At 38.8% G+C, this 105,597-nt stretch overlaps 5 protein-coding genes, 1 long non-coding RNA gene and 3 other non-coding genes across 13 annotated transcripts; 6 read left to right on the top strand and 3 right to left on the bottom strand.

Moving 5' to 3' along the window:
- Nucleotides 1–10,220: 10,220 nt before the first annotated feature.
- Nucleotides 10,221–43,246, bottom strand: LOC127449851 (sphingosine kinase 1-like). Of its 2 annotated transcripts, XM_051713444.1 has the most exons (5): nt 42,781–43,246; nt 24,930–25,079; nt 16,307–16,401; nt 16,118–16,233; nt 10,221–11,745 (listed from the first exon to the last, which is right to left on the bottom strand). In XM_051713444.1, exons 1-5 carry the CDS (start codon nt 43,205–43,207, stop codon nt 10,932–10,934), a joined length of 1,602 nt encoding a protein of 533 aa, XP_051569404.1. In that variant the 5' UTR covers nt 43,208–43,246; the 3' UTR covers nt 10,221–10,931. The 2 variants fall into 2 exon arrangements, with proteins under 2 accessions (XP_051569404.1, XP_051569405.1); XM_051713445.1 differs by lacking the exon at nt 24,930–25,079.
- Nucleotides 43,247–45,592: 2,346 nt separating this feature from the next.
- Nucleotides 45,593–46,905, top strand: LOC127449922 (uncharacterized). The gene is made up of 5 exons (XR_007898870.1): nt 45,593–45,740; nt 45,928–45,986; nt 46,240–46,279; nt 46,482–46,537; nt 46,774–46,905. It is a non-coding gene; the product is annotated as an uncharacterized LOC127449922 (long non-coding RNA).
- LOC127451045 (small nucleolar RNA SNORD49) lies at nt 46,088–46,164 on the top strand. The gene has a single exon (XR_007899055.1). It is a non-coding gene; the product is annotated as a small nucleolar RNA SNORD49 (small nucleolar RNA).
- Nucleotides 46,335–46,411, top strand: LOC127451046 (small nucleolar RNA SNORD49). The gene has a single exon (XR_007899056.1). It is a non-coding gene; the product is annotated as a small nucleolar RNA SNORD49 (small nucleolar RNA).
- LOC127451044 (small nucleolar RNA R38) lies at nt 46,630–46,698 on the top strand. The gene has a single exon (XR_007899054.1). It is a non-coding gene; the product is annotated as a small nucleolar RNA R38 (small nucleolar RNA).
- Nucleotides 46,906–57,190: 10,285 nt separating the features above from the next.
- LOC127449886 (uncharacterized) lies at nt 57,191–64,524 on the bottom strand. 2 transcript variants are annotated; one of them, XM_051713511.1, is made up of 7 exons: nt 64,416–64,524; nt 61,443–61,639; nt 61,170–61,248; nt 59,044–59,495; nt 58,474–58,951; nt 57,438–58,165; nt 57,191–57,333 (listed from the first exon to the last, which is right to left on the bottom strand). In XM_051713511.1, exons 4-6 carry the CDS (start codon nt 59,406–59,408, stop codon nt 58,145–58,147), a joined length of 864 nt encoding a protein of 287 aa, XP_051569471.1. In that variant the 5' UTR covers nt 59,409–59,495; nt 61,170–61,248; nt 61,443–61,639; nt 64,416–64,524; the 3' UTR covers nt 57,191–57,333; nt 57,438–58,144. The 2 variants fall into 2 exon arrangements, with proteins under 2 accessions (XP_051569471.1, XP_051569470.1); XM_051713510.1 differs by lacking the exons at nt 61,443–61,639; nt 64,416–64,524 and having other exon boundaries at nt 57,438–58,951; nt 61,170–61,301.
- LOC127449832 (uncharacterized) lies at nt 64,254–85,189 on the top strand. 2 transcript variants are annotated; one of them, XM_051713416.1, is made up of 17 exons: nt 64,254–64,461; nt 64,602–64,946; nt 65,039–65,386; nt 67,978–68,076; nt 68,209–68,295; nt 68,411–68,503; nt 68,731–68,802; nt 69,859–69,972; nt 70,247–70,381; nt 74,381–74,464; nt 76,121–76,219; nt 77,317–77,400; nt 78,529–78,624; nt 79,118–79,216; nt 80,218–80,246; nt 80,347–80,400; nt 84,081–85,189. In XM_051713416.1, exons 1-17 carry the CDS (start codon nt 64,410–64,412, stop codon nt 84,270–84,272), a joined length of 2,082 nt encoding a protein of 693 aa, XP_051569376.1. In that variant the 5' UTR covers nt 64,254–64,409; the 3' UTR covers nt 84,273–85,189. The 2 variants fall into 2 exon arrangements, with proteins under 2 accessions (XP_051569376.1, XP_051569377.1); XM_051713417.1 differs by lacking the exon at nt 67,978–68,076.
- A 2,660-nt stretch (nt 85,190–87,849) lies between these two features.
- On the bottom strand, nt 87,850–93,287 carry tmem220 (transmembrane protein 220). The gene is made up of 6 exons (XM_051713541.1): nt 93,086–93,287; nt 92,939–92,968; nt 92,750–92,810; nt 88,611–88,734; nt 88,413–88,472; nt 87,850–88,220 (listed from the first exon to the last, which is right to left on the bottom strand). Exons 1-6 carry the CDS (start codon nt 93,170–93,172, stop codon nt 88,088–88,090), a joined length of 495 nt encoding a protein of 164 aa, XP_051569501.1. The 5' UTR covers nt 93,173–93,287; the 3' UTR covers nt 87,850–88,087.
- A 1,201-nt stretch (nt 93,288–94,488) lies between these two features.
- Nucleotides 94,489–101,961, top strand: LOC127449899 (transcription factor AP-2-delta-like). Of its 2 annotated transcripts, none has more exons than XM_051713524.1 (6): nt 94,489–94,613; nt 95,309–95,343; nt 97,330–97,504; nt 100,649–100,839; nt 100,958–101,087; nt 101,278–101,961. In XM_051713524.1, exons 1-6 carry the CDS (start codon nt 94,564–94,566, stop codon nt 101,429–101,431), a joined length of 735 nt encoding a protein of 244 aa, XP_051569484.1. In that variant the 5' UTR covers nt 94,489–94,563; the 3' UTR covers nt 101,432–101,961. The 2 variants fall into 2 exon arrangements, with proteins under 2 accessions (XP_051569484.1, XP_051569485.1); XM_051713525.1 differs by lacking the exon at nt 94,489–94,613 and adding an exon at nt 94,888–95,078 and having other exon boundaries at nt 101,278–101,954.
- The last annotated feature ends 3,636 nt before the right edge of the window (nt 101,962–105,597 follow it).

Below are 105,597 nucleotides of genomic sequence, written 5' to 3'. Positions count from 1 at the left end.
CTGCTCTCCACAGAATAAGCTTTTTTTCATGTCAGATATTGTGCAAAAATCAGTCTAAAAATCCCCAAACAAACAAAGGTAATAGTGAAATCGGCCCTAACAAATTTGTTCCTGAATTGTTCACACCACCAGATAGCTCATCACAGGCTCAGGTTCAGTTTGTGTTGTTTGACCTTCACCCATTTACTTTCATTGCATCTTTTTTCTATACAGTGAAAGTAAATGGTAAATAAGACATTTGTCTAAAACCTTCTTTTGTGTTCCATGAAAGAAAGAGAGTCAAATGGATTTAGAATGACCTGAGGTTGAGTAAATGATGACAGGCTTTTTGTTGACAGTCAAAGCTCAGCAAAACATTCATGTGTCCACCAGAGGGTGCCATCCATGCACTCAAATCATCACTTTAGCATGGAGGTTTAGCCTGCAAGCATCTCACATTAAAAGTGCACTCAGTAATTTTGTATGCATGTCGTCTTGGAAATATACTGACATCTAGTGGCATGGATACAGCATTATTTAAAATCAACAGTTTCCAGTTAAAGATGCAATTGCAGAAATTCACTATTAACAGTCAGCCATGATATGACATCTCATGTGAGTGGTCATGATTTATACATAGGTTACAAAGTCATTTCATTAGGAGTATTTATTTATTTATTTATTTTGATGAGGATAAAATACTGAGTGCATCTTTAATAATTGTTGTTACATTTTCACTATTAATTTCTGAACTGTATGGTGTCCTCTGAAAACATACCTTTCAAACTTATCCTAGGCTGTCTCCTCCTCACTACAATAATGCCAAAATGTTTCCTTTGACTTTTCACAAATGTCTACATCATGTAGCTTCTGAAATTACTTCCGCTTGAACATGGATAGTTAAATGTCCCGTTACAGTGGTTAATCTGAGGTGCTTAGATTACTCAAAATTCTGATTCTTAGAAGCATATACCCACTAACTTATTCAGTTGTTTGTTCCAAAGGATTTTTTTTCTCACCTGTCTACTTTTCTGAAACACTGTTTGAGTTCTCTAACCTGCTCACACATCCAATCCAACCACATTCTTCTGTTCATGAATCTCTTCAAAAAAGCTCAAGGCTTTTACTACTTCCAGATCAGAAGCCTATAAGTTTAAATGTAATGCTTCTACATTCAAAACCATCACATTTTCCTCTAAGTGTACATTAAATAGCGCTTTCATCTACTTGCTTCACCCCAATCCTTTCAGAACTGTTATCTAAACTCTCCTTCACCTCCATGATATTAAACTAGAAAAAACTAGAGAACAGTTCTTAAGGAACTATGATTCCCTAAATAAATATAATAAGTAATAAAAAAAGCAGAATTAGTTAACCCTTGCACACTGTTCATACATTTTAATCCGATTCCTCCTGCATTTTTACGTATAAAAATGACATCTTTCAACTGAGATCTATAGAACTTTGTGACCGGTGCTCTTTTTACCATCTAAAATCACCAGAAATCCTGAATTGATTTCATTAAGTTTAGGTAGTTTTCCAAAAAAAAGTTATCACTTTCTTTGTGTTCCTGGACAAATTTGTCCGACCATAGAAATGAATGGGGAAATGAGAGCATGTCCTATAAAACAGAGACAAAATGCAGAACACACACTTTGAAATGAACTGATAAGACTATAATACTACCAACCCCCCCCATGTTTCACTATATAAGTGAGGACATCTCATAGACTTCCACTGATTTCATAGTAGACTAATGATTTTTTCTATCCCCTACCCCTAAACCTAACCCTCACAGAAACTTGTTCACGTCAGTAGATTCTACGTTGTTCACGTAGTATTGCAGATGAGCAAACTAAAAAAAAAAAAATCTTCCAGATGTAAACGCACATCAAATAGATGTGTGTCTGGAAGATGTACTTTTAGGTAGTTTGCTCTTCTGCAATACGTCTAAAAGACGTTTCCTCTCAGATGTCTAATGTTTAATGTTTGTAAATCTGATCTTTTAAAGATGTTTAGCAGATGTTTATTAGAATGCAATGCCTTCTAGATAAAACACTCTTAAACAGACATCTCAGAGACGTAAGTGTGCTATCTGGGCTAATTTAGCGTTGTCACCAAATCATTTTTTAACCCTTATTAAAAAATGAACCGTGGTTTTACTTTAGTAATCATGTGGTAAGCGTTGATATTATTACATTCTGAAATCAGAAAAGAAAGAGTAGCTGAACTGCAGTTTAACTGTTTTAAGTCATGAGTAGCTTCCCCAAAACTGGTTCTGCACGTGTTTGAACTCTGTAATACTTTAGGTTATTTCCTTGTATCGTTTTTATCTGTTTGTCTTTGTGTCTGTAGAGTTTCCATTCTCTCTCCGTCCCTTCTGGACTTACAGACTTGCCCAGCATCAATGTCACCTCTCATGCAGTGAACTCTGTCTCTAAACGCAGAGACAAACTGGAGCATTTCTGCAGAGAAGAGATGAAGACGATATCTGCTAGAAGTACATTTATGGATATTCCTTCATTCTTCAGTTCATTCGTTATTTATATAGTAAATAATCATTCGTATATGTAATTTGAGCATCAGTTAATTAAATATAAAAATGGAGTTGATATAGATTGAACTTTAATGAGAATTCATCTGATAATGATGAGAATTAAACTACAGATGTCCTTTGGTTTCTATGGTGACAAACATTCAGATCATACTGGTTCCTGAATACGAGACCTGGGAGGAGTTCCTACAAGGCAAGTCACTAGGAAAAAGAAGACTCTCTTAAAATCAATTCATTTCATTCATTTGAATTTATTTTTAAAGCTTATACATATTGCCCAAAAGCAGCTATGCAAAGAATAAAATAGTGCCTTACAAACCCACAGGGAGAAAGCCAAAGTGTTCCTTGGGAGGAACCGAGGCTCAGTTGGGGAAGCCAACTGTGCAATGAATATAATCACTTCTAATACAGTAGGTCAGGAATAGATGCAATGTGCATACAGTGGGGAGGCTAGCGATGTATGACAGAGACTGTTGGGTGGCAGATGTATAAAAGTAATCATGGAAAACGAGGAACAATAACTTCCAAACTCCAACCAATATCTATAGGCTACGACAACAACAAGAACGATAAGATTCCTGGGAATTCCCTGGCAAATCCACAGGAAAACACTCTGGTGGAGCTGCAGAGAGAAGCAATGATAGCACATGATTCACAGACAAGCACGACGACAACCATCACCACCATAACAGTTTTGGACCCAGAGAAAGGCAAAGAAGTGTTGCTCGACGAGGCCTATCGTGTGCGTCTGATTAATTACAATACATACATTCAAATTCAAGGTAAACAGTGACAACACAGATTTAAGTTCTGCATAGTAAAGCGTTCTCTTGTTCTTTAACAAAATGAATAGTTCATTTACAACTACATTTACACTAAAAAGGAAATATTGTAAAATGTACGCATTTCAATGTCATAACAAATTCCATCCAATTAAATTGAGTAATCTTTAACCAATCAAAATAAAAGAATAAAATAAAATAAAAACTATGAAAGCATTTAAAGTTTTATTAAATACATTTTGTTAAAAATTACACAATTGTTAGGCAATTGAAATACGTACATTTTGCATAACGAGTGTACCTTCAGAAACCTTTTTGTACTGATTGGTTCTTTGTGTTGGGGTTGAAAGTTCTTTATTGCTTCTATTTTGGAACCTAAAATGCCTTCTGTGATTGTTACAAGTCAAAGAACTCCATCATGGAGTTATTTAGAATCATTTTTCTTAAGAGAGAAGATTAAGATGCAAAATTGATCAATGTATCTGTTGCCAAGCAACAACAAACACAACAATGATGCCACAGAGGCTCCTTTCTACTCCAGCTGTAACTATTCCAAAAAATAAATACAACAGAGTTTGAGATGACAATAATGAGAGCAGATTTAAGTGTGAAATTGTAAGGGACTTGTATTCTTGGGGTTCTCTCATCTTTGGTGAGGATGAATATCAATTTATATCTTTTCCTGTATTAGTTTTTAAAGTGCTTTTGTCAGTGACTTATTATTTTCTGGTTCCAGTTAATGAACAGGCTAAACAGCTTTTTGAACTGTTTGATAATAAATGGAACTATTTCATATATTCCTAAAGTGACTTTGTCTCTGTGTGATGTCTGTGTACTGTTTCTCTACTGAATTAGTTTTCTGGCCAGGAAATAGGAAAGGCTGCTGTGAATGGTACAGTATTTTTCTGATCTTAAAGGGATAGTCCACCTAAAAATGAAAATTCTCTCATCATTTACTCACCATCATGCCACCCCAAAGTCCCATGTGTATGACTTTCTTTTTTCTGCAGAACACATTTGAAGAAAAATAGTAAAATATCTCAGCTCAGTAGGTCCTTATAATGCAAGTGGATGGTGATCAGACTTTTGCAGCTCCACAAATCACAGACAGTCTGCTAAACGTCATCCATACGACTTCGCTGGTTAAATTAATGTCTTATAAAGCGATACGATCACTTTTGGTGCAAAAAAATATCAATATTTAAGTACTTCTTAACTATACAGTAGCGCTTCTGGTCAGCAGTGGCATTTGGAAGAGCAGCGCTGTTTACAAGTGAGTAGGAGGAACACGGTACAGAAGCTTCGTTGGTTTTGGTTTAGATCTGTATTAATCTGTTTCTTTACTCACAATGGTGCGTTTGTGTGCTTATCCTGGATGTCTCAACTGAGTGGAGTAAGATTACGTCCGTAACATGCCAACGCAAAAACGTCACAAGAGACCATATGAACTCAGATGTGCACACGCATACTGCAACTGACCAGAAGTGATGCTTTATAGCTAAAAAGTACTTAAACATTGATCTTTTTCACATTAAAAGTGACCGTGTCGATTTTTGGAGCTTCAAAAGTCAGATAACCATCCACTTGCATTTGAAGGACCTGCTGAGCTGAGATATTTTTCAGTTTTTCTTTAATTGTGTTCTGCTGAAGAAAGAAAGCCATACACACCTGGGATATCATGAGGGTGAGTAAATAATGAGAGAATTTTAATTTTTGGGTGAACTATCACTTTAACACTGCAGGTATTCTACAGCTGATTCACTGATTAGAGTACACTTCATAATGAAACTTTTTCTTTAAAATAAAGGCCTTAAAATGATGACATATAGGCCTTACTAGTGGCTTTCCATGAAGCCTTCATTTCCATTCTTTCTCTAGAATGAGAGTGAGAATATTAGTAATTATAAAAAAAAAATTACAGATACACATTAGAAATTATATACACATAAACCATATCAACTTTATTTATATAATTGTTTCTCATTGGTTTTTTTTAATACAAAATATAGAACTTTTATATATAGATATCAAGTATATAACACACAATGCTATTTAAATATCACAGTACAGCATTCATCTGTAAACATTCAATAATTTTCCAAACAAATCAAAGCACTTTTTCATCACAATGCATCAGCTCTCCGCAGACTTCTCTTTTTTGTTTGTCAGATATTGTGCAAAAATCAAACTGTAGTGTTCATGCCAACTGTTAGCTGGGCTCAGATTTGTTCAACTGTTCCAAGTATAGCTGTATCTCCAAAGCTCTGGCTGCAGCTCTATCCTTCTCAACTGTTCGAAACTTTTACATTGATCTACCCTGACAAAACATTCTTGTGACCTCCAGAGGTGCTACAGATGCTTAACTTGCTAGCATAGCATATATTTGAAATAAATGAAATTACGTGTTGTGTTGATGACTTTAAACTATTCATCTGTGGCTAGTCTGAATCTGTCTGTTTCTCCAAATTTGGTCTGTTCATTAAGCATGTAACAACTTTATTTTCTCTTTTTAATTAAACTTTTTAAAGATGGATAAATGTAACATAAAAAAAAAAAAAAAAGACTGACATTATTTTAATTTATTTAGTATAGGCAAACATGGGCAAACATACTGAAACAACTGAAAATCTGGCCACTTATTAAGAAATACTTTAGGTGTTTCTCCATTCTTAAAGGTGCACTCAGTAACCTTTTGTTCGTGTCATCTTGGACTTACAGTGACACCTAGTGGTCTGGATGCAGCATCATTCAAAATCAATAGTTTTTAGTTGCAGGTGCCATTGTAGAAATTCACTATTCACAATTAGCCATGATGAATTTATTCCAAGAGTGAAACTGTCCAATAACAAAACGTTACTGAGATTAAGTGAGTAGTATTCAGCTGGTCATGTGATTCTAATATGGCAGCCCCCATGAGGGGACCCCTGCCCCATGTAAAATAAAACAGCTTTTATAAGGTTACCGATATGCCTGAACTCTTCATCTCATGTGAGTGCTCCTGATTTTATACATATATTTCAAAATTACAATTCATTTCTTTAGGAGTAAAACTTTTTTAATTGGAAAAAATTACTGAGTGCACTTTTAATTTCTCAGTATCTCTTTCCATCCGGTCAGGCTTTTGTAATATCCATTTAACTAACCAAAGTCAGTTTCGTAATGACATCGTCCTCCAGGAAGTGACATCTTTTTGGAGGGAAAACAACAGCTCAAACAACAGTAAGTATTAGCAATGGATGTTATGATTTCTGTGATGTTTTGTGCTATTAGCTGGTTTGTCTCATTATAAAACATTCCGGCTTTTTTTTTTTTAAGTTACAAATAATGTCAACATTTTGAAAGCTGATTAAAAATTAATAAAATTAAGTCAACATTTTTATGTCAGCTAACTGTCAAGGATTAATCCTTTACCGAGCAATGGCTAATTTTAGCACGAGTTATCCACCTTATTTTTCAGCGTAACTAGGGTGCCGCCATTATCAACCTTGAATGTGGACCACTTCCGGTATCAGCCACAAAAATACTACATTATGCTGCTTTATATTACAGGCTGGCAATATATGTCTTCATGTTATTATCATTAATTATGATTTTCATAAACTCATTGGTTTTGAACACATATAGTTTTACCGTTTATCACATTTTCCATTGTTTAAACACACTGTTGCACAGGCAGAATGAATTAAATCAGGTGCTGACAGGACAGTCATCCACACCGTCTGACTTTGCACCAAAACTGCATCTTGTTTCATCTTGGCAAATTAATAAACGTATTTTACTCTCTGTTCTTGTCAGAGAGCATTTTCTCTTTCTTAGCGATGTATAGTAAACAGACACGCAGATCGTTCATTCAGCATGGCTTATGAAACATCGCCTTTGGAAATAAACAATATAACAAACAAAGGCATCATTGGAGGTTATGCAGGTACATATGAACGGAGGTTTACATGGAGACAAGAAACACTGCATCGTCATGATCTCAGTAAAGTAAGAAGCAGACTTTATTACCGTCTCTTCAATACCACACACAGCAACAAGTGAATGATTTACTTACTCATTAACTATAAATGCTGAAGTTAGAAAATGATCTGACATTAGGCCATCATTCTGCTGTACATCCTGTGGTTGTGTGATAGATTATAAACTTATATCACTAAATTCTGGTATTATTATCCTTCTATTTATTTCCATTGCAGTCAATAACAGCATAACTTCGACACATTCGCCGGAAATGCAGCCGCTGCTTACTTCCGCATTGCAAAATAAAGTGGATATCTTGTTAATTTTCTTGCCATTGTGTAAATATAGTTAAAATGAATAGTTGTTGTGTCTGAGCTTGACCAGACCCATTTGTAAAAGTCTGCTGTACCTTTTAATAGAAATGCTCCATGCAATTAGCCTACAATACAAGTATATTCATGTTGCTATTATGTGTTCATATTAATGATGTTACCGAGTTTCAAAAGTACTACATAACAGGAACGTTCTGTGTGTGTGTGTGACCAGTGCAGCATGAATAAACTGACACGCAAGCTTCAGGGTAGTTTAGCAGCGTTGAGAATGTTTGCATGGTAGGCACCATTGTGGTCAAACTATTATTCAGCATTCACAGTGGACAGTGGCAGAGAAAGACAGAGAGAATGTTAGAAAAAGCTAGAGACCATCAGCCGCTTGGTTATATATGAAAAGCATCAGTGTAGAAAAAGAACAGTGGTGTATTAGAAGGACAGATTTTTGTCGTTTTTTTCCATTGATTAATTAATACAATTCTGAAGACTGAGGATTATTACCTCTTACCCTAAGAATTAAATTAAAATTAATTCACATGTTATGCCATAATAAGTGTAATTAGAACTACGATAGAAGATAAAGATCTATATCAGATGCTATAAATAAAAACGGGGGCATTTTTGGAGACATTTTGTCCCGAGCCCCCTACATTTCTGACCCTGATAAATGTATACACATAGTAAGTGTAGCACACTGTTAATGTTGAATCTTGTTTGTGCTGTAGTGTGAATGTTGATATAAGAAGCAGACCAATATCGGTTTTACCGATTTATCGGTGCCGATAGTTGCTTTTTGTTATTGGCAAAAATATAGATATCGGGGTTTTTTGGGTTTTTTTTTTTTTACTCCTATGTCTTTTAGGAATATATAAGGTATAAAAAGCATTGTAATGGAGCCAAGTCTCCATTGTTTCAAAATAAGAGCCCCTTGTTTATTCCGGGCTTGTTTATATTGAAAAGTTATGCATCAAATCTTCATTCTTTTCTGATTATTATTGGGATTTTGGTTGAATAATAAATTGCATCTGGGATTTTATACATTTTGGACTCTTGTAGCCTCAATGTCTGTGCCCGTCACAGTAAGGAAAGACTAAGATTTAATTTTTTTTACATTCTATAAATTGATTTTAAAAACTATCGGCCAGTTAATCTGTTATCATCATTTTTCGCCATCTTAGTTATCGGTATCGGTGAATCCATTATCGGTCGACCTCTAGTTGATATCATGTCACATGGATCATGCTTTTCCACCATGACAGGCACGTTTTCATCATAAACGCACACACAGAAAAAAACATCTGACAATGATGCCAAATCAAGACACTTTTCCATAATAACAAACATAAAATTTTTGCTTTATCTTAGAAAAATAATGCTATTTTGTGTCCAGCATTGGCACTTCTGAAAATCAAGATTGGTACAGCATAGCAGCATAAACTCCAGCATGATACAGATGCCCGACATCAGACAGATGAACCTCACAAATCCTGTCAAGAACATGTCAAGCTCATATTTCACTACGAAACCAAAAGTAAATAAGAAGTTATGTTACGATTAATGAAAATGAAGCCTATTTTTAATACTATTAAGTAAGGCTGCACGATTGTGACAAAAAAAAAAAAATATATATATATACAGTACTGTGCAAAAGTCTTTTTGTTTCACAAAAGCATTTGTCTTAAGATAGGTATGTATATCTACAGCTTTAGTGTGTCAATATGAATATAATATATAAATGTTAGACTCCCAAACATTACTTCTGCAAATAGAAAAGATTAGAATAGAAGAACAGGGAGCCCTGCAACAGATGTCATGGCCCCCTCAAAGCCCCCCACTGAACATCGTGTCAGTCTGAGATTACATAAAGAGACAGAAGTAATTGAGACAGCTGAAATAGATTGAGACAGCCAAAAGAACTGTGACGAATTCTCCAAGAAGCTTGGAACATCCTATCTGCCAACAACCAAGAAAAACTGTGTCCAGGTGTACCTAGGAGAATTGGGGCTGTTTTAAAGGCAAAGGAGGTCACACCAAATATTGATTTAGCTTTTATATGTTTACTGGACTTTGTATGACGTTAACTGATAAATGAAAACAATTTATGGCATTATTTTTGAAGACATCCTCACTATGCAACATTTTTCACAAACTTTTGCACAGTACTGTGATATATATATATATATATATATATATATATATATATATATATATATATATATATATAAAAGGTGTATATGAAATTAAGTACTTATACATTATGTTTAAGTTTAATTTATGATGCTTCAAATTAAAAAAAATCATTGTATTATTGCAAGTATTACTGTAATACAGTAAGAAATTACTGTACGCTCAAAACAATATTTTTACATTAGTGCTTGTCAATTTCATATAACAATTCCATAAAGGTGAATTGAGTGATCTTTAATAAAATAAAATAAAAAAATATATTTTTTTAGATGCATTAATTACATTTTGTTAAACATTACACAATTCAGTTGACTGGAATTTTGTTATGGAATTGAAATGCGTAAATCTTAAAAACAGGCTAAAATATTTATAATGTGCATTGCATTAAATAAACTCTAAAAGGACACTTGTTACAGAGAATATACACAATTAAAACATTCAGAATTTTTATTGGTAAATGTGCTTAATTGTCATTAAAATAATTCCACAATGCAAAAATATCTAAAAATAGGCTTCACTTCTTTATATATAATATAATTGGTAACACTTTACAATAATGTAGCATTTGTTAACATTTGTAAATGCATTAAGTATCATGAACTAATCATAATTTTATTTCATTATTATTTTTGTTTATTTATGAAAATAATGTTGCTTATTGTTAGTTCATAGTGCATTAATTTTAACGTAAACAACCTGTTGTAGTAGATGTTGAAAATGTAGCAGTATATGTTTAAACTAACGTAAATCAAGATTCGTAAAATTGAATATTATTATTAAATATTAAAATATTATTATTATATTAATAATAATATACTATTATTTTATTTATTATATTAATAATAATATTTAATAATAATATTTCGTAATATTTAAGTGCTGTAAAAGTATCGTTCATTGTAACTAATGTTTACAAACACAACCTTATTGTAAAGTGCTGGACATGTCTTTATGAGATTCACCCTAGTACAATTCAACAAACAAACACACTGAATTCAAGTTTAACGCCAACCAGGCAGTTGTATTTGGCTGACAGATTGTGCAGTTCTATAGTTCTTCATTTAAAAGTATTTTTAAAAATCACCTAAAATCAGTTACTCAACTGGGGTTGAGTTGTACACTGTGCTATAAGGTCAAAGGTCATCCAGCAATGAGGCTGGCCACTCCTCTGTGCACCTGTGCTTGTACTGGCCCATATTCCACCTCCTCTCCATCCACCGTCATAACGCCTGGCCGGGTCAACGGCTCCAGTCTCAGAGCTCTTGCCCGCCGGTACACCAGGTGCGGGCAGCCGTAGTCCAGGTGTGTGCCGCTCTGCATAGCCCGGAACAGTCTGAGCAGAGTCGGGCGAGAGATACCAGCCGTCACGTAGAACAGGTGAATCAATCCGTCGTCCGCACGGGCGTCTGGAGCTGACTGCAGATCCTCGCCCAGGTATGACTGGAACATTGCTAGTACCAAGACAAACTCTTGCTCTTTAACAACCGTCCACTCTTGAGGGACGGGCTGGTCCAGGGGTACGAGAAGATGGTCAACTAGTTGGCCAACCGAGTCCGCCGAGGTTTGTTCAGCAGTACTACGCTCAGCGCAGTTGTTAGGCGTTTGATTATCAAGTGTCCGTTGTGTTTGCGATGAGGAACCAGGGGTAGAAAAAGACGCAGCGTTCGACTCCGACTCGTCTTCAGCAGGGAGGTATGCCAGTTTGCCCTGGTAGATCCGTAGCGAGGCGATACGGACCAGCGTGCTCACTAAAAAGCGATACGCTCCTATTTGTCGGAACTGCTCACTCTCGATGTCGACATCCGCCACGAAGCCCCAGGCAAGCGCAAGGAAGGAGAAGAGACGAAGGCCTGAGGACAGTCGGATGGAGACCAGGTCCAATTTCGAGGTCAGACCCTTACAGAGTAAAAACCCACAACTAAGCAACAGATCTTCACCCCACACTGGAGGCGCCCTACAGAGGGAACACACACAGATCTGTTGGTAAATCAAGTCGAAGACTAACCTTACCCGTAGTAATTGCAGTGGTGATCCATCAGAGGAGGTAAGGGAGGCCGAGCCCCCACAAAAACTTCTAAAGTGTTATGTTCCGGGTTCAACACAAGCTGTCCACAAATGAACATCATTTTTGGCATAATGTTGATTACAATTTTTTTTTTAAGTATTCGCCTTTTGCTTATTTAAAAAAGCTAATATTGCTGCCCCCATTCACTTCCATTGTAAATGTCATACTGTAATTGTGATTGGACATAACTTTACACAAATACGATTAGTAAGTGATTATATTGAACTAAAATCATGTTAACATGTATATTGTTTATGTCTTGTGACTATACTTTTGAAACAGTGAGTATTTGAATGTTTATCGACTGGCCCCCATTCACTTCCACTGTAAGTGTCTTACTGTAATTGTCATTGGACATAACTTTACACAGATAAGATTAATAAGTGATTATATTGAACTAAAATCATGTTAACATGTATATTGTTTAAGTCTTGTGGCTATACTTTTGAAAGATTGAGTGTTTTAATGTTTATCAACTGGCCCCCATTCACTTCCATTGTAAGTGTCTTACTGTAATTGTGATTGGACATAACTTTACACAGATAAGATTAGTAAGTGATTATATTGAACTAAAATCATGTTAACATGTATATTGTTTATGTCTTGTGGCTATACTTTTGAAACAGTGTGTATTTTAATGTTTATCGACTGGCCCCCATTCACTTCCATTGTAAGTGTCTTACTGTAATTGTGATTGGATATAACTTTACACAGATAAGATTAGTAAGTGATTTTATTGCTCTAAAATCATGTTAACATGTATATTGTTTATGTCTTGTGTCTATACTTTTGAAACAGTGAGTGTTTTAATGTTTATCAACTGGCCTCCATTCACTTCCATTGTAAGTGTCTTACTGTAATTGTGATTGGATATAACTTTACACAGATAAGATTAGTAAGTGATTTTATCACACTTAAATCATGTTAACATGTATATTGTTTATGTCTTGTGTCTATACTTTTGAAACAGTGAGTGTTTTAATGTTTATCGACTGGCCCCCATTCACTTCCATTGTAAGTGTCTTACTGTAATTGTGATTGGATATAACTTTACACAGATAAGATTAATAAGTGATTATATTGAACTAAAATCATGTTAACATGTATATTGTTTACGTCTTGTGGCTATACTTTTGAAAGATTGAGTGTTTTAATGTTTATCAACTGGCCCCCATTCACTTCCATTGTAAGTGTCTTACTGTAATTGTGATTGGATATAACTTTACACAGATAAGATTAGTAAGTGATTTTATCACACTTAAATCATGTTAACATGTATATTGTTTATGTCTTGTGTCTATACTTTTGAAACAGTGAGTGTTTTAATGTTTATCGACTGGCCCCCATTCACTTCCATTGTAAGTGTCTTACTGTAATTGTGATTGGATATAACTTTACACAGATAAGATTAATAAGTGATTATATTGAACTAAAATCATGTTAACATGTATATTGTTTACGTCTTGTGGCTATACTTTTGAAAGATTGAGTGTTTTAATGTTTATCAACTGGCCCCCATTCACTTCCATTGTAAGTGTCTTACTGTAATTGTGATTGGACATAACTTTACACAGATAAGATTAGTAAGTGATTATATTGAACTAAAATCATGTTAACATGTATATTGTTTACGTCTTGTGGCTATACTTTTGAAAGATTGAGTGTTTTAATGTTTATCAAATGGCCCCCATTCACTTCCATTGTAAGTGTCTTACTGTAATTGTGATTGGATATAACTTTACACAGATAAGATTAGTAAGTGATTTTATTGCTCTAAAATCATGTTAACATGTATATTGTTTATGTCTTGTGTCTATACTTTTGAAACAGTGAGTGTTTTAATGTTTATCAACTGGCCCCCATTCACTTCCATTGTAAGTGTCTTACTGTAATTGTGATTGGATATAACTTTACACAGATAAGATTAGTAAGTGATTTTATTGCTCTAAAATCATGTTAACATGTATATTGTTTATGTCTTGTGTCTATACTTTTGAAACAGTGAGTGTTTTAATGTTTATCGACTGGCCCCATTCACTTCCATTGTAAGTGAGTGTTTTAATGTTTATATAATACGTACATAACACATTTTTATACAGAAGAAAAATAAATAATGCATTAAAAACATGAACGCAATTAATCATGCCCCCGGACCATAATAAGAGCATGTGTACATAGACACGACCTTAAAAAAGCCCTTAAAATAAATCTTAGACAGATTGATGAATTCAATTGCAATATGGATTGTTGTGGACTGTAGGCCAATGAGAGGCTCACGTGCACTAACACAGAAAGAAACAACATATTGCCTTCTAAAGACACTTTTTATATTGTCTAATCATTGCTTTACATATGTACCACAATTTTCTTTGTCTGATTTATTATGTGTATAATATATATTATTTTTATAGTTATTTAAATATAATTATTTATAATTATTTAATCATTTAAACATTGAATTATTGTTATTTGGGGGCCCTTCTCTGCAAATGCTAATAGATGCGATTAATTTGATTAATTTATCAGCAAATCTTGTAATTAATTTGATTACAAATTTGAATCGCTTGATAGCCGTAGTTTAAAGAATTATATCTATATACCAGCCGTATGCATTTGAGTAGTGTGGTAGTTATGTAGAGTATACCACATGCATACACAGTACATACATCTGATATATGGCCATATATAAACATATATGTATGTTCATTTATTTGGGCATACACTGTATGTTACATGTATGAAAACGGCCATTTTTGTTGTATTTTCAGTTGTATTTTGCAGATACCTACAAGTGTGTCACTTTTTATGTCAGTGAAAACCATATATAAACATGCTTATTATGTGTTTTACATTTACTGCACTACCATATATCAGATTTCTGAATGGGACCAGTTGTTTACAGCTGTTGTTTTAACCAGTTTAACTATTAATGTGCAAAATTCAGATGCATATAATATAAAATACGCATTATTATTATTATTCTTTCATGCATAGTAGCCCAGGCAAATTTTAATCGCTGCGTGAACATTTAATTAGAATGGATGTTTTATTTATGTAATTGTTTTGTTTTGTTTGATTCACAACGTCCATTAAATCGTCAAAAATGAAGTTTGTAGGGGGGCCTGGGTAGCTCAGTGGTAAAGACGCTGACTACCACCCCTGGAGTTCACTAGTTCAAATCCCAGGGTGTGCTGAGTGACTCCAGCCAGGTCTCCTAAGCAACCAAATTGGCCCGGTTGCTAGGGAGGATAGAGTCACATGGGGTAACCTCCTTGTGGTCGCGATTAGGGGTTCTCGCTCTCAATGGGGCGTGTGGTGAGCTGTGCGTGGATCACGGAGAGTAGCATGAGCCTCCACATGCTGTGAGTCTCCGCGGTGTCATGCACAAAGGGTCACGTGATAAGATGCGCTGATTGACGGTCTCAGAAGCGGAGGCAACTGAGACTTGTCCTTCGCCACCCGGATTGAGGTGAGTAACCGCGCCACCATGAGGACCTACTAAGTAGTGGGAATTGGGCATTCCAAATTGGGAGAAAAGGGGATAAAAAATGCAGTTTGCATTACCAGATCTGCATGAGTTCAGGGTTACTCATAAAAATGTTAAATTGTATCATGTTAAACTCATTTACAGCTTAACACTAACGATGTGGTCAGTTTAATCACTATGTGAAATTGTTGTTTTACAACCATAAATATGTACTGTAGGTGAGCTACATGCCAGCAGGGGGCGCTCGTATTTCAATAACCAATATATTTCAAACTCACAAACACAATATGATTGAGTATATGGCCAGATCATTATTTCATTTCCTCTGTGAGTCTCTGTAGTGATGAATGTCCTGCTGCTGTCTGGAGTTTCAGCTCAGAGTTTCATGAATAGAAATGACTCGATTAGTGTGAGCAAACTCAGCGTTTTCTCCAGGGATTTTTAACAGCTCTCTAAAATCGCTTTTGTTTAACCCCTGACCCCTAACCCTTGACCCCTGATCTTTAACCTCAAGTATTAGTTACCTGAAATGGACACAAACAACAGTCAAAACAGCTTTCTTCTTGGCTGTAAATGTCTGCTGTGCTCTCTCAGGTAATTAGTGATTCATCAGTTCATTAATTTGTTTTTCCTCCACTTTATTCTTGTTTTCAAATCAATGCTGAACACTCCGAAACACAATCACCGCAATAATGACTCTGCAAAGTGTAGAGAAATAACCACAGGAACCAATTAAAAGACTTTAAATAGGGAAGAACATTCTCGAGTGCTCACCGTGTGTAGTGATGTATAGACGCAGCCAGCGCATTCCCTGAACCTCCAGGCAGAATTCCCACTGGAGTTTGAATGGCCTTTTCCCAATCCTCTCTGTCCATTAGACCGTTCACCACCTACACAACACACACCTCTATGAGCTGACTGGACACACACACACACACATGGACAGAAGCGGTCAGCACACACCTCAAAGAGCAGTCCGTCTCCAGAGAGGATAACCACAGCGCTCCACTGCGTCAGGTCGGCGCTCCTCACCAGATCTCGAGCGTGATTCTGATGCTCTGCACAGATCAGAGAGAATCCGATTTATGACTGATCTGAAACACAATCTCACGAGTAGCAGCACAGAGCACATCAGATAATGGACTTTCATTTTAGCACAGATTCTCTCAGGTACATTAAGAACAGAGCACAAACACACTTCTATTTTTATCATTTTCCATGGGGTGCAACAAAACAAAAACTTTCACAGCAATACGATAAAAGACACCAAAACAGTTACATTTATTATTAACAATTGTGTCAATTATATAATCTATTAATTGATTCAAAAATACATTTAAAAAGCAATGACTTGAGAACACCTCTTCTGTGCTGAACATGTTTTCAATTTCTGAGTTCAAAGTCATTTTAATAAAAGTCAGAAAACAATTACAAAAGATTTTTTTTGAAAAATGTGAACAATAGAAAATGTCATGTGGTGTTACCATCCGGGGACAGTATAAAAAAAGTCTTATTAAAGCTGAAATCTTGAAAAAAGTAATGCTGGCATGAGTCGTGCAGAATAATCTTTCATTAGTATTATATTTAAAATAAAAAAATATTAATAATATTTTAGAAAAACATCCACTGTGATCATCACAAAGTCATGTAGTGTAACCAGCATGTAGAAAGCAATTTTTTGTTGTTTATGTTGACAAAACCATAAAACAGACTGTGTGATGATGATTATTATAATTGTTTTTTTTTTTTTTACAAAAATGTAGGTCATGTGGTGTAACCCTGCGAAAACTTCTTGATATTCTTGACTCAAATATTCATGATATTTGTGAAAAAAATAATAACTAAAAAAATACCTTGAAAAATGTGTTCAAATAATTACGTTGTGTACACTCGTGTGTCGATGTAGATGCACGAAAAGTATTTTAATATATTTTACTCGATGGTTGCACCAAATGACACTTTTAAAGTCTTTTTTTATTTTTTAGAAAATGCTACAAAAATTTATGAAACCAAATTGGAAACAATGATCACATTTCTACAAACCTGACACATGCTTTAATTGTTATATTTTGTAAGATTTCTCATTTTTATAATCTCAGACAACATAATTTGAATGATCAGAATAAACTATTCTTGCACATTTTTTCAACAGTAGGCTGTTTAGGGTTGCCAAGCAACAAAACAACTTTGACCAGGATTCATCCAATTAGAATGTATAGAACTATCCGCTTTGTTATATTTTTATACAACAGTTAGTTCCAGTCCTTTAACCCTCAGAGACCTCAGCAGCACAACTGCAACATTTGTTTAAAGCAATTAAATAATACCTTGCTATTTCTAAAATGTCAATGTCAACATATTTCACAAGAAAAAAAACTACCCATAACAGTATCTGCTACTCAGAACTGGATAACAACAATGGTTTTGGTGGGAAACTATTAATGTCACAGCTTGCTAAAGTCACACAAAATTCACCCTAAAGAAAAAACTAAAAATACAGTAGTTCAGGTTGTAATCCAAAAACCTGGAAGACAATTAGCATTTTCGAACCATTGGTTGGGTTTTTATAATGGCTGTTTTAGATACAGGTATATGCATAAAATAAGACCCGTGGTCAAAATTATTTGAAGAGAGAGTTACGTTTTGTTCTAGAACATAAATTACAAACAGTCACACCTCAAAAGTACATTTTGAAGCTACTGTTTGTTAAAACACATGTTGCTATCACAATGCTAATTAAGGACTACAACTACCATCAGCATGTAAGATATGTGCTTTAAGAAATGGATGACTGTTGTAGTCCATATTTAGCGATGGGTTAGCAACATGCATTTTCAAAAGACACAACGGCTTCAAAACCCATGATTGAGGTATGACTGTGTGTAATTTATGTTCTAGAACAAACCATAAAAGTCTAAGATCTTATTTTCCTCATAATTCGAAAATCCCTATTCTAAAAACCCATAGGGAACCCATGGCGAATTAGACTTCTGAGTTTGCCAGCAAACTGTCATCAAGGCTGAACAGCTCTACATGCTTAAAAAGTCTAGATTTTGATAATCAGTGACTTCCTAAAAACACTTTTAAGGAGGAAAAAGGAAAATACATCATCAATGCCAGTGCTGGGGTCTCTAAGGGCTATCTACGGTGGCCGTGAAGTGCAAAAAAAATAAAAAATAAATAAAAAATTCTAAAAACACAACAGCAAATCCAGAAACAAAACAAAAAGTTAGAAAACATAAGAGCAATTCATTCAAAATGGAAAGGGTAGGTACCATAGCTTCTCAACTGATTGGCTGTGTGGAGAATACCTATTCCTTTCCTCAGGACTAGTTATCTGTCCACTTGCACGATTACTCCAAAACTGTGAATGGTTTATCACTCAGTAAATCAGTAATGGGACACTTTATAACAAAGAGAGCAAAAAAAGCAAGCGGGAAAAGATAGTTTTAGGTATGATGTTCATCTATGGTGTGTAAGGGACCGTCTAAAAATTCCACAAACTGTGCTGAAATGCACAGAAAGTCCAAGCGTTCATTCAATTGACTTGCATATACGAACATTACAAACACTGTTATTAAAAAAGCATTTTCTCATTCTAAAGGTTGCAGTAGACTGCCATCGTGATGGCTCATATTCTACATTTGAAGCCAGCATGTCCAATTATCAGTACAGTGTTCAGTTATTTTAGATAATTGATATTATATTCATATTATAAAGGTTGTAGAAGGCTGATATTAGATATGCTGACTTACTTTAGGTGAGATTTTCCCAGGAAGTGGAATTATACATATACAGTATTCCAATTTTTTTTTTTTTTGTAAGTTAGTCATTCACACCACTGGCAGCCTGTTACAACCTTTGTAATGTAAAAATGACATCTTGATGAATTTTAGAGGTGTTTTTTCTAAAATAATTTAATACTGTATATAACTGCATATAATTGGATATACAATACTTGGAAAATCTATCCATTGGCAGCAACCGGAACCTTTATAATTTTTATTTTGGATTTTTATTTTAAACAACAGTGTTTTTTAAGTTAGAGCATGCAAGTTGAATGAACGCTTGGACGCCACTAACGTTTTAGCGTAGTTTGTGGACTTTAAGACGGTCCCTTATGCAATAGATGAACCATGAGACCATAGATGAACATCGTACCTAAAACTAACTTTTCCCGCTCGCTGTATTTACTCTCTATGTTATAAAGTTTCCTGTCACTGTTTTCCCGAGAATGAAAACAATCCAAATTATTTTGTTCCCTTTCGATTCAGTTCACTCGACATTTCTGTAAGCACTATGGGGAGTCTTTCTTAGACAACCTTGTTGAAACCCTTAAACAATCACGCCAATCCTCTGATTGGCAATGGTGTCTGAGCCCCACCCCTTCAGGCACACAGTTGGCCTATATAAGCGGGCGCTCAGTCACCATTTCTTCAAAATCTTCTTCCTTCAAGACTGCGAACTTCGTCTTCGTCTTGGAACCCTTTCTGCTTCACTGTCGATAGCGGACGGAACTTCTCAGCGAGACGCGAACAGGACGACTCGTTGCTTGTGCTCAGCACCTGCACCGAGAGGCTTTCTGCTCCCCTGTGTGTTCTGGTGAAGATTTCTCCGCATCACCATCGTTCTGACGCTCGTCGTTGATCAACACGGCGCTTCAGCAAAGACTCCTACCTGCTTCCCACAGCGCTCTGTTAAAGTTACTGTATCCATTTTATATATACAATATTAACTAAAGAGCCACTTGTGTGATATGCGTCTTTTTAAAGATGTCGTTCCGCAAGTGTTTCCTAGGAGAACGGCACATCCCACCGCCTGTTGAGCAAGAGTGCTGCATGCACAGTACATGGGCCACACCCAAACACAAGCAGCTCTCATGGAGACAGACTGCCCTCACTGCGAGGGCATGAATCTCTGGACATTGTGCTCTAGGATCGACCTCGTTCTGAGGGAAGATCCAGCCTCTCGTGCCCTCCCACCCGCCTCTTCTGTGTTAAGTCCTGGGGGACCACATGAGGAGGCACGACCCTCTATTGGACCGCACGGCCTCATTACGTTTGGTGGCCCTGATGATGGGGATGATGCTGTGTCACTCGCAGCTTCAGGGGAGTGGTTCATGGAGGATGTTGCCGCCTCTTACCCCAGCGAGGGTGAAGAATGTGCACACACCACGGAGCAGCTTCTTTGCTGATAAAAACATGATTTTACCACAGTGCTTATCTGCTTATCAAATTTAAGGTTGCTGTCAAACAGAACACCCAAGTTCCTAGTGCACACGGTCCTATAAGGTGAGAGAGAGTCTAGGTCAAAATCACATACACTGTTGTTATTCGAGCCAAACAGAATTATTTCAGTTTTACTCTCGTTCAGCTTTAAAAAGTTATTCGTAAACCATAATTTGAGTTAATCTAAACAGTCTAATATGGGCTATAAGTTTGTTGTGGAGATAAATTTGGGTGTCGTCAGCATAGAGGTGAAAGGACACTCTGTATCTGTTAAAAATGGAGCCCAGAGAAAGCATTTACATAGAAAACAATACAGGGCCAAGAATTGAGCCCTGTGGAACGCCATAACTCATCATACCATTAGATCTGTTACATATGAGACCTCTCCAGTACTGGCTCAAGCAATGCTTTTCACATTGCGTCTGGAGCCTCGGGCACATGCGCATTGCGGTGACTCAACGCTGTTTGACTGCTCTTGCACCATGGACAGCGCCGGCCTTCTACCAACAGGGTGTGTGACCACAGATGAATCCAACACAGGTTGGGGCGCGGTGTGCGATAGATGCCCGACTTTCGGCACCTGCACAGGTGCGAAACAGGCGTAGCACATCAACCGCCAAGAATTACTGGCTATCTTTCTAGCTTTGAGAGCTTTTCATTCCGACATTGTGAATCACCACGTTTTGATTCATTCAGAAAACACAACAGTAGTGGCATACATAAATCGCCAGGGTGGACTCCGATCACCACAATTAATAAGCATGACACAATGCCTCCTCCAATGGAGCGGGCGTCATCTCCTCTCATTGCATGTGACACATTTCCTGGGCCGTCTGAACTTCGGAGCGGATCTGTTGTCACGCCAGGGAGCATTACCAGGGGAATGAAGACTTAATCCTCAGACAGTGATGAGGATTTGGGAAATATTCAGCAAAGTGGAAGTTGACCTATTCGCCTCCGCGGAGAATGCCCGCTGTCCCCTTTGGTACTCCATATCCCAAGCCCCGCTGGGCGTGGATGCGCTGGCTCACAAATGACCACAAGTATGCGCTTCCCCCCATGCGCCTCCTTCATTATGTCATCAGCAAAGTCCGAGTGGACATGGAACATTGGCCTGTGATTCCTTATGAATATCTCTGTTTAGTGTTATAACTCTGGGAGTGTCACGTAGTGCGGCGTGATGGGATATCGCTCCCCATAGTGCTTACAGCAATGTCGAGTGAACTGAATCGAAAGGGAACGTCTCCGGTTACACATGTACCCTCAGTTCCCTGAGATGAAGGGAATGAGACATTGCAAAAGCTTGCAATGGGCCAACTGCATGCCTGAAGGGGCGGGGCTCAGACACCATCGCCAATCAGAGGACTGGCGTGATTATATAAAGGTTTAAACAAGGTCGTCTGAGAAGGAATCCCCATCATGCTTACAGCAATGTCTCGTTCCCTTCATCTCAGGGAACCGAGGTTACATGTGTAACCAGAGACTTTTTCAGTCAGTGAAATTTTTGCATGGATTTTGATATAATTAGTGAACCAGTCCTGAAGAAAGGACTAGGTCTCACTCACACAGCCAATCAGGTGAGAAGCTACGGAACCTACCCTTTCCGTTTCGACTGAATTGCTGTTGTGTTTTCTAACTTGTTGTTTTGTTTCCGGATTCGCTGTTGTGTTTTCTGATTAGCTCTGTTGTTTTCAGATTTGCCGTTGTATTTTATGATTTGTTGTTGTGTTTCTGAATTGTCATTTTGTCTTTGGATTTACCACTGTGTTTTTAGATTTGTTGTTTTGTTTTGCACTTCACAGCCACTGTCCTAATCTGAGTGGACAAGCAGCATTGCTGATATTTAGTATAACAGTAGTGGGAAGCTTCACTGTTTGTGTCACTCCGCTTGTCTTTATTCACTACGTAGAACTGCAGTTCTGTGGTGCACAACACTGAAACTGATCTAATTGCTTTGCTGGTGCATAAATAGACAATATAACTGACCATATTGTGTCTAAACTGCCAGTTATTTGTTGTTTCTAGAACTATTGCATAAAAGCAATGTCACACTCACAATCATGCTGTTGTATTGAGTCAGTAACTCAATTCTATGATTGCCTGCATTTTCCTCTGATGAGGCAGCCCTTTTTAAATGAATGTGCGTGAGTAATAGATAGAATGTGTTTGTGTGTGTGTCAGGCAGAAGTGAAATGAAGATTCATAGTGACTGATTCAGCAGTACTGCCTTCAGCTGAGACTGCACTACTCTCTCTCTCTCTCTCTCTCTCTCTCCCTCCACACACAGGCTTTGGTATGGATGATGTGTGTGTTGTTACCTGAGGGAGACAAATCATATCACCTGAACCTCTTGCGTCGTAGTGACCCATATTCCTACTACGCACACAAACAAACACACAATACCAGCAAAAAGCAAATATCGTCCTTTTCTCCGGTTTGAGTTCTGTTGGTGTTTATTTTATGACTGCTCATTATCTGGCTTTTTAAAAGACTGCTTGACAAATAAATAAATGGACATTAAAAATGTATTTGCATTGAAATTATTAGATTATCTTACTTATAGAAAAGAAGTAGGAAAAATTACTCAGATTTCCCAGATGGTCTGATATCACTTTATCCCTGGATGTACAGTTATTCTTCAGAAATATCAGATGGCACCATTGACCAATCAGAATGGAGTATTCCTCAGCTCCGTGTAATATACTACACAGAATACTTGATTCCGATTGGTCAATCGCACCATCCAGCGGTCTGATTTTCTGAATACTGTACATCAACACCAACACTCATATACCCAGTAACCCCCACAGACACACATATCTGTAATCTCTCCTATGATCTCACAAACACTCTCTACTCCCTCATCTCTCTTTCTCTCTCTCTCTCTCTTGTGTAGGAGGTTATTGAGAGTTCATGTTCTCTGTGTCAGTCTGTCAGCATCTCTTCCTCTGTTGTAGTGGTGTAATGCTCTACTGCAGCTGCTTTCAGTCATATGTCACTAATTGTGTGTTTTATATATGAAGCTACAAGCTCCATAGTGAAACACAACAGAACCACGAACATGTGTGTGACTCACATTTATGTCCTAAGCCCTAACAAACTCTATGTAGGTGTGTGCGCGCAAATGCTTAACAACATAAGCTCGACGTTGTGCACCGTTGAGTTCTGAAAGATGGCCGACAAATGCAAAATTGTGTTGCATTCTCAGTGTTTCCACTAGGGGTGCTATAGCGTTATATCTACTTATAACGACAACACAACATAAAACACATTCACAATGCTTTTAACCTCTTTTTTTGGGGGGGGGGCGGGATTTTTCCCCTTTTCCCCCAATTTGGAATGCCCAATTCCCAATGCGCTCTAAGTCCTCATGGTTGCATAGTGATTCGCCTCAGTCCGGGTGGTGGAGGACAAATCCCAGTTGCCTCTGCGTCTGAGACAGTCAGCCCATGCATCTTATCACGTGGCTTGTTGAGCGCGTTGCTATGGAGACATAACACGTGTGGAGGCTTCACGCCATCCACCGCGGCAACCATGCTCAATTCACCATGTGCCCCACTGAGAACGAACCACATTATAGCGACCACGAGGAGGTTACCCCATGTGACTCTACCCTCCCTAGCAACTAGGCCAATTTGGTTGCTTAGGAGACCTGGCTGGAGTCACTCAGCACGCCCCGGGATTCGAACTAGCAAACTAGCGAACTCCAGGGGTGGTAGCCAGCGTATTTTACCACTGAGCTACCCAGGCCCCGCATTTAACCTCTTAAATGTGACGTAGGTCCAAGTAATACCGAATATTTAGTATGTATTTTTAGTATGTCATGACTTTTTGAGATTTAACAAACTTTTCAGGCAGTTCTAGTTTGTTCTTGCTCTGTGTGCATGAACTTGTTGATAATGAGAGATAAATGTTTTTATGGACTGTTACAGACTCACTCTGGAATGAATGAGGTGTCAAACAAGAAACAGACAAATATCAGCCCTGCTTAAAAACAAATCTTAGATGGTTTGTTGGTCTTAACTGGTTTAAGATGGTCTGTGCTGGTTTACTTTGGTCTTCAGATGGTGTCCCAGCCTGACCAGCTGTAAAGCCAAAACCACTCTAAAACCAGCAAAGAGACCAGGCTGAGACCCAGCTAAGACCAGCAAACCAGCTAAAGCTTGGGTTTGAGATGTTTTTCAGCAGGGAGATAATAAATTACTGCCATAATGACACATAATCACATGCAGTTAATCTAAACAAACAGCGTTAAAGTAATTTAACTGGGTGTGTGAGTGGCCTGATCTCTTTGGTATTTGTAAAATGCGCTCAAACTGGTGTGTGTGTGTGTGTGTGTGTTTGTGTGTTGTACAGACCTGTTATGACTAGTGTATGAGGTATATCTGCCTCGCTGAGCATGCGTTGAACGTGCCCGTTGTATAAAGCCATTGCTTGACCCCGCCCACTCTGAGGATTGACCAATAACATCACGCCACGTGTACGATATACCTCCGAGAACAACACACCTGAGAGAGAGATGGAGAGAGATGGCATGGCAATGACATGAGAATTAAGAACATTTGCAGCCATAAAACTATTCAAAATACATTTTTGTCCCAAGGACAGTGGAATTATCCAGTATTTGTCTCCCAAAAGTTTTGGGAGAAACAAACTGAATTTAAATGTGGTGTGAATGTCCGAGTGTGAACAGAAAACAGGAGTCACTCTCGAAACTCACAATGTTTTTGGTGTCTCGCAGGCCGCGGCTGTAAATAAGAAAGAAATATTAGCCATTATAGACGTATTAACGACATATTTACTTGTGTAAATAACTGAACTCTGTGTTAACAGAATGGGATTAAGAACTTGGAAGCAGAGTGAAACCGGATTTAACTGCAGTGTGAACATAGGGAAAGTGTAGTCGTTTTGGTGACTTTAATGTGAAGTGTATTCTGCAGGTGTTGCCGCATGTACTGTAGTTCTGGAGAACTTTGGCATCTGATGGTACATTTTCCACTGATGTAAAAGTTGTTAAAGAAACATGAGTGTCGCAGAAGACATTTTCTTCAGAGTAGACGGTTTGTACGCCATTGATTTGAATAAGTACCACTTCAGCGAGGGTCGGCCTGTCGTTCCAACAATTTTAACATGTTTTTACATGCTCATAAATGTAAACGTAAAACACTGTTTGCAACCAGTTTTTCATAATCTGACATATTTCCAAGAGAAACAGATATTCAACAAGAATATGTTGATATTCAACAAGTGTTGGATGGGATTTTATCCATTGGGAATTGATTGGAAAAAAACCCGATAAAAAGAAAAAACGTTAGCCAAAAATCGAAAGCCATTTCAGAGGCGGAGCAAGTTACTGCATTTTACGAAAGCCATTTTAGAGGCGGAGCAAGTTATTGCATTTTACTAAAGCCATTTCAGAGGCGGAGCAAGTTACTGCATTTTACGAAAGCCATTTTAGAGGCGGAGCAAGTTATTGCATTTTACTAAAGCCATTTCAGAGGCGGAGCAAGTTACTGCATTTTACGAAAGCCATTTCAGAGGCGGAGCAAGTTACTGCATTTTACGAAAGCCATTTCAGAGGCGGAGCAAGTTATTGCATTTTACGAAAGCCATTTCAGAGGCGGAGCAAGTTACTGCATTTTACGAAAGCCATTTCAGAGGCGGAGCAAGTTATTGCATTTTACGAAAGCCATTTCAGAGGCGGTGCAAGTTATTGCATTTTACGAAAGCCATTTCAGAGGCGGAGCAAGTTACTGCATTTTACTAAAGCCATTTCAGAGGCGGAGCAAGTTATTGCATTTTACGAAAGCCATTTCAGAGGCGGAGCAAGTTATTGCATTTTACGAAAGCCATTTCAGAGGCGGAGCAAGTTACTGCATTATACGAAAGCCATTTCAGAGGCGGAGCAAGTTACTGCATTTTACGAAAGCCATTTCAGAGGCGGAGCAAGTTACTGCATTTTACGAAAGCCATTTCAGAGGCGGAGCAAGTTATTGCATTTTACTAAAGCCATTTCAGAGGCGGAGCAAGTTATTGCATTTTACGAAAGCCATTTCAGAGGCGGAGCAAGTTATTGCATTTTACGAAAGCCATTTCAGAGGCGGAGCAAGTTACTGCATTTTACGAAAGCCATTTCAGAGGCGGAGCAAGTTATTGCATTTTACGAAAGCCATTTCAGAGGCGGAGCAAGTTATTGCATTTTACGAAAGCCATTTCAGAGGCGGAGCAAGTTATTGCATTTTACGAAAGCCATTTCAGAGGCGGAGCAAGTTACTGCATTTTACGAAAGCCATTTCAGAGGCGGAGCAAGTTATTGCATTTTACGAAAGCCATTTCAGAGGCGGAGCAAGTTATTGCATTTTACGAAAGCCATTTCAGAGGCGGAGCAAGTTACTGCATTTTACGAAAGCCATTTCAGAGGCGGAGCAAGTTACTGCATTTTACGAAAGCCATTTCAGAGGCGGAGCAAGTTACTGCATTTTACGAAAGCCATTTCAGAGGCGGAGCAAGTTACTGCATTTTACGAAAGCCATTTCAGAGGCGGAGCAAGTTACTGCATTTTACGAAAGCCATTTCAGAGGCGGAGCAAGTTACTGCATTTTACGAAAGCCATTTCAGAGGCGGAGCAAGTTATTGCATTTAAACATGTATTATATAATTAAATTGAGTGTGAATTTTGGACTCTGGTCAGGAGTAGTCAATCTGGTCTCTCTAAAGGCCAACACAACAGATTAAGTCATCCAAACTAATTTTCTCTGCTAATCTTCTGTTTTAACATCTGTGCAGCAAGAGGTTTTAACATCACAGAGTCATCAGGTGTTGGGAACATAATTTTACATCTCTTTAAGAGGTTTTTTGTTTCACAGACACTGCAAAACAAACCCCAGTCGCCTCTGGAACCAGCTAACAGATGGCAGCGCTAAAGTTCACAAACAGATGCTAAAGAGTTTTGTTTGTATTTTGGTGTAAGTGCATTATGCTGACAGGTTTTATGTTACAGGAGTGTTTGGTCTTGGTTTCTCGTGGGACGGGTTCATGAGTGATCTGGTTCAGCAGGAAGGACTTGTTTACCAGAGAGTGGTTTACGCGTGGGATGCGACTGACCTAGTTGACAGGTGAGATCTTCAACACCCAGTGGGCAAACCCATCACAGATCTGACTGCAACAGAACAGACAGGATGGAGTGTTGAAGCTATTTTAGGATGGAGAAACATCAGGAGAGGACAACCTCACCTTCTCTTCCAGAGGAAAGACAGACAGCCTTTATTACTGTTTACAAGAGGCAAACATTGTGAAGCTCCACCTAGAAACAGGCATTAATCAATGTGTAAATCAGATAGTAGATGCTCACATATTGCAGAGCGAGAGTATCATGATCAGGTTTCGCTATTCATTCATTTTTGCTTACAAGACACTACTATGTATAGGAATCGTCAGCATAGTACAATAGAGTGCAACAATCTGGTTCCAGAAGTAAAAATCCCATTTATTTTCTCCATAGGGGAATTTATTATTGATGATAACTTATAAACCTTTAAAGACAGACCTACTGCGAGCGGCTAGGTTGTTAATTAAAGGTATATGCTTCTTTTGGAGCCATCAGTCTGCGTTTTTTTATTTTTTTAGCTTAAGTTTTACAAAATCATGTTTAAAAGCAGAATTCCAACTTAAGAAATACACTACCCATAATCCTGAAGAGAAATCCACCAATCAGAGAATCACTGCAAACAAAGTGCAGTATAAGAGCTCTGTAGCGAATGCCCACTCTCATCACGCACTGTGAATGATGCAGTTGAGTCGCTCTCACGACACTCTCAAACTACTTGTATACTACATTTATATTTGTATATATAAACTTTAAATATATTTGTTGATTTTATTGCTATTGATTACGTAATTCGCAGTGCTTCATGGGATTGTAGTTCATTCCCTCATTGAAGACAGTAAGTACACAGTCTTGTACCTTTGTCTGATTTTTAATAGCTTTTTTTTTTTTTTTTTTTACTTCAATCAAAGTTTGTAATGTTGTGATTCATCTCAGAGCTGGCTGGTTTGGATCATGGCTTACAACTCTTCTGAAGGAATTTTTGAAATCCCTATGGGAAAAATGAATGGGGATATAAGTGGGCGGGGACTATTGCGCTCTATTACATGCTGTAGATATCCACAGGTAATCATTTTGACTGTTTTGAAATTATTTTGTTTACTTATTGCTGTCTCTGCATATTAAAATGGGATTACAGATGATGGTATTTTAGCATTAAAAATTACACTTTTAAGGAATGTTTATATGTTCTAAACAATGTTCCTTTTCTAAACTTTTATTGGCAGAACTGTCCGCAAATTAATGGGCCTCTTTCTGAGTCACCTGGCAAACATCAGTGTGTCTTAACACCACAATGGGGCATTTGATATCTTGATATGTGACTCGAACTGAACTGAACTCAACTGAATGAATTTGTGATCAAACTGTGAAATGACATTCATGCAGATTTGACAACAGGCTGAAGTTTGTACCCCTGAAACATGTGTAAAGATTCATCTTAAATCCATTTAGTGACAAAATTCAAAATGATAAAATTTTAATATAAACAGATAGATCTGGCTCTGAAATCTGATTGGATGAGCCACATTTGATGTTGTGATGAATGAAATTAGTTGGGCTGTCAATAAATATATATATATATATATATTTTTTTTTTCTACATGAATTCCATGTTTTAATTTAATTTCGTCATCCAAATTGTGTCTAATCAAATGAATTCTTACAACTTTTCAACACAAATTTTCTCATTATTCAGTACAACAGCACTCTTGCTTGTGATATACTGCTTAATGTATTATCATTATTATTATTTATTAATATTACTATGATGAATATTACATTTTACTTTCCAGTTTTAATATATTTCTGTTGCAATTTCTTCAATATCGGGCGTCTAGCCTTTTATTTTGAATCGTTCTTTTATTTTGACGTGTGGTTTGACGAAAGTTTCACTTCTTCTGATGGATAAACAGTTCGCTATATGGCCCAGTGTGATCGTTAAAGCACAAATGCTGTCATTTAATTATATAAATATACAGTCTACAGTGGATTTGTGCTCTACTTTGTTATCTCAAATAACGTGAATGATTCTCAAAGTCTGTGGAGTTTCCAGTGTATTTGTGGTCTACTTCACACATTCATCCAGCCACAGCTCATGCAGATTGCAGACTTTCACTGTTTAATAATCACACTAGGACATATCACGGTTTTAATTCGATTAATTGTGCATTTCCGTGTAAAAGCAGTAACAGTGCAATTTCTCAAATAAGCATGCAAGCATTTAAAAGTAGCCGTGTGTCAGTCAGACCAAATTAAGTTAGTGCTCTGTACTACCTGTCCTGCACAAACACTGGTATCGTGACATCTATTTTATTCCACGCAATCGTCACGATAACAGCGAATCAATGTGGCTTTATGAAAGGGTGTGGCATAACCGACGCCATCCATGCGGTTCACCTACTGATAGAGAAGCACCGGGAGAAGAAACGAACCATCCATATGGCCTTCCTTGACCTCAAGAAAGCATTTGACCGAGTCCCACATGAGCTCATCTGGTATTCACTTCGATCGCATGGAGTACCATAGGCATACGTCCTTTGGGTCCAGCTTCTATACCGTGGGGCATCCAGCATGGTCTGATGTCCTGTGAGGGTATCACTACCATTCAACATCGCGGTAGGTGTGCACCAGGGCTCTGCCCTATCATCACTGCTTTTCATCCTCTGTATGGATACTGCGGAAAATGACATCCTGACTCCACACCCATGGACACTCCTGTACACCGATGATGTCATGCTCACAGATGTGGCCCGGCCTGGACTCGAGCAGAAGACACAGATCTGGAAGGAGCACTAGACCAATTTTTGATGTCTGAACATCGCAAAAACCAAGTACCTCGAGTGTGGAGATCAAGTGGACAGGTCAATCACTGTGGGCTGCCAGTAACTTAAAAAAGTCACTGCTTTTAAGTACCTCGGCTCCCAAGACTTGGCGGATGGCGATTCCCTCCAAGACGCCCAACATCGTGTCAATGCTGCCTGGCTGAAATGGCGCCAAGTCACCGGAGTACTATGCGACCGCAACATCCCATTGTACTTAAAGTCGAAGACATACATGTTGGTAGTCCGGCCGGTTGCGATCTACGACACTGAATGCTGGCCTGCGACAAAGAAGCATAAGGCGGCATTAAATGCAATGGAGATGCGAATGCTTCAATGGGCACTAGGGCTTACAAGAATGGATCATGAGGCCAACACTGACATACGGATGGTGCTAGGTGTCGCCCCGATCAAGGACAAGATGCTTGAGGTGTGCCTATGGTGGTATAGGCACTCCATGGGAAGCGAAGAAAAATCTGTAGCAAAAACGGCAATGAGGTGATACCCAACTGGCCAGCGTCCCTGTGGCCATCCCAAGAAGATCACATGTGTGCCATTGAAACTGACCCGGAAGATGCTCTGTACCGCAGGAAATGGAGCGCAGCTTGCAAAACAGCGGATCCTGCACTACGGCGGGAAAAGCACTTGGAAGAATAAAGATTGTTGCCGTCTTTTTTATAAAAGCAATAAGCAACTAAAATTGTAGTGTGATTACAGTGATTTTACTATTATGTACTCTGCTCTGTTTAATCAGCTCCATCCCAAAGATTTCAAAGAAATGGTCACTAATTCCATTTGGGGCTGTTTACTGCTTGAGTAAATGATCTCTGACACTTCCTGTAGATTCAATCTTTAAACAATGAGTAGCAGATGGTTCTTTCACCTGAGCTGCATCCAGATCCCAGAATTCTCCATTGGGACAGACAGGGCTGTAATTAGCTCCTGAGGGTGCTGTGCCCAACCAGCGCACACACACTGATGAATGCCACCTTTCAGAGAGAAGCTGGCACAGCAGAGAAACCCTGCTCTCACCTGCCAGCACACAACAGCTCTCTATCATGGTAAAACACACACCAGGATGAGGATTCATTCATTCACACATCCACACACACGCATACATTCTATGAGTTTCTGAAACTGAACAAACACCCACAGCGTTCACTATCACTGATCTCAGAATGAGACTGATTAAAATTCGTTAAACAGCTTCACACATGAGGATTTACATTAACAAACTCTAATTAGCACTCAAGCGCTTTTCTATAGTGTCATTACCTGGAACTACACAGCCTTGAAATTAACATGCAGACAATTCTGCATTAAATCTTAGGCTCTGTAAAACACTTCCAAGCACTAAAGAGCTACAACAATAACCTTGCAAAGACTATAACCTCTAGATAGGGCTGAGCGATATACTGTATATATATATATATATATATATATATTTAAACCTTTTGATGATGTTCGAAGCAGATCTCAATATTAGATGTATTTGCTCTGAAATGGCTTAAAAGTGTGATTTATTTTAAACTGGTCTCAAAGAATCACGTTACTATACAGACCTTTTTGCAATATGTTTATGTGGCTCGTTGTATGTATCGCTTTATTGGTGAAATGAACACTAGAGGCGCTACAACAACAAAGGTCGATTCAAAGGCAGATTGTCACTTCATAAACTCATATTTTCATCCTGTTCCTCACACAAAGCTATCTTATGACATCTAAACACTTTAACTATAGCGCATTACTTATTTTAACATTTGCATTACATAATCAAGTACATTTACAAGCATGTTCAAGTGTGAGTAAATTACGCAGTAGCTCAGCTGATTGAGCGTTGTACTCACAATGCAAAGGACCGGGGTACGAGTCCTGAAGAGCACGCAAGTTGATACGTGAGCTGAAAGTGTCATAGAAGCACCACAAAATGACGTGGTGGTGTTTTTCATCTCACATTTGCTTCTATGACACAATCAGTTTGGTTTAGGTTCAAGGTTTAGGGTAGGGAGGTCGGTTTTGTTGATTTAAAACTTGATAGAGTTAATATTGAAACCTCTTTTTTGGTGGCACACAGTGGACATTTCACCTCAGAACTGCCACTCATAACATTTAAAAAAATATATTTTTATCCCCTTTTCTCCCAATTTGGAATGCCCAATTCCCACTACTTAGTATGTCCTCATGGTGGCGCGGTTACTCACCTCAATCCGGGTGGCGGAGGACAAGTCTCAGTTGCCTCCGCTTCTGAGACAGTCAGTCCGCACATTTTATCACATGACTTGTTGTGCATGACACCGCGGAGACTCACAGCATGTGGAGGCTCATGCTACTCTCCATGATCCACGCACAACTTACCACACGCCCAACTGAGAGCAAGAACCACTAATCATGACCACAAGGAGGTTACCCTATGTGACTATACCCTCCCTAGCAACCGGGCCAATTTGGTTGCTTAGGAGACCTGGCTGGAGTCGCTCAGCACGCCCTGGATTCCAACTTGCGACTCTAGGGGTGGTAGTCAGCGTCAATATTCGCTGAGCTACCCAGGCCCCCCGATGCATGACATTTTTTTAAAATGCCGTCACAGTCACACAATTTTCATGAGATCAGGCTGTTTCTTCTGGAGGTGGAATCTGGGATTTTCAGAAAAGTGTGCTTGAGATAATCTGTCTTTATTCTTGCTTAAGTTTAAACTGAAGTAATGGTTTCACATCCATAACCAGAGAACAACAAAAGAACATAGCTACGATTCTAAAAGTAGACTTCTATTTTTACTCTCAGAGAAAGAGATAGATGTATGCGTTTCATTTTTCTCGCTGATAAAGCTCTCAGCATCACGGTTTCACAGCTGGTGAGCCGTGTGAACATATGGTGAGGTGTGCATGTGTGTGTGTGTGTGTTTACTATTCTCTGTACATCAGTGTTATTGTCTGAATGTGTCCAATCCAAACACAAAAGCACAAGTATTGAAAAACATCTTGGGTTAATCTCACAAAACCTGTCAAGAACATATTTCACTCCTTAATTAAAGAACAAATCAAGAAATATTTTGTTCGCGACCCATTTTACCTCCCTAATCTGATGTGTTTCCAAGAGAAACAGGATATTTAATGTGGAAAAATATAGGGTGCGAATTGATTTTTATCCATTAGGAATTAAATGGATCTTGAAAAGTGGGTGTTTCATAGCAGAATGGATGCAGTTGTTTGGAGGTTCTTCTCTGTTTTAGAGACAGATGAGAAAGCTGTCTGTCATGAAGGAAAAATCTAAAGCACCTCTTCAGCTCTATTCACAGCAGATTAGTATGTTCTTAGCATGTCCTTGTGTGATGAATTTCTGTCTGACGGACTGATTGCTGTGTGCCATCAAGGCCAGCGTTCTAAACATCATTCAACAGCTGAAACGACGTCTTTTAGAAAGCCAGAGCTATCAACAGATGAAGACAGACATTCTTTGTGTTAAAGTCTTGTTGACCTCGTCTTAAATGCAGAATAAAATGCAAAACATTTATCTTGAAATTCTGCATTCTGATACCACTTTTATGCAAGAGAGGTTTCAAGTAATTTCAAAACGACCTGCAGAACAACTTCACCCATATGAAAGATAAAAATCCAGAACGAGATCTCTAATATCTCAACTGTTTCTCCTAGACAGCTATGGGACAGGAGAGCAAATGGAGACTTTTTAGTCTCCTGCTTCTCAGATGTTTCTCCTGAGAAAAAGATTCCAATAATCTCACATGTATCCCCTGTAGAGTTTCACTAGAGATCTCAACAATGTCTCAAACTGTGCTCAGATTTGCCAAGACACCAAACTCTGCAATTTAAAGTCTCAATATTCTTTCTTAAGACTAAATGATTGGAGCTATGCAATTTACGATCATTTTATAGCCCTATACTTTTAATACAAGTCATCAATTTTTTATTCTCCTGCTAGGGCATTTTTGGAGAAACATCAAAATAAAGTTGATACTTCAATGAAACATAACTGAGAATTCCATTAAGTCCCCTGAGCTATGAAAGAGCAACATCTGAGCAATAAGTGTGCATCACAGTCTGATTGTGTAAATTGTTCTGTGATCAGCTCTTTTCGCAGTGACTGCAGGTGTGATGTATTGAGCGCTGTCCTCAGTGCTGAAATCAGTCCTAACGGCTCTTGTTTGTGTTCTTGACCCGTTTGACCCTGAGGTCAGGTGTTTGTTTACAGCTGGAAACTCTCTCTCTCTCTGTGGAGACGGAGATAATGATGCCAGCTTGCAGTCTCACAGCGGCTTTCCACTCATTATCACAGAACAAACAAATGAATCAAATGGACAGAAACACTCAGGCTAATATATGCAATGTGCTTACTGCAGGATTTGAATAACTAGATTTGTACATTTTTTGTGAGTGGTGTTTGCATTTGCAAAACCTATTAAGTGGTTGCTAAAGTGTTCTGGGTGGAGACTAGGGCATTGCTAGGTGGTTGCTAGGGTGTTCTGATTCATTGTTAGGGTGTTCTTGATGATTACTAGGGTGTACTTGGGGTTGTTTGGTGGTTACTAGGCACTTCTGGATGGTTGCTAGGGCATTGCTAGGTGGATGCTAGGGTGTTCTGGGTGATTACTTCGATAAGCTTGGAGTTGTTTGGTGGTTACCAGGGTGTTCAGGATGGTTGCTAGGGCATTGCTAAGTGGTTTCTAGGATGTTCTGGGTGGTTGCAAGGGTGTTCTAGGTGATTATTCTGGTGTTCTTGGGGTTGTTAAGTGGTTACTAGGCAATTCTGGATGGTTGCTAGGACATTGCTAAGTGGTTTCTAGGATGTTCTGGGTGGTTGTTAGGGTGTTCTGGGGGATTACTACTGTGTTCTTGGGGTTGTTAGGTGGTTGCTTAGTTGCACTGGTTAGTTGCTAGGGTGTTCTAGGTGTTTACTAGGGTGGTCTTTGGGTTGTTAGATGGTTACTAGGCAATTCTGGATGGTTGCTAGGGCATTGCTATGTGGTTTCTAGGATGTTCCGGGTGGTTGCTTGGTGGTTGTTAGTAGGGGTGTAATGATCTATCGATCTGGATCGATGCATCGATCCAAAGACCAACAATCCAATGTTATCGATACATTGTAACTTTATTTTAATACTCTCATGTCAGCCACGTCCGTACACATTTCCGTCAGGCAATGAAACAATCTTATTACATTCATTTAACTTTATGAGCAGTAAATATGCTTTTCATGTGGGACACGGATGTGCACAGGGTCTTTGAAGCCAAATTGTGCTCTGCTATCTGTGCGCACGCATCAGCCGGGCTTCCCGTGAAATGCCAGCTCCATTGACAGGATCTGTGCGAGCGCATCAACCGGGCACTCTTTCAAATGTGAGCTCTCATGACAAATGCAGAGTGGCTCACATGCGTGATTAATTCAGGCTTCCATCGATATCTTTGCACATGCGACCCATTCGAATTTTACGTGAGAATTTGCTATTTTAAAGTACCATGGAAAAGTTCATGTGAAACATCTTGACAACATTTTGTATACCTCTACTGTCCCTGTATTGCGAGAAATCAGGAGTAAAAGTGTGAAACTTCAGGGAGGAGATGTAGTGCATGATTGGCATTGTTGTTCTATTGAGTGTGAGGCCAGAGACTATTTAGCAGAGAGAGACAAGTCACTTCCTTTTAAATGAATAGGAGAAATTGGAACGCCCAACCAAGAAGCTCTAGCACCCAACAGTCAATGGATGTTGAAAGGAAGTCCGCCATGCAAGTAAAAGAGCCATTCACCTTTTAGATACAGACGTCACTTGTCAATCAACTTGTTAATGAGCACATTTCGTGTTTTAGAGTAATATGAGGTCAACATTCGGTTGAGTGAAACGTGGTTGATTCATGCATTAAAAAAATCAGTAAACACATTTAAACTGAGGGATTATAAGACTAGTCTTCCACTGGCCACGACATGATACACGGGGTGAGATACTCGCTCAATTCACTGACTTATGCAGCCGAACTGCTCCGTGTTATAGCTCCCTGTAACTGGGAGAATGGGATGAGATAAGCTGACTCTGGATCAGTGACTCCAAGCAACGTTCTACATCAATTGTGTATGCAGAGAAAATGTCTTAGTTTCTAAAAAGATCATACATTTTTGTTTTATAATAAACAAGTAGTTTGATTCATGAAACAAACCGTTTTTATGACATTTTGGTAGCATTAAAAAACGATTCCATTCAAGTTGTATCAAAATGCCCCTTTGAAGTTGTGGCGTCTGTACTAGAGGTCTGCATGGGCCTTAAAATGAAACCCGACCCTACCCGGCTCGAACGATACCATCAGATTTTAAGCCCGAACCTGAAATCGCTTACTATCTAATTTCTTCTCCTAACAAGTACTGTCGCAATAGGCTGTATTTTATGTAAGCATATTCGTAACAGTACTGAAACAGTAAACATACACAGTTTCAACAAAGCACGGCAGCTCCTCAGTACACTAGAGCAGAAGGGGAAAAAAGAATTGCCTTACCGTTTATTTGCTGAAACTTCAATTGGTGCAGAACAATCTGGAATAATATGAAACAGTGCAACAGTTCCCTCTATGCAGCCTGAACTTCTTCAGATTGTTGAATCTTTGGAACAACTGTGCTAAAAACAATCTAGACGCAGCGTAAAGAATGAAACAGAGTGCAGGTGTCTCATCATGCGACAATTTGAAGTTCTTTTTAACTTGACATGGTGTTTAAAATATGCCAGTCCTGTGTGAGACACTGAAGAAGCGAGACACAGTGCAAATGTCAAAGACATTTGTTCAGCATGTGTTTAAACAATGGGAAAACAGAACAGACGTGCACAATAACACGTTCAGAGTGACCGGCCCCTAACTGGTCTGTTCACGCGTGTCTGTGAGTGAGAGCGTGTGTGCCAAACAAGTTCGGTAAGCCTGTTTATTTTTTCATTAATTACAAACCCGAACCTGGTCCGAAACCCGTCGGGTTCTCAGGTCTCGTCGGGCCCGGGTCAGGTTGCAGACCTCTAGTCTGTACGCACCGTGGATCAACTCAAAACAAGCGTGCACTGAGATGACTTAAGTGAAACATATTCAATTATTCATCAGACTTATTCCTTGAACATGTTAGACTGGCATTCCTCAGTAAATGTTATCCTGACTTTTGAAATACATCTCAAGTTGACTCTGGCATTGTCGATGGGCACTGCACATGATGGCATATATGATGCAGGTTCAAGTGCTGGACTTTGCTGATTTAGGTAAGTGGTTATTCTTCATTATTCATATTGGCTGCCATGTTGATGGAAAAACAAATCATGCATATTCATGTTATTGATTCTTTATTATAAATATGACGTGAAGACCTAATTTCTAAATATCTGTTTGTTTACTATGTTGTTTTGACAAGAGTGTTGTACAGTTGCTAGCATGACCTGTAATGTCTCTTGTATGCAATGCATGGCTTATATGTATTGAATGCATAGCATAGCAGAAGAGAAAGTGGCTGTGAGAAAAAAGTAACGCAAAAGTAATGCAAAAGAAAAGTAACGCTTTACTTTCCATTAAAAAAAAAAAAAACTTTTTAATTAATTACGTTATTTTTTAAGGAGTAATGCAAAATTCTAACGAGTTACTTTTTAAAGTAACTTTACCCTACACTGCTCTTGGGGTTGTTAGGTGGGTGCTAGGATGTACTGGGTGGTTACTATGGCATTGCTAGGTGGTTTCTAGGATGTTCTGAGTGATGACTAGGGTGTTCTTGGGGTTATTAGGGTGTTTCTAGGCTGTTATGAGTGGTTGCTAGGTGGTTGCTAGGATGTTCTGGGGGATTACTAGGTTGTTCTTGGAGTTGTTCTGTGGTTGCTAGGTTGTTCTGGATAGTTGCAAGGTTCTTCAGGGCAGTTGCTATGGCATTACTAGGTAGTTGCTAGGTGATTATATTGTTCTGTGGGATTACTAGGTTGTTGTGGGGGTTGCTATGATGTTCTGGGTGGTTGCTAGGATGCTCTGGGAATTACAAGGTTGTTCTTGGAGTTGTTTGGTGGTTGCTAGGTTGTTCTGGATGGTTGCAGGGCATTGCTAGATGGTTGCTAGATTCTTCTGGATAGTTGCTAGGTTCTTCAGGGCAGTTGCTATGGCATTACTAGGTAGTTGCTAGGTGATTATATTGTTCTGTGGGATTACTAGGTTGTTGTGGGGGTTGCTATGGTGTTCTGGGTGGTTGCTAGGATGCTCTGGGAATTACAAGGTTGTTCTTGGAGTTGTTTGGTGGTTGCTAGGTTGTTCTGGATGGTTGCAGGGCATTGCTAGATGGTTGCTAGATTCTTCTGGGTGGTTGCTAGGTGATTTTTATAGTGTTCTAGGTGGTTGCTAGGGTGTTCTAGGAGTTGTTTACTAAGTCAAAGGAGTCCACCCTTAAGACCAAATATACTGGTCTCTAGATATGGCTCAGGTCCCTCCTTCAAATCTTCAAATCTAAGTCTATCTCTTCACCTGTTTTATCGTCTGTATCATTTATGTCTGTAGCTTAATACTTAGGAGTTAGTTCAAATTATTAACACTAACTATGCACATTTGTAATAGAGATGCTTGACTTATCAAACACCACTAATGAATTGACTGATGTGAATACTGTCAGTAATATGTGCGTTTGAGCAGAAACTCACAATATTAGTAATGGATCATTGGCTATATTACTGATGTTAAACATATAACAAACATAATCAATCACAAATTAAAGCCTCAAAAAACACAGAAACCACAGCTTGTTAATGAAATGAATATTTTAATAATAATTAAGTGAATGGGGTGTAATTAAGTGATCAGCTGGATTAGATGTATGTGTCATCAGTGTGTATGTGCAAACGTGTGTGTGTGTGTGTGTGTGTGTGTAATATGATTTTAAGCTGCATCAAAGCAATCTGTCAGCATATCATATCTATATGAAAATACTAATCCTGATTTACAGCAGTATGTTTCACACACACACACGCAATAACACAACACAGTACAGCTGGACGCCACAGTAAACAGAGGACATGTCAGGCCGAGGGGCTTGTGGATTTATGATCAGATGCGACCTGACAGGATAATAGCAAAAAGAAGAGAGTTCAAAGTTCAAAGGGCACCATAGCCATCGGAGACCTGACAGAGAAAGATACGACAGACGCACACTAACACACACTCCTGTCAAGAACACCTCCAGGTCATATTTTACTCCAATATCAAAAGAAATAAATTAGAAATTATATTTTGCATAAAGAAAATGAAGCCTATATTTGTACAAAAAAAAAAAAAACAGTTTGCTTTATTGTCATGAAAATGATGTCACAATGCAAAAAAATCTTAATGCTCCTGAAAATAGGCATCACTTTCTTTTAACAAAACACCATTTCTTATTTTTTTCTTTAGGTTTTAGGGTAAAAATGTGACTCTACAAGACATGTTTTTACCCAGAGGGTATTTTATTATTTTGACAGAGAAAGACACAGATAGAGCCATACTTATACACAAAAAGAAATACATCCGAATGGGAATACGGTGCCAAGCAGAGACTTCTCAATTCACTGTCAGGAGACGAGCGGTCTGTCTTTGCACAGCACTGCAGAAATCCTCGCTCCAGCAGGATGAACTCTGATCCACCTCTGGAGTAACTGCATCTAATTTAGCATATATTACATTTCCTAAAGCACGCTTCACAGCATAAATGAAAATAATCTGGAGTTGTGCATGAACTCTAGATATATTACACAATAGAGGATGAAAGTGTAAGACCTCCTTTTGAGTTGCTTCCAGATTCATTTGGTGTGAAACCACAACATAGGCAGTGGTCTAAGCAAATTATATTTAATGGATCCAGGGGCGTAAGCACAGGAAGGGCAGCCGCCCTAGGGCCTGGGGTAAGAAGGGGGCCCACGATGGTCGACTAAAAGAAACCATAAAAATGACTGTGGGCCCGACAGGCGATTAAAAATTACCGAGGTCCCCCTAGGAGGGGGCCCGACAGGTTCTTTGCACTGGGGCCTGTAAGATCCAAGTTATGCCACTGAACTGATCTATAAAATTTAGAGAACATAGGGCAAGTTTTTCACCACTCAGTGCTGTATTGCACGCAAGGAATCTTTAAAGTCAACATGAAGCAGCATTTGCAACTCATTTCACTTCTGTAATGTGGCATTTTTCAGAGTCAAACATATTCAATTAGGTATTCTGGGTGGTTGCTAGGTGTTCAGGTGGTTGCTAGGGTGTTCGGGTGGTTGCTTGGTGTTCTAGGTGGTTGCTAGGGTGTTCGGGTGGTTGCTAGGGTGTTCGGGTGGTTGTTAGGATGTTCAGGGTGGTTGCTAGGATGTTCGGGTGGTTGCTTGGTGTTTGAGGTGGTTGCTAGGGTGCTTGAGGTGGTTGCTAGGCTGTTCTGGGTAGTTGCTATGGTATTCTGGGTGGTTGCTTGGTGTTCAAGGTGGTTGCTAGGGTGTTTGGGGTGGTTACTAGGGTGTTCTGGGTGGTTGCTAGGGTGTTCTGGTTAGTTGTTAGGGTATTCTTGGTGGTTGCTAGGGTGTTCTGGGTGGTTGCTAGGGTGTTCTGGGTGGTTGCTAGGGTGTTCAAGGTGGTTGATAGGGTGTTCTGGGTGGTTGCTAGGGTGTTCTGGGTGGTGGCTTCGTGTTTGGGGTGGTTACTAGGGTGTTCTGGGTAGTTGCTAGGGTATTCTGGGTGGTTACTAGGGTGTTTGAGGTGGTTGATAGGGTGTTTGGGGCATTTTGCTAGGGTGTTCTGGGTGGTTGCTAGGTGTTTTGGGCGATTGCTAGGGTGTTTTGGGCAGTTGCTAGGGTGTTGTGTGTGGTTTGTGGTGTTTATGGCAGTTGTTATGGTGTTATGGGTGATTACTAGGGTATTCTGCGCGGTTGCTAGGTGTTTTGGGTGATTTCTAGGGTATTCAGGGTGGATGTTGTTTGCTGGTCCAAATCAAAAGAGTTTACCCTCAAGTCTTTATGATATTCTGGTCTCTAGATATGACTTGGGTCCCTCTTTCAATGTAAGTCTATGGGTTTCTTGCCATAAATCTTGTGTAAGTCTAAAAACTTCTCCCCAACAAGCCACTTGATTTGAGGTATTTGTATCTGTAGCACAAACAGAAGTTACACACTGAAGTTTAATACTTTTAGGGTATAGTTAGGGGTGTGCATCTCAACTCAAAGTGAGTAAATCACATTTTACTGTCATCAAATTAACAAAGCAGGCAGATTATCAAAGCTCCTTCCCGAAACAGAGATTATTTGACAATAGAGAGAACTGACAACATCCACATCTGACAGTTCTGTGTCACTGCTGTTCTCTGTGGCATACAGGAAAAACTCATTTAAAATTAATGTCTCATGTTAAATAGTGCATTATCATCTGCTGGTGATCACACATGCTGAAACAAGCTCATAAATTACACATATATATGCAGCATGACCAGTGAGTAGTAAATGCCACGCTGTGCCCACAGCTCTCATATGCCAATACTGCCACTACCGTGTGCCTTAAAGGTGAAGTGTCATTGTTTTGATGTTAAAATATAATCACATCAATTTAATGCACTCTAATCTAGTTACAGTATTGTTTCAGTTGGTGCTGCTAGGCAGAGAAAATACACACTGCATCTTTAACCACATTTAACCAGAATTAAGGGAACAAACGTAGACATTTCTAACTGACTGTTACATCGGTCGCTATACCCATGCATGACAGTCATGTAACACTCGTCTCCATCCACTCATGTCTTCTGGATTTAGAAACAGGTCTTTCAGGGTCCTGCATGGAAATACTTCACTTATTCACGAGAAGCACAACACCTAGCAGGTCAAACTAGTTCTCATTAGGAATGTGATTTGAATACAGTAGATGCTTCAACATTTCCCTCCTGCATGGCAAACCCTGAATTACTGATCTGTTATGGTATCAGATGGTACTTTGATATAGCATAACAAGATACTGAATGATTGGCATATTCATATGCCATAATATTTGCATTATTATGTATTTATCCTGTAAAAGGGGGGCGAGGGGGATCATTGCCCCCCTAGATTTTCTTTGTGCACCCCTGAAACTTCTGATGCCACCCCTGGACCAATGCAAAACACAATCAAAGGGGACCAAGCCATGCAAAATGATCAAGCAGGAGCAATCCTGGTCCGACAAAGTGATAAGCAGTATATCACATCCACTAATATTTCCGTGGCACGTTTTTGTTTTGTTCTGTAATGCTATTAATAAAATGTAATTTGAGTTTGAACTTTTATGTTTGTGATTCTTGAATAAGTTTGTCTCTCACCGTGTGTGTGTCCGATGTTGTTTCGGATGGCTCGCGCCCACCGTTCCACCTCGCGCAGGTTCGCGTCACGCGACTCGTCTTCATCGTCATTCGCGTTGAGCGCGAGGCGAAAGCGCCGCTCCTCTCTCTGCCGGACCGGACCCCAGCCCATCCACCGGCGCCGGTTTGGGTAGAAATACGCGCAGAGATACGCGCCGTGGTCCTCGCGCTCGCCGGGTTGCGCGCGGCTCCCCACGCAGTCGCGCAGCTCCAGACGCTCCGTGTCTCGGGATGATGAAGCGGGAGAGGTGATCCTCTGGACCGTCAGGCAGCTGTCCGACAGACTCAGCGCGTATGTGACGCGTCCGGTCTCCGGGTCCGTGAAGAGCCCGTGCATGAGCGCGCGCGCGGCGGGCTCGTTCTGACGCGACGCGTCTGGTTCATCCATCCCGTGACGGGACGGTGCTGCAGTGAGTGCGCGAGCTGCCGCGGGACGCCCTTTAAAACAGACGTGTGTGTGTGTGTGTGTGTGTGTGTGTGTGTGTGTGTGTGTGTGTGTGTGTGTGTGTGTGTGTGTGTGTGTGTGCGTGTGTGTGTGTGTGTGTGTGTGTGAGAGAGAGAGAGTGAGAGAGTTGAAAGATCTCTCCCTAGTGATAGCAGAGCTGCATGACATTGAAATAACCAATGCAAATGTCTGAATGTCATATGCATGTTTTATGGCTTTCCAAGGTTCCTCAGAGAATGCCAAAAACACAGTACCATCATACCATGTCCCATGTCTAAAACGGCAAAGGGGTGCTAGAGGGGTCCCCTAAAAATATCAGTGAAAAAAGTGCAAAATAATAATAGGAAAAAAATAATCTTTAATGTTTTAACAATCAGAAATAAAAACATTTCTGCATAAAGTTTTGTTAAAATGCCTCGAAAGTTGTATTTTCTGCTATATTAGAGTAACGTTAAAGTATATACAAAGTACATATTTCCAAATAATATTTTCATAATTTATTTTGGCTTCAGTACAATAATAATAAAAATGGCAATTACTTAATTTGGTGTTAATAGTGCAGAAAATCCATGTTGTGAACTAAATATAAATGTAAATATTATATATATATATATATATATATATATATATATATATATATATATATATATATATATATATATATATATATATAAATTTAAAAATATATATAATATATTATCTACATTTTTATATTCCATTATATACATACATATATATATATATATATAAATATATTACATATTTATACATATCTTAATTTTTTATTTGGCTTTAGTCCAATAATAATAAAGACACCAATCATTTAATTTTGAGTTTTGCAAATAATTTAATAACAGGTTGTATTTATAAAATCATGCTCACTATAAGTCTCACACATATATGATTATAAATGATTATTTATACCTAATCATAAATAGTAAATATAGCTGCCTTTTTATATTTCAGAAAGGAGTCCCATGTGAGGAGATCATCATATTTGGGAGTCCTTGGCAAAAAAAATAAAAAAAGCTTGAAACCCCTGCCTGGTCTAAAAGACTATGGTAATACCATGGTACATGTTTTAAAAAATATGGTATTGCCATTGTACATGTCTAAAAAGAGCAAACAAGGTCTCTTAGATTGCTTTTCCATTGTTTAAAAATGTAATAATCTACTTTTTTTGGTACCATGTCCAAATAAATAAATAAATAGAAATTATTAAAATATCTGGAAAATATTTACTTTGCATTTAGTTGGCAACCTGTATTTTCTACACTATTAGAGTAATGTTAAATGCATTTTTCACAAAAGTTTTTGCAGATATGTTTTTATTTCTTAATGTTATTAATTAGGGCTGTCAATAGAATAATGGCAATTAATGATTTCCTACCAGTCTTCAGAAAGCAGAATTAAACCGAAATAAGGTCAAATTTAGTAAATGTTAACTACTTTATTTTTTTTTTCCTCTTTTTTTTTTTCCACTGATATTTGTCGTGGACCCTCTAGCAAACCCCTTGTGGTCTCCTGGGGGTCCTGAGGGCACACAGCAACAAACTAAAATGAGTCTGTTTGTGTGTAGGCTGTATCCGTGTGACAACTTGCCCCAACCTGACATATTTGAACAATCTTGTCCTGTGAACAGTTCAAATCTACCTTCATTATATAGTTGACTCTTGAATAAATGCATGCCAGTGTTGCTTGTGTTCACTTGTTTACCCAACAGATATTACACACATATGATACTGTAATTTTAATCTGCAGGATAGAATTCAACTAAATTATGCTTAATAAAAGAGTTTTGAACTAGTTAAACCAACATCCAAAACCACTGTTAGAGCAAACACATTTGTGCAGTTGGAGCTTTGACTCAAGACCTACAGCCCTTGTGACAACTAGCCCCGGTCTTCCTTATTAAATGAGTTTAGTACACACAACTAAATGCAGTCTATCTGTGAATCAAACATCTGTTTAAAAAAAAAAAAAGTGAATTAGATTTTAAAAACGATTTAGCTTCACAATCTCTTCCTGAATAAAAGTAAAAATATTTGTATCAATTCAATGCAGCTGTGGTTTTAAAAATCAAATATGACCAGTTCTTTTCCTGGTAGATCAATAAATCACATATCAGACCAACAGTGGAGTTTTTAATATCACAATAATGTAAAATAATTAAAATATATCATATTCCATTATTTATTCGTTTTTGTGAATAGTTTTAAATGATTTAAAAAATAAGGCTTTTATTTTGTAAAACGCTTCACTTCCTCAGCGCGCATTGCGATTTCCAATTGGTCCGAACTGGTCACGTGGGTCTTGACGCATTGAGGACTATAAAAGCGCATGCGCCAGACGTAAAGAGCTCTCTTACTCTGGTTACAACGTGGAGCTCGACGTGTTCTTAATGACTTTAAAACATGTTCATGATGCGTTACACACGAGGACTTGCGCGGGGTGCGTTTAGACCACCATAATGAATGTATGTTTGACTTGTTTTTTTACACTCCTGTGAGGTTATTTGTACTAAATGTGTTTTCAGTGTTGGTCTCGTGCACAGTAATGGCGCGCGGCGTGTCTGAACCCATGCTGCTTTTGCACTTAATATTGTCTGTACTTCATATAGAAACTTGAGTGTTTTTGGTTTTTAAAATCTCATTTTTACGCAGGGTTTATTTTCTCAAGATTACATGATGATCTGATGGCTATTCTACAGTGCACTGAAAAGGTGTGTATTAAAATTTAATGCAACTACCTTTTTTTTTGTTTGTTGTTGGACCAATGCAGTTCTGCAACTGTATTAGAGTTTTATGTATTTTAGTAACTGTGTTCTGTGATGAAAATGCTACATAGGAAGTGCCGTCTGATGCGATAACTGACGATGGAAAAGCAAAATCATTCTGAGATGCACATTTTGTCTAATTAAATTACAGGATCGTCAAGTAATGCTCGATCTGACCATGTGCTGTTTCTCTCCACAGGTGTAGTTCTGCATCTGAACACTGAATTGGTGTTAATCAGGTAACTGTTTGCACAAGTTCTTTACATTGACAGTTAAAGTGTTTTGGCTTTATTTTCCTGAGATGAAAATGCTACATAGGAAGTGCCGTCTGATGCGAGAACTGACGATAGCAAAGCAAAATTATTCTGAGGATCTCTAAGCTAGTGAGTCTTCACCTGAAACCCTTTACAAACACATCTGACTGAAGTTCTGTCTTCACAGAGATCAGAAGCAATGGTCTGGAACATCCCGCCCGGGTCATCTGGAACAAATGGCATGTATAAGTAGTTGCTGTATGTTGCAGAAAAAATGTAAAGTTCAATGGTCCTCTCTGGTGGTCTGAATCTTTCCCTTCTCCATATTTACTGCCACAAGCCTGTGATGAGACAAGTTATCCCTGTCTGAAGATCATGTTGAGTTCTTGTAATCTGAGGCTTGTACAGAAAGTCTTTCTATGATGTGTATGAGCGGCAGTTTTAACTGAAGTGGCCAATTCTTTCCTTTTTATAGGAAGTGTGCAAGATGACCATGATGAGAGTTGGGAGCGGGACCACGAGAATACCGAAACGCCTGAACAGATTGTTTTTAAAGATGTATTTCACAAAAGTCTTATTTGAAATAAAGCATATGAAAAGCGTGTTAAAGATGGAGTCGTATGTTTTCTTCAGTGTATCCAGGAAGTTCCGCTTTTCTAGCGGGTAGTCTGTCTTTCACAAAATGGGCATAAAGGATTCATTAATATTGAATTTTATTTTATTTGCTTGGCAGAATCTTTAATGCTACACTTATTCAATTTTTTGCAATTTAATCCCAGTGCTTGCTATGTTAACATCTGTCACCTGTTAAAACTAATCTACATCTCAGTTTGTTTTTAGACTTAAATGTCTGCTTTATTTCTAGAAATGTCTCCAATGTGGTCCTTAATGGACTTGGCATAAGCACTAATGTAAGCAGAACATTAATGTTTACTGTAGAGAGATTTTATGCATTTCCATGACTGAAGAGGGTCAGCTATTAAAGTGATGGTTCACTCAAAAATGACAATTCTCATTTACTTAGCCTCATGCCATCCCAGATGTGTATGACTTTCTTCTGCAGAACACAAAGATTTTAAGAGTTATTCAGCTCTGTATGTCCATACAAAGCAATTGAATGGTGACCAGAACTTTGAAGGCCCAAAAAGGAAATGAAGGCAGCATAAAAATAGTCCATATGACTTAAGTGGTTAAATCTTTATCTTCATATACGATATGATAGATGTGGGTGAGAAATCAATATTTAAGCTTTTTAGTGTTGTAGTATAACGAACAGGAGACCACTGATGTTTGAAGTGATTTTGGTGACTACACCGCATAAGAGTGAAGTTATTGAATATTTTTGTAGTATCATTTTTCGGTGTTGCACTTTGTAGATGGTCTTTGCGCACTTGTCTCACAGCCGTCTGCACGTAGAGACCAGTGTTATTTGTCCAGCTCTGAGGTCGACTTGTTTTGATGAAAATGAGGTTGTAGCTCGTTGTCTACCTTACTACGGTTGGAAAGAGTCGTCGTTTGTGTTTTAACATTTCGCTTATGAGTTATTGATCCGGGAAGTTCGAATCTGTGAATATACAGTACTGGGCACTTGTGAAAAATGTTGCATAGTGAGGATGTCTTCAAAAATAATGCCATAAATAGTTTTCATTTATCACTTAATGTCATACAAAGTCCAGTAAACATAAAAAAGCTAAATCAATATTTGGTGTGACCTCCTTTGCCTTTAAAACAGCACCAATTCTCCTAGGAACACCTGGACACAATTTTTCTTGGTTGTTGGCAGATAGGATGTTTCAAGCTTCTTGGAGAATTCACCACAGATCTTCTATCTATTTCGGCTGTCTCAATTATTTCTGTCTCTTTATTTAATCTCAGACTGACACGATGTTCAGTGGGGGGCTTTGTGGGGGCCATGACATCTGTTGCAGGGCTCCCTGTTCTTCTATTCTAATCTTTTCTATTTGCAGAAGTAATGTTTGGGAGTCTAACATTTATATTTCCTTTTGACACACTAAAGCTGAAGATATAACCATCTTAAGACAAATGTTTTTGTGAAACATCTTATGTGCCTAAAACTATTGCACAGTACTGTATCTTACATTTAGACAACAACAAGGAGAAAGAACAAAACAAAGGACAACCAGCTCAACAGATACTTCAACAGTAGACCTACTCAGAGCCATAGCAAGGTAATCTGGGCCCCCTGAGTGTATATTGCTCTGCGCTCCTTTCCTATTAAAAAATAGTTTAGAATTTTTTGTGGGGCCCCCTGTACCTTTGGGACCCTAGAATCGTTACCACTTTTCACCCCACTAGCTACAGCCCTGGGCCTACTCAATGTGTGCATTTGCATGTACTTTAAAAGTTTGATTTCAGTCAGACAGAAGCAATAAATCATCTTTTTTAAATGTCATGTAGTCAGACTGAAATCGTACTAGTCCAGTTTTTTCTAAATTGTACGAACAGACCTAGCTAATGCAAATGTAGCTCAGCTTCGTCCAGCTGGTATACACGTACGTATGGACTACAGTTGGCCCCTGCGTCAAACCGCCATTTCATGTAGGACTGTCGTATTTTATCTCCCTATTGGCAGTCTTGGAGAACTGTCAATTTGCTCGCAATGGATTTCATTAAGAAGCTACCAAAGATTTTGCTACCAAACATAAAAATGACATTACTGTGTGTGATGTTGTTGAGCAGATGGACAAATTCAATTAAATTCATAATTAATATTCACTCAGTATTTATGAATATTACTCTTTATCATTATGAATACTGTTTTTGGAGTTTTTATGATAACACTATGTAACACAATTTTGTTCCTGGGTAGTAAGTGTTATTTCCTAATTGCTTATGCCTCAAAAGTATAGAAAATGGCTATTATTCTCCACAAACTTTGCTTTTGTGACCAGGACAGTGATATTTTGAAATTTACCTATTTCCAATGAGAAAACGGGCGAATTTGTGTCTTTTCGTTCACATAAAATCAGAAAAAAACAACATATGAATCCTTCTTTATCTGTGGTCCGACGAAGACACCGGCTTTGACCTTTGCCTCAGACAGCTTAGGGAAGAAGTCTTGAAGGCTGCCGACTCCTTATCTAGAGCTCTGACAGATAGTTTTATAAGGCCCAATTTGATGTGCACTGGTGGCATCAGCACCTTCCGGGGGTCCACCTGCGGCTCCCACTTGACGTTGTTCCTCCCCACAGAGAACTCGGTCCGCTGTGGCCAGTCCCGTCTGTGGTAGTGCGCCTTGGTGTCCCTGCTGTCCCAAAGGCAAAGATAGCAGGGAAACTTGGTAAAACCGCCTTGGAGACCCATCAGGAATGCCACCATTTTGAAGTCTCCTATGACCTCCCTGCCGTACTCATCAAAAGTCAAGGCGTCCAGCAAGGTCTTGATGCTGTTGTAATCCTCTTTGAGGTGCACCGAGTGAACCAAGGGAAGAGACGGGTACTTGGTACCATTATGGACCAGCACGGCTTTGAATATTACTTTAGTATAAACTAATTTGGATTCATATGTTGTTTTTTTCAGTTTTTTTGTGAACGAAAAGACCCGAAAATTCACCCGTTTTCTCATTGGAAATGGGTAAATTTCAAAATATCACTGTCCTGGTCACAAAAGCAAATGTATAGCACCCTTCACAACACACATCATTTCAAAGCAGCTTTACAGAAAATCACGCATTAACAGAAAATGAAACTATAATATTTATAATGTCTTAGAGTCATCATTGTGTAGTTTGATAAAATATGATTGTGAATTGTGTTTAAAAATAAGTCATTAATTTTTTATTATATTTATTTATCACACATTATACATTTGCACATATACAGTTAAATTATTTTTTTCACATATCCCAGCTAAGCTGGGGTCAGAGTGCAGGGTCAGCCATGATACAGCACCCCTGGAGCAGATAGGGTCAAGGGCCTTGCTCAAGGGCCCAACAGTGGCAACTTGAACCCCCGACCTTCTGACCTTCCAACCTTCTGATCAATAACCCAGAGCCTTAGCCGCTGAGCCACCCCAGCAAGCAAGCCGAAGGTGATTGTGGCAAGGAACACAAAACTCCATAAGATGTTGGTTAATGGAGAAAAATAACCATGGGAGAAACCAGACTCACTGTGGGAGCCAGTTACCCTCTGACTAACAGCATGAATATAATGCCAATATTACTTATGTATAATGCAAGTCATGGTATAAAATGATTCAACTAAGTAAGTTTTAAGGGTCAGTGTTTAAACAAAGATTTTGTAAGAATTGTAAGATTAATGACTAATGTCTTTGAAGTCCATCCTGGATTAACTGCAGAAGTTCACATATGTAGATGCATTGTCCTTTGTTAGTTGGCTGATGAAGGATTTTGTTGGCAGTTAAATGATTGTCTATAAGAGTGCAGTCCATCAATAGACAAAGGTGATGCAGGCAGTGATCGATGAGGTGCATCGCAGTTCAACTGGCAGGTCATTTCGGTGAGGTTTCGGTGGGGTCCATCCTAAGTCCAAGGTTCAGGCAGTGGCATATGAAGTATCCCATGTCTTATGGTTGGAGTTGGCATCAGTTCATCCTCTGAAGTACATTAGGACTGCCAACGTGTACATTTAGTTAATTTTCTGCTTTTTCTATTAAAGGCTGCATTTTTCAATGCAAGGCAACATAGTGTATTTATTTTAGATTACCTCACCATGTCTGGACTTCAGACAGAGTCATATGTAGTTTAGTTTCAATAAATGTTTCGATAGTACAATTAACTCAATTATTTCGAAAGATGGTGGGAAAACTTGTAAGATACTTTGACATGTTGAAAAGTACCGTTTTGGTTATTTAGTCTGCAATGATCTAAAATAAAGTACAGAGCTTGCACTCAAGAAGGAAAATCTCTCATAAATTATAATGGATTTTCATAGTTTAAGATTGAAAGTCTGGGTCTATGATCTTGTTTTATAAAGGACTGTTACTCATTGCACGCTGAATTCAGTATATACTCAATCTAAACATGCAGTTTAGAGTCTAATGTATGGCACATCTCTCCTTTAGGTGACACTCGTCTGCTCAAGGGATTCAACGCTCCTATAGGTGCAATCGCATTAATCTTGTTTTATGACTCCACATCATACGGATATTCCTTTGTGGTACTTCTACAAGTTACAGTGTGTTGAAAATGATTCCTAAATATTAGAAACTTCTGCAACTGTATTAATAAAAGGACCATTCACTTCCAGTTCAGAATGGTTATGTTGCATGCTTGTAATTTTCTATGTGTGATCTGTGGATCATGTGCACAGCAGCAGAGATTAAACAATTTTAAAGTCCTGGCTTTCTTCTTTTTTTTCCATTTCAGACACTATTCATTTTATTCAATTTACACACTATGTGTGATTGCTGGTATGAATGACGAATGACTGAGTCATGCGCCTGAGCAAAATCGATTTCCCTGCGCAGAGTCGACTTCTTTTTGTAAACAATTCCCAGTGCACCTTGTGTAAAGTCTACTGGAGTAATTGCACTTTACAAGCTGTATTGGCCTGTTGGGGAAACTCAAATAGAGTGGCAGCATCAAACAAACTACAGATAAATTTGGAATAATGTACAGATTTTGCTCTTATGGAAATAAATTGGTACTTTTATTCACCAAAGTGGCATTCAACTGATCACAATGTATAGTCAGGACATAAATAATGTGCAAAATTACTATTACAATTTAAATAAAATGTTCAGAACTTCTTAAACTACTTCAAAGAGTTCTCATCAAAAAATCCTCCATGTGCAGTAATGACAGCTTTGCAGATCCTTGTTATTCTAGCGGTCAGTTTGTCCAGATACTCAGGTGACATTTCACCCCACACTTCCTGTAGCACTTGCCATAGATGTGGCTGTCTTATCGGGCACTTCTCACGCACCTTACAGTCTAGCTGATCCCACAAAAGCTCAATGGGGTTAAGATCCATAACACTCTTTTCCAATTATCTGTTGTCCAATGTCTGTGTTTCTTTGCCCACTCGAACCTTTTCTTTTTGTTTTCCTGTTTCAAAAGTGGCTTTTTCTTTGCAATTCTTCCCATAAGGCCTGCACCCCTGAGTCTTCTCTTTACTGTTGTACATGAAACTGGTGTTGAGCGGGTAGAATTCAATGAAGCTGTCAGCTGAGGACATGTGAGGCGTCTATTTCTCAAACTAGAGACTCTGATGTACTTATCCTCTTGTTTAGTTGTACATCTGGTCTTCCACATCTCTTTCTGTCCTTGTTAGAGCCAGTTGTCCTTTGTCTTTGAAGACTGTAGTGTACACCTTTGTATGAAATCTTCAGTTTTTTGGCAATTTCAAGCATTGTATAGCCTTCACTCCTCAAAACAATGATTGACTGATGAGTTTCTAGAGAAAGCTGTTTCTTTTTTGCCATTTTGACCAAATATTGACCTTAAGACATGCCAGTCTTGCATACTGTGGCAACTCAAAAACAAACACAAAGACAATGTTAAGCTTCATTTAATGAACCAAATAGCTTTCAACTGTGTTTGATATAATGGCAGGTGGTTTTCTAGTATCAAATTAGCAAATCAGCATGATTACTCAAGGATAAGGTGTAGTGGGCTAAAGCACATCCCTGGTAATCATAAGGTTGCTGGTTCAATCCCCACAGCCATCACCATTGTGTCCTTGAGCAAGGCACTTAACTCCAGGTTGCTCTGGGGGAATTGTCCCTGTAATAAGGGCACTGTAAGTTGCTTTGGATAAAAGCATCTGCCAAATGCATAAATGTAAATAAGGTGTTGGAGTGATGGCTGCTGTCTAGATTTGATCAAAAATGACTTTTTTCAAATAGTGATGGTGCTGTTTTTCACATCAGTAATGTCCTGACTATACTTTGTGATCAGTTGAATGCCACTTTGGTGAATTAAAGGACCAATTTCCTTCCGAAACAAAACCTAGAATACACCCCAATTTATATAACCGAGATGAATTAACACAGTATTTAATTATAATATTTAAAAGAAGGCATAAAATGCTAAGCATGGATTTGAATTGGTGAATCATATTTTGAATCAGTTTAGATACAATGAACCAATCCGCAAGAATGGTCGGACATCCCAATGCCCAATAGTGAAAAAGAAATATACCAAAACATACATTTATTTCATACTAAGTACTACAAATACATTAACATATCAATGTACTAACTGAAAATACCCAGTAATTGTACTTATATCATGCTTTCTTCAAATGCACACAAAGTAACTTTGATCACTGCAAATGAAGTGTTAAAGTAATATAGCTTTTAATTAGGGGAGGTACACATTGCATTCAAATATAGTATACTTTAAGAAAATACACTAGTTAGGTGCTTGTTTCCATGTACAACTTGTCTGAACAGTCTGTGAAATGATTATCATAATAATGAGATGTTTAAAGAGTACTTAAGCATACTTGAAATGGCCCCATTTTAGAACTGCACTATGGAGAATTTTTTTGTTAATAATGAACAAAATTAGATTTTTTAACAAGTACATGAAGATACTGTGTTCATGTCCTTATCTTGTCCCGGTTCACTACGTTAAGCGTACAATAAATGCAACACGGCAGGAGAGGCCTACAGCAGACAGTGTGGATGTTTATCGGTTCAGGTTATTAACTTGCTGTAATGCATGAATATTGTTTACTGCAGTGGCGTGGCATCTGGGTAAGCAGTTGCATATGGGCCCGGGATAAAGGGGGGCCCGGAAGGTGATTGTTACCGAGGGGACCCAACAACCCCCTGGCGTTCGCACTGGTTTACTGGTCGGTTTGTCATGCTTCAATTCGCTATATCCATGGAACGTTAATTACAACTTCCGGAATAATATAAGCCAGCTCAAAAACTTCCGGTGAAACGTCACTTTATGTAGCGGCATATATTTAATATTCTGATAGATACAGTGTAAATAGCCTGTAAGGCGATATTCATCTTTTTTTTTTTTTTTTATAGTTAGGCCTAACAGTTATTCACTTGTTCAATTAGATTCTAAAAATAAGTGAACGAAATGAAAAAGACGTTTAAATTTCAGCGTTGTGAGTGGACGACAGCTGAGCACTGTTGCGTCCCTCAGTGTTCATCCTCAGCAAAATTCAATTCGGCTATTAGTTTTCACACTTTCCCCTCCGACGACCAACAATGAAAGAAATGGATCTCACATATAAGAAGAGTCAACCTAACCATCTCTCACCATACCCATGTGTGTTGTCGACACTTTGTGTCAGAAGAGGTCACAGAGCCGGCTGAACTAGGAGGTAGGCGGAGGCTGAAGCCTGGTGCCGTACCTGTGTTGTTCCCCTTGAACAATTACTGTCTTGGAGTGAGAAGGCTTGGAGTTTGGGAACGGAGAGCGAGGCCAGAAATTGTGCAGAATGGGGAAGATGTTGGCCCTATATACGCCAACGATCATGATTAAGGCACAGCTCCGGACCCCGCATTTGTTGACGCTGTTCTCAGCGAAAACGATAGAATTCGCGACGAGATTGTACAGCTGAGGCAGCAGCTGGAGCAGTTGTCACTCAAACAGCGTTTTGGGCTACAGTGTTTTTCAGGCTCTGTACAGGGACATCCGTTTCTACACAAGGTATTTAAGCCTACTTTTTTAATAGCCTAAGTGACTCCTCACTAATACCATAGTCTATTTTGTTATGTCATGTTTGTTCACTTCTTAAGTGCGATTGACTAATATTTCTTGTTCTGTTATTCAGGCTTGTTGTTCAGGCTTTTTACTTTGTCCTTGGCTAACATAAAAAAACATAGAGCCAACTAAATTAAAGAGTTGTCCACAAACGTTACTTATGCCACTAAATGCGACTATAAATCTTGTAAATGTAATTTCCTCATTAACACTTAGGCTACAAGCAAATGTTCTCCAAGGCACAAACGTTTTAGGCAAGTTTCTAAGAATGCGAACAGACGGTCATACAGACAGATGAATGCAAGTTACTTGAGATTCACCTCTGACTAACAAAGTAGTGAACACGCTATCAAAATAAGAACCTCGAATTTACTAAAATACTTTTCACTTTTAACTAGACTCAAGAAATGAAAAGAAATGCAAGAAATATAAGCATACCATGACATTTCTATTTTTCCAGGTTCTCCTCTTATGAGCACCTGATGTGGTTTTGGCAGCTCATCGAACCATCACTGCAATTCATGGTTCGAGTTTCCAGAGCAAGAACTACAAACAGTGACTCTGCAAAAAGTGCTGCCATGGTATATTATTACAATTACTTTTTATGATTTTATCATGTAAACATAAACATTAATGTCATATAACAATAATAACCTATTCTGCATTACAGCAAATGTAAGAATATTTTTTAAATATATTTCATCTGACACAGTCTTTACAGCCAATAGATGAACTGTTCCTCTTCCTGAACTACCTTGCGCTTGGACTGAAGCAGAGGGACCTGGCTGATCGGTATGGGGTCCATCAATCTACCATCAGAAGGATCATCCTTACATGGAGCAGTTTTTTGTTCTGTATTCTTGGCTCACTGCGAATTTGGATGCCCCAACACAAAATTAATGAGCACTTGCCAGTAGAGTTCAGAGATTACGCAGTCACTACCGTAATCCTGGACTGCACGGAGCTCAGATGCCAAACACCTACCTCTCCTTTGCTCCAAAGTGAAGTGTATTCAAACTACAAGTCCCACTGTACCCTGAAGGGAATGATTGGTTTGGCCCCCCATGGTGCTATAACCTTTGTTTCTCCCCTCTTTGCTGGCTCAGTAAGTGACAAGCAGATCTTTGCAGAGTCAGGAACACTTACATTGCTTAGGCAGGATATGGCAATAATGGTGGACAGAGGCTTTCTTGTGGATGACTGTGTGCCCTGTAAATTGTACAGGCCTGCATTTCCTTCTGGGAGACCTCAGATGCCAGCACACGAGGTCAAGGAGACCCAGGCTATTGCACATCTGAGAGTGCATGTTGAGCACCTTATTCACCGTTTAAAGGAACACAAATTCTTTGACATGGTCATCCCCCTAAATATGTTTGGTAACATTAACCAGCTCTATGTAGTTGCATGCTGTGAGTGGTGGTGGTGTAGTGGGCTACAGCACATAACTGGTAATTAGAAGGTTGATGGTTCAATCCCCACAGCCACCACTGTTGTGTCCTTGAGCAAGGTACTTAACTCCAGGTTGCTCTGGGGGTATTGTCCCTGTAATAAGTGCACTGTAAGTCACTTTGGATAAAATGCATAAATGTAAATGCATGCCTTCTGTTAAATTACCAGAGTGGCCCACTTGTAAAAGCTTGGTCTAAATAGAGGCATCAAGACCAGTATGCAGTTCTGTTTAGTATTTAAACTATTTTACTGTTGTTAGCTACTGCTATTGTTACATGATAAAGAATGGATTTACATCTCTACAACTTCATACAGGGATCTGTATTTTTCCCTCATTTTCAGTTTCATGCTTCCAGTGAATAAACCTACATTTGTTGTAACTGCCTTTTTTTTAAATGGCTCCCCAAAGCATTGTGTATTTTATTGTGCTTCATAACAAACAGCGTTTAAACTATACTATTTTTAGGTACTAATGAGTTATAACCTCAAACACTCACATAAATAACATTTATAAGAAAATATGTAATTTAATAAATTAATGATGACATGTTCAACTACATAACATAATTTGTATACATTGTTGTAAGGGGGTTTAGTGGAAAGGAGGAGGCGAGAACCGGCTTAATAATATAAATAATAATTTAATAAACAATTTAAACAAAACACATAACTATAAACACATAGTACAGCTGCCTGCAATTCTCTCTCTCGAACTGTCGTCCCCGGCCGCCTTTATCCCTCGCGCGCCCCATCAAGCTGATTGGGGACTGGGTGTGTCTCATTCCAGCCCGGCCCCGCCCTCCTCGGCTCTACACTCCTCCCGGCGTTGCCTCAGGCCGGGGAGCCCCCGGCATGACGTACATCCCCCACCCTTCCTCTCCGGGGGGGGCGTGCCTTACGCCCCGACTGCCGGCGGGTCATCCCCGCCTTCCTCGACCTGGGAGGAGACAGGAGGGGAAAAACAACAAAATAAAATGGCGAGGGAAAGGCCAACACGGAGCGACAGAGAGAGAGAGAGGAGAGAGAGAAAAAGAAACTCACCGGTTCTCTGATGCGCCTTCGTGTGGACCTCGATCACTACTCCACCCTCTCAGGCGGACTGCAGCCGCTCTTCCCCGGGCGGACCGGAGTCAGACCTCCGACCCCCAGCAGACAGAACGCCCCTCCGCGTTCCCGGCGTCCCGTGGGGACACTCCTCCGCCCCTGGCAGTGGCCCTACCACTCCAGGCGGTCGGGGAGTCGCTTCCTTCCTCCTCCCGCGGACGGCGGTCTTCTCTCGACCCCTCCGCGTTCCCGGGGGACAGCAGGGCACTCCTCCGCCCCCGGCAGCGGCTCCCTCGCTCTAGGCAGTCGGGGAGTCCCGTCCCCACTCGCCTTGCGGACGGCGGCCGTTCCCCGCGTCCGGGTGGTCGGGCTACTCTGTCCCCCGTCGGACGGCAGTGGCGCTCCCCTGGGTGGACGGCAGTGTCGAGGACTCTGCGACGGGAATCCCTCCTCCTTCCCGGGTTTCGGCACCAATGTAAGGGGGTTCAGTGGAAAGGAGGAGGCGAGAACCGGCTTGACAAGTTAAATAATAATTTAATAAACAATTTAAACAAAACACATAACTATAAACACACAGTACAGCTGCCTGCAATTCTCTCTCTCTCGAACTGTCGTCCCTGGCCGCCTTTATCCCTCGCGCACCCCATCAAGCTGATTGGGGACCGGGTGTGGCTCATTCCAGCCTGGCCCCGCGCTCCTCGGCTCTACAATTGTATACTAGAATTCTAATAGAATAGAATATATTTGTGGCAGATGGCAATAGTGAGCACATGAAAACTGCTCAGAAATGTAATGAAATCCAAACTATTTGAAATTTGTAAAGTTGTAAAGATTTGTAAAAATTAACAATAGACTCTCTACATTTGTAGAGATTTGTACCAGTGAACAATACATATCAGTTAAAGTTTTGTATGGATTTGTAAAAATGAGCAATAAAATCTGAACCAAAACATATGAACTGATTGAAAGTTAATAATGGAAATTTTCAAGCCAAAAGCACAGGTAGGTAAAAGTAAAAGTAAAAGTAATCAACCTTTTGTTTGACTGTTTTTATGACTCTCCCATCTCTGAACATTCTTTGAATAAACATGTCATCTTCAGCGTAAACAACAAAATCACACCATTCTGAACCAGTGATGAGTAGTTGGCCCTGTATCTGCCAGTAGTATGCGTGAGATTGTTTGAGCTGTAGCACTCCATCGGAGACCCTAAGGTTGGCACAGTCTACATAGCTTCTCACATTTGGGCACTTCACTTCCAGCAGTCCAAACACAGGTTCAGCTTTAGGGTCATACACCAACCCATCTGGTGATGAGCCAAGCCAAGGTGCATCAGGGTGGATGATGAAACCACAAGGGTAGTGATTTACCTCCTTAACAAAGCAGTATTCCTCCACTGCTTTGGGCTCCATCTGAAGGCCCCTCTTCATTTCTCCACTCTGATAGCCTGGCCGCAAAATTCTCAGTGCCAGGTTCTCTGCTGAGGACTGTCCTCTCACATGGCAAACCTCTCTAGAAATACATTCATATATACAAACACCATACGTTTTTAAATAACATGAAAAACAAAATGCTGACAGTCGTGTCACAAAGTTTACAATTACCTGAATCTAGAGGAAGTCACACGTGGCTTTCTTAATTGATGCCATTCCTTCAGCGTGCTTTGCTGTCTTGTGCTTTTCTCAATTTGGTGCGCCATGACCTCTGATGTTGCTAGAGAATTCATGTGCAGCTGCTGATGGTAGCTTAACACAAAACAGCACACTGAGGGACCCAGACAGTAGCCATAAAGGGGTAAGCATGGTCGTGGTGGTGTGGTGGTATGTGGGCAAGTGTTTGGTGGACTCCATGCTGGAAGGTGATAGGACAGAAAACTCCCTTCTTGAACTTTTCCAAAGGCACTGTCCACCAGTGGTACTTCCCCTGCTATTCCCATTCTTGTTATGGGTGGAGCAGTTTCCCTTGGCATTCCTTGGTATATATCTCATTCACACGCAGAACTGACATGTCTGGAAGGTCACAGTTCCGGTCACAGGCCCCTTTGTACAAGTTACTCCTGAAAATATACACGATTGAACAGTTAGACAAGCATTTATGTACTGTTTGTTATTATCATAAATGAATGCTTTTCATGTCAAATTCTACTTCAGTGTTGTGTAGCTCTACGCTACAGGGATGTTGTGTGTGTATGTGTGTGTCTGTGTATGGACATTCAGTTCAATTAGAGGTTCATCTAAAGTCTAATAAAGACTAGTCTAAAAATACAAAGTACAATTTTACATTTCAAGTATATTTTAATTCATGTAGCAGACATACAGGTGCATCTCAATAAATTAGAATGTCGTGGAAAAGTTCATTTATTTCAGTAATTCAACTCAAATTGTGAAACTCGTGTATTAAATAAATTCAATGCACACAGACTGAAGTAGTTTAAGTCTTTGGTTCTTTTAATTGTGATGATTTTGGCTCACATTTAACAAAAACCCACCAATTCACTATCTCAAAAAATTAGAATACATCATAAGACCAATAAAAAAAACATTTTTAGTGAATTGTTGGCCTTCTGGAAAGTATGTTCATTTACTGTATATGTACTCAATACTTAGTAGGGGCTCCTTTTGCTTTAATTACTGCCTCAATTTGGCGTGGCATGGAGGTGATCAGTTTGTGGCACTGCTGAGGTGGTATGGAAGCCCAGGTTTCTTTGACAGTGGCCTTCAGCTCATCTGCATTTTTTGGTCTCTTGTTTCTCATTTTCCGCTTGACAATACCCCATAGATTCTCTATGGGGTTCAGGTCTGGTGAGTTTGCTGGCCAGTCAAGCACACCAACACCATGGTCATTTAACCAACTTTTGGTGCTTTTGGCAGTGTGGGCAGGTGCCAAATCCTGCTGGAAAATGAAATCAGCATCTTTAAAAAGCTGGTCAGCAGAAGGAAGCATGAAGTGCTCCAAAATTACTTGGTAAACGGGTGCAGTGACTTTGGTTTTCAAAAAACACAATGGACCAACACCAGCAGATGACATTGCACCCCAAATCATCACAGCCTGTGGAAACTTAACACTGGACTTCAAGCAACTTGGGCTATGAGCTTCTCCACCCTTCCTCCAGACTCTAGAACCTTGGTTTCCAAATGAAATACAAAACTTGCTCTCATCTGAAAAGAGGACTTTGGACCACTGGGCAACAGTCCAGTTCTTCTTCTCCTTAGCCCAGGTAAGACGCCTCTGACGTTGTCTGTGGTTCAGGAGTGGCTTAACAAGAGGAATACGACAACTGTAGCCAAATTCCTTGACACGTCTGTGTGTGGTGGCTCTTGATGCCTTGACCCCAGCCTCAGTCCATTCCTTGTGAAGTTCACCCAAATTCTTGAATCGATTTTGCTTGACAATCCTCATAAGGCTGCGGTTCTCTCGGTTGGTTGTGCATCTTTTTCTTCCACACTTTTTCCTTCCACTCAACTTTCTGTGAACAGCCAGCTTCTTTGGCAATGAATGTTTGTGGCTTACCCTTCTTGTGAAGGGTGTCAATGATTGTCTTCTGGACAACTGTCAGATCAGCAGTCTTTCCCATGACTGTGTAGCCTAGTGAACCAAACTGAGAGACCATTTTGAAGGCTCAGGAAATCTTTGCAGGTGTTTTGAGTTCATTAGCTGATTGGCATGTCACTATTTCCATGACATTCTAATTTATTGAGATGCACCTGTACTGCCCATTCCTATACATTACCTGATCCCTTCAGCCAATCTTCTCTCCTTGGGCTAGCTGACAACACCACCATCTCATTTGTTGGACCAGGCTTAAAGCCCTGTCAAGAAATGTTGTACAAGAACTTATTTACTTTGTGTACATTTTATTTAGCTCATATGATCACATATTTTCATAAGGAAGGATGCTGTATGCAGCCTTGAAAGTTGATGCGATTTACATGACATAACCAAGAAGAAGTGAGACACATAATGTAACATAATATGTTAATTGTGCTAGTGTAGAAAACATCACCTGAGTTCTAGGTTTGTGCCACTGCTGCTCAGACCCTGTGCAGCTGTGAGTAGGGGGGACAGCCATTGCTCCCTGCTGGCTGTAATGTGAGGTCTGGTAGAGCAAAGCTGCAACATGATTGCATAGTGCAAGCCCTGCCACACATGAGCAATGATGGCCAACAGCTCAACAGGAATTTTTACCTGTGTCCCCTATGTCTACTAAACAATAAACATAGATAGTGTACTGTTGAGTAAAATACTTGGTACATCACGCGTTGTTCTGAAAGCAAAAAGAAACAAATGAAAGACAAAATGTGTGCTGTCATCCGCGCAGTCTGACTGAAGCAAAGCACACATTTTGTCTTTCATTTGTTTCTTTTTGCTTTCAGAACAACGCGTGATGTAATGACTTCTGAGTGTTTTATAACATTACGGTAATTTCAAATATGTTTTCAAGTGTTTGCGTCTCTAAATGTGTCTGTGTGTTTGTTTTTACCTCAGTTAACAGAACTGCGCAATCTGTTGGCACTTTCCATTGGCCAAAATTTGAACCAATTTCAACAGTTTTTTGTTTGTTTGTTTGTTTGTTTAAATGCCATTATATATACAGTACATGGTACTAGAAGGTAGTTTCTCGTGACTGGTATACAAATCTCAAGTTTAGTGTGTTTATGTTATGAAACTGAAGGAAACTGATTATTAGATTATTGTTATATGTTCTTGATTAATAAAGTCTATTTCATCACCATATTTACTGAGTCTTCTTTTGTGTTTGTAGTTTTATTGTGTGCAGTGCAAACCTACTGCCATATCACGAGTATCATTTATATGTAGTATATGGGCAGAGGTGGAAAGTAACGAATTACAACTACTTTCGTTACAGTACTTGAGTAAATGTTTCAAATTCTTCTACTTAATAATATTATTATTATTAAGTATAAATAATAATAGTACTTTTACTTGATTAAAAATGACGTATTCAACTTCGCTACGGTTATTTTCCACCACAATTACAAAAAATACAAATTAAAGTAATTTGTAGACGTGTAATTTAGAAATTATGTTATATAAAGAAGGCATGAGAAATCACAAAACATAATTGAATCAAATGCTACAATTTACTTAATAATAATGACTCAATATGTTAAATAGCCATAATATTAATTAAGACTTTATTATTACAACTCTAATACAATAATACATATACAGAACAACCACTTTAAGTGTTTGAATCAATCATATCTCTCACTAAACACTGTGTGAAATGTTTATTTTGCCTTATTTTATTCAGTTGGCATGTAGGAGTTGATAACAGTTTGCTTAATAATCTCATTCCATATCTGGATAATTGCTGCAATATTATAGAGGATAAATGTCCTCCTCTATGATATTGCATTATATTAGTGTTGTACAGTATGTTAACTTAATAGCCAAGATACTTGGACATCCGTGAATGAGAATAAACCTGAAATAGGTTAAAATGCACGTTATGTAGTTTAGAGATGATTTAGAGACATTTATAATGTTACAAATGGCCATTTCTATTTAAATAAATGTTTGTCCAAGAATCCTCTTGCAGCAATGCAGGTCGTTGGCATTTAGAAGCTGCTAGTTTAGGACCTGTGAGGAGTCTGTTTCTCAAACTAGAGACTGTGATTTACTTGTCTTTTTGTTGTGCATCTGGCTGTCCCACTTCCCTCTCTATCCTGGTTAGAGATTGGTATTTTCAAAACAGTAATGCATGGATGGATTTGCCTTCATCTCTCTAAAACAGGGTTAGCCAACCCTGCTCCTGGTGTGCTATCTTCCTGCACAGTTCAGCTCCAACACATCCCTGTAATTTTCAAGTAATCCTGAAGACCTTGATCAGCTGGTTCAGGTGTGTTTGATTAGGGTTGGATCTAAACTCTGCAGGAAGGTAGCTCTCCAGGAGCAGGATTGGCTACCCCTGCTCTAAAACAATATTTTTAAAACCAAAATTTGACTTGCAAGTGTAAAGCAACTTGTAAGATCTCAATACCTCAGCAAATGGGGGAAAAAAACACTGTTTTGTGATTTCCGCATGGAAACATTTTCAGTTGTTCTAATAATAAGAAAATTTTCTTGAGTACCAGATTAGCACTTTACAATGCTTTTGTTAGGAATAGGTGACACAATATATGTTTGCCATCACGGGTACATAAAAAATGGAATAAATACCACTTAAAACAATCATTTCAAACCAGAATAATAATTAGCAATTAATGACTTTGACAGTAGATCTTCATGAAAATGGGTATACTTGCGTTAATTTTGGCGGCAGTCATTCTGATGATATCTGATGGTATGTTTTCTGTTTTCTGTTAAGCAAACTGTAGAGAAACATATAAATATGCTGTGCTAAATGTAAATCTCTATACTTGAATTTAAAGCATTTTTTTTTTTTTTATGAAAGTCCAATCTCTCCTGCTCAACTCATTGTTAGAAACATGATATGTTTCCATGTTCCGGTCATTTTTATCAGACTATTGCTACCATGACAATTTCTTGTTAGGCTAGAGATACTACTTATTTATTTTACTGGTTGCTGGTCATTTAAAAGATTTTCTTTAGCTTCATCACACTTTTTCTTCACTCAATCACTTTATTTGTTTAGTTTCCTTCAGTTACTAACACGCTCCTCATGTGCATTTCTTTACTTTCCATACTAAAGCAGACTGGATTGATCACTTTTAATAACAGTGTAGTAAGCAATGTAAATGTAAAACTTGAATTGTGCATTATGAGAATAGTAGTTATTGTTTTGAAATCTAAATGCATACTTGTGGCAGATTTACAGGAAGTGACTTTACTTAAATTTTTTTTTGAAAGAATGAAAGTGAAAGCAGAGATGTTGCTTTCAAGAGACGTTGAACAGTCTGTTTGTGAACACAATGTAGGAAAACAAATATTTTTTTAGGTTGAAGCAGAGGTAACTTTTGTTTTGTATGATTTAACATTCTTGAAGATGTACCTGCATAGCTGCATGTTCATGTCAGTACTGCTGATGATCTCTGAGGGTAAGTAAAATCAATCTACAGTACGAGAGGGTAGAAACATCTCAGATGTACCTCACTATGATGCTTTACTTCATTTCTCTCTCTCTCTGTCTTTGTTTTCATTAAAGTTGCATTTATTTTAAATTCATTTTCATTTTTAGGGTTTATTGTGAAAGGTCCCGCTGCTCCTGTAGTTGTTCCTCTGGGAGTTTCAGCCATTCTGACCTGTTTTGTTGACAAATCCTTACCAATAGAGGGACTGAAGGTGGTTTGGATAAGAACAGACTCAAATTCGTTAGTGCATGTGTTCCAAGATGGCATGAGTGTACCAGATGCCCAGTATCAGGATTATCATGATAGAGCTCATTTCTTTACCGACAAGATTCAACATGGAAACTTCTCCCTCCTGTTGAACAATGTGACAGCTGAAGATAAAGGTTTTTACAGATGTAAAGTTTACACTGACCATGAGTCTGGTGAAACTTTGGTTGAAATAAAATCTGTTGGTGAGTGAAAAACCCCCCACATGAAGCTCTTTAAAAACACTTTACAATTTAATTCGATTTTATGATGTATCATTTTATGTGTATTTTTTCAGAGCGTTTGATAGTATCAGGATCAGATCACTCCATATCTGCGTATGTGGGTAATGACATCACTCTGAACTGCTCTGTGGACTCTCACATCACACCTGAAGAGGTTTCATGGAAGAAAACGGATACATATGAAGATATTCTGGTTCTGCTCTTCCAAAAAAGTAGAATTATAACACATTCATCACATGAGCAATACAGAGACAGAGCTGAGTTCTTCACTGATGAAATCCACAAAGGAAACTTCTCTCTCAGACTGAAGAGTGTCAGAACTGAAGACCAAGGAGTTTATATGTGTCACGCAGAAGCTGGAAATTTTTCAGGCAACACAACTGTGGAACTGGCACAACTGGGTGAGCACAAAAAAAAAGTCTGAGTCTAAATTAATACATTTAAATGTGTTTAATTTAATGCCATTTTTAACTTTGGGGACTGAATCTTTCAAGTTTAAAAAAATGAATGAATGAATGAATGTTACATTTATATAGCACTTTTCTGACACTCAAAGCGCTTTACACAGTGAACAGGGGACTCTCCTCAACCTCCACCAGTGTGCAGCATCCACCTGGATGATGCGACGGCAGCCATAGTGCGCCAGTACTCTCACCACACAGCTAGCTATTGGTGGAGAGGAGAGAGTAGAGTTATACAGCCAATTAATGGATGGGGATTATTAGGAGGCCATGATTGAGAAGGGCCAATGGGGGGAATTTGGCCAGGACACTGGGTTACACCCCTAATATTTTTACAAGAAGTGTCCTGGGATTTTTTTAATGACCACAGAGATTCAGGACCTCGGTTTAACGTCTCATCCAAAGGATAGTGCTTTTTTTCACAGTATAGTGTCCCCGTCACTGTACTGGGGCATTGGGACCCATACAGACTGCAGGGTGAGCACCCCCTTCTGGCCTCCCTAATACCTCTTCCAGCAGCAACCTTAGACCCCAGGAGGTCTCCCATCCAGGTACTGACCAGGCTCAACCCCGCTTAGCTTCTGTGGGCAACTGGTCTTGAGTGACGGGTGATATGGCTGCTGGTTAAATAAAAAATAAATTGGGGGAATTTGGCCAGGACATCAAGGTTACACCCCTACTCTTTTTACGAGAAGTGTCCTGGGATTTTTTAATGACTATAGAGAGTCAGGACCTTGGTTTAAGGTCTCATCCAAAGGATGGTGCTTTTTTTTTACAGTATAGTGTCCCCATCAATGTACTGAGGCATTGGGACCCATACAGACTGCAGGGTGAGCACCCCCTTCTGGCCTCCCTAATACCTCTTCCAGCAGCAAACTTAGACCCGAGGAGGTCTCCCATCCAGGTACTGACCAGGCTCAACACTGCTTAGCTTCAGTGGGTAACCAGTCTTGAGCTACAAGGTGATATGGCTGCTGGTTACAAAAAAAAATTAGGCAAGCACACCATAAAAGTAGTCCACTTGTGTGCTATATTCCAAGTAGGGCTGGGCGGAGACTGATATATAAGGCACCGGTAATATTCCCAGTATGGTTGTACACAGTGTGATTGTAGCTCAGCTTCGTCCATCATGCAGGCTTAAGACCATAACTGGCCTCGGCGTGAGCATGTTGATGAACGGTCCCCTTTCATTTTTTACACATAAAAAGTGTTAGATAAGTGACAGTTATGGGCACTTATTTCAGATCATTTGGAGAAGCTATATATGGGAGAATCAAACATCCACCGCTCCTTTTACCATGATGATTCAGATAGATTGCCAATTATGCTTTGTCCTGTGATGTGTTTCAAGTGAACCGCATCTATAGCCAACATTTGGCAAGCGATTATTTTGACAAACTTTGCGAGTTGAATTGAGCAGGTAGAATTCAATGAAGCTGTCAGCTGAGGACATGTAAGGCGTCTATTTCTCAAACTAGAGACTCTGATGTACTTATCCTCTTGTTTAGTTGTACATCTGGTCTTCCACATCTCTTTCTGTCCTTGTTAGAGCCAGTTGTCCTTTGTCTTTGAAGACTGTAGTGTACACCTTTGTATGAAATCTTCAGTTGTTTGGGAATTTCAAGCATTGTATAGCCTTCATTCCTCAAAACAATGATTGACTGATAAGTTTCTAGAGAAAGCTGTTTCTTTTTTGCCATTTTTGACCAAATATTGACCTTAAGACATGCCAGTCTAATGCATACTGTGGCAACTCAAAAACAAACACAAAGACAATGTTAAGCTTCATTTAATGATCTAAATATCTTTCAACTGTGTTTGATATAATGGCAAGTGATTTTCTAGTACCAAATGATCAGTTTAGCATGATTACTCAAGGATAAGGTGTTGGAGTGATGGCTGCTGTCTAGATTCGATCAAAAATGACTTTTTTCAAATAGTGATGGTGCTGTTTTTTACATCATTAATGTCCTGACTATACTTTGTGATCAGTTGAATGCCACTTTGGTGATTTAAAGTACCAATTTCCTTCTGAAACAGCAAAATCTGTACATTATTCCAAACTTTTGGCCGCCAGTGTATATACCAGTGGAACATACACTCAAATTGTTTGATATACAACGAGATTAAATACTTAAAATATAAGTTTCAAAATGTCACTGCAGCTTTCACCAAGATGATATCATGATTTTAAATGTTCATTTTCCCCTAATGCCTTGCATAGAACAGCAATTTACCGTAAAACTAGTCACTTCACAGTGATCTAGTGCTCTTGATCTCCCAGAATGCAACATTTTTAACAGCAAACTACTGTTTTTAAGAATCACTGTAGATTTCTGTAGGAATTTGGCTGTAAATTTACAGCAGTTTTTTACAGTGTACTGTATGCATTAAGAAACCTGCACTTTTCAACTTATAGACCCAACGTCAAACCTATAAATCCAGTAGCCAAGAAATTATATTTGCAGTACAATATACAGAAAGTTTTGCACAATAAATCCTGTCTATAGTAAGTAATGTGTGTGTCACAGGTTTCTCTGCTTTGCATGCAATGGTGTTGAGTATCTGTATAGCTGCATCTGGATCTGCACTTCTGCTGTCTGTTCTATGGTATCTAAAACAAAATACAAGTATGTTTGCATGGAAACTATTCCTATTTGCTTTGAGTAATATTCTTCAGTCAGTCTGAATGATAAATAAAAAATAAATAAAAATGAAATCTTGGTTTCTGTCTGAAACCTTGTGTGCATATTTCTCTCCAGATACAGCACTGTTTCTTCAGTTGTTGGTAGTCTCTGTACCAAACCTTATTATGTTCTTTGCCTTTTTATTCTGGGGCGTTATTGAAGGTGAGTGGTAATTAATATTATCTGTCTGCAAATCTATTAATTTAACAGTTGAGAAAACCTGCATTTGTCTGTTAGTATGGAATCGATTTACATCATTGAATTAATTTTGTTCCAGGATTTCAGAATGAGACAGTTGCTTGTTGTGCTCATTATTTCCTGCGTCCCCTTCTGCTGTTATGGGCAGCTCCACATTCAGAGCATTTTCCTGGTTTGTTCACTTCAAAACACTTTACATTAAAACATTATTTATTGGAGGAAGCGCTTAAATGAATTATAAAGTTAGTTTAAAACTTTGCCTTTGCACAGTACATTTTCAGAGCAATTTTTCCATAAATTGAAAAAAGAAAGGATAAACGCATTACCACTTTAATATTTCCACTTCAAAGGGTTTTGTCTTGTCGTTACTGTATATGGTTTTTCTTTTCTGTTTTACAGGCGAACGTAAAACCATTATACACTGCATTGTTCATCTACAATATTCCCTTTTTGCAAATGTTATTTATTCAGGTAGGCAAATATAAATACTCCCTGATTGTTTCATGGTGATATTCATACAAATTAATTAAGCTTTTTTTTTCTCCCAATTTGGAATGCCCAATTCCCACTACTTAGTAGGTCCTCGTGGTGGCACGGTTACTCGCCTCAATCCGGGTGGCGGAGGACAAGTCTCAGTTGCCTCCGCTTCTGAGACCGTCAATCCGTGCATCTTATCACGTGGCTTGTTGTGCATGACACTGCGGAGACTCGCAGCATGTGGAGGCTCATGCTACTCTCCGCGATCCACACACAACTTACCACACGCCCCATTGAGAGCGAGAACCACTAATCGCGACTACGAGGAGGTTACCCCACGTGACTCTACCCTCCAGAGCAATGTTAAAGGAATATTCTGGGTTCAGTCCAAGTTCAGCTGTTGACAGCATTTATGGCATAATGTTGATTACCACAAAAATGTATTTCGACTCGCCCCTCCTTTTCTTTTTTTCTCCCCAATTTGGAATGCCCAATTCCCAGTGCGCTCTAAGTCCTCGTGGTGGCGTAGTGCCTCAATGCGGGTGGTGGAGGATGCATCTCAGTTGCCTCCGCATCTGAGACCGTCAATCTGTGCATCTTATACCGTGGAGACATAATGCGTGTGGAGGCTTCACGCTATTCTCCGCGGCATCCAAGCACAACTCACCACGCGCCCCACCGAGAGTGAACCACATTATAGCGACCACGAGAAGGTTAACCCATGTGACTCTACCCTCCCTAGCAACCGGGCCAATTTGGTTGCTTAGGAGACCTGGCTGGAGTCACTCAGCACACCCTGGATTAGAACTCGTGACTCCAGGGTGGTAGTCAGCGTGAATACTCGCTGAGCAACCCAGGCCCCCATTTAAACATTGTTAATCCAGAATTGTATCAGAATTTAAAAAGTAAATTTAATTTTGTGTCTCATTTATCTTCCCTCTAATGTCATTATTTATCAGTAGGACATTCTACAAATGAGATGTTTTTTGCTGCTTATGAACTGTATTTACAGTATATTGTAGTGTGTTGAACTAATGTTTTCACCCCCAGTTCTTTTTAGAGCTTTTTGGCAAAAAAGTGTGAATTATGCAGAATTTGACAAAGTCTTGATAACAGTCCTCTTTGGAATAATGATTCTGATATCCATCATCAATATCATTTTCTGTAAGTATTTCTTTAGGATTTTTTCCCAAGTTGTCATGGATCAGTGACATACTGTGTAAATGATAGCAAATTGTGTTTTGTCAGCTTGGTAGGGTTACTTACAGACAAATCAAGTGAGACATTAACATTTATTACATAAATCTCAGTGTCATACAGCCTACATTTAGTCCTTTTGAATTCACTTTTCACTTTGAACACATTAACATTAATGTAATAATTTCATTCATACATTCACTTTTGCATCTCCACCTCCACTCTTTATTTATATATACAGTACTGGCTGAACTCATTAGAAATAAAGATGGTCCCATGCGTGCTGTATTAGACTTCGTGTCTGACATTGGCCATGATGTTCTGCCTCCATTACAACTCATCTTCCTCTTCTACGCTTTTAAAGCTGCTAGTCACGGTAAGTGACCTTCTGTAATCCATTAGGAACCATATATGTGGAAAATTCTTTAAACAGAAAACTAGAAACATGTTTAGGGGAAACAAGAACTGATTCAATACTGATTATAAAGTAAAACAAGTAAAAACCACTGGAGTCTATGGGCTGCAACTAACGATTACTTTGATAATCGATTAATCTAACGATTATTAGAACGATTATTCGACTATTCTGCAATTATTGCAACGATTAATCGTTAGCTCTTAACCGATTATTCAGCTTGTGCACCGAGTTAAAAGGTTGTATTAAACGTGCTTACTAACAATAAAGAGGACAAAGTCATCCTTTAAAAATACCTCTAAATGACATTCACTGAATTAAAGGGAAAAATACTTTTTATTATGTTTAATTCAGTAAAAATTTAACTACAAAAAAATCCTATTATTGTCAAGTGTTTTTGTCTTTTTTCTATTTAAAATTGTCTAAAAAGCCTTAAAACAAGATACATTTACTTGAGAAGCAACGTATAAGATATTTAGACTTTAAGAGAATGTATCTTTAATATAAGTGTATTTTCTATATTAGTGTATTTTTTTTATTTGTTTATACTTCTGCGAGTGCAGTGAAGATGAAATATACTTGTATTGAAGATCGATTCTCTAAAAGTCTAAATATCTTATATGCTGCTTCTCGGGTCAATGCATCTTTTTTTAAAGGATTTTTAGATATTTAAAAATATTTCTGCAGTATAGCTGCTAATGTAAATGTACATTGTTTTAAAGGAGTTTTAGATATTTATATTGGAAAACAAGCCAAAACAAAAACAAATTAAAGACGTATTTTGTTGCGGTGTATAATGGGGTGAAGACTACCCTCTCTCACCTTTCTGTTCACTTCAATCCATCTTTAACTCACATAAAAACAAACTCTCTCTTATTAATAAAGCTGAGTATTGCCAATTTTCTTCACGATAAGAAATGCACAGTGACACATATATTATGATTCAATAAGTCGTGAGTCATCACGTTATAATCTAGCTGCATTAAGCGCGCGCGCTCGAAGGACAAGCATCCCCGTGACTGAGTGTGCATCAGCCGGGTGCAGTTTCAATCTCTCCCCCGTAGATTGGGACATTATAATTCCCTCATACTTTGCCATCTACATCACCTGAAGCTGTTTGGAAAGTTTAGAGTGCATCTGGACTGTGAGCTGTGTAATTCTTCCTCTCCTCAGTCAGGTGCGAGCTGTTCTCACACGTCATCATTAGAGTTTAATGTGATCTCTTGTTACGTTAAATGAGATCAAACAACTGTTTTTTTTATTGTCGACGTTGTTGATAAAGTTTCAACCCTACTGGAGTCTGGTTAGCTGTTTTTATGAGCAATTATCTTCATTGATTGAATTATAATACACTACTTAAAACTAAATAGTGTAAACTTGATAAAGATGGTTGAAAATGAAAGTGCAAAAAGAGGAGTGGCTTTGAATTGCTTAAATTATTTACCTTGTAACCAGGGTTGGGAGGGTTACTTTTAACGTATTTTGGTAACCTAAATACTTTAATAAAATACTGTAGATTTATTTTATTATAAACAAGTGAATAACATGCAGATCTATGATTTTTGCAGTAATCTAGGATTTTTCTTGATAGAATTCATTATAAAATATAATCATGCCTGGTAACACATGCATGTAAGGACTAGAAATAGCATTTTAGCTTAGCATAAAGCTAAATGTTCACATGGAAATTTACACAAGGTTAACTATTTCTGCTGCTTCAAACTTACTTTGAAACCCCACAGAGTGTACACAAAGACATCTTTTTCTGATCGTGTGTGGATTCTGTTTATAGAATAAGGCAGAAAATATACTACTTGTAGCTTTCTATACGATGCTTTAGGCTACATTGGTTAGCATTTCTCACATAAGCATCCTTTATCCTTGTAAAAATACACAATTTGCATAAAAACATTGACAAATTATACAGCCTTGTAATTGTGCATTTATTGAATTTCGATTTAATCTGAGCATTTCTAACTCTCTTCTGTTAAGCTCTATTAAAGGTGCACTAAGCAAGATTTTAACAAGGATTTATCTGGCTCTTACTCGTCCCGTCAGTCCTAGAAGTAGTTTGTGGTTTTGGACTCTATACTGACACCCATAGTCCTGGAGTGCTGTCACGTCACACCAAATGTGTTTGTATCTTTTGTTTTGTTACTTTTAGTCTGTGTTTTTATCCGTCTCATATCACACACATCCAATGGACATTCTTCTATCCAATCCAAACAAATTTTTGTGTGTTGTTGTGCGTAGGACTGTGACTGGACAGCTGTGACTTGCGAACTCTCGGCTGGCTGAACACCGCTTTGTGCTCACGTTTGCCGTTTGATGTCGAACTATTGTTGGACTGTCTGATGGATTCACTCCTGTTTATCAATACTGTACCATCACTGGTACCACTGATTAGAGGTCTGCACAGGCCTTCAAATGAAACCCGTCCCGTACCCAAAACCATGTGGCGCGACCCTACCCGGCCAGAACGATACCGTCAGATTTTAAGCGTAAGCCCGACCCAAATCTGAAATCGCTTACCATCTAATTTCTTCTTCTAACAACTACTGTTGCAATAGGCTGTATTTTATGTAAGCATATTCGTAACAGTACTGAAACAGTAAACATACACAGTTTCAACAAGGCACAGCATCTCCTCACTTACTGTTTATTTGCTGAAACTTCACTTGGTGCAGAACAATCTGGAATAATATGAAACAATGCAACAGTCCCTTCTATGCAGCCTGAACTTGTTCAGATTGTTGAATCTTTGTGACAACTGCGCTAAAAACAGTCTAGACGCAGCATAAAGAATGAAAGAGAGCGCAGGTGTCTCAACGTGCGTTATTGAAAATTTGAATTTCTTTTTAACTTGACATGGTGTTTAAAACATGCCGGGCCTACGCGAGACACTGAAGAAAAAGCGAGACGGAGTGCAAATGTCAAAGACATTCATCCAGCATGTGTTTAAACAATGGGAAAACAGAACAGACGTGCGCAAAAACACGTTTGGTGTGAACGGCCCCTAACTCGTCCGTTCGCGCGTGTCTATGAGTGAGAGCGCATGCGCAAAACAAGTTCGGTAAGCTTGTTTATTTTTCCGTTCATCCGAACCCGACCCCGACCCCGACCCGAACCGCTATTTGAAAAACTGACCAGTCGGGTTCTCGGGTCCCGTCGGGCCCGGGTCAGGTTGCAGACCTCTACCACTGATGAACATTGCATGACGCAGTGTTATGTGAGGTCAACATGGCAGCGCCCATGAGGGGGCGACCCGCTCCATGTCAAATTAAACAGCATTTATAGGGTTTCTGATAAGACTTCATTCTTCATCTTATGTGAGTGTACAACATTTTCAGCATATTTCTAAAAGATGCTATTCATGTCTTTATGTGTAAAACTTTTTTAATTAGCAAAAACTTACTTAGTGCACCTTTAAGCTCCCAAAGGGGACTCAAAACTGTGTGAGAGCACCCTCTGTCCGCTCTTATGAATGAGTTTCACCACTGATCAAATGCTCCTCAGATCACATCATTTAATGTGTAAAATGTTTTCCAACTGAGTAGACTAAATAATAAATGAAACAAATAACAATAAAAAGCAAATAATCTCTTTAGTAATCAAAATACGTTTTGAAAATAACTGTATTCTGATTATCAACAGTTTAAATTATAAAACAGTTATTAATATTTTGTATTTTAAATCTGTAATGCCGTTAAATGTACTCCGTTACTCCCTAATGCCGTATGTAAACCTATTACCAAAGTCACTGCAAGTAACTGTACCTTATTTGTGGAAAGTGCCAAATGTGACTTGGATCATGCATAATGTTGCTTTCTATAATTATGCCAGTTTCCTCTTATGAACAGTCTCTCATCAGTTAATGACTTCAACACTATAATTATAATTTGCAACTAATCTGAAAATACGTAATGATAAAGATAAATAATGCATTTTTGTCATGTTCAGCACTTTTTGTTGTGGGAGTTTTCCCACTCTTCTTGACGTTGACAAGATACAACTGGAACGATGCATGTGAGAAAAAGCTGGAATGTAAGTAGTTAATCTGTTGTATGTTTTACTTTTATTTTTTTGAAGCTGCATAAATAATGGGTAAATGGATAAATCAATGATTATTCATACAGCTATGAATGTCACTAAATATATTTGATTAAATAACATTAATTAAAGGGACAGTTCACCCACAAATGCAAATTCTCTCATCATTTACTCACCCTCATGCCATCCCAGATGTGTATGACTTTCTTTCTTCTGCAGAGCACAAATGAAGATTTTTAGAAGAATATTTCAGCTCTGTAGGTCCATACAATGCAAGTGAATGGTGACCAAAATGTAGAAGCTCCAAAAAGCAAATATAGCCATCATAAAAATAATTTGTACGATTCCAGTGGATTAATTAATGTCTTCTGACATTAGAAATAGATCAATATGTGACAAGGAGGAGGGCGGGGCTGGGCCGTGACGACGGGGCCGGGCTGAGGAGAGGGATAAGAGCAGCCGGTTGCAGCAGTTCGGGAGAGGGAGAGCCACGTGCAGCTGCCATGTGTGCGTTTATGTCTCTATGTTTTCATTTTGCATTAAAGTATTATTTTGACTGTTCAGCCACCTCCTCCTTACCCATTTTTAACCCTGTTACACAATATTTAAAACTTTTTTTTTACTAAAAATGTTCACTTCTGGCCAGCTTGAGGTTTGTACGTTAACGAGGGTGGAGTTCAAACTGCCTCTCGCGTGACGCAAGCGCAAAAGCTTGCTCTGCATAGATATTCATACGTAGATCCCTTATTAGCAGCTGTTTCTATGGACCGCAATACTGTTTCCACACAAAAGCTGTTTATGCAGCGGTCTGAGCAATGAGCTCGGTCTGAGGCATCTCCTCCGCTCGCGTCAAACAGCTTCTCCTTGTTCCAAGATGGCGCCACAGTTGACGTATTCAAACCAGCCGAATGAGGCATCTATGTACTGTATGATTATAGATGCTCTTTTGTTGTAAACAACACTGCGCTTCCATTTTTCTTCTTCTTGTATTTAACACGTCAGTTCTTGCGTGAACTTGCCAACGCGCTTGACCTCGACCCTCATGAATTTTTAGTTAAAGTAATAAATATGTATTATTTCTTACAAACACCTAGCGTTTCGCTTCAGAAGACATTACTTAATCCGCTGGAGTCAAACGGATTAGTTTTATGATGGCTATATGTGCTTTTTTGGAGCTTCAGAAATTTGGCACACATTCACTTGCATTGTATGGACCTACAGACCTTAAATATTCTTCTAAAAATCTTCATTTGTGTTCTGTTGAAGATAAAAAGTCATACGCATCTGGGATGGCATCAGGATGAATAAATGATGAGAGAATGTACATTTTTGGGTGTACTGTCGCTTTAATGTTCAGGAAAAACTGATCCTACACTCCATATTTGCCTTATACACTCAAAGAATATTGTAGCCTATTTTTAAGATTTACACAATTCAATTCGATGTAATTTTGTTATGAAACTGAAATGCATAAAACTTTGAAATAGGCTTTTATATACAGCACATATATACATATATATATATATATATATATATATATATATATATATATATATATATATATATATATATATATTAGAATGTATTTAGAAACAATAACCCCCTTAATGTTACTTTATTAAATAATTTTCACATTTTCATCTTTTTCAGGTTTACAGTCAGTCAGAAGATTAGCATGGTTAATTTTCATGATAGTGGTGAATGTTATCATGGTATATTCTTACCTTATGGCACTGGAAAAAGAGAAAGGTATAATAATGTTTCTTATAATAGCACATAATAATATGCATAAAATAAAATATAAATATTAAAAGTTAGTTTTAAAAAAAGGCAATTTATTAAATTCATTTTTATAGGAACAAAATAAACATTTTAATGAAAATGTTTCCACTACACTCAACAACAAAAAAATTCAATACCTTTATTTAATTTTTTACAAGCAATTTAATTAAGTTAATTTTAATTAATTCAGTTTCATTAAATCAACATAATTTAGTTAGATTAGGTCAAATCAATTTACTATAGTTGGTTTAACTCGACTTTATTAGGTTAATCAAACGTAATTTTTTAATGTTGGTCGAATGTAATTTTTTTTAATTTACTAAGAATTATTTAATTAATTGTCTTATGTTGGTTCAAATTAATATTTGTTTTTAATCGTTAGTATATGCCAAGTGAGCAAGTGTAAGGACAGTGAAACTGTTGCACTGTTAGTTTAACAGCAGCATTCAAATCAAACATCGCTTGAAAGTGCAAGTCCATCCTCAACCAAAGCACAAGCACCAGTCTTCACCACAATGGTAACCTCCCAAACTCCAGCCAAACAAACACTACTTTTAAAAAATGATAAAACAGAACAGTAAACATGACCAAAACTCATCCTGTTCTTATCTTGCTCAGAAATGCATAAAATCAAGGGCGTAGATTTGTCTTGAACACTGGGGGGTTGCAGCGGGGGTGGGGCCAGGGGTTGTAATTGCTTGTTTTGATTATTGGGGGGGGGAGAAGATGTCCCCCCCATCACCCCGGGAAACTGCGCCCCTGCATAAAATAATACTTAGTTTCAACAATTGTTCACACCATCCAGTCCCCTGCAAAGCATGCTGGGAAATTGAAATCCCCTGGCCAGTTTCATCAATGCTACAAAAAATATTCATGTAGACCTTACTCAAATGGATTAAGTAAACAATTTTTACAAATTTAATTGCATTTAATGTAATGAATTTAAGATAAAATGTTCTAGAATTGTGTTGCTTTAGTTCTTTTTAATTAAGTTAGTGAACAACCTGCAAAAATCTTTTTTTGAGTGTAATTTGTAGTTGTTGTTTTGCTTTTTGTCTGTGTAGATTGTGCTGGATGGGCCAGCGTAGCTGCATTTTTACAAGTTCTCTGGGGAATTGTTGTCCTGAAACACTCATTTGATGATCTGGGTACAGTATTCATAATTCGCTTTTAATAATCCTCTACGTGTGATGTTACTCCATTTTTGGGTGAGGTATTATCGTATTCAGTTATTTCTTCACTACATTTCATATATTGATTTTGCAATAATGTCCTGTCCACAAGATTAGCACAGGAAATATTGCTTGTTTTCACAAAAGTATTTTCTGAGATGTTGACTTATTGTACTATCAGATACTTTTAGGTTAGTTTTGTAGCTTTTATTTAATCTGTGATCATTGATTTTTAGGCTTTCACTGTTCTCCAAATGTCATCTTATAACTTAATAGGCCTTTTCCTATGTGCTTAAGAAACAATTCTAGATGCCATATGAGAGATATCAATGCTGCAGTCTATCAAGATTGGTTAACTTTAATGATACTTCATGAAAAGAAGCAAACAAACAGTTTGTTATTTGCATTTAGACAATTATAAATTTTTAGATGATATTGTTTCTTTTTTGTGTCATGAACGAAGTCAATAAATATTCTTTTTTTTTCTTCTTTTCTTTTTTTCTCCCCAATTTGGAATGCCCAATTCCCAATGCGCTCTAAGTCCTCGTGGTGGTGTAGTGACTCGCCTCAATCCGGGTGGCGGAGGACGAATCTCAGTTACCTCCGCATCTGAGACCGTCAATCCGTGCATCTTATAACGTGGCTTGTTAAGTGCGTTACCGTGGAGACATGGTGCGTGTGGAGGCTTCACGCTATTCTCCGCGGCATCCACGCACAACTCACCACGTGCCCCACTGAGAGCGAGAACCACGTTATAGTGACCACGAGGAGGTTACCCCACGTGACTCTACCCTCCCTAGCAACCGGGCCAATTTGGTTGCTTAGGAGACCTGACTGGAGTCACTCAGCACACCCTGGAATCGAACTCACGACTCCAGAGGTGGTAGTCAGCGTCAATACTCGCTGAGCTACCCAGACCCCCGTTAATAAATATTCGTATACATTTGAAGAAAAAACAAACAACATTTTTGATGATCTGTGTGGATATTAGTTCTAAGACTTCTAGAAATCTACCAGACGTGGAAATAGTACCAAAGTGATTAACACTGTTCATAGATTTATATTTTTCATTTGTTTAGGAAATTTTTTTAATCTGCCTTACAGATCTTCCCTATAGACCTGTTGTGTACCTTTTTGGATCAGTTGGTGTTGTTTTAGTGAACTCTGTTGCACTGATGGCAGAACTGATACTGAAAACAGGTGAGTTAACAAACTTTTAACATCATACAGGTACCATTACAGAGACAGTAAACATATAGATTATCACAGCAGTACTAGTGCATGTGATTCCTCTGTACTGAGGAATCCTGTTCTTAGTTGACATAATCCATATGCTCAAACTAACAGACTTTTTCCTGTGGTTACCATGTGAAATAATTAGGTAATGTTGTAGTGCAAAGTCATTATGATTTGTTATCTGGTTTCAAATGTGTAATTCAGATGTTTTCACTTTCACCTTAATTAAACCAGTTGTAAAGCTGTTTATACGTCCTAAATGATTCACAGCTTGATTAAATGGTTTTCAAATTAAGGAGAACAGAAACAAAAAAACTAAAATGTGTTATGTGAATGCATTATTGATGAAACTGTGTAAAATGTACCACTTTCGTGATGTACCATTGACTTTATTTAGAACCAGATTGATTATTTCTGTAAACACAATTGTTCTGACTCTAATATATTAATTCCACAGTTAATGGTGAGCGTGCAGTGGGGGATCTGAGAAATATTGTCTTTCCATCTGAATGCCTCTTCGCCTCTTCTGTGCTGTTTTTAGTCATTTTAGAGCCTTGTGAGTATAAACTAGACTTAAACCATCAGTTAAAATAACATTTAAATCTTATGGTTAGATCTTAAGTCTCTGTGTGTGTGTAAGTGAAGCAAAGCTGGTTGACAGAGACAGTATTTTAAGTATTCACGATCTGATGAGTTTATTTTATAAAATACTTCATCAACTTTAGCCATTTGTAGGTTGATTTCACCAAAGAGTGTAAACACTGGCTTTGTTTTGATATTCAAATATTGCTCTCTTTGTTTGAATGGCCGGACCAGGCCGACACAACAACTTTGGCTCAACCAGTGGAAGATAGGGGGATTGTTTGGGAAAGCTGTTTGAAAACAGTCATTAGATTTGCAATTCTGTTTGCTAGTGGCACATAAATGATATACTTAAAGAGAATTTTTTTTTATCTGGGTAGCTCAGCAAGTAAAGACGCTGACTACCACCCCTGGAGTCGTGAGTTCGAATCCAGGGTGTGCTGAGTGACTCCAGCCAGGTCTCCTAAGCAACCAAATTGGCCCAGTTGCTAGGGAGGGTAGAGTCACATGGGGTAACCTCCTCGTGGTCGCTATAACGTGGTTCTCGCTCTCGGTGGGGCGCGTGGTGAGTTGTGCATGGATGCCGCGGAGAATAGCGCGAAGCCTCCACACGCGCTACGTCTCCGCGGTAACGCACTCAACAAGCCATGTGATAAGATGCGTGGACTGACGGTCTCAGATGCGGAGGCAACTGAGATTCGTCCTCCGCCACCCGGATTGAGGCAAGTCACTACGCCACCATGAGGATTTAGAGTGCATTGGGAATTGGGCATTCCAAATTGGGGAGAAAAGGGGAGAAAATCCACCAAAAAAAAAGAGAGACATTTTTGAAGGTCAGTGTGAATTCATAGGGCTTTGTTTGCGAAATCCAGGAATCCGCTGTTAAGCAGGTTGAATATAGTACAGCTGAAATTGATAGATCAGTTTCAAAATGACTTACTAAATATATTTTCTCCCACTGCTCTTCACACACAGTCATTAAAGATAATCAGCAGTGTTGTCAGGTGAGTAATATATATCATTATATTGCATTGCATTGATTTGAGATTGACCAGTGACACTTTTTAATCAGGCATTTACCAGTATTTCTTATGCCGAACACAGAATTCAGCAGAGTCTAATCAAGCCAGCAGATCGCACCAGAATCATTGCTCGCAGGTGAATATCTCCCACAAGGTTGGAATGATTTGAGATTTGTAACTAAATATGTGAAAAAATAGAGCTGTTCAGTCCTGACGTCAATTTGTAGGCCAACCCAGAAGAATTTCCAATGGGTATTATGCACTTTGTATTAAGAGACTTTCAAGTTTTGTTCAGTAAATTACACAGTAATACCAAAAATGTGAATTTTGATTCAAAAAGTTGCTCAATAATGACTACAGCAGTTTTTTACTCTTTAAGCAGGTAAACTGTCAAGCTAGTTGAAATCCTTATGTAGTTATCAACTTATATGTTTTATGCACACAACAGTTAAAAAATTACGTTTGAGATATTAGGGGTGTCAAAAGTACCTTCTGTACCATGTCGATACTTTAATAAAAAAAAAAGATGTAACGATGCAAGTTTCTACGGTCCCTGTGCGCTGACAGACACACGACTGCTTTCAAATGCTCACACTTATTTAAACACATTCAGTGATTCTACATCTAAATGGACAATTAATCAAATTTAAATTGTGATATGTCCTAGTGTAATAAGTAAACTGCAAAAGACAGTGATTTCATTAAATAAATATACAGTCTGCATGTGCTGCACGCTTCAAAGTGCATGTGTGAAGCCAGCAGATCGCATCAGAATCAAATCACCACATTTTATGATCATTACCTGTTGTGATTATTGTAGTAGATGACAGAAAAGAGTGCATATTCACTGTGACGCCCGCAGCACCCGCAGACTATATATTTATGTCATTAAATCGCAGAATTTTGCACTTCAATATTCACACTGGTTCATATAAACAACGTCTTATCAGGAAGTGTGAAACTACCGTGAAAAACATACCTTCACGTCAAAATAAAAATCTGATTCAAAATAAAAGCTTGATGCATGAAATTGAAGAAATTGCGACAGAAATATACTGTATAGAGTATAATGAAATATTCACTGTAATAATAATAATAATCATTATTATTATTATATTTAAGCAATATCTCAAAATCTGGCCCGGTACATACTGAATAGAAGTTTTCGTCAATGTTTTCATTTATAATGTGATGCTTTGTTGTGCAGCATTTGAGGTACAAGTCCTCGGATTTTAAACTACAAGCTAAAACGTTCAATAATTCATAAAACTCTCAACGTTACAAACTGTATTTCCGGCAGTTGTGTCTATCTTATATATTTTCTACCTGTGTTTTCCATTGAAGCTAAGATGCGGAAAGCCAAGTTTGCTGCTGGAAGAGGTATTAGAGGCCATTCACAGTGCCGGCCTTACCTATTAAGCGACATATGCGGCTGCATAGGGCCCCTGCGGCCACCAGGGGCCCCCCTGCCATGGGTTCAATATAGACAAATAATTATGTGCAATAAGTGTGAATAGCACTAAACTATTAAAAAATATTACATTTGCGCTGAAGATATGCAGAGTTAAGTATGTGAATTTGGCAATCCCCAGCCTGAGATCTGATGTGGCGACATTAGTAAAACAGTTGGTTTGTTGCATGGGCGATCCAGGTCCACCTTTTGCCAATTTCACTATTGTCCCTTAATCGGTCCATGTAATCGAGAACAGACAGTACACACCATCGGAAAGTCATTTATTTTAAAATAAAAATGATTGCAAAAGATGCAAATAAATTGTCTAAGGGGAGTGTGATATCACTGAAAGTAAATGCGGTGTGTTCTTGTCGTGATTGGGGGGCTCACTTAAGGTTGAGTAGTGCAGAGAAAGGGGTAGACGGGCGCACGCAAGCCTTTCCCGGACTGGAACGCGTGGTTGGCAGCTTTTTGTAGCACATTTTCTAGCGGCTCTGCATCTCACGGGTTTGGAAAGCTAGGGCTGCGATAACCTGTTTCCTGGACCTGAAGAGACCGCTCTCTCTAAATCCATGCTCGGCATTTAAAGACAGCAGTGACGAGGTACAATAATTACATGACACATCAGGTGCGTTTTGTCCCGCTGCCAGCGATTCAGTTAAGCTCCATCGTGTGGCGAGCAGGGCATGGTCAAGCAGTAAGGATGGACACCTGGCGGAGAATTATCTCAGTCGGCCGGGAGAGATAAGGAGGAGCCAGAGCACCAGTTCGAGAAAGAGAGACGCACAAAGCTGTGTGTGTGTGTTGGAGATTGTGCTAAAAAGCAAACACTTGGTGTGTGACACTGAAAAGTGGAACAATAAATGTCTTACGTGTGGATGTTAACCCAGCTCCCACTTCCTCCTTTCCATATCTGCGCATGCCGAGTGACTCCAGCCAGGTCTCCTAAGCAACCAAATTAGCCCGGTTGCTAGGGAGGGTAGAGTCACATGGGGTAACCTCCTCGTGGTCACGATTAGTGGTTTTCGCTCTCAATGGGGCGCGTGGCGAGTTGTGCGTGGATCATGGAGAGTAGCATGAGCCTCCACATGCTGCGAGTCTCCGCAGTGTCATGCACAACGAGCCACGTGATAAGATGCACGGATTGACGGTCTCAGAAATGGAGGCAACTGAGACTTGTCCTCTGCCACATGGATTGAGGTGAGTAACCGCGCCACCACGAGGACCTACTAAGTAGTGGGAATTGGGCATTCCAAATTGGGAGAAAAAGGGGATAAAAGAAAAAAAAAGAAAAAAAAAGAAAGTGATCTGCCACACATCACAATACTTATTAGATTAAATACTTTTTTATACTATTTTATTTTTTATATTATTTTTTAAATATTTTATTATACATCAGGGTGCAAATAGCATATGCCACTTTTTACAGTAAGTGCAAATATAATCTACAGTCCCATACATTAATTTGGTAATTTAATTAATTATTCATTTGCACATAATTTCATTAAATATAGCCTATTTAGTAATTTATATATATATATATATATATATATATATATATATATATATATATATATATATATATATATTTAAGTACTTCTGAAGTAGTAATAGCTGATAAACTAGTTGAAAGATTTGCATTTTTAAGCTTTATGCTTTTTAAAAAATAGACTTGCTTATTTGCACAATTTAAACTTGATGACTTTTTAATGTTGGGTGTGTTTGGATAGGTGTACCCCATTTTTTAAAATCTGCCTAGGGCCCACAAAATGCTATGGGCGGCCCTTGCCATTCACACCAAACCTGTCCTTGTGCTTAAAAGCTCTGTCACATTTACCTTTGCCCTTCAAAATTCTTTGTGAAGATTCCCACTCAAAACTAAGACCAATGTTGTGTTTTTGATTATGCTGTGAGGATCTTTAATGAAGCACTGGTGTGTTGAAAATTAATTGTCCTATTTTCATTTAAAGTTTTATGAATTCATTTCAAAATCAATTAACAATGTCAAAACATTCAAGGAGTGTGTTCAATAGCATATGTATCTTTTCTGTGGTTTGTCGGAACATGTACAGACTGAAATTTTGGTATTGTAACACCCCTATGAGTTATGACTGTGTGGAATTTATGTTGTAGAACAAAATGTGAAATTCTCCAAGTAATTTTGACCATGGACCTTATTTGAATCAAAAACTCCAAAAAACCTATAGGAAATTCCAATGGGAACCTACGGATCTAAAATACAAATTCTCTTCCAGGTTTTAAGACTACGACCAGAACAGCTCTATTTACTTTATATTAAAACTAATATACTGAAGCAGAAGATTGCATGTGGCAATTGTTTTAAATAAATGTCTTAAACACAGGATAATGCTGATGCATCTGATGAAACTCCATTCACTGGATCACATCAGAACCAGAGCACAGCAGAACTTCATGAAATGAGACCTCTGCTAAGGACTCAATATCAAGAGGCTGGGAGAAGTGAAGAGACAGAGGAAACTGATTCAGTGGTAGCGCAAACATCGTCAGCATTGACAGGAAATACTTTGAGCTGAATTTTTACCCCACTTTGACCGTTTGCTCCATAAACATTTACAGTCCAGTGATCAAATTGAGAGTGCAGTGTTATTCGCATTTTACGACTGGTGCAGTTAAATTTTATTTAGACCATAAAGTTGTTCAACTCTCTTTGATTTCAGTCTGTCGCTGAATTTCTGTAAATATCTGTTTATACATTTGTGTCTCTGAGCTCAGTCAACTACAGATTTTTCAACTGCAAGTTTTTATATTGGGGCTGTGACAAAATTTTAATGTAGAAGTACAAATATTTATGGTGTTGTCGGGGTGGATGTACAGGTAAAATTAAAAACTGAACGTCAAAAATAATGCCAAGCCCTGTTTTGTTGTTTTTTTTTTTTTTACATTTTTATTAGTCATATTTACTCATTTATACTCCATATACACTCACCGAGCACTTTATTAGGAACACCTGTACACCTACTTATTCATGCGATCATCTATTCAGCCAATCGTGTGGCAGCAGTGCATAAAATCATGCAGATATGGGTCAGGAGCTTCATTTAATGTTCACATCAACCATCAGAATGGAGAAAAAATGTGATCTCAGTAATTTGGACAGTGGCATGATTGTTGGTGCCAGATGGGCTGGTTTGAGTATTTCTGTAACTGCTGATCTCCTGGGATTTTCACACACAACAGTCTCTAGAATTCACTCAGAATGGTGCCAAAAATAAAAAACATCCAGTGAGCGGCAGTTCTGTGGACGGAAACACCTTGTTGATGAGAGAGGTCAACAGAGAATGGCCAGACTGGTTTGAACTGACAAAGTCTACGGTAACTCAGATAACCACTCTGTACAATTGTAGTGAGCAGAATATCATCTCTGAATGCACAACACGTCAAACCTTGAGGCAGATGGGCTACAACAGAAGAAGACAATGCCAGGCACTTTAATAGAACTGTAGTGTTCCTAATAAAGTGCTCAGTGAGTGTAGTCTTTTGCCAAATATTCATTTTTGTTTACATATTGTTCTTTACATTTATATTGCTTTTGTGCTTGTTTTTTCTAACTAATATGCCTACATATTGCAACAAGCATAATGCTGTACTAAGGGGTTTCATTAATTTTATCACAGAGAGTTTGTCTCTGCTAGAGACGGTATTATCTTCAAGTTTAACTGACCTCGAGCTGCTTTCTTGGACACTGAATTCTTTGTGTTTAGAGACATCTCTGAATGACTTCAGGTGGCTGTTTGACTTGAAGAAATGCAAATGTTGTTCATTTCTCTCAACGCAATACAGTGCATCCGGAAAGTATTCACAGTGCTTCACTTTTTCCACATTTTATGTTACAGCCTTATTCCAAAATGGATTAAATTCATTATTTTCCTTAATTCTACAAACAATACCCCATAATGACAACGTGAAAGAAGTTTGAAATCTTTGCAAATTTCAAAAAAAAAAAAAAAATCACATGTACATAAGTATTCACAGCCTTTGCTCAATACTTTATTGAAGCACCTTTGGCACCAATTACAGCCTCAAGTCTTTTTGAGTATGATGCTACAAGCTTGGCACACCTATTTTTGGGCAGTTTCTCCCATTCTTCTTTGCAGGACCTCTCAAGCTCCATCAGGTTGGATGGGGAGCGTCGGTGCACAGCCATTTTCAGATCTCTCCAGAGATGTTCAATTGGGTTCAAGTCTGGGCTCTGGCTGGGCCACTCAAGGACATTCACAGAGTTGTCCCGGAGCCACACCTTTGTTATCTTGGCTGTGTGCTTAGGTTCATCTTCCAACAGGACAACGACCCTTCGCCCCAGTCTGAGGTCCAGAGCGCTCTGGAGCAGGTTTTCATCAAGGATGTCTCTGTACATTGCTGCATTCATCTTTCCCTCGATCCTGACTAGTCTCCCAGTTCCTGCCGCTGAAAAACATCCCCACAGCATGACGCTGCCACCACCATGCTTCACTGTAGGGATGGTATTGGCCAGGTGATGAGCGGTGCCTGGTTCCCCCAGACATGATGCTTGCCATTCAGGCCAAAGAGTTCAATCTTTGTTTCTCATGGTCTGAGTGTCCTTCAGGTGCCTTTTGGCAAACTCCAGGTGGGCTGTCATGTGCCTTTTACTGAGGAGTGGCTTCCGTCTGGCCACTCTACCATACAGGCCTGATTGGTGGAGTGCTGCAGAGATGGTTGTTCTTCTGGAAGGTTCTTCTCTCTCCACAGAGAAATGCTGGAGCTCTGTCAGAGTGACCATCGGGTTCTTGGTCACCTCCCTGGCTAAGGCCCTTCTCCCCCGATCGCTCAGTTTGGCCGGGCCACCAGCTCTAGGAAGAGTCCTGGTGGTTCCTTCCATTTATGGATGATGGAGGCCACTGTGCTCACTGGGACCTTCAATGCTCCAGAAATTTTTCTGTACCCTTCCCCAGATCTGTGCCTTGATACAATCCTGTCTCGGAGGTCTACAGGCAATTCCTTGGACTTCATGGCTTGGTTTGTGCTCTGACATGCACTGTTAACTGTGGGACCTTATATAGACAGGTGTGTGCCTTTCCAAATCTTGTCCAATCAACTGAATTTACCACAGGTGGACTCCAATCAAATTGTAGAAACATCTCAAGGATGATCAGTGGAAACAGGATGCACCTGAGCTCAATTTTGAGTGTCATGGCAAAGGCTGTGAATACTTATGTACATGTGATTTTTTTTCCGTTTTTTTATTTTTAATAAATTTGCAAAGATTTCAAACAAACTTTTTTCACGTTGTCATTATGGGGTATTGTTTGTAGAATTGAGGAAAATAATGAATTTAATCCATTTTGGAATAAGGCTGTAACATAACAAAATGTGGAAAAAGTGAAGCACTGTGAATACTTTCCGGATGCTCTGTATTTGTACAACCAACAGTGCAGCTTTGCACGCATTAGAAGCACTCCTATGAAAGCTTTGGTCCAAGGCAACAGATTTATTGCTGCAATTCTGAGGGAGTAGATTACAGAATAACAAGCTCCTGATCCATCTGCTGGAGAGATATCTTCAGGCAGCACACGTTTCTGCTCCTGGCAGGCTCGCCAATTGTTAGCTTCCTATGAACAGATTCAATGAATGGTGGAATTTTCTTCTTTATCTTCTCAGCTCATGTCCATCTCCTTTTTTCCTCCGTGTTTCTCTTACAAAACATAAGGCACCAAATGTCACCCTGACCTATTACAAACCTAGTTTGCTCAGCTGAAGGTTTTGCCATTATGGTGCGTCCAAACTGCACACTTCTGCACTATGCTACGTCATTTTGTGGTGCAAGTACTATTGCAAGTAGTATGTTAACGCTGAAAATGCACCGTTAAGTGTTCCATTTGTAACGTTATTACACTGAAAATTCATACACTATGCATAGTGTATAGTGCATCATTTAGGAAACAGCTTAACTGTAATTTCTTGACACTGCTTCCCGCTCTGATTTCTACCTGGTGTTATTGAAGGCCCACCTCCAACTTGGGAAATGGCCAATCATAGTTTGGAATTTGGAGTGGCACCAGGCCACCCATCTGGACATGCCCCAGGTTTATGTCAAGAGTTTATAAAGTAATGTCAAAAACAGAAGACAGAAAATGTGGTGAATCATATTTGTAAATATGATCAGATTTGCAGACATACTGTATCTATATTCTCTTTATGATTACATTTTTCCATTTATTGAAACTGCATCACATCACAATGACCAAAAATCGGATTGAACCGAAACATTCAATTAACTAGAATAACTCTACTAGAGCAGTCAAGAATGAGCTAGATAAGAGAGAATGTTTACAAGCGTTTTATGTTTTGTTTTTGTCCATGAGCTGGTTCATCAGAGTGCAGTTGTGCAGTGTTCAGGCCAGTCTTTTCTCATCTCTGTGTTCATGTAGTAATAAATCCATGTGATGAATGGAAACACAGTGACTCCCACAGCAGTGCACAGTCTGAAAGAGCCAACAGCACTCCTACAGGGACAACACGGAGATTAATGCTGAGAACATGCATGAAATATTTTCTATACTGCATGTGCTTCAATGAGAAACATAGATCAGCTTTATAAAGTTAATGGACTCTGAAAGGAGAGAGTTTAACTAGTGTGTAATTTACACCATCTATGGATGTCAAACATACAGTGTGCTGATCTATAGCAGTTTTACCTTCCTGAATGTCTACACAGCAGCAGCCAGAACACTGTGAGCAGGAGTCCAGAACATTCCCTGAGAGCAAAGATTTTCTATTAGCAATGTAAATGAGGTCCATTTTGATTTAATTTATACAGTATTTCATACTCTATTCTATTGATGTCATTTAATGCATGCCTCAATGATATCATATCTCCTCTGAACTGTTGTTACCTTCCTTCCTCTTGTTGGAAAATGTCAGTAATTCCCACTTTATAAAGATTCCAGCCCAGTATGAACACAAAAGTAGTGGATACAAGAACATAAAGATCAGCAGTTCTCCTCCAAAATAATGTCTCTGGAAAAATTAGAACAGAAAAGTGAACGATGAGACCACAACACCAGGTCCCCATTGACGATCACTGTACAGTGTTGGGTAAGTAATTAATTACTAACTACTAATTACATCTACAGTGTACTAATTACTCTGTCTGAAAAGTAATTGCATTACTTATTACTAATTACTTTCTATTAACCTCGACCAGATGAAAAATACAAGGATAGACATGAAACTGTCAAATAAATCATATAAAATCAAATTAATTATTCATGAACTGGCCAAAGAATTTAAGGGGGCAGCGTTCAATTAGAAAACATATATTTTAACATTAGACGTTAAATTTAGATTTTACATTTACATTTATGCATTTGGCAGACACTTTTATCCAAAGTGACTTACAGTGCCCTTATTACAGGGACAATCCCCCTGGAGTAACCTGGAGTTAAGTACCTTGCTCAAGGACACAATGGTGGTGGCTGTGGGGATCGAACCGGCAACCTTCTGATTACAAGTTCAGTGCTTTAGCCCACTATGCCACCACCATCACATCAGAAGTAACTGTAATTAAATGACTGAAAAATTAGGAGTAATCCCTTACTTTTTCAATGAAAAAGTAATTTAATTATAGTAATTAATTACTTAGTAATGCATTACACCCAACACTGCCATTATATGAAACAGAGCAGCATGAACATTCTGCTAAACATCACCTTTTGTGTTCCACAGTGGAAAGAAAGTGATACATGTTTGTAGCGACACGAGGGTGAGTAAATGATGACAGTGGAAAGAAGGCGATGCGTGTTTGTAGCGACACGAGGGTGAGTAAATGATGACAGTGGAAAGAAGGCGATGTGTGTTTGTAGCGACACGAGGGTGAAAGAAGGTGATGCGTGTTTGTAGCGACACGAGGGTGAAAGAAGGTGATGCGTGTTTGTAGCGACACGAGGGTGAGTAAATGATGACAGTGGAAAGAAAGCGATGCGTGTTTGTAGCGACATGAGGGTGAAAGAAGGCGATGCGTGTTTGTAGCGACATGAGGGTGAAAGAAGGTGATGCGTGTTTGTAGCGACACGAGGGTGAGTAAATGATGACAGTGGAAAGAAAGCGATGCGTGTTTGTAGCGACACGAGGGTGAGCAAATGATGACAGTGGAAAGAAGGCGATGCGTGTTTGTAGCGACATGAGGGTGAGCAAATGATGACAGTGGAAAGAAGGCGATGCGTGTTTGTAGCGACACGAGGGTGAGCAAATGATGACAGTGGAAAGAAGGCGATGCGTGTTTGTAGCGACACGAGGGTGAAAGAAGGCGATGCGTGTTTGTAGCGACACGAGGGTGAGCAAATGATGACAGTGGAAAGAAGGCGATGCATGTTTGTAGCGACATGAGGGTGAAAGAAGGCGATGCGTGTTTGTAGCGACGCGAGGGTGAGTAAATGATGACAGTGGAAAGAAGGCGATGCGTGTTTGTAGCGACACGAGGGTGAGTGAATGATGACAGTGGAAAGAAGGCGATGCGTGTTTGTAGCGACACGAGGGTGAGTGAATGATGACAGTGGAAAGAAGGCGATGCGTGTTTGTAGCGACGCTAGGGTGAGTAAATGATGACAGTGGAAAGAAGGCGATGCGTGTTTGTAGCGACACGAGGGTGAGTAAATGATGACAGTGGAAAGAAGGCGATGCGTGTTTGTAGCGACACGAGGGTGAGTGAATGATGACAGTGGAAAGAAGGCGATGCGTGTTTGTAGCGACACGAGGGTGAGTGAATGATGACAGTGGAAAGAAGGCGATGCGTGTTTGTAGCGACGCGAGGGTGAGTAAATGATGACAGTGGAAAGAAGGCGATGCGTGTTTGTAGCGACGCGAGGGTGAGTAAATGATGACAGTGGAAAGAAGGCGATGCGTGTTTGTAGCGACGCGAGGGTGAGTAAATGATGACAGTGGAAAGAAGGCGATGCGTGTTTGTAGCGACACGAGGGTGAAAGAAGGTGATGCGTGTTTGTAGCGACACGAGGGTGAGTAAATGATGACAGTGGAAAGAAAGCGATGCGTGTTTGTAGCGACATGAGGGTGAAAGAAGGCGATGCGTGTTTGTAGCGACATGAGGGTGAAAGAAGGTGATGCGTGTTTGTAGCGACACGAGGGTGAGTAAATGATGACAGTGGAAAGAAAGCGATGCGTGTTTGTAGCGACATGAGGGTGAAAGAAGGTGATGCGTGTTTGTAGCGACACGAGGGTGAGCAAATGATGACAGTGGAAAGAAGGCGATGCGTGTTTGTAGCGACACGAGGGTGAGCAAATGATGACAGTGGAAAGAAGGCGATGCGTGTTTGTAGCGACACGAGGGTGAGCAAATGATGACAGTGGAAAGAAGGCGATGCGTGTTTGTAGCGACACGAGGGTGAAAGAAGGCGATGCGTGTTTGTAGCGACACGAGGGTGAGCAAATGATGACAGTGGAAAGAAGGCGATGCATGTTTGTAGCGACATGAGGGTGAAAGAAGGCGATGCGTGTTTGTAGCGACGCGAGGGTGAGTAAATGATGACAGTGGAAAGAAGGCGATGCGTGTTTGTAGCGACACGAGGGTGAGTGAATGATGACAGTGGAAAGAAGGCGATGCGTGTTTGTAGCGACACGAGGGTGAGTGAATGATGACAGTGGAAAGAAGGCGATGCGTGTTTGTAGCGACGCTAGGGTGAGTAAATGATGACAGTGGAAAGAAGGCGATGCGTGTTTGTAGCGACACGAGGGTGAGTAAATGATGACAGTGGAAAGAAGGCGATGCGTGTTTGTAGCGACACGAGGGTGAGTGAATGATGACAGTGGAAAGAAGGCGATGCGTGTTTGTAGCGACACGAGGGTGAGTGAATGATGACAGTGGAAAGAAGGCGATGCGTGTTTGTAGCGACGCGAGGGTGAGTAAATGATGACAGTGGAAAGAAGGCGATGCGTGTTTGTAGCGACGCGAGGGTGAGTAAATGATGACAGTGGAAAGAAGGCGATGCGTGTTTGTAGCGACGCGAGGGTGAGTAAATGATGACAGTGGAAAGAAAGTGATGCGCGTTTGTAGCGACGCGAGGGTGAGTAAATGATGACAGTGGAAAGAAGGCGATGCGTGTTTGTAGCGACACGAGGGTGAGCAAATGATGACAGTGGAAAGAAGGCGATGCGTGTTTGTAGCGACACGAGGGTGAGCAAATGATGACAGTGGAAAGAAAGTGATACATGTTTGTAGCGACACGAGGGTGAGTAAATGATGACAGTGGAAAGAAAGCGATGCGTGTTTGTAGCGACATGAGGGTGAAAGAAGGTGATGCGTGTTTGTAGCGACACGAGGGTGAGTAAATGATGACAGTGGAAAGAAGGCGATGCGTGTTTGCAGCGACACGAGGGTGAGCAAATGATGACAGTGGAAAGAAGGCGATGCGTGTTTGTAGCGACGCGAGGGTGAGCAAATGATGACAGTGGAAAGAAGGCCATGCGTGTTTGTAGCGACACGAGGGTGAGTGAATGATGACAGTGGAAAGAAGGCGATGCGTGTTTGTAGCGACACGAGGGTGAGCAAATGATGACAGTGGAAAGAAGGCCATGCGTGTTTGTAGCGACACGAGGGTGAGTGAATGATGACAGTGGAAAGAAGGCGATGCGTGTTTGCAGCGACACGAGGGTGAGCAAATGATGACAGTGGAAAGAAGGCGATGCGTGTTTGTAGTGACGCGAGGGTGAGCAAATGATGACAGTGGAAAGAAGGCCATGCGTGTTTGTAGCGACACGAGGGTGAGCAAATGATGACAGTGGAAAGAAGGCGATACGTGTTTGTAGCGACACGAGGGTGAGCAAATGATGACAGTGGAAAGAAGGCGATGCGTGTTTGTAGCGACACGAGGGTGAGTAAATGATGACAGTGGAAAGAAGGCCATGCGTGTTTGTAGCGACACGAGGGTGAGTAAATGATGACAGTGGAAAGTGGCAGTATTTCTAATTCACTCCACCAGATGGCAGCAGCTATTCAGGGGGGAAAATTTTTTCTTCTTACCTGTGATTTGTTGTTGACAGCAAATCAGAAAACACAATCCAGCTGGAATAGCATAAGCAACCTTCATAATTAACACACACACACACACACACACACACACACACACACACACACACACACACCTGAGAGTGCATTTACATTTTACAAAAGGGGAAATTATTCTCATTTAAATAGAAAGTGACGTTTTACCATCCACAAAACTGCATCTGGGTCATTTATCTGAAACATAATGAGATTTAGTACACACCATACTTTGTTAATTAGCGATGATCAACTTTAAGTGTAATAATCATGGTTCATATTTGCAGTTTATCTGTAGATAAAAACGACATTTACTTGCACATAAGATGCCAGCGAGAAAAACACTGACATGAATAAATTACAAACTCTCCAGATGATCTGAGAAAACCCGACGTTCGTCATTTGGCCCGTTTAGCATTTGTTATAATATTTTAATCGCAATAATCATGCTCAGTCTAAACAAACTGAACTTTATCGCTTGTGCAGCCTCCAGGATATGACGCACTGCTGCACTAAAGCATTGTGGGAAATGTAGTTCCAGTTCACTACAGAGCGCATTCACAGGGATAGCGAGAACATGCAAAACGCGACGGTCCCATTTGAATTGGCACAACGCCTGGAGAACAGTGGATACATTCTGTGCCAGTAAAAAAATTAAACAAGCTTCATTTAAAATAATGCACAGACTGCATACAGTAAAACATGTGCTGGAGTGTTTTAAATTGAATGATGATTACTCTTGCAAATTCTGTAAAACATGATGCATACATACAAAAATATATATTTTATTGATATGGAAAGCTTAATAAATAAATGAATAATTACTGTTTTACAGTTGGGTGGAATTTACATAATAATATACTTCAAAGACCGTGGGGTAAAGATAACGCAGATACAATTGTTAATATTAATTCATAAAAATGAAACGATCTGGCTCCAAACCACTTGATTAATGATTTCCAAAAAATGTCAATGTTTTGTAAAGATGTTAAGGTTTATGAAGGCTATTAGAACCTGTAAAATCGTAAGTATGCCATTATTACATAAGTGGCACCCTTCTCCTCTTTGTATTATTTTATTGTACTCTGGCACCCGTTTATTTATTTATTTTACATTTAAATGAAGATTTCTCTTTGTATTGATTGTTTTTGTATAAATCAATCAATAAATAAAATAAATAAATAAATAAAAACCGGTGGTCCAATAAATATAATGCATCAGTGCCCGCCCACTTTTTCAGCCGCCTATGTTGTGGAAGTATTTTTCCCATTCGCATAAAATCGTTCATAAAAGAGTTGTAAAGCATGAACCAAAACAACCAGCTCTGGGGTAAATCACAACGTTCAAAATATAATTTGAAGCAAAAAAAATAAAATAAAAATAAAATTAGGCTGTTTGAAAATCGGACAAAAAGAGGCAATGAGCTACAATCCCATGAAGCATTGCGAATGACGTCATTGAATATAAAAAATGAGAATATATGAAAAATATATATTTTTTGGGTTGTTGATAAGTATAGAAACATAATTTTTACGTTTATTGCGAAATAAACCAATGTGTATACACACATATGTATATATATATATATAAGTAGTTTGAGTGTGAATGGACACCGACTCGTTTGCGTCATGGGTGTGGGCGATCGCTTCCGGGTTTGTTTGGCGGGCTTTCTGGTCCGCGGTTCTCTGATTGGTGGATCTTTCTCTGCTGCACCATGGGTAATGTAGTTGTTCGCCAAGAACTCCGCTATTAAATACGATTTTTAAACAAAGAAGTTGAACCAACGCGGACAAATGGCTTCAACAAAAGCATATGCAATCGACGAAAAATCTCTGAGCTCACAGTAAGTCTGTCTTTAAAGGTTTATAAGTTATCGTTAAAAATCGATCGGTCTATGAAAAAAATAAATAAATGGGGGGTTTTTACGGTATACTGACGAGGAGACTTTGAATGGATGTCTATGGAGGAGACGCATCATTACGTTGTATAAAGTGCTTTTGTGAGGAAACACCTCATAAATTAATGAATTCCCCGCCTGTCCTATGATCTTCAACATGTTCTACACTAAACATCCTTTTGGCGTTAACTATATGTGGAGTTTACTACGATAGAATTGCTCTTTTATAAGAGGAGACACGGACAATTGTGCGACAGGGAGGTGTCGGTTTACGGCTACACCCATTAATTTGTATGGTATCCGCAAAGGGTGATGTACTGTCGTAACACGCTAGTTGAGTGTGTTGGTAAACACGCCGATGTTGTTGTGATCTATGAAGCAGCCAAAAGTCCCGCGACAACATATGGGAAGGTACTTACGCATTTGTTTTTTACTCAGAAACGAAATAATGGTTAAAATAAATACATTTAAAGGATGAAGTTACATTTTGACGCCAAAGTGCAGATGTGGCTCACCAAGTTTTCTATGGCATTACATTGCCTTTGTATATGAAGCTGCTCTTCTTAGTATTAGATAGATTTAGTGGATTTGAAAAAAGCTGAATAACTAATTCCCTTTCATTATTTTCTGTGACATTACAGCATGTCTCTTGAAACGGGCACAGAGAGCAAAACTGGTAGGTTGTTTGATTCATTCATTTACTTGTTGCACATAAATCTGAATTAATTCTTGTCTCTACATTGAGCATGCATTTACAAAAAAAGTGGGAAATGGCTAGAAAGTATTTTATATAATATACCGTAATTGGATTATTGCAAAAATGTACACATTCTATTAATATTGCTCTTTATTGGGGGTGGGAATCACAAGGTAACTGATGATACTATATTGATATTTAGGTTACGATATTATATCGATATTTAGGTCACGATACGATATTATCATCACGATGTTTAGGTCACGATACGATATTATATTGATGTTTAGGTCACGATACGATATTATATCGATGTTTAGGTTATGATATTATATTGATATTTAGGTCACGATACGATATTATATTGATATTTAGGTAATGATACGAAATTATATTGATATTTAGGTCACGATACGATATTATCATCGCAATATTTAGGTCATGATATGATATTATCATCGCAAGATTTACCGATATTATATCGATAGTTTATGTCACAATATGATATTATATTGATATCTATGTCACGATACGATATTATATTGATATCTATGTCACGATACGATATTATATCGATGTATATAATGTCATGATACGATATTATCATCGCAATATATAGGTCACGATACGATATCATCGCGATATTTAGGTCACGATATGATATCATCGCAAGATTTAATGATATTATATCGATATTTATGTCACAATACGATATATCAATATTTATACGATATTATCATCACGATATTTAGGTCACGATACGCTATTATCATTGCGATATTTAGGTCACGATATGATATTGTCGCAAGATTTAACGATATTATATCGATATTTATGTCACAATACGATATATCAATATTTATACGATATTATCATCACGATATTTAGGTCACGATACGCTATTATCATTGCGATATTTAGGTCACGATATGATATTATCGCAAGATTTATTATATCGATAGTTAATGTCACGATACGATATTATATCGATATATATAATGTCACGATACAATATTATCATCGCGATATTTAGGTCACGATACTATATTATATTGATATTTAAGTCACGATACAGTATTATATCGATATTTATTATATCGATATTTAGGTCACGATACGATATTATCTTCGCAATATTTAGGTCACGATACGATATATCGATATTTAGGTTATGATATATCTATATTTAGGTCCCGAAACGATATTATCATCGTGATATTTAGGTCACGATACAATATTATCTCGCAATATTTAGGTCATGATACGATATTATTGCGTTTCTTTATTTTTGGTGTATTACGATTTCAAAACTACGATATATTGCGATATTTCATTTAATGTTTCTCATTTAGAGAACTGTTACCAAATCACCAAATGCATTGTTAAATTAGTATAAATGTGCCAGTTAACAAAACAAGGCCGGTTTATTTCCTTATATCCATGTACAGTACAATGCAAAGCCATAAGCATATAAGACCGGGTCCTTATTTCTGTGGTTAGGTCAATGTAGCTACTCTTTCTAAAAAATAAATTATAGTATTTATGAAAACAATAGTAGCCTAAACACTTTAAAATCATTATTTATTACAACACAGTTTCAATACACAAAGTATAATAGTTTTCACCTAAAAAGTTAGCAATATGATACTAACATTTTTGTCCAAATACCTCTGTTAATGTTACTACTGTAAAACACATTTTATTAACGGTGGGTGATTGTGTAAAGCATGATAACTGCACCTTCTAAGAGACTAATGTTGATTTCCTAGATCGATTTGGCAAAGAGAAATAATGTTTCCCATCACCATAATGTGAAAAAATTTAAATTATAATATCGATACTTGGCCTGCAAATGTCAATACAATATCGCAAGGAAAAATATCACAATATATCGATATTTCGATATTTTTTCCCACCTCTACTCTTTATCCTTGTGACTTGTTTTTTTTTGTTTTGTTTTCAAAGGGGCTGCTGACTCCCAGGTCAATCCACACTCCAACACAACCTCTGCTACAGACACACAGAACACAAATGCTCCTACAGATACACAGAACAATAACAGCACTACAGACACATGCACCTCCATCTTCAAAGAAGTGGAAAGTATCCTGCCCTTGTCATGTGGACACAAAAAACGAAGGTATAGTTTTCATTCAAATAGATTGTATTGATTATTTCATGGACCGTTTTCATAGATGTTTTTATATCCGTACATTGCGAGTCAATGGGGTCGAAACGTTCAACCTCCCAAAAGTCAGCATAAAAATAATCCATTTCTTCTGAAGCGATGCAATCGGTTTTGGGCAGGAACAGACTAGGAATGTGCAAAACCAGCCATTTTCATAATTGACAAGTCGGGCGGTTGGTGCGCTAAGTCTAGGCCCAAGTGGGTTTGGCGAAATTGCATGCACAAAGTGCTGTTGGGCCGGGTCAAGTGCAATCTAATTCTGAGGTCTATCTAGTTCTCCTGTTATGTCTTAATTCATTCCCTGTCAAGCACCAGCGATATAGACAAAATGCCCATTCGGACAGGATTTCTAAATGACATTTGAGTTACAGTTGACTACCACTCCTGGAGTCGCGAGTTCGAATCCAGGGCATGCTGAGTGACTCCAGCCAGGTCTCCTGAGAAACCAAATTGGCCCGGTTGCTAGGGAGGGTAGAGTCACATGGGGTAACCTCCTCGTGGTCGCTACAATGTGGTTCTTGCTCTCGGTGGGGCGCGTGGTGAGTTGTGCGTATATGCCGAGGAGAATAGCGTGAAGCCTCCACACGCGCTAGGTCTCCACGGTAATGTGCTTAACAAGCCACGTGATAAAATGCACGGATTGACGGTCTCAGATGTGGAGGAAACTGAGATTCGCCCTCCTCCACCCAGATTGAGGCGAGTCACTGCACCACCACGAGGACTTGGAGAGTATTGGGAATTGGGTATTCCAAATTGGGGAGAAAAGGGGAGAAAATCCACAAAAAAAAAGACATTTTTGTCTGTATGCAATGAATTAGAAGAATAGAAATATGGACTTACATTCCTGTGTGCATTAACGGTGTCTTTGTTGAATGTCAGGCATATTTCTATGACTTTTATGTGCATAGAAAATGTGATTCTCTTCAGAATTTGGATGTGCGCTCCGTTAAATTACAGAGAATGTAAGTATTATTAATCATAATCATTTTCATCTACTGACACACATCATGGCTAGGATTAACAGTGATTTTATCGGCACACATTTCTTCCGGTCGATTGATTTTAAAATGTTGAAGTGGTTAAAAAAATCATACCAATTCCAAAAAAAATTCTCTCTCCAGCATCTTCAACCGGCCCGTTTTGCGGTGACTTAAAAATCAGTCCATGATAACAGGTGGAAAAATACCAATACAAATTAGACCATAAATACAATTTTAAATATAAATATAATCATTGAAAAAACAAAACATCACCTATAGATAGTTTAACACAAATCTCATACATTTTGGTTTCATAAAATGCCTACAACTCTGATCGTCGGGGAAATAATTTAATGTTCCACTATAACAGCAGAGTTTGGACATGAACTTTATTACCACCTGCTGGTGGAATCTCCAAACTCCAAATGCAGGAACTGGATTAAGATGATGCGCTGAAAACAGACGTGCTTTTTAAACGGAAAAGCAAACTGCTTTGCGTCACTTCATTAACAAACAATTCACCCACAGTTTGCGTGCATACTAGGGATGGGCATTTTGGTCATTATGACTTCTCAAGTACTCTGACTAATTACTCGTAGAGTATTGAGGGGCAATGACATGTACATAACTGTATATAAAATAACATGTCTGACAAACGTCTATAGCTGCTGCATTGTGTCTTGTTGTTCCAGTGTATCATCTATTCATTATTATAGGCTGTTATAAAATAATCTGTTACAAAATGTACAAAAGATTGCATAATCAATATATAATGCATTATATGTTGTCATTATGTGAAGGTTCACTGTCCAACTCAATGGAAGAATGGTCACAACGCTCGTCTGTCTGTTCTTCCTTCAGGTTACCGTAGTAATCTTAGTAACCAGTTTTATTTAGTGACTGTCTGAACCATCTATTTTCATATCGCTGTTGGCTTAACAGGAGACACCATAATAACCATCGGATGCTCCATTTAGCTGCGCTCTGTCTAGCTGTTTGAAACACTCACCTGCTGTATATGCACTGGTTCAGCACGTTGAGTTCACTGCCACATGCATGGTGCGTGTGTCTCCCCAAGTGTTCGCTCATGTGGGAAAGCCGCAATGCTCGGTGTTGTTGCTGTGATAATTCATGAAGCATTCCATTCAACTCCGAGAGTCGGAATTTCCACCTTTCAACTGGGGAAAGTGCAATGGAATGACACTTTATGTCGGACTTCTAACTTAGAAACTCGTGTGGAAATCTTCAACTCCCATTTCAACAAGATGCAGGTGCGGTGGCGGATTTAGGCATGGGCGACATGGGCAGTTGCCCCCCCCCCCGGTCAACAACTTTGGGGGCGTGTTGAAGCAGGTTTCGCCCAAGGCGCCATACAATGGCTCCCAGGGCAGGGAGGTTTACAGTCAGTGACAAACATTGACTTTTATTGAATAATATCCATTAACAAGTCAAAGTTTGTACATTAAAATGATAATAAAATGTGTTTAGCAAACGTTTTGCTGAGACAGGTGTTCAAAACACGGTTAATTACACTCTCTTTTGATTATCATAACGATAGCATTGCAGCGTCGTATATCAGTTTGGTTGCTATGAGACGTCTCTGACAATCAATGTACCCCTCAAGACCACAACGTAATCAATCTCAAAATTAAAACTAAGCTCCCTCTTTGACACATTTGTGTTTAGTTGTCAGGTAATTGTCACTGAATTTCGAATTAAGTGAAAAGTCACATCGTGCATGATCACAATCGATCATCATTTTCATGATCGATCATTGCTGCCATGTCCGAGTACTCGTGCCCATCCCTAGTACATACAACCACAGATAGCGCAAACACTCCCACCCACACCCACTTGCACTGGCATGAAAATTGCCCTTAGAATTAGCTCTCTCACAAAAATGGCATAAGACAAACTGTTGCCACAAAGTTGCAAGCACAAAAAGCCCTAGAATGTCCTTGTATGGAGTAGCATTATGATTTGTCTTCACTGAGTATCCAAACTCGGGGTGTCCACAATCTTTTGACCGTATATTGTGTATGTTCCTGTGGTATATCTATGCTCATAATGGTGTAAATGTTTAATTTACCATGCGTCGTCTTGTATTTTTATAAAGATATCCTGTGACGGTTGAAGAGGTGAAGCGCAGGGTGGGGCCGCCAGAAAACATGTCTCTCAATTCTCTAGTGGCCTATTTACGGGTGGATAAAACAAAAAATGTCACCCTAAAACAGGATCTCCAGGATGCTGGTATAGACCCAGCACCAAAGACATCAGTCACATCTCTTTGTTCCAGAGTCACCGAGGGTATAGTACACTTCAGCTCAAGTTTGTCTTACTTGCATGTGGATTACTGTTTAGACAGGGATGACGTGTGAATACAGATGTTACACCCGTTGACTCCATGTTTGTCTCTGTGAGGCAGGTGAAGCAGCAGACCTTACTCTAAGCATTGGGAAGCTGGCAGTAAGCACAATTCCTTTTGATGACATCACCATAGTAGCCCTAGATCATCAGTATCCAGATATTTCCATTGGGAGACTCTATGAATTCAGGTAAGATAGCACTGCCTGTCATACTTTAACATTTAGCATTCCTCCATCTATAAAGTTTAATGTGCATTACCCATCTATGGACAGTACCACCAAACCACAATGCCTATACTGCACGTTGTGTTTGTCATACGCTGAAAGTTTTGACTTCGTATTTATGCTCATGGATGCTTCTCTCCTCTTTGTGTAATAGGGAGATGTTGCAGAGTCTAGTGACTGCTGTGAAGGCACACAGTGGAGACTTCGACCTGGCCACCCATGGGATGGGATTCGGGTTGTTAGATGTGTACACCGGCATTCTCATGCAAGTAACTGAAAAAGAAATTGAGAACCGTAAAAAAAAGTAGAAAATAATGATGTTAGTTCACTTTCGTATTGCTTTATTTGGTGTATTTTTTTACGTTTTAGACCCCCTTTATATTAGGTGTCTTTAACTTTTATGTACTTTTAAGCATTTGCAGCAATGTACGTATTATGTACATTAGAGGTAGACCGATAAATCGGTTTTACCGATTAATCGGTGCCGATAGTTGTTTTTTGGAACTAATGGTTATCGGTTAAATCTATGCAGATAGCTGAGGATAGTTTTTTTTTAGTTGTGATTAACAATTACATGGGGATTTGCTGTATCCAAATATTTCATCATAAATTGAAGCAAGGACATTGAAAGAAAAATGCAACTTTATGGAAATGTGCCCTGTCAGCAAATACAGTACATTGTGTTTACAACTTCATATCTTGTGAATAATAATAAACCTCATTGCTCATTAAACCTCATCTGTTGAAATATATAAAAATAAAACCCTCTGGTGAATGTAAGGGCTATAAAAAGCTTAACATGGTAAATACTGCTTAAATATAGAGCATTGTAACGGAGCCAAAAAAAAAAAGTCCCTTTTGTGTTTTGGGCTTGTTAATAATTAAAAGTCACGTTTTCTTATTACTATTGGGATTTTGGTAGAACAATAAACTGCATCTGGGGTTTTACTCATTTTGGACTTTGGACCACTGAAGTTTTAGAGGCGAATTTGCAAAGCAAAATATAATGGACCGAATATTACTGTTGAATAATAAAGATTAATATATATTTAAAAAAAAGTATATATATATATATATATATATATTTTTTTTTTTTTTTTTTACTGCCATAAAAAATGTTTGGAAGGTGAATATTTATTATTACATTTTTAATGAAGAATTTAAAATATATATATTTTTTTAAATTAAAATATTCACAGATTAAATATACACTCACTAAGTACTTTATTAGGAACACCTGTACACCTACTAATTAATGCGTTTATCTAATCAGCCAATGGTGTGTCAGAAGTGCAATGCATAAAGTCATGCAGATACGGGTCAGGAGCTTCAGTTCATGTTCACATCAACCATCAGAATGGGGAAAATGTGATCTCAGTGATTTGGATCGTAGCATGATTGTTGGTGCCAGATGGGCGGGTTTGAGTATTTCTGGGATTTTCACACACAACAGTCTCTAGAATTTACTCAGAATGGTGCCAAAAACAAGAAACATTCAGTGAGCGGCAGTTCTGTGGATGGAAACGCCTTGTTGATGAGAGAGGTCAACAGAGAATGGCCAGACTGGTTTGAACTGACAAAGTCTACGGTAACTCAGATAACCACTCTGTACAATTGTAGTGAGCAGAATATCATCTCTGAATGCACAACACGTCAAACCTTGAGTCGGATGGGCTCACTGATTCTTGAGACATAACAAGATTAAAACCGATATATTTGTTGACAAAGGTCTCAGCTAACGAACCATGTAAAGGAACAGGTTTTTTTTTTTAATGCTTTTTTTGTTGTTGTTGTTGAAAATTGAAATTTATTCACTTAACTTACTGTCATTGTGTAAACCGTCAGACACACTAAAAAGCATGCTATTTTAATTTGATCCATCCAACAAGAGTGTAGAGTCTTTAGTTATCTAACTATGGTGTTCAGTAAAATAATTGTGTTAAAATACATTCTATAATTTATTTTCTGTTTTCACACTATCTCTGTTTTGTCAACAGAGTTGACAATTGAATATTTTTCCATAACAGAAATGATCACAATGGGAATGACGGTGTTGACATATTGAAGCTGTGACTGCAGAGACTTAAACGTTGTTTGTTTAAAATATGAAAGAAAAAAAAAAATCAAATAAAATTTACCAGTTACAAATCGCAATGCTTGAGCCAAACGATTTTGAAATCGTCACCCTGATGAAAAAAAATACATGTTTATCTGAATGCTACTATTATTAATAGATAAATACAGGAAGCTACATTTGTGCAGAGTTCCACATTAACAGGTTTTCTCTCTTTACATTTAGTCCTTTTAATGCACCACTACTAAGCCATTAAGCGCTGTTTATTTGAGGTGTTGTGGAGCGTATTTGTCAGAAGTCATTCTGCAGATTCTGTCTGACACTGCTTTAATAAATGGTAGCTGTAAAAAGGCTTATCAAACTGTTGGATGCCGTGAACTACATGTCGTGCCCATGCATTATTCATAATCTTAACAGCCAGGGTATTCATGCGCAGTGGCGGGTAATTTTTCACATTTACCCACCACTGTCGACAAGAAATGCCGATAGACACAAAAACGGCTGCTTGAGGAAACACACCGGATTATATTTTGAAGAACAGACGAAAGAAATGCTGGCGATGCGTGCAGGGGCAGTGCCAGGATATTTTCACGGGGGGACCGGACTGTTATGTTGAGTGTTATATCGTCAGACCCGGGGGGGGGGGTAGTGTGTGTGTGTGTGGGGTGTCAGTCATCTGGGAGCAGTTTGTAAGAATATTGTTGTCTATGAGAACACTGCATAGGATCTCAGACTATCTCAGGATGTAAATGCAAATAACATGCAATGACATTGGGACTACAGAATTGTCATGTGTGTCATAATTCAATACAGCCCCAGAAATGGTTCTTGAACAAGTTTACTCTTTAGTCTTCAGTTGTATGTTGCAAAATGATCATTATGATAATAGTAATAGCCCATCATGGTAATATGTTATATTATATATTCTAAATTAACAAAATTAGTTAAAGTTAAAATGATATATTGTATATATTTATTGAATACAATTGAACATAATGCAGCCTTTCACATGGGTTCCTTTGCACTAACTAGTCGCCTAGCTCAGAGACAACACACTGACTGGTTAATTGGGTAGTTTTGCACATCCCTAACTTTTACCTGCAAATGATATATTACAGAGTGAAAGCAGGGGCGGACTGGCCATAGGGAGAACCGGGACTTTTCCTGGTGGGCCAGCCGTGAAATGGGGCCACGATATGCAGAAGTGAACAGGGAAATCCATGCACCTACCGATCCATGCACGATTTAAAATCTAGGGTGGTTTTCTCTTCCCAGTCCGCCCCTAGAGTGAAATCAATTGTCATTTCAGGCACAACTGCTCTTCAATAGACATTTCTTTCAAAGATATTTTATCTTTTTATGAAGTTTTTACATCAAACCATCAAATCGCAAAACATACAGAATCACAGTATTGCAATACATATCGAATCGGCTAGGAAATATCGTTGTCGTATCGAATCGGGAGGTCTGTGGCAATTCCCAGCCCTAAGATTTAACATTTCCAGTATTTTTATTATATTGAATTTCTTGATTTTTGACATAAAGATGCCTTTTGTATGTAAGACATGTTTTGTCCCTTATCTCAAGAATCAGTCACTTTATTCGGACCATTGCGTTCCCAATATAGTGCCCAGTGAGTGTACAACCATTTGAAACTCTATCCCCCAAAAAATGCAAGCACTGTTTATGCAATGCGTTTATTTTTCCAATAATGCAATTCCGTGTGCTTTTTTTGTTTCAAAGATATTTGTCGTTATTTTCTTCCATAGTGTACACTCTGTGTCTGTGCTTGAAGAAAAGACGAAAAAAAAAAATTAACATTCTATAAACCGATTTTAAAAACTATTGACTGATTAATCGTTATTGGCCTTTTCCACCGCCTCGGTTATCGGTATCTGCAAAATCCGCAGTTGGTTGACTTCTAATGTACAAATGTGTTGTTGCATTGTACTCGCATTTAAAGTACCTGCATTTAATTACATCTGTACTTACACTGTTATATAGTGCTGGGCGATATGAAGAGAGATTGTGCTATATCTCGTATATAGCAATACGCACACGTCGCGCACATGGATATTAACGTGTCTAATCATTGGGCAAGGCTTCACGTGAGACTGAGAATTGAAGAGACATGGACATGATTTTTCCAACATTAAAATGTCACTGCTTCATAAGTGCTAAATATGCTTCTCATATTCTCACACGCATCTGTTTTACGTCATGCATGCTATCTCTGTAGCACGTAAGTGTGCGCGAGTCCAGCAGGCTTACTGATATTTGTGCTCCAGAGACAGGAGAGCACAGAGCGGGATTGCGCTACTCAATCTGGCTTCTCTTGATATCGCGCCGCAGACCACAAAACTTACGTGACCCATTTGAATCCTAATAACGTTTTTACTT

Source organism: Myxocyprinus asiaticus, chromosome 13 (genome assembly GCF_019703515.2).
Source record: "Myxocyprinus asiaticus isolate MX2 ecotype Aquarium Trade chromosome 13, UBuf_Myxa_2, whole genome shotgun sequence".
Lineage (NCBI taxonomy): Eukaryota > Metazoa > Chordata > Actinopteri > Cypriniformes > Catostomidae > Myxocyprinus > Myxocyprinus asiaticus.
The sequence above is the reverse complement of the archived record's forward strand: the minus strand, read 5'-3'. Positions and strand labels throughout refer to the sequence as shown.

Excerpts from the sequence above, each read along its gene's own strand:
- LOC127449832 (XM_051713416.1), top strand. The coding sequence starts at position 64,410 with ATGTACCTGCATAGCTGCATGTTCATGTCAGTACTGCTGATGATCTCT. Across the intron at positions 64,462-64,601 it reads ACTGCTGATGATCTCTGAGG|GGTTTATTGTGAAAGGTCCC; the intron begins GTAAGTAAAATC and ends TTTCATTTTTAG. Across the intron at positions 80,401-84,080 it reads ACCAGAATCATTGCTCGCAG|GATAATGCTGATGCATCTGA; the intron begins GTGAATATCTCC and ends TCTTAAACACAG.
- tmem220 (XM_051713541.1), bottom strand. The coding sequence starts at position 93,172 with ATGACGAACGTCGGGTTTTCTCAGATCATCTGGAGAGTTTGTAATTTA. Across the intron at positions 88,735-92,749 it reads CTGTCAACAACAAATCACAG|AGACATTATTTTGGAGGAGA; the intron begins GTAAGAAGAAAA and ends TAATTTTTCCAG. Across the intron at positions 88,221-88,412 it reads CTGTGTAGACATTCAGGAAG|GAGTGCTGTTGGCTCTTTCA; the intron begins GTAAAACTGCTA and ends TTGTCCCTGTAG.
- LOC127449899 (XM_051713524.1), top strand. The coding sequence starts at position 94,564 with ATGGCTTCAACAAAAGCATATGCAATCGACGAAAAATCTCTGAGCTCA. Across the intron at positions 94,614-95,308 it reads GAAAAATCTCTGAGCTCACA|CATGTCTCTTGAAACGGGCA; the intron begins GTAAGTCTGTCT and ends GTGACATTACAG. Across the intron at positions 100,840-100,957 it reads TTGTTCCAGAGTCACCGAGG|GTGAAGCAGCAGACCTTACT; the intron begins GTATAGTACACT and ends TCTGTGAGGCAG.
- LOC127449886 (XM_051713510.1), bottom strand. The coding sequence starts at position 59,408 with ATGCCAAGGGAAACTGCTCCACCCATAACAAGAATGGGAATAGCAGGG. Across the intron at positions 58,952-59,043 it reads GTGACTTCCTCTAGATTCAG|AGAGGTTTGCCATGTGAGAG; the intron begins GTAATTGTAAAC and ends ATGTATTTCTAG.
- LOC127449851 (XM_051713444.1), bottom strand. The coding sequence starts at position 43,207 with ATGGATGAACCAGACGCGTCGCGTCAGAACGAGCCCGCCGCGCGCGCG. Across the intron at positions 25,080-42,780 it reads CAACATCGGACACACACACG|GTGTGTTGTTCTCGGAGGTA; the intron begins GTGAGAGACAAA and ends TCTCTCTCTCAG. Across the intron at positions 11,746-16,117 it reads TCTATACATCACTACACACG|GGCGCCTCCAGTGTGGGGTG; the intron begins GTGAGCACTCGA and ends TTCCCTCTGTAG.